This window comes from Sapajus apella, unplaced genomic scaffold (assembly GCF_009761245.1).
Source record: "Sapajus apella isolate SASKATOON/1434 unplaced genomic scaffold, GSC_monkey_1.0 scaffold24, whole genome shotgun sequence".
NCBI lineage: Eukaryota > Metazoa > Chordata > Mammalia > Primates > Cebidae > Sapajus > Sapajus apella.
Window position 1 is genome coordinate 6,856,036 of NW_022436964.1, and position 131,063 is coordinate 6,987,098.

The 131,063-nt window shown below is 41.5% G+C and overlaps 2 protein-coding genes and 1 long non-coding RNA gene across 11 annotated transcripts; all 3 read right to left on the reverse strand.

The window, feature by feature from the left end:
* Nucleotides 1–21,352: 21,352 nt before the first annotated feature.
* PSAT1 (phosphoserine aminotransferase 1) lies at nucleotides 21,353–54,733 on the reverse strand. Its single transcript, XM_032290873.1, has 9 exons — nucleotides 54,345–54,733; nucleotides 51,102–51,162; nucleotides 49,631–49,700; nucleotides 47,075–47,280; nucleotides 45,535–45,707; nucleotides 43,535–43,704; nucleotides 34,257–34,385; nucleotides 23,427–23,564; nucleotides 21,353–22,647 (listed from the first exon to the last, which is right to left on the reverse strand). Exons 1-9 carry the CDS (start codon nucleotides 54,537–54,539, stop codon nucleotides 22,542–22,544), a joined length of 1,248 nt encoding a protein of 415 aa, XP_032146764.1. The 5' UTR covers nucleotides 54,540–54,733; the 3' UTR covers nucleotides 21,353–22,541.
* A 7,150-nt stretch (nucleotides 54,734–61,883) lies between these two features.
* LOC116559779 lies at nucleotides 61,884–81,532 on the reverse strand. The gene is made up of 3 exons (XR_004272617.1): nucleotides 80,784–81,532; nucleotides 75,577–75,580; nucleotides 61,884–61,894 (listed from the first exon to the last, which is right to left on the reverse strand). It is a non-coding gene; the product is annotated as an uncharacterized LOC116559779 (long non-coding RNA).
* A 1,374-nt stretch (nucleotides 81,533–82,906) lies between these two features.
* On the reverse strand, nucleotides 82,907–120,393 carry CEP78 (centrosomal protein 78). Of its 9 annotated transcripts, none has more exons than XM_032290880.1 (18): nucleotides 119,849–120,393; nucleotides 116,214–116,386; nucleotides 116,046–116,118; nucleotides 114,895–114,998; nucleotides 113,064–113,238; nucleotides 110,288–110,401; nucleotides 108,822–108,886; nucleotides 108,316–108,427; nucleotides 106,932–106,949; nucleotides 105,256–105,391; nucleotides 103,736–103,781; nucleotides 101,830–101,958; nucleotides 93,693–93,770; nucleotides 92,365–92,531; nucleotides 91,156–91,327; nucleotides 90,801–90,848; nucleotides 90,010–90,268; nucleotides 82,907–83,707 (listed from the first exon to the last, which is right to left on the reverse strand). In XM_032290880.1, the coding sequence occupies exons 1-18, from the start codon at nucleotides 120,099–120,101 to the stop codon at nucleotides 83,634–83,636; spliced, it is 2,196 nt and encodes a 731-aa protein (XP_032146771.1). In that variant the 5' UTR covers nucleotides 120,102–120,393; the 3' UTR covers nucleotides 82,907–83,633. The 9 variants fall into 9 exon arrangements, with proteins under 9 accessions (XP_032146771.1, XP_032146772.1, XP_032146773.1 ...); XM_032290881.1 differs by lacking the exon at nucleotides 82,907–83,707 and adding an exon at nucleotides 85,293–86,123; XM_032290882.1 differs by lacking the exons at nucleotides 82,907–83,707; nucleotides 90,801–90,848 and adding an exon at nucleotides 85,293–86,123 and having other exon boundaries at nucleotides 119,849–120,392.
* Nucleotides 120,394–131,063: the final 10,670 nt, after the last annotated feature.

Below are 131,063 nucleotides of genomic sequence, written 5' to 3' on the forward strand. Positions count from 1 at the left end.
GACTCAAGGAACAAAAAGATTGGATACCTCCAGTGGTAGGTGCCTGTTATGGGTTCCATTGTAGCTCTGCCCCAACCCTGCCCCTTGCCAAATTCACATGTTGAAGGCCTAACTCCCAGTACCTTAGAATGTGAGTATGTTTGGAGCTAGGTCTTTAAAGAGGCAATTAAGTTAAAACAAGGTCACTAGGGTGTGCCCTGATCCAATTTGACTGGTGTCCTTATAAGAACAGGACATTTGGAAACACCAGGAGACACCAGACACAGGCACACACACAGAGGGATGACAATGTCCACACAGTGAGAAGGTGGCATTTACAAGCCAAGAAGAGAGGCCTCAGAAGAAAGCAAGCCTGACAGCACCTTGATCTTGGACTTCCAGCCCCAGACCATGAGAAAATAAATTCCTATTGTTTAAGCTCTCTGGTTGCTGGGCTCTGCCATATTTTGTTATGGCAGTCACGGCTAACTAATGCCATTGTTATGGGATCCTTGGCATGCCGCTTTGCCAGCTGGAAACCCTGTGGCCAGTGGTGCCTTTGTCCGAGTTTTGCTCTGAGCTGCTGGGCTTGTTCCACCCACTCAGCCTGGCAGGCTGCACTCAGCTCACGCTACTGGCCTGGATCCCACGCCTGCCAAGGGTGAGCCAGGCGCAAAGTGTTGAGGGGTGTGTGAACAAGCATGGGGTCCAGGCCATTGTGCACAGCCAGGCACACCGGCTGCAGCAAGGCACTGGGCAGCCCCAGACACGAGCATGAGCACCAGCTCCCTGTGAAGCTGGGGTTAGACCAGGTATACCACAGGCAACTTCCACAGCTGACACCAGGGAACACAGTGGCACCCAGAAGCTTGGAGACGTCAGGAACTGCAGAGCCTTAAAGAGTGTCCCAGCCCTGGCTCCTAGGTCTGGGATCTCCTAGAGAGCTCCTAGGTCTGGGCTCCTCGAAGGGCTGCAGCTCTTCTTTCCTTTTCTCTTCTCTCCCTGTCACCCTCGATGCGGTGAACAAGAGGTGTATTTCAGCTTTGTTACAGCTCTTTTATCCCTGCCATTCGGCGGGTCCTGAGATCTTGTCTTGCATCCAGAAAGAATGAGGTACACAGACAAGTGGAGGGTGAGCAAGACAAAGAGGAGCTTTGCTGAATGATAGAACGGCTCAGAGGAGACCTGCCGTGGGTAGCACCTCTCTGTAGCCAGGGTGTCCCGACAAGTATTCAGCTGCTGGCAGAGAGGGTAGCTCCTGTCTGCAAGCAGGTCCTCCCATCATCTCTTCAGCTCTCAACAGAGAGAAGACCCTGGGGTGGAGAGTTCCTCTCTGCAGCTAGTCAACCCATTGTATCTTCTGGTCTTACTGAGTCTGGGCCCTTTTATGGGCCTCAGAGGGGAGGAAGTGTGTGCTGATTGGTCCATGGGAGGCCATGGGTGTGCCTGGAAAAAGCACCACAAGTTTCCGCTCATATTCGAAGGACAAGCAGCCAGGCCCCCCTTCAGGCTCTACCCGGCTTGAAGGTGGGATTTCACTGGGGACCCGCCCCTTCCACCCAGGAGCAGTCTGCCTCCTGCCACCTCCATGGCACCCATGTTGTTTGTGCCAAGGGGCACCTGTAGGCCAGCACCAAGCTGCCCTCAGCACCCCCTAGGGCTTCCCTCCCATCCTTGCTGGTGCCCAAAGTCCGGAGGGGGCCAAGGTGGCAGGGGCCCCAGCCTTGCTCCAAGATTGGAGCAGGCACCAGGAGTGGGGAGAGGCCAGGCCGGGGGGGCAAACAACTCTGATCCTGTGGGGGGATATGGGGGGCTTTTTCCAGGCCCTCGAGAATACAGAGATGCCTGGGTCCACAGCCATGACTTGGGTGGCTGCAGCTGCACCTCAGAGGGTGGAGCTCTTGCCTTCTCCTGGCTCCTACTGGCCCCGTGGCGTGCAGCACTGTCCCAGGCCCAGCTCCACCTCGGGGCCCCTCTCTGCCCACCCCTCCGTGCTGGACTGCGCTGCTCCCACAGCCACTCCTACAGTCACTGCCCGTGCCTTCCTGCTACACAGCCAGCATGATGGCAGCAGCCAATCTGGATGGCTCGCCACCGCCATCAACAGTACCTAAAACATGAATGTGAAAGGAAGCCTAGGTTAGCTAACACCTATGAGGTGTTTACTACATGCCAAAAGCTGATCTGGACACATCACATGTATTAACTCAATCCCACCAAAACCCTATGACATGTGCACTATTGTTATCAACCCCATTTTACAGATGAGAAAACTGAGGCACAGAGAGGTTCAGTGGAAACTGACCATGCATCTGGCAAGTGGAAAAGCTGGGATTGGAACCTAGTCACCAGCCTGAGAATTCTCTGTTCTGTCTCAAAATTACTGCCCCTATCCCCCAATTGATTATCCACAAAACCTTCCAAAACTGGTCTTGGAGGCAGTGTGGATGGTAAATCTGAGGATACTGTGTCCCGCTCTGGAGAGTCAAGGAATCACAAGTTGGGAAGCTTTGGAGAGACCAGGAAAGCTGGCTCATCTCAGAGGCCACAGGATGAAAAGAGACCCCTGATGAACTGCGGCCTGATGAGCTGTGGCCTCCAGGTCAGAAAGGCTTTTCCCAGGATGGCTGCCACCCTGCCAGGGACATGGGCTGTTGTCAGGTGGCTTTATGTTCCTCTGGGCATGTTGACCCCAGCAGGCACTTAGGCTGTGCCATAGGCTGCTGGGGCATAATGTCAGAAATGGCTCACTTCTTCCCCAGCAGTCATTTATTCAGGACAAGCAGAGAAGAGTTGTCAGACGGAGACACAGAGAACCCTGCCTTCATCCTCTGGACCAGGGCTTCCCAACCTCAGCACTAGTGTCGTTGTCAGCTGGGTAATTCTTTGTCGTGGGGGGTTGCTGTACACACTGTAAGATGTTTCATAGCATCCCCAGCCTCTACCAACTAGATGCAAGAAGCACATTGCCTACTTGTGACAACCAAAAATGTCTCTAGACATGGCCAAAGATCGCCTAGGGGACAAAATTACTCCTGTTGAGAAGCAGGCTTCTACATTATAAGAGAAACTGAAAAAAATACCACTTTAAGATATTTATTTCCATCTGTCAGAAAGTTATCATAAGATATATAAACATTCTTTGTTGTTTTCTTGAGACAGGGTCTTGTTCTGTCACCCAGGCTGGAGTGCAGTGGCACGATCTCCACTCACTGCAACCTGTGCATCCCAGCTTCAAGCAATCCTCCCACCCCAGCCTCCTGAGTAGCTGGGACCACAGGCACATACCACCCACGCCCGGCTAATTTTTGTATTTTTTTGTAGAGACAGGGTCTCGCCATGTTGCCCAGGCTGTTCTCAAACTCCTGAGCTCAAGCAATCCACCTGCTTTGGCCTCACAAAGTGCTGGGATTACAGGGATGAGCCACCACACCTGGCAAGATATGTAAACATTCTACATCTATGGTATCAATTGGGCTGTCTTAGAGGCACCTCCTACCCCCGCATCCCCTACCCTTGCACAGTGCACAACCTGCCCAATTGTACGTGGCAGTCCTCCTCCCCTTCTCTTTCTCCTCAAGCCTGAAAGGAGAATGAGGCTAATCTGCCCTGCCTTTGATCATTTCTTTCTACTTCACAAATTTCTGAGATGCTAAAGGAAACCCAAGAGCTGACGATAGCATCAAAATTGAAGCTCCCTTGAGGTTTGGTTTGGGATTGATCTTTCTCCACCCTGGGGTGAAGATTCAGAAAATAAATCCCATACTGATCCTTCTGATTTTCTAGTCTAGCCACAAATGTGTGACAGGCATGAAATGCTAATCACATTTTTTTTCTCTCTCATTGCTGAAGCAATAGATAAAACAATTTTATAGCTGTGTTCTGCTATCCCTAAAACAGGCAGTATTAATTAGGAAATAAAGCAGTGACATGGTGTGTGTTAACGGGCTATTAATGCCTGCCGTGGGTGCCCCGCACCGCCTGAAGCCAAAGGCCGAGAGATTTCCACCACCTAGTAAGTGCTCTAATAGCCAATTAAAGCCTATCCTGAATCGGCTCCTTTCTCTTGGTCAGGAGTTTTTTCAATTTAAAAAGTCATGAAGTTTCCAAGTAAGCATAGATTTAGTTTTAATGCAAGTTCCTTCTCTCTTCCTGCAGTAAAAGGGAAATCCACCTACAGAGAATAAGGGAGAGAAATCAAGGGAAGGCCTAGGATTACAGGGACTGACATACCTGCCCTTGTAGCAATTCTTAGACCCTGTTTGCTGGATGCAAGGGGTCCCTACTGTGGGGTTATTTACACCAGCCATCCCCTTCCTGTTTATCCAAGCTTCAGAAAGAAAGGAGACAATTTTTGGAGGAGCTTTTGTTTTAGAGTATATTTAGTCCTGTTTACACTGTGTCTTCTAACAATGCCTGTCTTCTAATAAAAATAAGAGCTGAAGGCTGGTAGCATTGGCTCACACCTGTAATCCCAGCACTTTGGGAGACCGAGGTGGGCGGATCACGAGGTCAGGAGCTCGAGACTAGCTTGACCAATATGGTGAAACCCAATCTCTACTAAAAATACAAAAATTAGCCAGGCATGGTGGTATGCACCTGTAATCGCAGCTACTCAGGAGGCTGAGGCAGAGGTTACAGTGAGCCCACATTGCACCGTTGCACCCCAGCCTGGGCAACAAGAGTGAGACTCCATCTCAAAATGAATAAATAAATAAATAAGTAAATAAGAAAATAAGAAAATAAATAAATAAAATAAGAGCTGAGGTAATGTGCACTGATGCTTACTTTGTTCTGGTGATGCTATGGGTATACATCTATTATCTAACTTAATCCCCAAAACAGCCTTCTGGGGAGCGGTCTATTATTATGCCCATGCTGCTGATGGAGAGAAAGGCACAGAGAGGTTAAATAACTCACCCAAGATCGTACAGCTAGCAACTGGGAGAATCAGTTTTTAAACCCAGATCATCTACCTCCTATTCTAGTAACATGGAGCTGGAGTCAAAGCCTACAGGGCTCTTCTCACCTAGACTTTGTGGTACAGGCCAACGCTCATGAAGCAGGTGGATTATAGTATTCACCTTGCAGACATTTTCTGCTCCTGGGGTCAGAATGCAAAATCAACACACAGAAATCAATTGTATCTCTATACACTAACAATGAACAATCTGAAAAAGGAAATTAAGAAAATAAAGCCATATATAATTACATCAAAAAGAACAAAATAGGCCGGGCGCGGTGGCTCAAGCCTGTAATCCCAGCACTTTGGGAGGCCGAGGCGGGTGGATCACGAGGTCAAGAGATCGAGACCATCCTGGTCAACATGGTGAAACCCCGTCTCTACTAAAAATACAAAAAATCAGCTGGGCATGGTGGCGTGTGCCTGTAATCCCAGCTACTCAGGAGGCTGAGGCAGGAGAATTGCCTGAACCCAGGAGGCGGAGGTTGCGGTGAGCCGAGATCGTGCCATTGCACTCCAGCCTGGGTAACAAGAGCGAAACTCCGTCTAAAAAAAAAAAAAAAAAAAAAAAAAAAAAAAAAAAAAAATACCTAGGACTAACCAAGGAAGAAAAACACTTGTATTCTACAAACTACAAAACAAAACTGAAAGAAATTAAAGAATATACAAATAAGTGGAAAGACATCTGATGTTCATGGACTGAAAGACTTAATATTGTTAAAATATCCATATTACCCAAAGCAATCTGTAGGTCTGACACAGCTCCTACCAAATCCTCAATGGCATTTTCTTTTTCTTTTTTTTTTTTGGCAGAAATGGGGGGGATATTTCTAAAATTTATATGGAATCCCAAAAAACCCTGAATAACCAAAACAATCTCAAGAAAGAAAAACAATATAGAGGCCTGATGTTTCATGATTTCAAAACATATTACAAACTTAACAGTAATCAAAATAGAATGGTACTTGAGTAAGGACAAACACATGGACCAATGGAACAGAATAAAGAATCCAAAAATAAGCCCTCACATACAAGGTTAAATGACCTTCCACAGGGGTGCCTAACTACACAATGCAGAAAGGATAGTCTTTTTAATAAATGATGCTGTAAAAATGGAATATTCCCATGCAAAAGAAAGAAAGTGGGCCCTTACCTTATACCATATAAAAAATTAACTCAAAATTAATTAAAGACCTAAGTGTAAAATGTGCAACTATAAAACTTCTAGAAGAAAACATAGGGGAAAGGCTTCATGACGTTGGATTTGGTTTGGCATGACTTTTTGTATACAACACCAAAAGCACAGGCAACAAAAGCGAAATAGATAAATGTGATTACACAAACTTTAAAACTTCTGCCCATCAAAATAAACAGTCAGAAAAAAGGCAATACAGAATGGTAAGAAATATTTGTAAACCACATAATATGGTAAATAACTGGATTAATATCCAGATTATTTAAACTGTAACTGAGCAATAACAAAAATAACCCAGCATTTTGGGAGGCCGAGGTGGATGGATCACCTGAGGTCAGGAGTTCAAGACGAGCCTGACCAACATCATGAAACCCTGTCTTCTACTAAAGATACAAAACTTAGCCAGGCATGGTGGCATGTACCTGTAGTCCCAGCTACTCTGGACGCTGAGGCAGGAGAACTGCTTGAATGCAGGAGGATGAGTTTGCAGTGAGCTGAGATCATGCCACTGCATTCCAACCTCAGTGACAAGAGCAAAACTCAGTCTCAAAAAAAAACTTTTTTAATTAAAATTTAAAAATGGACAAACAATATACATAGATATTTTTCCAAATAAAATACACAAATGGACATCAAACATATGAAAAAATGTTCAACATTCCTAACCATCCAGGAAATGCAAATCTAAACCACAATGAGATATCACTTCACACCAATTAGGAAAACGACCACGAAGAAAACAGAAAACAACGAGCATGCACAAAAACTGGAACCCTTGTGCACTATTAGTGGGAATGTAAAATGGTGCAGCTGCTATAGAAAACAGTATGAAGATTCTTCAAAAAAATTAAAAATAGAATCGCTATATGATCCAACAATCTCACTTCTGAAATATATCCAAAATAATTAAAAACAGGGTTTCAAATGGACATTGTATACTCATGTTCATAGCTGCATTATTCATAATAGCCAAGAGGTGGAAGCAACCCAAATGTGATTGATGGATGAATGGATAAACAAAATGGGGTCCATACACACAATGGAATATTCTTTTTTTTTTTTTTTTTGGGACAGAATTTTGCTCTTGTTGCCCAGGCTGAAGTGCAATGGTGCGATCTTGGCCCACCGCAACCTCCAGACCTCTTGGGTTCTGCCTCAGTCTCCCAAGTAGCTGGGATTACAGGCATATGCCACCACACCTGACTAATTTTGTATTTTTAGTAGAGAAGAGATTTCTCCATGTTGGTCAGGCTGGTCTTGAACTCCCGATCTCAGGTGACCCGCCCACCTCAGCCTCCCAAAGTGCTGGGATTACAGACGTGAGCCACCGCACCCGGCTGGAATATGATTTTGCCTTTAAAGTGAAGAAAATTATATCATATGCAACAACATGGATGAATCTTGAGGACATTTTGCTCAGTGAAATAAGCAAGTCATACAAAAACAAATACTGCATATGAAATATCTAACACAGTCAAACTCTTAGAAACAGGAAGTGAGGTGGTGGTTGCCAGGGGTTGGGAAGGAAGGGAAGAAGAATGGTAGTTGTTCAATGGGTATAGAGTTTCAATTTAGCAAGTTGAAAAAGCTCTAGAGATCTGTAGTATAACACTGTGTGTAGAGTTAACGCTACTGTTCTAGACACTTAAAAATAGTTAAGATGGTAAATTTTGTTATGTGTTTTTTACCACAACAAAAAGAAACTGACATCAAAGGCAGCACAAGGCAAAGGTGAGAAGTGAATTCATATTGTGGAGTCTCTGAATTTGGAGATTTAAAGAAAAAGGAATCTGTTTTTCTGGGTTGGTTAAAACACAGTACCACCACAAGTAGGAGGGAGTGAACAGAGGGCGTCTCAAGGTCCCTTCTGGACTTAGGATTTAATGCCCATTTATTGAGAACCTCTTGGTGCATTTGCTCAGTACTATATCAAGATGGAGTTGTTCTATGTGCCCTAAAAGCTTATGATCTAAAAAGGCTCGAGAAACGGGGGAGACATAAAAAATGCCAGAACAATGCAACAACCTTAATCAGACTGTCTTTGCTTTTCTCTGCTCCTAAGTCCCTGGCTTTAAATTTAATATTGTGTCATGTCTTTATTTTTCTTGAGTTTTCTTAAAAGATCATATAAAGATTTTCTTCCACGCTAAGGCTTTTATATTGTATTTTTCTTTAAATAGAGTATGGTACATTTACCCTTCATCGGACGGTTGCTTATAACTCACCTTGCTTTATTAAGAATGCTGCTAGAGGTTTCTATGCCCCTAGTAATAAAAATGTATTTTCAGGCCCATTCAAACCAATGAAATTCTGAGTTTTTAGAGCACAAGATAATGAAAATTCTCTAGATCGGTGTCTTTTAGTACTTTTAATCTGTTAACAGACCCTGAGTGTCTTGGATGAAAGGTACTCTAGCGTGAATTGCTATCGTTAATAGCATTCCATCCAGGTAACTCTTGATTATTCCAATTTCTCACAAATTTGGACACTTTTACTGCCTCTATAACATCTCTAGGGGGTGAGAAGGAGAAGGGACCTGGGCAATATATTTCTCAAAATATACATAGAAATATAATTGCACAAGAAAGCATTACAAATAATGGATGAGTAGCAAGGGAATGCCAATAATAGAACTCAGGTAGCAAGACAACACTCGTCACAAAATGTCCCCTCACCAAAACAGATTGAGAATCCTTAGGGACCACCAAGCCAGAGATGAAGATTTATAGAAATCTGGGAGGTTTGAAAAGTGAGAGGTTTTGTGACCTCCTTGAGTGAGATAGCAATTACCTTCAAAAATTGCAAAAATAGTTCCAACTTGTCTCCTCCTTGTATCCTCCCCTTCAGCAATGTGACTTTACAGCTTCTCCCATCAAGAGATGGAGTCTGTTTCCCCATCCTGTGAATCTGGGTTGAATCTGACTTGCTATGGTCAATAGAATGCAGCAGAAATGGCCGGGCGCAGTGGCTCATGCCTGTAGTTCCAGCATTTGGGGAGGCTGAGGCAGGCGGCCAGCTTGAGCCCAGGAGTTCAAGACCAGCCTGGGCAACATGATGAAACCCCATCTCTAGAAAAAAATACAAAAAAATAAAAATAAAAAAAAACAGGGAGTGGTGGCACGCACCTGTAGTCCCAGCTATTTGGGATGCTGAGGTAAAAGGATTGCTTGAGCCTGGGAGGTTGAAGCCACAGCGACCTGAGATCACACCAGTTCACTCTAGCCCAGGTGACAGTAAGATCTTGTCTCAAAAAAGAAAAAAGAATGTAGCAGAAATGATGGTGGGCCACTTGGGAGCCTAGGCCTCTGGAAGACTTGTATCTTCTACTCTCCCACGTGGAGCCCTGCTGCAGCCACAGGCAAAAGCCCCAGCGACCTGCTGGACTATGAGAGACAAGTGGCCCATCAGCCCCATTAGCTGCACTGATAGCCAACCCCTAGCTGACCCCACAGATGCAGAAGCAGTTCCAGCCAGGATCAGCTTCGTTTTGGGAAAGAATTAAGAGTATGTGAATATGCTGTATGAGCTCCTCTGCAAACATAAGATATTATTTATCAAAAGCATTTTTGTTATTTTCAATCCCTGTGTAGACATAGTGAAAATAGCACTCCAATGATTATTAGAGAGTAAATGATGTGAATTGAAATTGAGGGTAAAATAAAATGATCTATCCAAACTCACAAAATGTTTTATGTATTATATATGAATATATTAAATATATAAATTAATATATATATTAAATTTTAATTAACTTTTAAAAGTAAAATTAATTAATAAGTTATTTTAAAGTTAATTTTAAAATTGATCAAATAATTTAAAATTACTAATTAAATTATATATTTATATTTATATAAATATATATATTTATATAAATATATATGAGACTGTATAAATATATAAATATGTATTTTAAATATATTTAATATAAAATATATTTTCATCCAAGAAGAATATATTTCAGACAATCATCTGAAGAAAACAGACTTGGATGAGAAAACAGTCTAAAGAATAACAGCAGTGAAGAAACAAGTCAATTTAACAGCAACTGGTGCCTCTATGATATAACGGGAATTATATGTTTGGTTCTTTGTATAATTTTGATCACAAATCCATTATATGAGTTGTACATATTTGGAGGAAAACAAAGCATTAATATTATCAATAAAGAAATACTGATTTCTTTATTGGTAGCCTAGGGCAGGAAGTTACTCCCCATGTTAAAATGACTGACAGGGCAACTCAAGGAGGTGGATATGAAGCTTTACTAGGGTTTGGCAGTAGGAAGAATCAGGGGACTATCCCTGGGCTGGTACTGACCTTCCTAAGAAATGAAAAGGACAGAAACCTGACTGAAGTCAAAACAGAGAGCCATGAAAGGCAAGGCTGGGTATGTAACATGTGGATCCCAGCATGTGTGACTCTACGTTTCTGAGGCTCTGTGTGGCTGCTATTTCTTCCATCTTCCATGACGCCTATCAGTATGAATAACTCAGGGCTGGCTCACTCAGGTGGCCTCATCACTTCCACCTATTCATAGAGCTAACAGTCACTTGCTCAAAGTAAATCCATCTCCCTGGGCTTATAGCCACTAGGGAGGGATGAGACCACCAGGATTCGGGAGAAACACAGGTTGTCACTAACAACCTGATGAGAAGGAGGAAGACACACTCAGTGGAGCAGCTGGACTGATGACATGGAATTGAGTTCTAAAGGCCCAAGGGGAGTGGAAGTAGGAAAAGAACAAGGGAAGGGCGATCGTGAGGATACAGCCAAGTCCGTAATATGGATATTTAATTTATATATCCTATATAAACTCAATTAATTTGTTCTGAATTAAAAAGAGAGAAAATGATTATTGAAACCACATCCGTGATTTCATTCACCATTCTGCTCAATGAGCTCAGAGCCTAGGGTCGGGGGAAATAGGGAATGTCAATCTCTGTTCTCTCAGGAAGCCCCAGTCCTCAGAGGCTCTCATTCCAGAAGCATCTTGCTTTTTGCACTTTTCAAGTGAAGGGTGACAGAATATGCATCCCAAAATATGCCATTTCGGTATAGGAATTATTGTGAGCAAAAGGTACTTTAAAAATGGCAGATGCAAGAAGAACATCTTAATCTTTCCATTTCTTTCTAAAAGCAGAAGATAAAAACTCCTTCACGAAAGATGCACCAGTCAATGGGGAGTCATGGCAAGGAGATTTCTGTACACAGAGACCTTGTTCAAATAATTCTTATCTTCTTTTGGCCTCCCCATATAATTTAGTTACTTTTCCACAGTTGCCTCTCTTTGTTCAACCTAATATAAAAGTGTTTGGGTTTGGCCACTTCTTTGGGGCTTCATTTCTTTGTAAGGACTCTCACGTCATGTAAAACTGAAATGCTTATCTTCTGTTCATCTACCTTACGCCAGTTTAGTTCTCAAGCCCAGCCATGACCCTAAGAGGGTATAGGTAGAGTTATATCTGCTCTACACAAGCAAAATTATTCCTAAGGGCAAGCGACCCCTTCATCTGGTTCTCGAAGAAACAGCAGTCTCTCCTAATTCTAAGGGAAGAATTGACTACTTTGGCTCTTTGAGAAACAATCATGTAGGCTTCCCAAACGGTATAGGCCTAGGGAATCATTCAAAAATAATTAACCATTATCAATGGGATTTTTTTGGTCGCCATAGTAGGAAGGGAAGGATAGGAAGAGATTTGTTAAAGGCTACAAAATTACAGCTAGACAGAAAGCATAAGTCCTAATGTTCAATACTACTATAGAATGACTATATTAATGATGATATATAGTTTCAAATAGCCAGAAGAATATTGAACAGTCCCAACACAAAGAAATGATAAATGTTTGAGATAATGGATATGCTAATTACCCTGATCTGATCACTATACATTATATATACCAAAATATCGCCATGTACCCCATGAATATGTATAATTATTATTTGTCAATCAAAAAAATAAAATTTATCACTGGGCACTGTGATACGTACCTATAGTCCCAGCTACTCAGGAAGCTGAGGCAGGAGGGTCTCTTGAGCTCACAAGTTCAAGGCCAGCTTGAACAATATAGCAAGACCCCATTTCTGAAAAAATATGGTAATTTTTTAAAAAAGAAACTAACCTTCCCATCGCATATGACTTACATATACTGAAAGAGAAGAGAAAGAAAGGCAAGTGAATCAAGGGCTGCAGACCCAAGGAGAGAGTTTGTGAAAAGCAACAGAAAGGGAACGTCCAGTTAGTGGCCTCCTAGGGAAGACAGGAGCCCAGCCTTTCGTGGGCTCAGCAGGCCATCTTCTCTTCCTGCATCCTACACTTTCCTTCTCTGCTGACTCCTTCCTGCCCACGTTGAAATAGCCACAGGCTCCCCTGGGGGAAATGCCCTCTGTCTCGTCTGTCCTTGGCATCCCTCTGTTCAGTCCTCTAGTATTTCCCTTCACCACGGGGTTTCTTGACCTGGCTTCTGTTGCGCCCCTCCCCTCTCCCCTTCAGTCCACTGCAGTCTGGTTTCTGCCCCGCTCTTCTACAGGAACTGCTCTCCTTGAAGCCCATGACGATTTGTTTGTTGACAAATCCCAAGCACAAGGTCTCACTTCTTATCTTTTGTGACTTCCAAGCAGAGTTGAACCTCTCAGATGATGCCTCTAGCTTGAAAACAGCTCTTTCCTGGATTTCTGCGCTGATACCTTCCCGATTGTTTTCTCCCTCCAGTCATGCCCTCTCAGTCCTCTTCTGAGCTTCTCTTTTCCGTTGGTGTTTCTCAGGTTCTGGGTCTGGTCCTCTGTTCTCCTCCTTGGCTGTCTCTCTGGAGGATCTCCTCCACTCCCCCAGCTGAAATCTGTCTCCCTCCAAGACCTCTCTCCACAGCTTTAGACCTCTATATATGACTTCCTGTGAAATATCTCCCTTTGAATGTCTCATACAGACACTTGAAACTCAACTCACCCGTATCGATGTTCGGTCAGAAAAACGGCCCATGAAAGGTCATTTGGTGAAGCATATTTCCTCTGATGATGGAAAAGCCAAAAGGCCAAACAGGAGGTCAAGACAGCCCACAGAGTCACAACAGGTGGAAGCCACCAGCCACCCCATGGCTGGGGGGGACTGAGGGAGACGGTGTGGCCACAGCCCTAGCACAGAGCTGCCTGGTGAAGGCGGGGACTCCAGAGACATTAACACTGCCACAGCCGCAGCTGCTGGAACAGCCTAAGTAGACACGGGAGGAAACACGCTGGCTTCTCTCGCTTCTGTTCTCCAGCCTCCTGCCAATGCTTTCCATTGGCTGAACCTACCTAGAAGAGTTGGCAGGGAGCTCTGAGAGGTGGCATTTTCAGGGCCAGCCCCTTGTGACACTGAACAGAGCAGTGGAAAGCCAGGGACTGCATCTGAATCAAACAGGCAAATGATGCACAATACCCACCTCTTCCTTTGTCCCCTATTCCAGTGAGTGGACCATCTTATAGTGCATGGTATTAATATTTTAATATTTCATTTTGTGGCTGGGCACGGGTGGCTCACGTCTCTGTTCCCAGTACTTTGGGAGGCTGAGTTAGGTGGATCACCTGAGGTTGGGAGTTCGAGACAAGCCTGACCAACGGGGAGAAACCCCGTCTCTACTAAAAAATACAAAATTAGCCTGGTGTGGTGGTGCATGCCTGTAATCACAGCTACTCGGGAGGCTGAGGCAGAAGAATCGCTTGAACCCAGGAGGTAGAGGTTGTGGTGAGCCGAGATCATGTCACTGCACTCCAGCCTGGACAGCAAGAGCAAAACTCCATCCCCCACCTCAAAAAAATTATTTTTTGAATGTGCCATAGTTTATGGAACCCATTTCCTCTGTTTGAGCATTTTAGGTAGTTCCTAATGCATGAGCAAGTATAAATAATTCTGTCATCAAATATGTATTTTCACATTGTTAGAAGTATATCTTCAGAATAAATTCCTAGACATGGGGTTGCCAGGTCAAATGTTAAATACACATGTATTTGTTAAGATGTTGCCAAATTGCCTTTCATCAGAGTTATACCTTTTTGTATTCCCATCAACAATATATGAGAGTGCTTGTTCCTGAGGCCACTTGTAAGAATGACAGCCTCTGGAGGGTACCATATCGCTTGTATATTTTGAGTATCACATACCAACTCTCTTAAGAGAAAGTCAAATGAAAAATGAACCCTCAAATATACCCGAATTGCTCATCTCTCCTTAATCGCTTTTTTAAAAAAATTAACCCATGCTCTACCATTCAGATCTTAGCTCAAATGTTACCTCCCACCTCCCAGGTTGGATGGTACCCCTCTGACATACAGTCTCACAGCTTCAAATGGCTTTAGATTTGACATCCAATTGTTTACTTGTTAATGTCTGGCTCCCCAACTAGGCTGTAAGCTCCAAGAGGGCAAAAGAAAGCAGAGTTTATTTGGCAAGCTACCTAGGCTTCCATATGGCTTAGGTGTGCTTGACTCCATGCCCAGCCCCAAAGTGGGACCTGATTTTTATTCCTGCCAATTAGCATAGCTATTCCTCATTGGTTTAGGAGTGAGAACCTGACCTAAGACAGTCCAATAGGAACAAGGCTCGACACCCTCATTGGGGAGGCTGAGATACCTGTTTTCATCACCTGGGCAACCTCATATGAATAGGCAATGTGAGGAATGTCTGTGCCCCGTGGTTAGAATAAAACAAGACATGAAGAAGGGCAAAGTCACTGAGCCCTAAAAAGGTGGGTCCTCCAAGCAAACCAGACTTGGGGCTGGCCCTGAGTTCTGATTTAGATATGGTGTGTCTTGCTGAAAATTCGTGTTGAAATTTAACTGCCAATGTAAGGTTGTTGAGAGGTGGTGGGATCTTTTTGGTTGTTTGGTTTGTTTGTTTAGATCCAGGGACAAACTGGAAAAGAGGCATTTGAGTCTTGAAGGATCTACCCTCATGAGGGATTAATTCAGTCTCTCCAGAGACAGTGAGTTCTTGCTCTTGTGGGACTGGATCATTTACTGCAAGAGCAGATTCTATCAATCAACTATATGTGTATATATATATATATATATATATATTTTTTTTTTTTGCTTTAGGCAGTTTGGATCAAGTTTTTTATTTATTGTGAACATCAAAATCCTAATTGATGCAAAGCCTTGTTTTTCTTGTCCCTGTATCTATGAGAACCCTGCTCACAGAGGATGCTGAATGACTACTGTATCTGTTGTATAATGTACAGTTGTATTTGGGGAGGCTTAATTTAGGGGGTGACAGCTGAAGACTTAATTTGAACCTATTTCCTTAGAAAATGTGTAATATTGCCAGGCGCGGTGGCTCAAGCCTGTAATCCCAGCACTTTGGGAGGCCGAGGCGGGTGGATCACGAGGTCAAGAGATCGAGACCATCCTGGTCAACATGGTGAAACCCCCTCTCTACTAAAAATACAAAAAATTAGCTGGGCATGGTGGCATGTGCCTGTAATCCCAGCTACTCAGGAGGCTGAGGCAGGAGAATTGCCTGAACCCAGGAGACGGAGGTTGCGGTGAGCCGAGATCGCGCCATTGCACTCCAGCCTGGGCAACAAGAGCGAAACTCCATCTCAAAAAAAAAAAAAAAAAGAAAATGTGTAATATTGCCGTAGATTTAAATACATCTGAAATCCTAAAGTGTTTCCCTATGTATTTTATAGCAGAATGTTTGCTACCTGAGATTATTAAACTGCTCGCCTATCTTTTCCCAATAACTTCTGCATATTTCTGCTTCAACCCTGGACTTTCAACCTCAAGAAACTAGGGTTTTAAACTGGGGAAGGGAGCAGAAAGGAGTGATTCAGCTCTAGCTGCTATTCTCTCTGCTGGATAAGATAATCATTTTTATTCTCCCCTCAAAATAACCTGTAACTTCTTAGATTTCAACTTCAAGTCTCATTTCTCAGGCATTTAAGACGCCTTAGGCTTTTTACCTGGCTAGATGGAAGCCAAGATTTTATTATTCTCTTGGGGGCTATTCTGCTGAGCTAGAGCCATCAGAGGCAACTTTAACTTTAGGTTGTTATATGATATCTTTCGAAGCATAATCAGGCTGTGTGGTTCATGATCTGGCCATTCCGTTAAAGGTATGTGTTGCCAAAGGGCTGCACTTCTGAAAATACTGAGAGATAAACAAGCTTGACCGGACAGGGAATGAAAATTCTCCAAGTTGAGTCTCTATACTTTGATCAGGGAATTTTTTTTCCTACTTTCCTGGTTCACCAAAAAGCACACTTGCTTAGACTATTTACATTCTCAAAATGCATTTGTTACTCTCAGAGTTGCTGGAATATATATCCGACAACTACTGATTTTGACTACCCAATGTATTTTTTTGCACATTTTTGCTTATATTTTAGGGTGGTTTTTTGGGGAGGAGGAAGAATAGGTAGCAAAAAATACTGGAAAAAAAGCAGTAATAAATCACTTCCCCTTTCCCGTCAAATAATTCCTCTTGTATTATCCTTTTTATGGAACCTCTATGCAATTTGTTTGGTGAAGATCAGGATATTCAGTCTCAAAACATAATCACTTATTTAGTACAAATAGACAAGCAACAGCTTGACAGTGGAGAAACCTCACAGACACCAGCGACAATATCATCAACAAGACGAACCAACATCAGGTGCCTCCCGCCAGGATGCACTGAGGAGGACACGGTATGGCTTCCATGGTATCCCTGCCAAGAATGCTTAACCTGAAACAGTCATGAAGAAATAAATTTGAACAAACCCAAACTGCAGGATGTCACAACTTGCCTGTACTTTTTCTTTCTTTCTTTCTTTTTTTAGACAGAGTCTCACTCTGTCACCCAAGCTGGAGTGCAGTGGAGCAGCTTGCAGCCCCAGCCTCCTGGCCTCAAGTGATCCTCCCACCTCGGCCTCCAGCCTCCAGTAGCTGAGGCTACGCATGCACACCACCCAAAAGCCGAGCTAATTTTTTTTTTTTTTTTGGAGAGATGGGCTCTCTACCTAATGTAGATTTTTTAAATGTTTAAACACTCCAAGTACAAATTCCATACTTGTCCCCAGGTGAGGTCTAAGGTTGTTAATATTCTTGTGTGTGCTAACAAATAAGCAGAGCTTTCTGCATAACCTAACTCTTGCAAACATAAACTTCTTGTAATATGCCCAATTTCCTATTTTCTTAGAAAATCCAATCTACATCTCTAGGGTTTCAGATACCACAAGCTGTTATTTCTGTCATATCAAATGAACAATTTTATTCTTCAGCTTCTTAAAATAGATTCAATAAGCCTTTGCTCATTTCTAGCTTTTCTCTCTCTCTCCTGATCTCTTTGATCAAGATTTTCTGTCCACTCTGGGATAATAATCCAGGGGTAATTATAACTTCTTACCTTCTTTTGCCCACAAGAAGCCAATTTATCACAAACTGTCAGGGATTTCATCTTTAAATTATCAAGAACCCACTTACTGACAGAGACCAGGAATCTTCCTTCTAATTAAACTGATTGATCTCTTAGCACAGCCAGTAGCATTTCACTTTTTAATTATATTCATTCCCATCAAATGTAAAAAAGTTCTTCCTCATTTTATTCTCCTTCCAAAGAATGGGATACAACAAACATTAATCGTGGAGGGCAAGGCCAGACCTTGTAATGCCTTTGGCAGAATTGGACAACATCTAATGTTTTGTCCATTTTTATGTGCCTTCGGCTTTTAGAGTGCCTTCAGCTCTAAAAGGAGGGAGGAGGGACTACGTCTTTGTTACCTCACATAGTTCATGTAAGAGCATGCCAAACCCAGCTTCAGGTAAGTTATGATGAGACAGCATTAGGTATTTCGGTCAACGGGCTCTAGCAGGGGATTCAGACCTTTGGGACAGAACACAATTTTGTTTCTCGTGCAAAGAACAGAATTGCAGCATTGGAGACAAAGTAGTGCATAGAGGTAAACACAAACAAATTTTTTTCTTGGTTGTATGGCATTAGAATAATTACATGTTGTAAATTATTTTATTTTATTTCATTTATTCATTTTGAGATGGAGTTTTGCTCTTGTTGCACGGGCTGGTATGCAATGGCAAGATCTTGGCTCACTGCAACCTCCGTCTCCTGTGTTCAAGCGATTCTCCTGTCTCAGCCTCCTGAGTAGGATTACAGACATGTGTCACCACGCCCAGCTAATTTTCTATTTTTAGTAGAGATGGGGTTTTACCATGTGGGTCAGGCTGCTCAAACTCCTGACTTCAGGTGATCTGCCCACCTAAGTGCTGGGATTACAGGTGTGAGCCACCACACAAAGCCTTTAATAATTTTAAAAGAAAAAAAACTTCCAAGTTCAGTTTGCGGAAGAAGTACAATTTGAAGTCACCAAAGGAACATCAGGCAGCCCCTTTCATAGCCTCTGCAAGGCTGCAAAGATACCTGTCAATCTACTTCGCTTTTTATTTTAATCTTCAAGGAAAGACCAACCAGTTCTGGCTCCTTTGGCTTGCTGACCCAGAAGCCTGTATCCTTATCTCCCCTTTCACCCTTCTCTACATGGTCAGCAGGTTGGCATCAGTTCATTTTCTCAAGACATAACAAAGGTCACGTTTTTTACTCTGATGAAAATTTTCCAGCAATCTCTATTCCAGAACCTCCCCATGTGGCCACACACCAGTGATTACCCCTTGTCCGTATGCAGTAGTTAACCATTTCCAAAAGCTTTCAGATTTATAAAGATGGTTATGGGGAAACTCACAAGATACTAAATTTCCTCATTTAACCACAGAATCATATTTGACCATTTTAGTAGAAAATGAAGTTGGATACTAAGCTCTTGAAAACACACACACACACACACACACACACACACACATATAAAAGTCCATATATGTGGCGGTGGCTCATGCCTATAATTGCAGCACTTTGGAGGGGTGGCAGGTGCCTGCAATCCCAACTACTTAAGAGGTTGAGGCAGGAGAATCACTTGAGCCCAGGAAGCAGAGGTTGCAGTGAGCCAAGATCACACCACTGCACTCCAGCATGGGCAACAGAGCCAGATCCATCTTTAAAAAAAAAAAAAAAAAAAAAAAAAAAGGACAGGGCAAGGTGGCTCATGCCTGTAATCCCAGCACTTTGGGAGGCCGAGGCAGACAGATCACCTGATGTCAGGAGATCAAGACCATCCTGGCGAAACCCTGTCTCTACTAAAAATACAAAAAATTGGCCAGGCGTGATGGCACGCACCTGTAGTCCCAGCTACTCAGGAGTCTGAAACAGAATCACTTGAACCTAGGTTGGGGACGTTGCAGTGAGCCAAAATCACACCACTGCACTCGTCTGGGCAACAGAGCGAGACTCCATCTCAACAACAAAAAAGTACATGTTATGTGAGAGAGCGTACCTCTCTGCCTTTACTCCAAGCTCAGTTTACAATACTTATGAAGATCAGTGTGACCTATGTTAAGACTTTTCATTCAGCCAGATGCAGTGGCTCTTGCCTGTAATCCCAGCACTTTGGGAAGCCAAGACAAAAGGATCACTTGCAGCCAGGAATTCAAGACCAGTCCGGGCAACATAGCAAGACCCAGTCTCTACAAAAAATTTTAAAAGTTAGCCGGGCATAGTGGCATACACCTGTAGTCCTACTACTGGGGAGGCTGAGGCAGGAGGATCATTTGAGACTAGGAGGTCGAGGCTGCAATGAGCTAGGATCACGCCACTGCACTCCAGCCTGAGTGACAAAGCAAGACCCTGTCTGAAAAAAACAGAAGACTTCACTGGGTAAGTAGACCTTACTGAGCACTTTGAAGGGCAAGGCAGGACACTAGATGCTGGAGATAGAGAACCATGATTCTTTCCACGCTGCTCTATGGGGAAAGCACATAGGCAGCCACCTTGGCACCGGTAAACAACAAAACAGTGCGATGGGAGAAAAGGATCCCCCTGGTGAGAACAAAGGAAAAGAACATTGTCCCAATGGAAAGGATGCAAATGAGGTTCGGAAGAGGTTGGCTGGTGCCATGAAGGCTAGTCCTCCTGAGTGGGCACAGAAACTGCAGGCTTATGTCATAGTGTGGGCAAATGCATGCCAACACAGGAGAGGTGCGAGAGGCCAGGCCCCATGCTGCAAAGTCCTGAATGCCAGGCTAGGAGTATTTTATTTTTTTAGTCAGAGTCTGACTCTGTTGCCCAGGCTGGAGTGCAGTGGCAGGATATCGACTCCCTGCAACCTCCGCCTCCCGGGTTCAAGAGATTCTCCTGCCTCAGCTTCTCAAGTAGCTGGGATTACAGGCATGTACCACCACGCCTGGCTTTTTATTTTTAGTAAAGAAGGGGTTTCACCATATTGGCCAGACTGGTTTCGAATTCCTGACCTCGTGATCCACCCACCTTGGCTTCCCAAAGTGCTGGGATTACAGGCGTGAGCCACTGTGTCCAGCTGGAATTCTGGACTTCTTAAGCATCAACAAGGAGCAAAAGGGGAAGTTATTGTCCAACTGGCTATGGTGGGAGGGGTATATGGGGGCAGAGAAGAGGCTGCTGAATAATCCACGGAGGGCTGACACAGCAGAGCTGGCGTGGCAATGGAATGAAAATAAGTAGGTATTTGAGAAGCACAGGTCTGGTACAGATGACAGGGATGTACAACCACATATGAAAGAGTGAGGAAGGTTACTGAGTGTGACTATTGTATGTGAACACTTAGTTGGAATCCATAGACTGCCTGGCTTTCGCTCCTTAAGACTTTATTGTGGTTATTGTTCACATCCTGCATCAAGCTCTTGTTTTAAACTTTTAAACATCCTTAAGGTAAGTGGGGGAATTATTTCAACCTTCCTTTTACAGATGACAGAACAAAGCCTTGGAGGTTGTGACCTGAACAGGGGAGCCAACTAACCAGGGCAGAGATGAGACAAGAAACTGGCGGAGTCCTCATTATGCAATCAAACGAAACAGGAAGATAGCTCAAAACAGTTCTAGTGGCATGTTTCTAGGGCAAATGGGACAGAGTTTGCAGAACTTTACACCTTGAGCTTTGATGGAAGGTGGTTTGCTGATTAACGCCTGTTCCAAAAGCAAATGGAAAGCCCCCACGCTGTGCTGAATTTGTTTAAATGGATGCACGAGAGTTAAGTCTCACACCTTTGGTAGAACTAAATTACCCTTAGCAGGTGCTATTTTTAGACCTCAAGCTTTCGCATCATAAAGTTTAAAAAAGAACTATTTGTCTGAAAAGCAGGTAGAGAAATTCATTGACAAGGCTTAGATGTTTTAGGACTTTAATGTTCTTCACATATGCAACATAAAATACTGACAATAGGTTAACAATAGGGGGAAGACTTTTCAGCAAAGTATCACTCTCATTGTCAAACATTACAAAGAAAACAGTCAAGAGAACAGCGGATAAGGTAATTTAACAGAAATGTTTAGTTTAACGGCATAATTAAAAAAACAACCAACCAATCAACTTTCTCTTCCACCTATGGAAAGAAGGGTAAAAACAAATCAAGAACTTCTAGCTCTTTTTCATAAAACAGGTTAAAAAGAGGAAGGGGAAGACTGAGAAGGGGATGCAACTGTTGCTAATGGAATGCTATAATGCACAAGGTCAAGGTTTTAATAAGTTCTAAAAGTCTCTACGTGTATCAGTGATAACTGTATTATTAGAAATACAAATGCATAGACATATAAAGTATATGGTATTAAAAACAGACCTTGCTAATAGAAACATATATAAAGTATGTCACTACTCTTGTAATAACAGTAAAAAGATGGATCTACAGTTTGCCCTTTGCCGGGTACTCCTAAACCATTCCCCCGATGGTCAGTGTTGACCTTGAATCAATAGCCGCTGAACCCATAAGCCCCCACGGAAGACGTAGCTGCATTATACTGTAAGCTGGGGAATTATGCAAAGGGTTTCATAAACAACAGGAGGAAGGCACATCCTTGTAACAGCTGGGTTGGCCTAAAAAATTATATAACTGGTACTCCAAGCTAAGCAGACGCCTATGGATTTGTTTTATTCTGCATTTGAAAGAAAGCCAATTCTTTGCCAAGCCCACAGATGTCTAGACTCAGCACCTAGAGGGCCCCACCTACCCTCTATGCTGCGTGTTCCCATGACTCCAGAAATAATTAATTGCAGTTTGCATTATTAAGTTCACAGGCAAGTTTGAAATCTAACTAGAAAAAGTAGCAGCAAAGGCAAAATAAGCTGGAATTTGTTAGAAAAGCAATGAGATTTCTTAAAATCCTTCCAGTTTAAGTCAGAATTAAGGCGAACATTAGGTCCCACCAGCTTTGCAGAGTTATAGATGTTTTGCTGCTGTTCATAATAAACACGTTCATTTGAAAAAAATACTGTTTGTTAACTTTTTGTAGCCATCCCCAAGTTACTTTAAAGTTTGTATGTTGTTCAATAACAAAGCATATCCTGGTTAGGATGTGTTCATAGCTGATGCATCTCCAAAAAGTTTTTCATGAAGGCGGCCAGCTTCTGAACATCTTCAATCGTGACAGCATTATATAGAGAGGCCCGGATGCCTCCCACAGACCTAGAATGACCAAAGATCCAACCATTATGAAGAAAAATGTCTAATTTAGCACCAAAATGACATTTTCTAGCTACCAGCTCATGAGAGTTGCAGCACCTGAGACCATTGTCTCCAGTCTCCCACCTAAAAACTCCAGACAAGTGGTACAGAGCTTCACACCTCTCAGTCATCAGAAAATTCTCCCTCAAGCTGTGAAGGTTCACCATGCTCACATTTAACTTAGAGTCATTCGAACTACTCACTCTTGGCAAAGAAAGAAAACAAGATGCGGGGAAGAAAAGATAAGATGGAAGAAGATAGTGATTCTGCTCACCATTCATGAGCCTCCTCTTACACTGCTAGCAAGATGGGGGCCAGGCAACTCCCTGTCGCTATTCTCATGTGAGGACATTTATTTTTCATAGAGCATGCAAGACTAGCTACGCAATTTGATATTCAGAGGGAATAATAATGTTCTACCTCCAAACCAGAGTGGTGCTGGCCTCAGCAGAGATGGAATGGCAACCTCTGTGCTATACAAACAGTGTAAGAGATTTTTAAAGGTAATTTTGCCAAAACCCCCATGGAAGATGTAGTTCCATTATACTCTCAGCTGGGGAATTATGCAAAGGGCTCCATAAACAACAGCAGGAAGGCATATCCTTGTAACAGCTGGGTGGGCCCAACAAATTACATAATTGCTTCTCCAAGCTAAGCAGGCTCCTATAGATTTGTTTTATTCTGCCTTTGAGAAACTAAGCCAATTCTTTGCCACGCTTGTGGACTGCAGATGTACTCACCTATGCCCTTTCAAGGACAACATATTGAGTTCAAGAGCTTTATCGAGAAATCTTTTTTCTAAAGCATCATCTCCTTTGGCATTGCCAATGCGGAATGGAATATTCATCTTGCTTCTATTCTGGGGCTCCACTGGACATCTGAAAAACATGTTTGTTATTCCAGTTACTTTTCTGAAATGTATAGGTTGCCATCAACAAAACGACAAATGTTTTTTTTTTTTTTTTTTTCACTTTTTAACACTTCCTAGATGCACACATGAGATTTTTTAAAAAAACAAAAAATCTGCCCCAGCACATGTGTTAACTTAGGGAAATCAGACTCTTGCATATGGAACAGTGGGTTATCATCCCCTTGTATGATTTGTACTTAATTTCCATCAGCCTCAGTTTCCTCACCTGGATACTTGGAATAATAATATCTCCATTTCATTTCAGACAAGTTGTGACAGTTTAGTGGTATTACATATATTAAGCTTCCAACACATGGCAGCCACACGGCCACTATGACTGACCCCTTTCCCTTCAAGCCTGCGGAGAAATAATAAGTTGGTCCTATAGTGGCTGTAAGGTAAAAATAATGTGCAGCAACTTCCAAAGGACTTACCATGATATATTGCCCCAAGCTGTGTGACCTTAAGCAAGTTACTTAACCTCTCTCAGCTGTGCCTCACCTTCCTCATCTGAACAATGGGAATAATAAGGAACCTACCTCAACCACCTCAAATTGTTGTGAGGATTAAATAAATCAGTGTTTATAGAGAATTTTTGTGGCCCATTTAAAAATAAGAAGAGGTGGAATCTAGTTTTTCATCTTTTGAATCCAGGCTGGCCTTGTGACTGGCTTTGGCCAAGAGAGTACAGCAGACTCTGCAACTTCCAATGCTAGGACTCAAGAGAACTTACAGCCTCTCTTCCTGCTCTCTCTCTCTTTTTTTTTTTTTTTTTTTTTTTAGACAGAGTTTTACTCTTATTGCCCAGGCTGGAGTGCAGTGGCATGATCTCAGCTCACTGCAACCTCTGCCTCCTGGGTTCAAGTGATTTTCCTGCCTCAGCCTCCCAAGTAGCTGGCGTTACCTGCATGCGCCACCACACCTGGCTAATTTTGTATTTTTAGTAGAGACAGGGTTTCTCCATGTTGGTCATGCTGTCCTCAAACTCCCAACCTCAAGCGATCTGCCCACCTCAGCCTCCCAAAGTGCTGGGATTACAGGCGTAAGCCACCACGCCCAGCCTCTTCTCACTCTCTTAAAATATTGCTGTCACTTAAGCATGTCTGAAGTGACAGCATGCTGAAGATAAGTGTCCCAGCCAACAGCCAGCATCACCTGCCAGATATGTGAAACCACTGTAGACCATCTGGCTCCAAATGAATAACCAAATGATGACTTCAGTCGAATGAGGCATCCCAAGACCAGCAGAAGAAACCCCTAGCTGAGCGCTGCCCAACCTGATGACCCAAAGAACCATGAGGAAGACAATGGTGGTTGTTTTCAGCCATTAAGTTTTAGGGTGTTCTATGATGCAGAAATAAATAACTGACACAATTTAAAACTGTGTCTGGAACATTAAATACTATATAAGCACCTGTTAATACATTTATCTTTTTAAAAAATTTTTATTTTTAATTTTTCTGGGTATACACACAGTAGGTATATGTATTTATGGGAATAAATTCATCTTTTTATTCCCAGCACCTTGCATAAGGCACATAGTCTCTCCAAAATGATTATCAGTGAATTTTTGTCTAGAAAAGTTTCATGTTTGACTTCAGTTTCTGCTTTGGAAAATAAGCAGCCAAAATTATTTTTCACTGACAACCAAAGGAGATAAATGGAAAAACAGCTGACATTACTCTGCAATTAAAAAAAAAAAGGTACAGGCCGGGCGCGGTGGCTCAAGCCTGTAATCCCAGCACTTTGGGAGGCCGAGGCGGGTGGATCACGAGGTCAAGAGATCGAGACCATCCTGGTTTACATGGTGAAACCCCGTCTCTACTAAAAAAAATACAAAAAATTAGCTGGGCATGGTGGCACGTGCCTGTAATCCCAGCTACTCAGGAGGCTGAGGCAGGACAATTGCCTGAACCCAGGAGGCGGAGGTTGCGGTGAGCCGAGATCGCGCCATTGCACTCCAGCCTGGGTAACAAGAGCGAAACTCCGTCTCAAAAAAAAAAAAAAAAAGTACAATGGGTAATAACCCTCTCTTTCCCTTTGCCCAAGTATATCCTATTTTATTCTTATACTTCCATGGGGTGGAATTCATTAAGATTACAGCAAATGAAGGCAGTGTGAGAGGCACCCTGAGGCCACATCTGTAATTCTTGCTAAAGTTAATGAGAGTCTAGTACACACCTTCAAGCAAAAGAGAGGCCAAAAGGGGGAACCAAATACGCGGAAAAGACTTTGAGCCTGAATTCCTGGCCCCATTATTCGAAGTGGTAGGTTTCACAGCTGACACTGAAATTAAACATTCAGCAGTTACCCTCTTTTGATATTCCACTGCCTCAGGCTTCCTATGTGAGGCTCCAATCAGAGAGGTGGAGCAACTAAAAGCATATTTAATTTAAGAGAAAAAAATTGGCAGGGCATGGTGGCTCACACCTGTTATCCTAGCACTTTGGAAGGCTGAGGTGGGAGGAGAGTTCAAGACCAGCCTGGACACAGTGAAGCCCTGTCTCTACTGAAGTACAAAAGAAATTATCTGGGCGTGGCGGTGTGCGCCTTTAGTCCCGACTACTTGGGAGACTGAGGCAGGAGAATTGCTTGAACCCGGGAGGTGGAGGTTGCAGTGAGCCGACACTCCAGCCTGGGTGACAGAGCAAGACCCCGTCTCTACCAAAAAATAAATAAATAAATAAAGAGAGGGAGAGAGAAATTGAAAGCAGGAAGAATTAAGTATCTGTATTTACAGTTCCTCTCCCTATAATTTACCCATCCTATCGTGAAAGTAGAAGATCTCACAAAGCAATAATGTCATAAAAGGGAGATATTAAAGACTAAATTGTCATGCAATGAATATTTATGCACTACTCATGGGAGAATGTCTCTAGTATGGGACTGGAGGGAGAAAAAAAAGACTAAGGGAAATTAACAGCTCCTAGTCTACAGAGAGATGGCTCCGGAGGGCATCACGATTACTCTACATAACAAAGGTTGCAAGGGCAGAGAAGCCAGATAAGGAATTCTGTGGAGGCAAGGCTGACAGGTTTCAGGGGAGGGGATGCAGACAGGTTACAATGGATGAAAAGAAGGAAGGGCATCTGGCAGACAGCTGCATCTGCAAAGGCACAAAGGCTTCGAGCAAGTCCGCTGATTTAACTGGAGCACTGGCTTCCCGGCTGGGGTGGCTGGGAAGACCCACAGGGCCGGGGCTGTGGAGTGCCCTGTGGGGAACTGGACTGGATCCTTGAGCAATGAGGAGTAATCCGGTTTCTACAACAAAAGGTGGTCTGTGTTTTAGACAAACAATTATAACACACAGAGGAGACAATGGAGGGTGAAGCCCAGAGACCTGCTGGAAAGCTCTTACGAAGAACTTTCTAGGGTTCCAGTGTCTAATATGGCACAGTAGTCTTGATGACCAAAGTTATTTTTCTCCATTTTTAGGAAGCTATATAGGAACAACCAGATCACACAGCTCTGAAGCTACTGTGCACATGAATGAACCTGTCTTCTGCTTTATTCCTGAATGCTGCATATCTATTTCGGATTGTACACTGAGTTTGCGTACTTACGCTTTGATTCATAGCAACGTCTCATGCTATGAATTTGCATTGAATTCAAACTGGAAATTAAAAAAAGGAAGTGGCTGAAAAAAAAAATACTTTCTAGGTCAAAAGGCCTAGGGCCTGAGGTGCGGACACTGAGGAGTTTCAAGCATTAGGTGGCAGACTCAAAGCCAGCAGGTCCCTGTGCCACTCCCATAAATGAGTAGGACAGGTGCCCATGTGAAAGGTGCAAACGAGCTCTCTCCCATTTTAAACGTGGAGGACTACTAGTATTTACTTCCACAGAGAAAGAGGCTCTCCCTTTTTTTTCCTGAAACACATGGCTGTCCCTGTCAAAGTTGCCTTTGCCCATTTTCAGAGACACATGGATTATGGAATAAGAAACCTAGATCTCAAATTATGTATTTAAACAAGGGTGACCTCCACTGAGCATCACTATGGGCTGGATCTAGCCCCTGCTCCCCAGTGAGCAACCCCTGGAGTTAACACCAGATTTCAGAGGTGATCAGGTCTGTTGCTTGAAATGAGTTGAGGGGCGCAGTAGGAGAAGGGGTCAAGGTGGGCTGAGAGGGCCCTGGATGGGTGTGGAACCAGCTGGTAATCCCAGGGCTACAAGTATGTAAGCAGAAAGTCCAAGTGGGAGCCAGGGAAAGAGACACACTTCCCAACGTCTAGGTGGAACATGGAGAAGCTGTCAACAGGCGTTCTGGGAAAGCAGTTCCCATAGCTAGAGAAACTAGGAAATGCTGCATTCACAAAGCTAGGCAGGCCTCCTCACTCCTGACTTCCTGAACCCTCTCAGTGGCTCCACGGCCACGTAATGGAGGAACCCCAGGAGGCCAGACAGGAACGCAGTGTTCCCCCATGACTCAAAAGGCCTTCCTATCATGGGGATGACAGTTCCAGAGAGTCCCCTTGGGGAGACACTGCTCAGAGACACACCGGGACTTCCCAAGGTACTAGGGGAGAGGAACACGCAGAGATACCCCTTTAGCCAGGGACACGCGTCCCACAGAGGTGGTAAGGCTCAGATGGGAATGCAAGAAAGTTACAAGAGATGGGCAGGCGATGAAGAAACATCACTCCACAGTCAGGCCCCTCTGAAACGATGTGCCACATACACAAGGAATGCAAAGGAAGTGCACGTGAAAAGAGAGAAGCCCACCAAATGTCTCTCCTAACTGCCTGGTTTTGTCAAAAAAAATTAATTTTAAATTTGTACACGATTATGAAAATCTTAAATAAAAATATGATGCTCTGCCACCCCTGTTCCCACAGAGGTGGCTACCCTAATGGTCTGCTGCGCATTCTTCAGGATCGTTTTAGATACACACATGTACGTCTGTGTGTATATGCGTGTATACATGTATGTGTGTCTATGTGTACATGTGTATGTATAGATCACTGTTGTAGGCTTTTTGTTTTTGTTTTGTTTTTTGTTTGAGACAGGGTCTCACTCTGTCACCCAGGCTGGAGTGCAGTGGTCCAATCTCAGCTCACTGCAGCCTCCACCTCCCGGGATCAAGCGATCCTCCCACCTCAGCTTCCCAAGTAGCTGGGACTACAGGCACACACCACCACACCAGGCTAATTTTTATTAGTATTATTATTTGTAGAGACGAGGTCTCACTACGTTGCCCGGGCTGGTCTTCAACTCCTTGGCGTCAAGCAATTCTCCCACCTTGGCCTCCCAAAGTGCTAGGATTACAAGCATCAGCCACTGCGCCTGGCCTTGTTGTCGTTTTCAAAGACTAATAGATTCGTCTTTTTCTGCATTTGCTCTTGCTCCTTTTGCTCTGATAACATAACACAGTCATCTTCCCATGTCTGCTGAGAGACCCACTCCATCCTTCTCAATGCAGTTATTCCATACTACCCACAGGTCCTAATTTATTTCATCAGACCCTACTGATGGGCATGTCTCCATATCTTCACCATTACATCCTACAATGGATTTGCTGGTGCCTAATTTTGTGCACAGCACTGTACCCAGGCAGAGGGCTGGGAGGGGTAAATGTGTAGACATAAAAATCCTTGGTCGGCAGGGTGCGGTGGCTCACGCCTATAATCCCAGCACTTTGGGAGGCCAAGGCAGGTGGATCACGAGGTTAAGAGATTGAGACCATCCTGGTCAACATAGTGAAACCCCCGCCTCTACTAAAAATACAAAAATTAACTGGTGGTGGTGTGCACCTGTAGTCCCAGCTACTAGGGAGGCTGAGGCAGGAGAATTGCTTAAACCCAGGAGGCAGAGGTTGCGGTGAGCCGAGATCGCGCCATTGCACTCCAGCCTGGGTAACAAGAACGAAACTCCATCTCAAAAAAATTAGAAGAAGAAGAAATAATCCTTGGTCAAAGCACATGTGAGTTTTGAATTACAATGAATGCTGCAATCTTTGCTCCAAATTTGTCCAGATTTATACTCTCACCAAAAACGCATTCCCTTGCTGGCACCAGATGTTACCAAGCCTTTTAATGCCTGCAGATCAAAGGCAAAATTTATCTCATGGTTTTAATCTGCAATAGCTAAGGAACTAATGGTAATGAAGTCGGCAGCTTTCCATGTGTCTAAGAGGCAGTTGCATCTCTTCTGAGTTGTTTCCTCATACTATTAGCAACCACCACACCCCCCATTTTTATTTCCTTATCCTTTTTCATTCATGTATGGGTTCTTGCTTATATTAAGGATAGTAACCTTTCTGTGTTATATACTACAACATCTTTCTCATTCTGTCATTTTTAATTCTACTTATGATGTCTTAAGTCATACAAAATTTTTAAATTTTCACGGACTTAAATATGTCATGCTTTTACTTTATGGCTTGAGAAATATGGCCTCTTTAAGGCCTTCTGCACTCCTGGACTCAGACAGCAGCAGAGGCTCTGGAAGGAGGCTTCCACCCCCATGTTCATACCCTGCTGGTCCCACTTCCCAGCTGCATCTTTGTTCTATCTGTGCTTCTGTCGCATAGGCTCAATGTCTACTTCACAGGGTTGTGATGACAAAATGCATTCACATGTGTAAGGTGCCTAGGACTCTGCCTGCTTCATTTTATTTTGGGGTCTTCACTAGACCCATCACTTGCCTCCTTCTCTTTCCTAAGGCCTGGCACCCACATAAGGTGATAAAGGTGACCTCAGATCCAGACACGGAATCTGTCACTTGGACATCCTCATGTAATAAAGTTAATGTTTATTATATATATATAATTAATTATATTACATAATCTTATATAAGCACTTAGTGTTAGGAATATCCTAATTTCTTTACAGAATAATGATCACAAATAATGATATTAAGAGCTAACATGCAAGGAATGCTTTTTATGTGCCAAGCGCTGTTTCTAGAGCTTTATACAAATTAACCAGCACGAGAGTCCTCAATCCTTACTATAGAAATGTTCTCAATCCTTATATACTCTTGATTCAGAAACATTTCCTTTTAATTCTCTTGACAGTTACAAGAAGTATGTATCATTATTACCTCCATCGTATAGATGAGAAAACTGTGGCTTAGAGCAGTTAGGTCATTTGCACAAGGTCACATGCACCACAATGGCAAAGTGGGACTTCTAAGGCCACCTGGGTTCAACATGGGTCCAGCCAGCACGATGTGGTGACTGGGTTATGGAATCAACTTGGAGGCTTCAATTGTTCTCTTATCTAGTCCCAGCATTCCCTGCCAAGGTCACTGGCAGGGCTGGTGCAACCCCCAGCAAACAACCTGGAACTATGTTAAGTAAAAGAGCTGGCTTACGAGTCAGGGGGCATAGAAGTGGGAAGGTGTGCATCTTCTCAGAGACAAAACAGGAGTAAAGGTGGTGGTAAATTGCAAATTCTAATTCTAGGTATTCCTCTTTAAAAGTGCCCACCTCCCATGGGCCATGTTGTTCAAGTATTTCCACAGTGCCAGAGAAAAGAAGAATTTCCTGAAAACACAAGTGAGTTCAGGCACAGCCTGGGAGTCTCCAGCTGTAAACAGAAGAGAGACAGAGTAAAGCCTCCTCTCTACACCAGCAACAAGGTCCCACAGGACACCAAGTGCCTGGGATGATGCTCAGGCAGGCAGCCAAGCGGGTGGTGGGAGTTCCCACAAAGACGTTTATTCTGAAAAGTACCAGAAGTCCGGGATCAAGGCAGGTCATAAATGAGTGAGGAGTTCTGGGTGTGAAGGGTGGCCAGATGCCCCAGAAGTCCTGCCTGCCACATTAGCTCAGCAGGCTGCCTTCTGGGAGAGGCTCAGGTTGAGTGCTTGGAGTTAAAGGACACAGGGACAGCGGAGATGGATTCAGGAGATTCCCAGAATTCCTTCTATGCTTTCTTATTTTGTTCCTGATTCCTTTAATTTTTTCTCAGAGGTATCTCCATTCTTTCTGTCCTCTAATATCGTGCCTACACATCTCCTGAGAAATATATAGCGCTAAAAGCTAATAGAAAAATTGGTCTCCTGTCCACTATAACCACCAAGTGCTTTTACTCACATTCAGGTTTTCAGCACTTTTCAGTGAGCCAGAAAAGATGATTTATTCTTCTTGGTCTTCCAGAAGCCTAGAACAAGGCTAGTCCAGAGTGGGTGCTCAGGCGCCATTCTCTGGATGGATGGATGGATGGATGGATGGATGGATGGATGGGAGAATGGATGAGTGGATGGATGGATGGATGGATAAGTGGGTAGATAGATGGGTGGAAAGATGGATGTATGGATGAGTGGATGGGTGAATCAATGGGTGGGTATATATATAAATGGGTGGATGGGTGGGTGGAAGGATGGGTGGGTGATGGATGGATAGATGGATGAGTAGGTGGACAATGGATAGGTAGGCAGGTGGTGGATCAATAGATGGATGGGTGGGTCAATTGTGGATGGATAAGTGGATGAATGTATAGGTGAATGGGTGGACAGATGAATGGATGAGTGAATGGGTGTATGGATAGATGGATGCGTGGGCAGGTAGACGAATGATAAATAGGTAGACTAAACACATCCTCAGAAGCTTCCACAGACCTTCCTTCCAATCCTGGCATAAGCCATCCCCTTCAAGTAGCCCATGCTCTGCTCCCCAAACACACTGTACACTCTTCCCTCCGTGCCTTTGCAGGGATGGTCCTAACCTTTCTAAAAGTTCTTCTGCCCTCTTCTCTGCCTAATTCTACTCATGACCAGGGCTCATAATAAGCTCATGCAAAAGCCCTCTCTTCACCTCCAACCAAACAGTATCACCCTTTTCCAGGCTCATGCCACATTCTTTAGCCCTTGGCTGTGAACTCCTTGGACACCTACTGCTAATTGTGCATGTTAAATGGCTTCTGTGAGCACAGGCAGGGTATCCTGGCCTCCCCACTCACACATCAAGGTCTAGGGTAGAAGCTTCCCCAGCACAGAGCCCCCAGCCTGCACTTGCTTCTCTGCTGCACAGAACCAGAGAACAGGGAGTAATGCAGAGTGTGTATCGTTTCCCTGAGATGGCATCTGGGAAACGAGCCCAAAGGCCAAGGCATCCTGCCAAGCCTAACTCCCCCTGGGCTTGCAGCTAGATGAGGGCCACAGCATGCCAAGAACTCACAGGAGGAGGCAACAAGCATTGCAAGAACAAAGGTGGCAGCAGCATGCCATCCAAAAAGTACACCAGCACTGCCCACCCATGGGTAGTTATGGAGATGTGTTAGTAAGCCTTGGCTAAAAAATACAATTCTAAATTAGGATTGAGGCATCATTTTGTGTGTCCCATGTGGCCACTGAATTCTCTGAGAGAAAGAGCAAATTTCCAACTTACCATCAGGCAGGTATTTTGGTCACAACAGACTGAACCCCAAAGAGTAATGACCACTAAGAAGGGGGTTCTCAGTTTGGTGCATGAGTTTAAGCATTTGTGTATATGTGTAGGCGCACACACATGCACACAGCAGAAAGTCTGGTCTTCACATACCATACCCACCTTGAGGGAAAGGGAAAAGCAAATGAAGATACCGCCTGTCACACTTCTCTGCATCCCAGGCACTGCACTGGATGCTTCACATCTGACATTTTGGTGAAGGGCCTATTGTTGTGGATTGAATGGTGACCCATGAAAAGGTATGCCCATGTCCTAACCCCCAGAATATGTCAACAGGACCAATTTGGGAAAACAAGCCTTGCAGATGTCATTATGTGAAGGATCTTGATATGAGATCATCCTGGATTATCTGGGCAGGCCCTAAATCCAAAGACCTCTCTTTTTAAGAGAAAGAAGGGAAGACACGGCAGAAAGGAGAAGGCCATGTGAAGACAGATGTGGAGGCTGGGGTGACACAACTACAAACCAAGGACCACCCAGAGCCACTAGAAGCTGAACGAGGCAAGACATGGCTCTCTGGAGGGAGCAAAGCCCTGCTGACACTTTGATTTTGAGCTTCTAGCCCCAGAAGAGTGAGAATTAGGTTTTCTGATGCTTTGAGCCACTAAGTCTGTAGTACTTCGTTACACCAGCCCCAGGAAACTAATACAAGACCCACACATTTTCTGCGGCCCACGCAGGTGCAGGGCCAGTGGTTAAGACTTCTGCATTAATCATTTGGTCACAGAAATATTTAAACTGGAGTCAACCCATGCCAAAGCCAACTCCATTGACAGACTCCAGGATAACAGCATCTGTTTTATAATAAGGAAAGCAGTAACTTTCTTAAAAAGGGAAATAATGCAGAAGAGGAGGCCAGGAGTGAGTATTTATCCCAAAGGTCTCTAACAGGAGTCCTTAAACTGACACATTCCAGAAAGTGCATGTGTTTTTTCCCAGAAAACATGCAAAGCAAGCAGGGAATAGATGGGACCCACCCCAGGGGGTGAACTGAGATTCTTTCCCAGAGCGATGTCTTTGGTGTGATAAACATCACTACCCACTGGGACACAGGTCCCACAGCCTGAGAGCCCTGGGGTGGCGTACAGGAGGGAAGAACTTACCACCCACTCCTCTGCTCATGGGGGCCAGGGTCACCCACCTACCCACACTCACCAGCATTTTAAAGTCTCAGAGAAAGGTGAATATGTCCACTTTTCAAAGGTACACAGTACACACATGGTTTTAAATTCACAGCGGCAAAATATGAGATAAAATCCATTGACTTACACATAGAATCCTTGAGAATTATCAATAATCTCATAAATCATTTGGGATTTGATGGAGCTAAGCTTCTCCATGGCTGCGGCACCTCCATTGTTTTTAATCCACTCCAGGACCAAGCCCATAACGTAGATGCTAAAATGAAGATTTTTAAAAAATGTATTTAGCTCATCTTTGCAAAAGTAGAACTACATTCAAGCAAACTTCTGTTTAAGTTGCATTAAAACAGACTTAACGCATTATTTGAAATAGATAAGATAGGTGCAATGGCTCACACCCCTAATCCCAGCACTTTGGAAGGCCGAGGCGGAAGGATCGCTTAAAGCCAGGAGTTGGAAACCAGCCTAGGCAACAAAGCAAGACCCATCTCCATAAAAAAATGAAAAATTAGTTGGGCATGATGGCAGGCGTCTGTAGTCCCAGCTACAGACTTTGGGAGGCAAAGCGGGGAGGAATGCTTGATCCCAGGAATTCGAGACTGCAGTGAGCTATGATCACCCCAATGCACTGTAGCGTGGGTGACAGAGCAAGACCCTATCTCCCCCCCAAAAAAAAGAAAGAAAGAAAATACACAAGACAAAAGCAGGGCCTGTGTGAACAAAAGTATGTCATGAAGCAAGGATTAGGGTTGATCCAATTCTAGACCCCTGAGGACCATTCAGAAAAAGGTTTAATGAGAGTTTTCACTATCCTATCAGTTCCTCCCTGTCCAGCCCAAGCCCTAGACTCTTCATAACAACTAGAACACACTTCCCTATCTCCACCAGAAGGCACCTGCCGACCCCAATCCTGCCCCTACCCAGAGCAAGCTCTTTACTTCCTCAACTCCCAGCGCGCCTTGCCCATATTACCTGCATAATTTTTTTCCACTTCCTCCTTTATCTTAAGCTTCTGTGTGCCTGTGGTTTGGCCTGTGTGGTCTTGGAAGGCTAGAAGCACACACACTGTTCATCTTTTCTACTGACAGCCTTAACACAGTTCCTTCCAGCCAGCAGAGAGCAGAGAGCAGTGTGGCGGAGTGGTTAAGAGGACTGACTCCAGTCACCGGGCAGCCACTCACTAACAGACTACCCAGGATTAGTCACCTTGGCTTTGCCATCTGGAACTGGGAGACACACCTACCTGCAGTGGATGCTTGGCGTTTTATCTACCCTGTTCTTCCCACCTCCACCCTCCAGCCAATATGCAGGTCCAGCAAGGCCCCTGGCTCCCTGGTCTCAGAGTTGGACATGGGACCTAACTGGGCTAATGAGGACCTTCCCTGAGATTTTCTGAATTGGGAGTGGGGAGATAGACTGGGGAGAGTAGAGAAAGAGGCAGAATATTAGTGCAACTGCGAGACAGGAGACGAGAGCCCTCGGGGATCGTGTTTCTAGGAAACATCTGAAGAAGGCCCCTCTGAAAATGAAGCCAACATTCCCGCTGAGAAAAGCCAGGATCAGAAATGGAGACCAGATGGAGTATTCATGTCCCTGGCTCCAAGAAGTCCAGCTGTACCTCAGCCCTTCCCACAGCTGAGGACTGTCCCTTTCTGAGCCAAATATTTCAATTCTTCCTGCCAGACCAATGCTCAGCATAGGACTTGGCAAGTGGCAGATGGGCCACACAAATGGCAATCAGTAGTCCCTTCAAACTTATGACGAAAATACGAAACACTAAGGAGCAGTGGGTGGTTTTCCCCAGTCTGAAAACCTATCTCCTTAAGAAGGTGCTAAAGGCTCCAAGTCTACTCACTAAAAGCCCAGGGGACAGGAGCAGAGGTCTCCCAGGGAAGACATACCATCTCCTTTGGCTTGGGAGTCTGGAGGTCAGCTGCCAACTATGCCCTCTCCAGAGGTGTGAATCAAAGGTCCCCTATGGGAATTGTGCAAAAATTTGCTGGGAGTCAATGCTTAGCTAAGATCTGGGGGGATACCCAGTTGCTTCCTCCTTTATTAACAGGAAGGTAGATGACCGGGTCTGGAAAATGCTCTAACAGCCAGCAGCTTGTCACAGGGAAGCTCCTTATACCAACTCACTCATTCACTGTCTCAAGTGGGACCCAAGGCCTGCGTGTGGTGACTCATGCCAGCTCATGTTGGCAAAAGCCAACACCAGGCTGCCCAGAGGGGCCTTAGGCAGGGAGCAGCCAGTGCCCACAATCATCCAACAACCTCTCCTGAAGCTTTGCTTCCCCAGCGTAACTCCCCAGACAGCACCGGGAAGAAAGAGCAATAGTGGCTGCTGGCAGAAAGGGAAGGAGGGGAGGAAGAGAAGACAGCCCCTGAGAAATCCACAGCCTCAGCGGTAGCTCTCTGGCTAATGTCCAAGAAGTCAGAGGGACAAAGGAGAAAGAAGGGAGAAAGTAAGAGAAAGGAATGAGTACTTCCTGAAGTCTTTTGTGGCCTCAGCCTACTTTTATTGATCACAATAATCTTCAGGTTAAAACTACCATCATCTCATTTTGCAGATGAGGAAACTGAGGCTCAGAGAGCTTAACTTGCCTCAAGTCATCCAGCGAGCAGCTTAAGCCAGGCCTCCAGCTCCAGCCTGTCTGACTCCAAGAGTGCATGCTCTTCCCACGAGCATCCAGGCCCTCTACTTTGCCAGGGGCTGTAGGACCCCAGCCACTAGCTCCTCTGCAAGTGGGACTACAGGCCTGGGCTCTTACCACACACCGGTCACAGAGGCCAAGTCCAGCACACAGCACACATGCACATGGGCGTGCCTTCCAGACATGATGCTGCCCAGCCCTCTGTTCCAGCAGATGCTCTACAATTCCCACTCAACTTCCAACTGCTCCCTCTCCCACACCTGCAGCCTCTCACCCCCCACCTCCACAAAGAACCACAAAAACACCCTGCCATGTGACTGAAGCCAAGCAGAGCCTCCCTGTGCCAGGTCACCAACAATGCTTCCAGGTGACCAAACTTCACTTTGCCTGCAGCTCTGTTATCCCAGGGTTTCAAGGTTGACATGGGCCCTTGCTGCGCTGTGGATTTGGTTTCTGTAAATCTGAAGTGCAGCAAGGGCCCAGGTCAGGTTCACTGTCCTAGGAAGACCTCAGTACTGACACCTGAACCCCTAGCTGGCTGCTGTGTTCACACTCACCGCCCATGCTCTCTGGCTTTCTTTCTTTTTTTTTTTTTTTTTTTTTTTTGAGATGGAGTCTTGCTCTGTCACTCAGGCTGGAGTACAGTGGTGTGATCTCACTCACTGCAACCTCTGCCTCCCAGGTTCAAGCAATTCTCCTACCTCGGCCTCCCAAGTAGCTGGGACTATAGGCATGAGCCACCATGCCCAGCTAATTTTTGTATTTTTAGTGAAGACAGGGTTTCACCATGTTGGCCAGGATGGTCTCAATCTCCTGCCCTCATGATCCGCCCACCTCCGCCTCCCAAAGTGCTGGAATTACAGGTGTGAGCCACCGCTCCCAGCCGTTCTGGCTTTCTTAATGGGATCTGAGCAGGCAGAGCAAACAGAAAGCTACCCACATTTAGGGGCTGCCTGGAGCCAGCACCCTTAACCTGGATCTATGAAGCCTCAACAAGAGGCAGACAACTCAGAAGCAAGCAGGCGGTCCTGAAGACTGGAAGACATCCCTGGGGTAGAAGGTCCCGCCCTTCCCTCCCACCTGGCCCTCTGCACAGCACTGATGTCTGGCCCCTGTGAGTCTACTTAACACAAGACCCTCGTTGGCTTCTAATTCTTTATTAACTCATATTTCTACTCCCATAGAATCTAAAATCTTGAGTGTATGGGAGTAGAAACTCCCAGACAAAAGCTCTAAAGTGCTTAACGCAACTTAACATCGCGGTACCACTTCTTCCCACTACTAGTGTGACCTTTTTAACAGATTTATGCCTTCATTTCTAAAATGCCACCTGCAAATACACAGGATAGAGTTCCTAAGTCTGCCTATTAAATGATTAAATAAATCAAGGTATGTGCATTCTATAGGACACCATATATTAAAAAAAATATATATATGCCCAATTGCAGTGGCTCATGCCTGAAATCCCAGCACTTTGGGAGGCCAATGTAGGAGGACAGCTTGAAGCCAGGAGTTTGAGACCAGCCTGGGCAACATATTGAGACCATGCCACCACAAAACATTTTTTTAAAATGTAGCCAGGCATGGGCACTTGCCTGTAGTCCCAGCTACTCAGGAGGCTGAGGTTAGAGGATCACTTGAGCCCAGGAGCTTGAGGTTACTGAGAGCTATGATCATACTGCTGCACTCCAGCCTGGGAAACAGAGCACGACCCTGTCTCTAACAAAAATAAAGTTTAAAATTTAAAAATAAAAATAGGCATTTGAGCTGACATAGCAGAATGCCCATGATATATTGTGGAGTGAAAAAAAATTTGTATGGTAAAGTTCAAGTTCCATTTGCATGATTAAATATATGACTGTATATTTACATATGCCCAGTTAAGGGTCTGTTAGAATACACAGCAAGCAGTGAATGGTTGTTACCCTGGTGACTCTGCCCACTTGCATGTCTTTGCTAAGAGTGTGTTACTGTTTGTTTCTTTTACTTTTCTTTTTTTCAGACGGAGTTTTACTGTTAACCAGGCTGGAGTGCAGTGGCACGATCTTGGCTCACTGTTACCTCTGCCTCCCAGGTTCAAGTGGTTTTCCCACCTCAGCCTCCCGAGTAGCTGGGATTACAGGCGCCTGCCACCACACCCGGCTAATTTTTGTATTTGTAGTAGAGACTGGGTTTCACCATGTTAGCAAGGCTGGTCTCAAACTCCTGACCTCAGGTGATCTGCCCGCCTTAGCCTCCCAAAGTGCTGGGATTACATGCATGAGCCACCGTCCCTAATCTAAGAGTATGTTACTGTTATAAATTTTTTAAAGCAATAAGAAATATTCCCTGTGCACCAGGGCTTAGCAAAGGACACCAGAAACTCCCCCGGAAAACTCTCCCGGGCTGTTCTAAGACTCCAACTCTGCAGATGTGCTTCTGAAGTTGATATTATGGCACAGTTTTCTCAGGAATTGGTGAAAGTAGCCACTGAGTTGAGCACTTTTCCCAGAGGAAAGCTCCCAAAACTGGCTCCATTACACGCCCCCCTCTGGATTCCAGGCATCTCCCATCCCACCGGGAGAAAACAGTCTGGGACCAGTGAAGCCCTCCAAACAGGCCCACAGACTTAATCTGCATGCTCCCATTCTTTTGCTGTTGTTTTTTATTTATTTAATTTTTATTTTTATTTTTTTAGAGACAGAGTTTTGTTCTTGTTGCCCAGGCTGGAGTGCAATGGCACAATCTCTGCTCAACGCAAACTCCACCTCCCAGGCTCTCCTGCCTCACCTTCCCAAGTAGTTGGGATTACAGGCATGCACCACCATGCCCACCTAATTTTTGTATTTTTAGTAGAGACGGGGTTTCTCCATGTTGGTTAGGCTGGTCTCGAACTCCCGACCTCAGGTGATCCTCCTGCCTTGGCCTCCCAAAGTGTTGAGATTACAGGCATGAGCCACAGCACCCAGCCTGCTCCCATTCTTTTAAAAGGTGGCCTAAATTAATGGTTTCTTTGTTTTGCATTTTTATTAGTTAGTTCACCTCATACTGTAGCTAAAACAAATGTGTGCTTGTGTATTCAGCTAGTCATGGTAAGTAAAAAATATTTTGTGCAGTCAGAAGGCAAGTTTAGGGATCTTTTTCCATATCCACTAATTGGGGTTAGTGTGTTCTACTGAAGGGTTAAAGAGAACAGCAGCATGTTGTTTTTTCCACTCCAGTTCATTGCTCAGGGATACAGAGCAACAATTTGAAGGCAGTTTTATCCAGCACAATTAAATCAAAGTTCCCAGGGCCTATGGTCATTAGACTCTGTGGGAGGTGGGGGGAGAAGCATGGCATCTTTTCAAAAGTGAGGCCTTTTCAACTTTCAACTCTACTGTGATACAAAGTTCTGAAGGATTCCAGGTACCCCATCAGCTTTCCATTTGCAGCTTGTTCTGGGTGAGCTATGATTTCTAACCTTGCATGTTTAAGTACTGCAAATGAACTCCATTTAAAGTCATAGATTTATGTTAAATCTTCAATCATAAAGAATTAGAACATTTTTTTTCTTCTTATGGGGTAAAAAGAAAACAAAGCAACTTCTAGGGAGTATCTTGGAGTCAGAATACATTGACTTTGATATCTTTCATCTTCTCTTTTTACATATTCTCATCATATTATTAACAATCCCGAATGGCCCTGAGATGGTCTCAGTGATCACTGTTCTGATCTGTGTAGAAGAGAAATTTGGTCCTTTTCTGCCCTTGTTTCTGGCTCTGTCCTTCCTCAAGCAGGAAAGCTCTGGAAGAGGAGTTCCTGCCCCTTCCCTACCCCACATCCCCACCCCCAGGTGGACCAGAGGAGCCCAACCACCGGTCAAGGCCAGGCCAAGGCCTGCACAGGGGGTGGTAGGGGAGTCAGCATATGAGAAACTGTCTTCTAGGACAACTTTCTGTGTCTCCAGGTCTGACTCTAGCCATCTTCATCTCCCATTAGAAAGACTGGCCTGCTTTCTCAACTTCTCACGAATGGTTTCTTCCTTGATATTAACAAACAGCACATGTTAATGTGATCTATCCTTTTTTAAAAATGCTCTTCAAGGTAACCCTTGGAGAAGGCACCAGGGGGTGACTGTCCGCCCTGCCCCAAGCTGTACCCTGATCACAAATTGCTGGCTGTGGAGAGTTCAGGGACAGCCCTCTTTCCCTGCCCCTCCCACCTTCTCACTTCTGAAATGGGTGATGGCCTTGGGCTCCTCTGAAAGCCTCCTCCAGGTACAAGGCAGGCCCTGGCCCCATCTCCAAACAAGTAAGGACGGCCTCCTCTCCCTCCATCTGCCATGTGCACCCCAGCACCTCGGCCCTTTCTCCAGGAGGCCAGCACTTGAGGTCTCTGGCTGCACCCTCACTGCTCAGCCTGCCCAGTTCTCCTGGCCCAGTTGGACAGTGACCAGTGATGCTTCCCCAGAGGTAAGATGGGCGAGTGGGAGGTAGGACTCAGCCCCATCCCCAGCCTACCACACATTTTAGAAACATTTCAACCAAGGTGAAAGACAGTAGGGTTTAGAGCTGACCCAGAGAGTGCACCCCAGAGGAAAGTAGGGGGCACAATGTGGGGAGCTGCTCTGCATCATGTGACCATGCAGAAACCCAGTGGAATTTTCACCAGAATTCTAACATTGAAAAAAAATTCCACCCAGGTGCGGTGTCTCACTCCTGTAATCCCAGCACTTTGGGAGGCTGAGGCAGATGGATCACCTGAAGTCAGGAGTTCAAGAGCAGCCTGGCCAACATGGTGAAACCCTGTCTCTAATAAAAATACAAAAATTAGCCAGGTGTGGTGGTGGGCACCTGTAGTCCCAGATACTCAGGAGGCTGAGACAGGAGAAATGCTTGAACCCGGGAGGCGGAGGTTGCAATGAGCCAAGATTGTGCCACTGCACTCCAGCCTGGGTGACAGAGCAAGACTCCATCTCAAAAAAAAAAATCCTTTCTGTCCCATAGTAAATTATGTAGAAGCCATTTTTCCTAAGCAGCACCTAGAGGAGGGGAAGCTCTGACAAAATCCTGACCCAGATGGAATCACCAACTGCACCAGCTTAGCCCCCTCTTTCCTATGCTCCTTTAAAAGAACTTCCACCAAGACAGAAAAATCCTGTTGCGGGAAGAGCTGGACTCCAACAGTGATCATTCTCCTGAGGCAGAATCCCACAAATCCACACTCATCCTTTTGCTGGTGAAGAGAGAACACTAATGGCAGAATGTGCAGACCCAGGGTCTAGAGTCAGATGGCCTGGGTCCACAGCCCAGCCAGGCCACCTTCGAAAACATGACCTCGGCTTCTTCACTTGCAAAATGGAAATCAGGATCCTAATAGTGGCTACCTCCCTGGGTAGTCAGGAGGATTAAACGGTCATATACACACGAAGAATCACCCTTCTGCATCATAGTGGCCCTGGAAAGATACATCTACAAACTCCAGTTCTTCCCTTGTATCTGCTCCTGCTGAGGCTCTGAGAACTCACAACAACAATAACAATATAGCAGCTAATATTTACCCATCGCCAAGTGGGAAGTACTTAGTGCAAAATTTAAAATTTTTATATATATATTTATTTCGATGTATGCGTGTGTACATACACACATACATGTAAATGTACACATACATACATGTGTACGTACAAACGCATACATATAAATGATACACACACATATAAATTAATATGTATATATAAATAAAATAGATGTATATCTCAACTCATTTAATATCTTCACAGCAATGCAATGAAAAGGTACTATTATTACTTCTAGAACCTACTACACAGACACGTTAAGTGACTTGCCTAATACCACACAGCCAGTAAATACTAGACTCTCTTAGGCAATTGTTAAATCTTAAGAGTCATGAAGATTTCCTCAAAATACCCAAGTCTGGGAGTTATGGGATCCTGAGGCAGGGCAGCCTTGCTCTCCCTGAAGTGCTGCAACACAGCCCCCACTCAGCAAATGAGAGCCAGGCTAAAAGGACCCTTTTGATTAGGCTACAAAACAGAAAGCGTTTAAACCAGTATGTTCACTGTCAGGCAGCCAGCTTCCCGCAGGCCCAGCAGAGAAAGAAATGAAAGCAGGGGAGGCCTAGCCTTTGAAAGTTCTTTTCCAAACCTGCACTGGTTGTTTGAGATGCAGGCCACAGCACCTCATCTACAGAGAGCTTCTGGGTTAACGGGTAACCCACCAGGCCCTGGATTACCAAGCTCAAACAAAAAACAACACAAGAAAGGGCAAGAGGAAAAGCTGACCAAATAGTAAAGAGAGGGTCCAGAGGGAGAGAAGAGCCGGGCAGAGAATCTGATAGGATATCTGGGGCATTCAGTCACTGGCTCCTGAAAACATGCTTTACTTTATTTTATTATTATTATTATTTATATAGAGTCTGAGTCACCCTGGCTGGAGTGCAGTGGCGCAATCTCGGGTCACTGAAATCTCCATCTCCTAGATTCAGACGATTCTCCTGCCTCAGCCTTCCGAGTAGCTGGGATTAGAGGTGTGTGCCACCATGCCTGGAAATTTTGTATTTTAGGTAAAGATGGGGTTTCGCCATGTTGGCCAGACTGGTCTCCAACTCCTGACCTCAAATGGTCCACCCACCTCGGCCTCCTGAATTGCTAGGATTACAGGCATGAGGCACTGCGTCCAGCCTCACATTCTTTACTTTAAAATGTAATCTCTTCTTGGATGAAAAATAGTGAGACCCCTCCATGAGTCCACAGACTGATTCCCAGAGTTACCTGAAACATGGAGGCGTGTTGTACAAGGAGTTGTTTCCAGCTTGCACCTTGTATTCCAGGACCGAGGGGCACTCTCGGAGGGCAAACCCCAGCAGGTCATCACGGACAATCACCACGGTGACCCCAGCAGAGCCAACATTCTTCTGGGCACCAGCAAAAATCACACCAAACTTAAAAGGAGAAAAACATGCTGTTTAAGAAGGATTTGGCCATTTTTCATACGTGCACGCAAACTTTCCAACTCTTCCTAAAGCATAATTTTTTAAGGAAATGACTCTATCCTGTGTAAGTAGCAGTCTGCGCTCTAAAGCAATCTCCATCTGGGACGGCAAACCCATACTCAGAGTTTCAAAGCCTGAGGATGATCCTTCGGCCTGGTCCTCACCTGGATGGGGCTAACCCCATCGCTGCAAAATCCTGGTATATACTCACACTTGCTCTGCATACCTCCTTTCTACCCCTAAGTCCATCTTTAAAGTGGGCCTTCTAACTCTCCCTAGTAACCAAAAAAAGAAACAGATTTTGTAATCTATTTAAATCTGTATAAAGGGACAGTCAGAAGATGCTGAGAAAGGGACTGCTATGACAGGGGTGGGACAAGCTGCCTGAGGGAGAAGAAATTATAGAAAACAGATGTTTAAAGATACTTTAGGTAATTCTGTTGTGCAAGATACAGAACCCTCTCCCATGCCTCTCTCCACAAACCCTTAGGAAAATCCAGCGTTGGCACGGAGGTGGGGGTGGGGAAGAGTAATTTATAGTTGTTTAAAATTGCCAGTGCCTCGAGATCAGGAGTTCGAGACCAGCCTGGCCAATACAGTAAAACCCCATCCCTACTAAAAATACAAAAATTAGCTGGGCATGGTGGCACGCACCTGTAAACCCAGCTACTTCAGAGGCTGAGGTAGGAGAATCGCTTGAACCTGGGAGGCGAAGGTTACAGTGAGCCGAGATCATGCCACCGCACTCCAGCCTGGGCAACAGAGCGAGACTTCACCTCAAAAAAAAAAAAATTGCCAGTGCCTGATGATAATAAAAAGCAAACCATAAACCAAATACAGTATCTCTAAACAATGCAGTATTATTCAGCCTTAAAAAAGAAAGTTCTGACACACACGACAACATGGATGAATCTTGAAGATATTCTGCTAAGTGTAATCAATCAGACGCAGACGGACAAATAGTACATGACTCCCTTCTAGGAGGTACCTAGCATAGTCAAATTCACAGAGACAGAAAGTAGAATGGAGACTGCCAGAGGCTGGAGGGTGGGGAGAGTGGGGAGTTCGTGTTTATAGACTTTCAGTTTGGGAAGATGTAAACGTTCTGGAGATGCATGGTGGTGATGGCCGCACAACAATGTGAATGCTCTTAATCCCACTGAACAGTGCACTTAAACATGGTTACCATGGTTACCATGAAATGGTAAGTGTCAATTAAATGGTAAATTTTATTGTAAGTATATTTTATTCCAGTTAAAAAGGCAGAATACCAGTCAGTCAGTTCAGCTGTTGTCTTAGATTCTTTACCCGCATTGGCCCCTGAGGAATGGACCTGGAGCACCGGTCCCACTGCCCCGCCTTGGTGAGCCAACTCATAAAACCTATGTATCCTGTTGATGCTTCTGGAGTGGAGGTGGGTACCAGGCAAGGGGAAGCTCCCTCACATAAGTCCCCTGGACTCGGGATAATCTGCTTCTGTTCTTAAAGACAAGTCACTCCCCATGTGTTGACCAAACAAGTTTCTAAGAACCACTCTCAAAAGCAGGACTCGAGTGGGACCCTGCGAGGCAATCATCATCACGAGGCTGGGAACAGCAGGACTCAGGTACTTCAACAGCTGGGAATTCGCACCTGGCAGCCTGCTCACTGGCAGCTGCCCTGGCTCAGGGGTTCTGCAGGCCCCAGACGCCCATGGTTCTTCTTGTTCTTATATATATTAAAATGCGCCTGTAGAAACCAAGTCAGTGGGTTTCCCCCACGCTGCCTTTTATACATTACCTTAGAAACATCCACTGGCTTGGAAAGGAAGTTTGAGGACATGTCACAAACCAGTACTGCTCCCTTGACGTCAGGTATAAAGTCAAACTCCACACCATGCACCGTCTCATTTGCGCAATAATACACATAGGAGGCATCCGGGTTGAGGTTCCAGGTGCCTGGATCTGGAATTTCTATCACAGAAGACAAGTTTGAGACTCTGCACTTTCACTCTCCTCTTTCCTTATGCAGATGGGAGTCAACCAGGAGACTGACAGGCCTCCCCTAGCAGGGAGAGACTAACTGACTCCAAAGCATTGCACAAGTGAAAGCACCAGCACCCTCCCAGCCTCATCCTTTGTTACCATCGTTACCAACATCCTGAGAGGATGAGCAATGCAACCTTTTGACTTTTACTGGGAACAAATCATCTTCAAAAATGGCATGGGAAGGTGGGCATGGTGGTGTGAGCCTTTAGTCCCAGCTACTTAGGAGGTTAAGGCAGGAGGATCGCTTGAGCCCAGGAGCTGGAGGCTACAGTGCGTTATGATTATGCCTGTGAAGAGCCACTGTACTCCAGCCTGGCTAACAGAAAGTCTCTGTCTCAACAAAATAAAACAAATTTTTTAAAAAGGCATGGGAAGTATCTGAGTTTTCACTTGTCACCCAGTATCCACCTATTCTTCATCTATTGATGGGCCAGTAGTTTCTTCTTGGGACCCCAGCCCTCATCCACTCTCAGCCCATGTAATTCCAGGGAGCCAATGAAACCCACAGCCCAGAGGTAGAATGCAATTCAGGCATGGCCACAGGGACTGATTCAGAATGGGGCACAGGAAACATGAGACTATTACTGGGAATGCTCTGCAAAGGCACTGAAACTTGGGACAATATAAGGTCAGAAAGAGCTGCAGCCACCCTTCAAGAAAAGGACAGCTTTTCCTGCCTGCGGAACCACCAGGTCCTGGAGACATTGTTGGAGCCCCTGATCAAGCCATATCTAAAGCCAAACCAGCCCCTGGACTTTTTCAGCTAATCAGCTGAAAAGCTACGACTAACTACTCAATATACTCTGCAATAAGAGTATGCATAGGCCGGGCACAGTGGCTCAAGCCTTTAATCCCAGCACTTTGGGAGGCCAAGGCAGGCGGATCACCTGAGATCAGGAGTTCAAGACCAGCCTGGCCAACATGGTGAAACTCCATCTCTACTGAAAATTAAAAAAGTAGTCAGGTGTGGTGACAGACACCTGTAATCCCAGATACTCGGGAGGCTGAGGCAAGAGAATCACTTGAACTGGGGAGGCAGAGGTTGCAGTGAGGCAAGACTGCACCACTGCATTCCAGCCTGGGTGACAGAGCAAAACACTATCTCGAAAATAAAATAAAATAAAATAAAAGTATTCATAGGCTCTTGTCTTAGCTAGTGCAGCCAGCCAATCTAAATGGTAACAAACTAACAACTGACAAAGGGAGAAAGGAATTAAAAACTATAGATTGCCCTGGGCAGGGGTAACCCATCAGTCAGCATTTCACCACCCAGCTCAGCTCCCAGAACTTACTTGTATAACTCCCAAGTTTAGGGTGAACGATATTTATAGTCCCAAACTTCTTGGCTTCTTCTGCAGCCTTAGCTGACCAAGATCCTGTCACCACATAGTCCGCATACCTTCCTGCTTTCAAGCCAATCAGGTTTAAGGGGATAGCACTGAACTGGCCGGACCCACCTCCTTGCACAAAAATCACCTTATAGTTGTCTGGAACGGCTCTGGACAGAAGCACAGGTAACAGTAAATACATGGACTCATGCAGTCAAAGATTGAGAACAAGTGATGCTCTACCAAGTGCTTTACCTTGGGTGGATTTACTACAAGAAATATGGTAACGTTCTAATACTACTTTATCCTCCCTAATTCACTCATTTATCTATGCAATCCTTGGACAACTATTTACTGGGGACTGTGTTGAAAGCCTAGGGTTACTGTTCCTCCTCTTCCTAGTGACAACACCTTGATGTTCCTTTAGGAAATTACCCCTCTGCCACTCTTGTCCACATGGTTCAACTGTGGTCAACCCCGACTCAAGGGGATAAGCACCTACCCCAGGCTGGCCAGTGAAATTTGGTACTGAGACCTTTATTCCAACTTCTGGGTAAGGAAAGCTGTTTCTATTGAGGGAAAGGAGAAACTTGTAGGAGCTAATCCTGCAACCAATGGTGGCCACTTGATGAACAGAACACATAAGAAAGCAGATCCAGAAGATGGGGGAAAACCACTTTCCTGGGATCATTTAGAAGCACCTAAATCCTCCTGCATTCTTCTGTTAGGTGAGGTAATACATTTCTTTTTACTTAAGCCAGTGAGTTGGGGGTCCTATAACTTGCAACCAATGATCCTGTGTTACGCACCATGCTATGAACCAGGTGGATGATGGGCAGGAGTTTTTGATAATGTTTTAGGCCTAGCCATGAAATCATATATCTATTATACTTTAAAATAAAAAGCAAAATTCTTTGACTCCTGGATGAAAAATTAAGATAATGATGAGGATGTCTACAGGCAGTAGAATAAGGCCAACTCCAAAAGGACAGGGCCATGGAAGCTGGACCCAAGCCTTTGAGTAAGGTCAGAGCCTGGGAATAGGTGTACAGAAGCCAGATGGCCAGGGAACAGAGCTCCAGCAAAGATACAGAGGTAAATTAATAAACGGCAGGGCAACGTGGCAGGGTCTTGGGGAATGGGTGATAGGTAAATATCTTGTCCTGAAACATGTGTGACCTATATTCAGTGCTCAGTAGGATAGCAAGCTACCAGCAAGTCTTAGGAGACTCAAGCCATGAGGTTCTTAGCAGCTGGGAAGACTGAAAACCCAAGACAGAGTTCCAGGTTCATATTATGCAGATATAGAGCAGTTAACAAGGCCAGGAATTAGACAGAAGAAAACCAGGCTGAGGTCTAAGCACAGGTATACAAGGTAGGACCCAGGTTAAGACAAGAAAAGGTAAGACCTTAAATTGAACTGGGACCCCAGTCAGAAGAAGCTCATAGCCATGTGGTCAAATGCCATCTCTCCCAGGCTAATGTTCCAAATACCCACTCCATGAAGGACAGGATTGTCCTGTGAATGTAACATGATACTCAGCAGGCCAACGGACGTGGGAAGCCAAGCAGATGGCTACCAGCTCCGAATATTCACACTGTAATTAGCATCTACTTCTCCTCACAGAAATACCACCAAGCCTGCCCCATCTGAATTATTTTATCAAAGCAATTTGAAAAAGAAAGTATGAAATAATCAGTACAATTCTAATTTTATTACTGTAATAATGTAAGAATGGGTCCTAACATATTAGTGATTATCCCTGACTAGTGGGGTTAAAGTTAATTCCAGTTTAGTTGAGAGCTACAATGTTTTTACTGAACTTTCTACCATAAATGTGCATTATTTTTGTGAGCAGGAAAAAAAATGGTACGCTTTCATAATTTGTAGGTTTATGTGAACATACTTATATAAGAATCTCTCTTTAAACAGCAATCTATTTAAGAACAAGGTATCCTCTGGATAGGAAAGGCAGTGCAGATAACCCAGGTTTTATCAAAGCAGCAGTTCCTAGAGTTCAGAACTCTTACAATTACCCAAAGAGCCTATTAAAAATAATTTCTAGAGATTCTGATTTAGGTCTAAGTGGTGCCCACGACTTGAATTTTTTAATATTCCCCCCAACCAGGTGACTCTGACAGATGGCATGAGACCCCAACTTCGAGAACCCCTGAAGTAATTTGTAGCCAATTATGCTGACAAAGATGACCATTTCTTTGTCATTTACATCCCTTTCATGCCAGTTTAACTACCACAGCAGCTGAAAAATCTTTCCTAGATACAATGATTTCAAATCTTTGGAAATATCATATAAAATAAGAAGAAAAGCCTACAAACACAGGATGGGGAACAAGTAAAAAGCACTATGTACTAATAGTGAGTTGGAAAGAATCTTAAAAGGATTATTTTTAATTATGGAATATTCTGAACAAACAATAGAGTGTAGAAAATAATGGAAGACATCCAGGTTTAGGAAGTATCTAACAAAAGTAACGTAATTTGGTCTTTTTAAAACTTACAACAATTCCCGCACAAGATTCTCTGTATTGTTAATAATCTTGGCAAAATCTGACGATCTGTGACTCATTTCTGTGAAAGGAAAGATAAACAACAACAAAAAAAGTTCCAGTTTAAAACCAAATGAACAGAAACACCTATGAAATTTGCAGGTAAACAATAAAGGGAAATTTCAGTTATTCTGCACACAAATTGTGGGCCAAGGCTCACTTAGTTTAGGGGATCAACCAAACTGATTTTCAAATTCCAAACATTTCAGCTTCACAGTCATGGCAGAAGGATTTTTCAAGTGGCATATTCATTGCACAAGCTATTTATTAATTCCCCACTCTGTGATGTTCTCTGTGATTCTTCCTACCATCTCTTTCTCACAAACAGGAATCCATGTGCAACAGGTGCCCTTTAGGATAAGAGCACAAAATTCTATGCTTGCTCTGAGACTATATCTTTCTTATAGACAGCATTCATTGAAAACAGTTCTATAAAAGTTTATAACCAAAATAATTACAAAGAATTTTAAAGACTTCTACAAAAGACTTCTACTGAGGTCTCACTTCATAGAAATCTAAGTATATGTCCCAAACCAAAAAGAACAAAATGTAACAGAAATAAACAATACAATAAACCCTATTGTCTCTTAATACCATTCAGTCTTAGGAACTACCAAAAATAAAAGAAAGTAAGTTTTAGAATGCAGAGGTCCTCTTCCCCAAAAATATAGGGGAAACTTAACAATGAAATTATTAATGTGCAAGGTCTTCATAATAGGCTTGTATACTTTTAAACTTTAATAAGGTTGTATTTAAGTATAATAAAAACTGTAAATTAAATGTAAAGCAATATTATAAATGTTTGGAGGCACTATTATGCAAATGTACAGTATCTTCTAATCCTAGGTCTTGTGATTAGCAAAAACCAATTATGACAGAGTAAGCTGAGATGTCAGAGCCTCTCACCAGCACTTATGCTGTTTTCAAAATGGTTTTTATCAAACATGCAACCTAAGCTATTAAAGTTTAAAGATACATCTGTAAAGGCCTGTAGGAAGACCTATAGGCTCTGTAATTCTATATTTGATGCATTTAAATTAGTCCCCTTTGGGCCAGGGCTCAGTGGCTCAAGCCTGTAATCCCAAAACTTCGGGAGGCCAATGTGGAAGGATTGCTTGAGGCCAGAAATTTGAGATCAGCCTGAGCAACAAGGCGAGACCCCATCTCATGGGGTCTTTCAAAAATGTTTTAAACATGTTTAAAAAATTAGCTAGGTGTGGTAACATGTACCTATAGTCCTAGCTACTCAGGAGGCCGAGGCAGGAAGCTCACTTGAGCTCAGGGGTTAGAGGCTGCATGAACTATGATCATGCCATCGTATTCCAGCCTGGGCGACAGAGCAGGACCCTGCCTCTTAAAAAAAAAAAAAAAAAAATGTTTCCTTTGAAACTGGACACGCACAGAATTCAAAAGTAAATCTTACCAAGAACACTAATGCCAACTCCTTTGTAGTCTAATAATTCCTTTTGTATCTCCAACAACACCTAGAAAAAAATAAAATAAAATAAGGTGATTTCAATATGCTTTGCACAGCTTTCCCTCTGCACATACAAACCTAAGGGGATGAGGAAAGGTCTGTAGTGAGGTCCTCAGGTATCCATCCCCACCCACACCAGTCCCCTTCCTCCCCATGTCCACAAAGCCAGCGATGATGCAACTTACACACAAGGTAAGCATGAAATTAGGCAATGTGACCGATGCCGATACACTTTTTCCAAAGGCATGAATGTACCGATTCCCTAGAAAATATCCCCTTCTCAAATCTCATTCACCACTCTCCTAAAGCTAAAGTACAGTGTTAAAGTACAGAATGCATAAGGTTCTGGGTTAAAGGAACAACAACAAAAAAAATTATGCCCAAATTATACAGGTAACTCAAGTTTCCGATTCCTTTTTGTCTAAGGTGCTAGACTGGGAAGCGTGGGGTGGGCAGGAAGAAGGAAGAGACTGCTGTGAATAAGATTTGTCCCAGGGTGCTGCAACAAGACTAGCACAATGCTGATAGTTGTTGAGTCTCAGAGATGGGTCCTTGGACGTTCACTACACTACCTCTTCCTTTGTGTATGTGAGGATTCCCATGATAAAAAAAAAAGAGAGAAAAAGAAAAGCTTTTAAAATGAATATAAAGTAAGTGTGCAAAAGCAACCAGCCAGAAAAGGTCTACAAATAGGAGGCAGTTTTTTTTTTTTTTTTAAAGGTGCTAGCTAAGGAGGGCACTATTAAAGCACAGCTATAACCTAAACTGGACTGGAACTTGTCTGAAAAAAACAATATTTTAACAATAAAGAATTAGACAAAAAAAGACTGCCTTGACGACTGGGTCTAAGAATGTGTTATCGTTTTCTGAAATGTTGGATGCTTGTTAGCACTGGCTGATCAAATAAACTAGAGTGAATCTTTTCCTTTAGTAAAGAGAAACATTCATCTGTGAATAATCTTTGAACTTGCTCTGAGAGGGTATGTTTATTACAGATAGCATTCATTGAAAACAGTTATATAAAAGTTTATAACCAAAATAATTACAAAGAGCTCTAAAGACTTCTACTCAAAAATCAAACCTCCCTAATCTAGTAAGGTTTTTTCAAGTTGCAGAATGCATTGCTTTTGTGGATCACAATTAAATATTATTTAAGGCTTGTTTCATTTTAATGGCTGATCCAAGTCATCACGGAGGCCAGTATGTACAGAGAAAGGGGGAGCTTTTATTGCTTGGTCTCTTCCTCTTTGGAGAAAGTCCTGATGATCTCCTCTTTCCTGGCCTGGAGGCCTCTTCACAGCACTTGCGTGCTTCCTTGGTCTTAGACCTGCCGGCCCCTGCCTGGGCAGCCTTAAACTTCTGGGCTCAGGAGATCCTCCCACCTTAGCCTCCTGAGTTGCTGGGACAACTCAGGAGCGCGCACCATCACATCCAGCTCAAAGCTAATTTTTTTTTTTAATCAAACAGAACAGACTAGAGTAGGATAGAATACAAAATAGTGTATATCACAGGTAATTGCGCTACACATAAGGCTTTTATTTTCATTACAATTGAATGTGTATCCTTTGTCATTTTGTAAACATGTTTTTCACTGTAGGTTACAGTCAAAAAAGTTTGAAAGCTTCTCTAATCTCTATAGTTCAACTAAATCAAGGAAACACATAAACAGCAACATTTGCCTGCCCCCTCGCCCTCTCACCCCGCAGGTTACATGCAGTCCAAGGGCAAAAATTCTCCCAGAAAAATTAATAATAAATAATTGCGTTACTGATGACAATTGCCATTACAATTACTGTAATAAATCAATAACGAATTACATAGGGAACAAATATTTGGAACACTCCAAAACATGGGGGATGGAGGAGGAGGCTACAGGAAACATTTCCACAGCTGGAGCAGGGAATCTCACCTAAAACTGTTATTACTGAGAAAAGATAAGCTCTGTCCTCTCAGCTACTTTGAGCGCTGCCCCTGGAAAAGCAAGACGCCCTTTCCCCTTTAAAACTAGATTCTCTGTTCTTACCACAACACAGAGGAGGCTCTGTCCTAGTGAGATTTCTACTCTGCTCAACAATTGATAATTGTAAATTACTTGACAATGCCCCATGCTGCTCCAACATATTATCAGCTCTATTCTGGTTACAAAAATAAAAATATAACAGCAGCAGCAGCCGCCTGACAATGGGCTCAAGGCACATCAGAGGCTTTGCCTTCTTTCCTGCGGGTGGACTGGGGAAGGGGGTTAGGCGGGGGAGGGGAGGAGCCGGGCTGGAGACTGGTAAGGCAGACAGTGAGCTCCACTTGCGTGGTCTGATTGCGGCCCGGGGGAGAATTCAATCATTTGGTTGAATTCAATCATTCGGTTTACTCCGGAACGAAATGAACAGAGAACTGGGTTAAGCAGCCCAAAGCCTACCAGAGTTCGAATACTCGACCACTTTTAGGGGACAAGCAGGTTAAAAAGAGGGGGGTAGGTAGGGAGAATGGCTTTAGGAAAGGTTAGGTTCTGTGGGAGGCAAGGAGGGGAAAGTTGGACTGAAGGTTTTCAAATTAACATTTCTGAAAAGCAGTGTTCACAAGTGCTGCTAAAGCAAACAATGGTGTAGGGGTCGGGGGTCACCCACACGCGGACCTTTTAAGTTTGCAATCCCTCTCACGTGAGAGGGATTTGCAATCTCAGCTCACGTGACCCACTGCACTATGCAAAACCTGTCATCGGTTCATTCCCATTCACCACTCATTCACACTGTGTCCATTCATGCATCCGCTCCACACTGCCCGGGCTCGCTGCACAGTTGCGCGAGGCGAACGCAGAGACCAGAGCTCTTTTTTTTCCGCCCCACCTCAGCCCCCGGGCGGCCCGGCCCCGCCTAGGAGATGGCACAGCCCGGGAGTCTGCAGGTGCGCCGCACCGGCGGGACAGCAGGCCCCGGCCAACTGAGTCGTGCACTGCCTCGCACCAGCAGGCAGCGCCGGGGCAGCTGCATGGGCACGCCTCGCCGAGTTTCCTCTCCAACTGCATTCTTCCCGAAGCCCGCTTGCTAGAGCTGCTGATCTCACCGTGCACGCCGGTGCAAAGTGCCTGGGAGACTCAAGGCGGGGAGCGGGAATCCGAGTGCCACACGCAGGGATGCCACGCGCGTGCTCCCGCTTGAACCTCACTCCCGGCGAGCGCTCGCGGGGACTTACTGAGTGTGGCAGCTTGGCGGGACCAGGTCCGAAGTTGACAACCTGCCTCGGGGCGTCCATGGTGCGGCGGCGAGGGCGGCGAGTCAGCAAAGGAGGACTGAACGCCTGAACTACAAGCGTTCCCTGCAGCCGCGCTACGAGTCTGAAGCCGGCTCTGAGCCCCTGCCGTGTTCCAGCGCCGAGTAGGCGGCCCATTGGCCCGCGCTGTCTCTGGCCCTGCGCTGATTGGTTCGCGCGAAGGAGCTCGCAACCCCATTGGTCGCGCTTCCGAGCCGAGTCGGAGCAGTTGCTCCTCCTCGCGTTTACTGTTTCAACCCCCCTTTTTGATCAATGCAAGGAGCGCGCGAGATTGCGCCAGCCAGCCGGATCCGCTGGGCGCCTGCCCGAGGATCGTCGGCGGCGGGAAGAGGCTGCCCCTGCCAACCTGCCTTCGCCCAGTGAGCCCTCCATCAGACCGGTTCTAGCCCTCCAACCCCAGCTCCTCTCTCTTGGCCGAAAGGGCAGCTGCCGACCAGCTTTGTCGCCCCCATCCACCCACCTCTCACCACCAGCCCCCTGTTTGGGCTAAGATGCATTTGTTCCAGAACCAGCAGTCGTTAATCTACAAAACTTTTCTAAGCATCCCCACGGGCGTCGGATACCCCAGTGGAGAGGGAGGACCCCCGCCCAAGATGGAAGCGCAGGATGAAGGGCGGGGGGTGGGTGGATACGGTTCTTTGTATTTGCACGTGCAGGATGAAAGAGCGGAGGTGGCCAAGGACGCAGCGGGGAGCGATGGCCTGGGAAGGATGGATGCCAGCCAGCCAAGGCCTTTAAAGTCGCTGATTCTCCATTTCCTCCTTTGTGGAACGAGTGAGCTGGAACCCTGCGGCAGCTCTCAGGTTGCGCCCGCACTGACAAGCTGTGAGTTTAGAAACGTGAGGAGATATTAATAAGTACGCGATACCCATAGGGCGCTGCAGCCCAAACCAGAGAAAGGTGGCCCCGAGCCAGGCCAGGCGCAGGGCCAGAGCTGCTCAAACTTTTCCACAAAAGTGTCCTCAAAAGAACCCCAGGGAACACCCGCATGGGGTTCTAAAACAGAAAGCCCTCCCCCCAACCCTTCAAGAAAGAATTTCCTTTGAAGTCTGGAATTTCATCATTTTAAAACTGTGAATTATGTATTTTATGCTATCATTTAACCTAGTTTCTTTTAATGTAAAAATATTTTTCCACTCTCAGTAAAATTGATGCACTAGGAGTATACACAGTGCAACTACCTCGTTCAGAAAAGACTTGTAATTGGACAGGGCTTTGGCTTTTGTTTGCTTTCCCTGATGAGAATGTGGGGAGTATGGGGTTGAGTGCAGAGGCACTGCTCTGGATTTGGGAGTTGAAGGACAAAGTTTTCAGAAAAAGGCAAAATGAACAAGGCGTTCCTCAGCAACTTCATTAAGAAAACTACAACATCGAAGAAAGAATGTGAATCTCAGCCCAGAAACTCATGCATGCATGAGTTTGGGGCAATCTCATGCGCTCCTTGCATTGATCAAAAAGGGGGATTGAAACAGTAAACGCCTGGAGGAGTGTCCCAAAAAGTATGGCTGAGTTGTTTCCACTGCCCAGGTTGATGAGCTCCCTACTACTTCTGTGTCCCACTAAGGGGCACAGGAATTTGGGGTGGGGCAGTGGTGGCTATTGTCTCATCTGCTAAGACATTCCCTGCAGCATTTCCTCCCTGGGGTCCTGCAGTTTCCAAGACGATATTTCAGGGACACAAGTCAAACATACCCTGAGCCTTGGGACCACCAATCTCTGTCTTCCTTCCGCCCGGGGACAATCTCCTTTTTAGTCTAGGGAAGATCTATCTTTTCCATGTTTATTCCTCACACTGTGTCCACAAACACCTTAAATCACAGCCAGAAACTCAAATGCCTCCAGGGGCGACTCAGGGATATGAAACAAGTAGTGGGAATGGTGGCAAATTGATTTCATTTGTCCATTTGTGGCAGACGTGCACACGGCCACTGCACATTTGTGATCCCCCATCCATGGGATAGGGTTGATGGCAGGAAGTGGCTCCCAGACTGGCTTCATGTTTCCCAGCTCCCCTTGCATCTAGGTGAGCCACATGACTGGGTCCCCCAGTGGAATGTGGGCCAAGTCATGTGTGTCACTTTCAGGCTAGGACGGTTGAGAAATGGATGTGTTTCTCCACTTTCTTTTTCCTATTCCACAAGTTGAAAACAAAAAACTCCCCCACCCCTAGGGACAGTGGAGACAGAGCAAAGAGGGAGCCCTAGGTCCCTGAATCACCTGCACCAGACTTGTCATATGTAAGTGAGAAATCAACTTCTTTTATGCTATGTCACTGAAATATGAGAGGCTATTTGTTACAGCAGCTCACATTATCCTAATTAATACGCCATCCTAAATGCAACAGCTGTGGTTCAGATCCCGCTGGTTGTTGCCAAGTAGGCAAATGAAGTTGCTTAAGCTATCTTCACGTTTTGAAAGAAAAGCCAGAAACCCAGATTTTTATGTGGTATCTCCTTATTTTTAAACATCTATAAATGTGAATTTCAGCAAAACACTGTACAAATAAATATTCTGAGGGGCAAACTCCAGCTTATCTGAGGGCTGATTGAGCATACAGGTAACAAGCTCTCCAAAGGACTGTTTATAATGTTCTGCCCCCAGATGTCCTCCAGTTCAACGGGGAACACTCTCAGCTAAGTGCCTGAATAAAGGGGCAGCAAAGGGGGAAATATAATTTAATCTCAATCCTTCTTGCCTATTTTGCACTGGTCTATAAAGACAGCCCAGATGAACCCCTGCATTTCAGGAGGGATCCTCCCCTCTTAGTAGATTCTCATTTAGAAGGTACGAAGAAGCTTCTTTATGAAATACGTATTTTGTAAAAAGGCAGAAATTCAATTTTCACAAGTGTTATTCATTGAGCACGAAATATGTGAAAGATGCCAGGTGCTGCCGCGATTCCCAATCAGATCCGGCCATCCTGTTTAGACGGGTTGAAAAGAGAAGAAGGCAACTTGAGCAGGGGAGAAAATCTATTTGGAATGAGACAAGATTCTTTCTGCTGCCGTTTTTGTAGTTGGAGCTAAAGTTCCTTTTCCCTTATCATTGTTCCCAGAGAAAGTGAGGAAAGGAAGCTGTGTGAGGTGGCTGACGCCTATAATCCGAGCACTTTGGGAGGTCAAGGCAGGCGGATCACTTGAGGTCTGGAGTTCGAGACCAGCCTGACCAACATGGTGAAACACCGTCTCTACTAAAAAAAAAAAAAAAAAAAAAAAATTAAATTAAAAATTAGCCTTGCATGGTGTCTCGCACCTGTAGTCCCAGCTTCTCAGGAGGCTGAGGGAGGAGAATTGCTGACCCCAGCTCCAGCAAGCACCTTTCTACTTCCCCTCTCTATGAACCTGACCACTCTAAGTACCTCCCGTAAGCAGAATCATACAGAATGATTGATCCCAGGAGGCAGAGGTTGCCGTGAGCCGAGATTGCGCCACTGCAGTCCAGCCTGGGTGACAGAGCAAGACCCTGTCTCAAAAACAAACAAACAACAACAACAAAAGTGGGAGAGAGGCAGTAATCATAGTTTATGTAGCAAAAAGAAGCCAAAAGTCAAAATTCTATTACTTCCTTTATTCTGACCCCAACAAATAGAAGATATCCATTCTACTCTCTTTACCTCAATTTATGTCCTTACCTTACTTTGCTTCATTTTTTTATTGTGACAAAATATGCATAACATAAAATTTACCATTTTCAAGTGTACAGTTAAGTGGCAGTAAGTACAGTCACATTTTTGTGCACTCGTCACCACCATCCACAGCCAGACCTTTTCATCTTCCCACACTGAAACTCTGTACACATTAAAAGATAACTCCCTCCAGTCCCCAGCTCCAGCAACCACCCTTCTACTTCCTGTCTCCATTAATTTGACCAATCTCAGTACTTTCTCTAAGCAGAATTATACAGAATTTGCCCTTTTGTGTGACTGGTTTATTTCACTTAACATAATGTCTTCAAGGTTTATCTATTGTGCTTCATATTTTTTTTTGTAGAGATAGGGGTCTCACTATGTTGCCCGGGGTGGTCTCAAATTCCTGCCGTCAAGTGATCCTCCCGACTTGGCCCAATAAAGTCCTGGGATTACAGGAATAAGCCACCGCACCTGGCATCATTTTGCTTAATTAATTAATTAATTTATTTTTTTAGAGGAAGAAAGAGAGAAAGAAAGAAAAAGAATAAAAAAAAAGAAAAAAGGCCGGGCGCGGTGGCTCACGCCTGTAATCCCAGCACTTTGGGAGGCCAAGGCGGGTGGATCACAAGGTCAAGAGATCGAGACCATCCTGGTCAACATGGTGAAACCCCGTCTCTACTAAAAATACAAAACATTAGCTGGGCATGGTGGTGCATGCCTGTAATCCCAGCTACTCAGGAGGCTGAGGCAGGAGAATTGCCTGAACCCGGGAGGCGGAGGCTGTGGTGAGCCGAGATCGCGCCATTGCACTCTAGCCTGGGTAACAAGAGTGAAACTCTGTCTCAAAAAAAAAAAAAGAATAAAGGAAAGGAAGAAAGAGGAAGAGGAAGAGGGAGAGAGAACAGGGGTGTTGCTTTATTGCCTGGGCTAGAATGTAGTCTAAAAATGGGTATGCCTGTAATTGTGTGTAATAATAGAGACATAAAAAAAAATGAGGGAAGAAAATAATTAACAAGCAGCCAACCAATATTTCATTTAAACCTGTAAATATGTGTGATGTAGTACTGATAAGAGTGTATATTTTGTGTATTTAAAGTGGAGAGTTCTATGAATGTTAATTAAGTCTACTTGTTCCGGATCTGAGTTCAAGTCCTAAATATCGATGTTAACGTTCTGTCTCATTGATCTATCTAATATTGATGTTGAAGTCTCCCACTATTATTGTGTGGGAGTCCAAGTCTCTTTATAAGTCTTATATATCTGGGTATTTCTGTGTTGGGTGCATATATATTTAGGATCTTTAGCTCTTCTTGTTACATTGATCCTTCTATCTTTATGTAATATCCTTCTTTGCTTCTTTTGATCTTTGTTGCTTTGAAGTCTATTTTATCAGCAAAAATTGTAACTCCTGCTTTCTATTTATTTATTTTTGCTCTCCATTTGGTTGGTAAATTTTTCTCCATCCCTTTGTTTTGAGTCTTTGTATATCGTTGCATGTGAGATGGATCAGGATGTAGCATACCAATAGGTCTTGGCTTTTTTTTGCCTGTCTGTGTCATTTTGCTTTATTTTTAAAGATCAGCATAGATCTTTAAAAGATCCACAAGCTTTGCACAAGTGAAGTCCCTAAAGAGGTTTTAACAGACATGCTCTCTATGGACTAGTGAAAAAAATTATATAAAGGAGGCACGCTGCTTCTACCTCTTACATCCTAAAAACATTCCAAAGTGGAAAACCCACCAGAATTTATTTTACCCTTTTTTTTTTTTTTAAGATGGGAACACAACTCCTGGCACCATCTCTGTAGCATGTTTACACACTGGTATTCTCCATCCCCAGCCCCGCTGGCTCTGCTCATAGGAGTGTGCATTTTTGGGATCAGCACTCTTCATGAGGGCTGCCTCGTAGAAGGGTTCCAAGTGGAAGCCTGAAAACCAGCCACAGAGCACTCGTTTCACCACCTGTACAAAGTCAACACGTACCTATTTCAGACAGCCATTTGGGAATGACTTTTGTAGGGTTAATAATCTGTGGGTTGTTTTGTTCTTTCCTTTTCTTTATGAAGCCAGAGGAAATACTAAGGCAAAGCACAGAGATAGAGCAAATCCAGAGATGCCGGGGCGGAAGCTGGTTCAGGATGTGAAAAGTCTTCTTCCTCTTTTTCTCATGCTGAGTGCCTGCTCCAAAGAACCCGCACTGCCTCAGAGATAAGCAGGGACTGTCATTTAATTGTATTGTTTGGCTTATGTTTTGTATAGAAAGGCAGCAAAGATTAACTAAAAATAACAAGAATTCAAAGCTGCCAGGGTTGAGAGGCATTTCTGTATCCATAAAAATGAACTGGGGAGGGGCAAGGGGAGCAGCTGGCTGGAGCAGACGGAGCTGGAGGGGAGGGAGGACTGGCTCTGCATGTTATGGTGTGCGCATCTGAGGCATATCCAAGCAGGGTGTGTGAAGACTTCTTAATGACATAGGAATACACCTCGTATGAAATATCGAAATAAAAGAAAAAGCCACTTCCCATCAGCACAACAATTAACTATCTCCAAAACCACTTTTTTTTTTTTTTGAGATGGAGTCTTGCTCTGTTGCCCAGCTTGGAGTACAGTGGCGCTATCTTGGCTCACTGCAACCTCCGCCTCCTGGGTTCAAGAGATTCTCCTGCCTCAGCCTCTCTAGTAGCTGGGACTGCAGGCGTGCACCACCACACCCAGCTAATTTTCTGTATTTTTAGTAGAGACGGGGTTTCACCAAGTTAGTCAGGATGGTCTCAATCTCCTGAGCTTGTGATCCTCCTGCCTTGGCCTCCCAAAGTGCTGGGATTACAGGCGTGAGCCACCACACCCAGCCCCAAAAACAATTTTTTAAATCCTACGTCCTTGGACTCACAAATTCTACTCAAACTCAGAAAACAATTTATAGTCCCAAACCAAAACATCAACAAATGCATTCAGATCCATTCATTCAGCAAATACTGACATGTATCGCTTACCGAAACGGATACGTTTTGAGAAATGTATCCTTGGGCGATTTCATAGTTGTGTGAACATCATAGAGTGCACTTACACAAACCTAGATGGCCTGCACACACCTAGGCTATATGATACAGCCTATTGCTCCTAGGCTGCAAGCCTTCACAGCATGTTACTGTACTGAATATTGCAGGTTGTATGGAATGATGTTTGTGAATCTAAACATAGAGAGCCTAGGAAAGGTACAGTAAAAATAGAGTTTTATAATCTTATGGGACCACCAAATGTGTGGTTCATTATGTGGTGCATGACTATTGCATTCTTACTGTACAGAATGAAGAAAGCAGCATGGCCCTTGCTCTCCTGGAGCTTCTGGTATTTGGTATGTTTACATGGAATGGTTTTCTATTTTACGGGTGTCATCCACTGAATGCGCCTTTCGTGTCTGCTTCACACCACAACCTCTCCCCATCCACATCTGGTGCTCTGATTTCTCTTATCCTATTAACATTTCTCTTTTTCCCAAAGCAGGAATCGCCCCCTAATATGCTGTATAATTGGTTCATTTTTGCATGTATTGTCTGTCTGGCAGAATGCAAGTTCTATGCTTCTTTTCTGCTTGTTTTGCTGATATACCAAGAACAGTGTGTAGCCCAGCTCACAGTGAAGATTTGTTGAATGAAAAAATGAAGTGACACGTACTATACCTATTGTGATAATTTTCCTAAAACAAAGAAAGGTCTGTTCCAAAGTTGATGTCTTCACCCCTAGGGACAGAAAACTGCTTAGTATTATTCATTATCCTGCACCCCTTTCAACAAAGTTTCAAAGGAGGTTTCATATTTCCTTCTCAGCCTCAAATTCAATCTGTTCTGCTTCACAACCTTTCTCCGCTCCATCGACTTCTGTCTCCATGCTGCCTGCCTCATCCAAGCTCCCACGATCTCTTCCAGACTCTTGGGCCTGGACTCCTTGCCTTGACTTTACCACCTTAGTAAAGCAGCCACAGTCAAAAACTGCAAAACTGCAGTCACAGTCAACTTTTGAAAACGTACGTAAGGTAGATCATGTAGCTCCCCTGCTCAAAGCCCTCTAACAGCTCCCCGTTACATTTATAACAACCATCAGGGTTGGGCACAGTGGCTCATGCCTGTAATCCCAGCATTTTGGGAGGCCGAGGTGAGCAGATCAACCTGAGGTAGGGAGTTCGAGACCAGCCTGACCAACATAGAGAAACCCCATGTCTACTAAAAATACAAAATTGGGCCTGGCGCGGTGGCTCAAACCTGTAATCCCAGCACTTTGGGAGGCCGAGGCGGGTGGATCACGAGGTCAAGAGATTGAGACCATCCTGGTCAACACGGTGAAACCCCGTCTCTACTAAAAATACAAAAAATTAGCTGGGCATGGTGGCGCATGCCTGTAATCCCAGCTACTCAGGAGGCTGAGGCAGGAGAATTGCCTGAACCCAGGAGACGGAGGTTGTGGTGAGCCGAGATCGTGCCATTGCACTCCAGCCTGGGTAACAAGAGTGAAACTCCGTCTCAAAAAAAAAATACAAAATTGCCGAGCGTGGTGGCGCATGCCTGTAATCCCAGCTACTCAGGAGGCTGAGGCAGGAGAATCACTTGAACCCAGGAGGCAGAGGTTGTGGTGAGCCAAGATTGTGCCATTGGATTTCACCCTGGGCAACAAGACAGAAACTCTGTCTAAAAAAAAAAAAAAAAAAAAAAAAACATCAGACTGCTAATGGGCCCACAAGACCATACTTAGCCTGGTCCTTGGTCATGTCTTGACTCAGCCCTTGCCTGTTTCTCTGGAAACTCACTAGCGTCTGCAATGGCACTTGTTTATTGTCCATTTCCACACTAGAATGTAACTTCCCAGAGAAGCTGAGACTGCACCTGCCTTTTTCACCCATGTATCCCCTGCATCAAGCATATTAGGTGCTTCATAAATATTTCTCAAGTGAATGTACAGGGCAGGAAGAAGGAAATTAATGAAAATGCTAACAGTCTGTTGCTGGGTTGATAATTCTAAAAGAGTGAGGTGAGGATAGGCATAAGACCACCAAAAATCCCTGAAAATCCTGGATGCCACTCTGCACCCTATGAGAGCCTGTGGTTCCCCAGGCCCATCCTCCCACAAGTCATTTCTGCCCAGGCTGAAAGTCTCATCGAGTCCTAACACGTCGCCATGCAATTAGGATTCTAGGTCAGTGTCTTCAGTGCTGAGTGATGCTGCATGTGGGAGCTTACCAAATGATATGGTTTGGCTCTGTGTCCCTACCTGAATCTCATGCTGATTTGTAATTCCCGGTGTTGAGTGAGGGGCCTGGTGGGAGGTGACTGGATCACAGGGACAGCTTTCCCCCATGCCATTTTCGTGCTAGTGAGTCAGTTCTCACAATATCTGATGGTTTAAAAGTGTGTGGCACTTCCCCCCATTCCCTCCTCTGCCATATTAAGACAAACTTGTTTTCCCCTTGCCTTCTGCCATGATTTTAAGTTTTCTGAGGCCTCCCAGCCATGCTTCCTGTACAGCCCACGTAACTTTGCATCAGTTAAAACTCTGTTCTGGCCAGGTGGCTCATGCCTGTAATCTCAACACTTTGGGAGGCCGAGGTGGGCAGATCACAAAGTCAGGAGTTCGAGACCAACCTGGCCAACATGGTGAAACCCCATTTCTACTGAAAAAATACAAAAATTAGCCAGGCATGGTGGCATGCCCCTGTAATCCCAGCTACTTGGGAGGCTGAGACAGGAGAATTGCTTGAACCCAGGAGGCAGAGGTTGCAGTGAGCTGAGATCACACCACTGCACTTCAGCCTGGGCGATGAAGCAAGACTTTGTCTCAAAAATATATATATATTTTCTTCATATATTACCCAGTCTCAGGTAGTTCTCAGGAGTGTGAGAACGGACAAATACACCAAATAATTCACCTCTATTCATCTTGCACTGGATCCAGTCACACTTCTCCGAATTTGCAACCACTCAAAGTTCATGGCAGGCTGTGGCAAGTTGCAGATTGTTGAAGGGATGTATTTTGTGGAGGGAGAAGAGGTTGTTAGAGAGCCAGGCCCACGGGGTAGCATATGTTTGTTTCTCAAACTCACAGAACTGGAAGGAATCTTGGAATGTCATTTAGAATCATCTACCCATGCATTCTGAGAGCCAGTCTCTCCCAGCATTGTCCTAAGGCAGTGGGGAGGAAAAATTACATTGCCCTGTAAATCAGTACAAAGCCATTCCCAGATGAGTGCCCGAAGATTTGGGTGGATGCTTGCAGAACTGAGGAATGAGATGAAATAACTTTTAAAGTAATCACATTTATGCTGATTCTGTATATCCTAGCATACTTTCATCGCCAAAATGGAGCTCTTAGGTAACATAGAATGACTTGGTGTCCCCAGGCTGGCTCCAGTGTCTCAAGTCTCTAAACATGCATAAACTTCCTTGGACAGCTGAAGATGATTAATGGATCCTAATCAGATATACTGACCATGTGGAATTTAGGAGCCAAAAGAAACTCTGCAAGCATTCTAAACCGTACGGTTAGAGACTGAAGAAAATCACCATGTGTGCTTATGACAAATAACATCCAGAGCACCCACTCTCTTTCAGACAACACAGGCTCATTTTCACGTATCAAAATAGTATTTCAACGTGTCTTACATATTTTGGGGTGTTTGTGATCGAATTATCCAATTCACCTCAAAAAGTCTCAGGAATTTAGGGCAACTCCTTTACTTTCTGATGAGAAACATGGTGCAAGGAGGTAAAGTGATGCTGTGAGGCCAGTTCTTCCACCTGTGGCTTCAGACATGGATGTCCTGGAACCTACTGGTAACGTATTTTTCCATTTCACAGAAGGAAAAGCCAAAACCCAGATCAAGCATTTGTCCAGGATTACCAGGAGTCTGTTCTGGGCTTTGAACTACAGAGAGAACATCAAATCATCGCATTTCTATTCCAAAGAATACAACGCTTTGTGTTAGGCACACTGCTTGGTTTTAAAAATGACTTAAAGCTGTTAGTAAAGTCATTTAAATGATCCCAGAAGAGAGCAAGCTCCGAGTAATACAAGCTGAACCTGAGCAATCAGGTGGGATCTAAGAAGTCAAGGGTGTGAGCCCAGGAAGCTGTTGCACAAGCATGTGACATGCCCTGCCTTGCCCTGCTGCCTGGGGATGCTGCCGCTCCCTCAATAAAATGCTGCATCCTTTCCAAACAGAAAATAAGGGCCTCAAAGAGTGCTCCTGTGGCTTTTTGCTGGTGATGCCCTCCTATCCTGTCACCCGCAGATTTTATCCAGGTCTCTTAAGCAGCCTGGGTTAAAGTTTTCCATTTTTCTCTGTAGATTTCCTGTTTTCATGCTCAGCTAATTCTTACCTCTCATTGTCTGTTTAACATCAAGTTAGCTGTTGCCATTGTCCTGGACTTCGATGTTTCTGTGATTGCTGAGCGCCATAGGGAAATGTCTAACGATCCTAGGGGTATGTCTCAGAGGAGAAGCTATTTGTTTGCAATAAAAATCTTGAGATGTATTTACGTAGAAGACCCAGTGGACAGAAGAGTCTCTCTCCTTCTCTGCTGGTTGAACTTAACATGTTTATACACTGTTTAGTACCTGAAGAAACATCTGATACTTTGCCTTTATTTTTCTAGATCTCTTTATGTAGGAAAATATTTTAATAGCATTTGTTGTTCCATAATGTTTTTTTCTCTTTTTAAGGTTTCCTGAGGCAAATGTGACACATGATCACTTTCTTTTTTTTTTTTTAATTTATTTTATTGCATTATAGGTTTTGGGGTACATGTGAAGAACAAGCAAGATTGTTGCATAGGTACACACGTGGCAGTGTGATTTGTTGCCTTCCTCCCCATCACCTATATCAGGCATTTCTCCCCATGCTATCTCTCCCCAACTCCCCACCCCCCACTGATCCTCCCCTATTTCCCCCCAACTGACCCCAGTGTGTAGTGCTCCCCTCCCTGTGTCCATGTGTTCTCATTGTTCAACACCCGCCTATGAGTGAGAACTTGCGGTGTTTGATTTTCTGCTCTTGTGTCAGTTTGCTGAGAATGATGATTTCCAGGTTCATCCACGTCCCTACAAAGGACACAAACACATCATTTTTTATGGCTGCATAATATTCCATGGTGTATATGTGCCACATTTTCCCTGTCCAGTCTATCATCAATGGGCATTTGGGTTGGTTCCAGGTCTCTGCTATTGTAAACAGGGCTGCAGTGAACATTCATGTGCACGTGTCCTTATAATAGAACGATTTATAATCCTTTGGATATATACCCAGTAATGGGATTGCTGGGTCAAATGGAATTTCTATTTCTAGGTCCTTGAGGAATCACCACACTGTCTTCCACAATGGTTGAACTAATTTACACTCCCACCAACAGTGTAAAAGTGTTTCTATTTCTCCACATCCTCTCCAGCATCTGTTGTCTCCAGATTTTTTAATGATCGCCATTCTAACTGGCATGAGATGGTATCTCAATGTAGTTTTGATTTGCATTTCTCTGATGACCAGTGATGATGAGCATTTTTTCATATGTTTCTTGGCCTCATAACAGACTTAAAGAGAGCCAAATCAAGAATGAACTGCCATTCACAATTGCCACAAAGAGAATAAAATACCTAGGAATACAACTAACAAGGAACGTGAAGGGCCTCTTGTAGGAGAACTACAAGCCACCGCTCAATGAAATAAGAGAGGACACAAACAGATGGAGAAACATTCCATGTTCACGGTTAGGAAGAATCAATATTGTGAAAATAGCCATACTGCCCGAAGTAATTTACAGATTCAACACTATCCCCATCAAGCTACCAATGACCTTCTTCACAGAACTGGAAAAAACCACCTTAAAATTCATATGGAACCAAAAGAGAGCCCGCATAGCCAAGTCAATTCTAAGCAAAAAGAACAAAGCGGGAGGCATCACACTACCGGACTTCAAACTATACTACAAGGCTACAGTAATCAAAACAGCATGATACTGGTACCAAAACAGAGATATAGACCAATGGAACAGAACAGAGGCCTCGGAGGCAACACAACATATCTACAACCATCTGATCTTTGACAAACCTGACAAAAAACAAGCAATGGGGAAAGGATTCCCTGTTTGATAAATGGTGTTGGGAAAACTGGCTAGCCATGTGCAGAAAGCAGAAACTGGACCCCTTCCTGACACCTTACACTAAAATTAACTCCAGATGGATTAAAGACTTAAACATAAGACCTAACACCATAAAAACTCTAGAAGAAAATCTAGGCAAAACCATTCAGGACATAGGCATAGGCAAGGACTTCATGACCAAAACACCAAAAGCATTGGCAACAGAAGCCAAAATAGACAAATGGGACCCAATCAAACTCCACAGCTTCTGCACGGCAAAAGAAACAGTCATTAGAGTGAATCGGCAACCAACAGAATGGGAAAAAATTTTTGCAGTTTACCCATCTGACAAAGGGCTGATATCCAGAATTTACAAAGAACTAAAACAAAGTTACAAGAAAAAAACAAACAAGCCCATTCGAAAGTGGGCAAAGGATATGAACAGACACTTTATAAAGGTAGACATACATGAGATCACTTTCAAATGTACAAACACTACAGAAAATTGGAAGGTAGAAAGGGAGTTTCCAGCTCTCAAGGACAATTTTGCTTTAGGTTCTTAGTATATATTTTGAATGGGTAAGACATTCACATGGCTCAAAAATCAAACATGAAAAAGATGTGCAGGAGAGAGACCCAAGATGGCTGATTACTAGCAGCTCGGGATTGTAGCTCCCACTGAAAGCGCAGAGAACGAGAGGACGCCACACTTTCAGATCAAATTTTGTTGCTCACGCACCAGGAGATTCCCAGCGGACGGGCCCCACAGGTCGCCAGCGCGACTCTTGAGGCCGATGAGGCGGTTTTGCCACTGCCTTGGTGCGGCGGTTCTTGGTGCAGAGTCAGAAAAGCACCATCAATCTTAAAGCCGCTGTTTTGGCCGGTGCAGTGGGTTGCTCAGATTTTAGCGCCGGGAATCAACAAGTTGGACGGCTATTCAGAAACCCAACTATAAAGACAGTAATTATAAAGACCACAGATGGATAAATTTATAACGAAGGGAAGAAGGCAGCCTAAAAAGGCTGAGAATACCCAAAATCAGAACGCTTCTCCCTCTACGGGGGATTACAGTTCCTCATCAGCAACAGAACAAGGCCTGATGGAGAAAGACTATGTTCCATTAGCAGAAGCAGGCTTTAAAAAGTGGATGATAAGAAACTTCTGGGAATTAAAAGAACTTGTTCTAACCCAATGCAAAGAAACTAAGAACTTTGAAAAAAGATTTGACGAAATGTTAACAATAACACACAATTTAGAGAGGAATATAAGTGAATTAATGGAGTTGAAAAACACAACACGAGAACTTCACAAACTATGCACAAGTTTTAACAGCCGAATTGATCAAGCAGAAGAAAAGATATCAGACGTCGAAGACCAACTTAATGAAATAAAACAAAAAGACAAGATTAGAGAAAAAAGGATAAAAAAGAACGAGCAAAGTCTCCAAGAAATATGGGACTATGTGAAAAGACCTAATCTACGTTCGATAGGTGTACCTGAATGTGACAAAGAGAATCAATCCAAGCTGGAAAATATGCTTCGGGATATTACTCAGGAAAACTTTCCCAACCTAGCAAGGCAGGACAATATTCAACTCCAGGTAATACAGAGAACACCACAAAGATATTCCTCAAGAAGACCAACTTCAAGGCACATAATCGCCAGATTCACCAGGGTTGAAATGAAAGAGAAAATACTGAGGGCAGCCAGAGAGAAAGGTCAGGTTACCCATAAAAGGAAGCCTATCAGACTCACAGCAGATCTCTCAGCAGAAACCCTGCAAGACAGAAGAGAGTGGGGACCAATATTCAACATCCTTAAAGAAAAGAACTTTCAACCCAGAATTTTACATCCAGCCAAACTAAGCTTCATAAGCGAAGGAAAAATAAAATCTTTTGTGAACAAGCAAGCACTCAAGAGATTTCATCACCACCAGGCCTGCTTTACAAGAGCTTCTGAAAGAACCACTACAAATAGAAAGGAACAACCAGTGTCAGCCTTTCTAAAAAATACCAAAAAATAAAGAACATCAACATAATTAAGAACTTGCATCAACTAATGGGCAAAACAGCCAGCTAACATTAAATGACAGTATCAAACTCACATATATTGTTATTAACTCTAAATTTAAATTGACTAAATCTCCCAATCCAAAGACACAGACAGGCAAAAAAAGCCAAGACCCATTGGTGTGCTACATCTAGATCCATCTCACATGCAAGGATACACAAAGATTCAAAACAAAGGGATGGAGAAAAATTTACCAACCAAATGGAGAGCAAAAATAAATAAATAAATAGAAAGCAGGAGTTGCAATTTTTGCTGATAAAATAGACGTTAAAGCAATAAAGATCAAAAGAAACAAAGAAGGATATTACATAATGATAAAAGGATCAATGTAACAAGAAGAGCTAAAGATCCTAAATATATACGCACCCAATACAGGAATACCCAGATATATAAGACTTATCAAGAGACTTGGACTCCCACACAATAATAGTGGGAGACTTCAACATCAATATTAGATAGATCACTGAGACAGAAAGTTAACATCGATATCCAGGACTTGAACTCAAAACCAGAACAAGTAGACTTAATTAACATTTATAGAACTCTCCACTTTAAATACACAAAATATACACTCTTATCAGTACCATATCACACCTATTTATAGGTTTAAATGAAATATTGGTTGGCTGCTTGTTAATTATTTTCTTCCCTCATTTTTTTTTATGTCTCTATTATTAAACACAATTAAGGCATACCCATTTTTAGACTGCATTCTACCCCGGGCAATAAAGCAACACCCCTGTTCTCTCTCCCTCTTCCTCTTCCTCTTTCTTCCTCTCCTTCATTCTTTTTTTTTTATCTTTTTCTTCTTTTTTTTATTCTTTCTCTTTCTTTCTTTCTCTCTTTCTAAAAAAAAAAAAAAAAAAGATGTGCAATAAAACTGTCCTTGTCCTCCACCCATCCAGGTCCACCCCACCTCCACTAGTAGCCGCTTTACCAGCTCCTCCTGTAAACGCCCAATTTCTTTAGCAAGTATAAGCAAATACAAATATACAGCATACGAATTCCCTTCCTCCCTTTTGCACAAAAGGTACCATACTATATGCGTTGTCCTTATCTTGAATATTTAACATAACAAATATTAAGCATATTTCGGTTAGGATGTAAAGAAACTGGAAGTAACTGTCCATGTGCATACACACACAGAGATATGCACACTTTTCTTTTTTGGTATTACTTAGTAGGATTAAGTATTTGAGCCAATAATTTTTCTGCCTACTCCTCTGCATGGGCCTTAGGAAGATATGAAACCGTAGAAATTTCCATTTCTGACATAACAGTTTTGGATGAGAAGATCCCGTTCAGAAGGTTGGGGCAGGTGAGCCCACCTCAGAGCCAGAACAGCTCAGCTATGTGTCTTGCTTGTTTAGAAGACACTGTGAGACCCAATTTCTTTCTGGGTTAACCAAAATTGGGGATGCCTCTTCTCTTCGGGCAATTTCATCTTTTGATTGTTTTCATCATAGGAAAACAGAAATCACAGCATACTGAGAGACAGAAACTAGAGGACAGGCATTTTTCTTCTTTACTCACTATGAAATACAGTGTTGATACAGATAAAAATCTCATCGTCTGTCTGCGGGTAAGACTTTTCAATAGTCCGAAGAGGCCCGGACCCCAGAGCTGATGGCGTTTACTCCCCAGCACGTGTCCAATCATGGGTTTCGCTGAAAAGCCCAGCCAAGCCTCTGAAGGCTCAACTGCTCTGAGCAATCCTCTGACCTATTTTGTTATGTCTCTGAATACAAAAATTAAAAGTTCATGACGGTCAACCACTTACAATCTTCTTTAACTTATTTTGGACACACATATGCCTTTTCAAGGGATAAGCAAGGACTTTTTCAGAGGGACTTGTCCTTTCGAAAGAAATCATATTATCCTCCTTTCTCACAACATAGACAAGATATTTTCTGAAAGCAACACAGAAACCCTGGTGTGTTTTGCTTAAGAACAATAGTCTCAGTCTGTTCAAAGTATCTTAAATGGTTATTTAAGGAAGATCAGACTTAGGAAATTTTTCCACAGATCTTCCATAATAACTCAAACTACTCTTCAAACAGCCGAACGCAGTCCCTGGCTACATCTCCCTCCTACGTCTGGCCATTTCCGTCTTGTGGTAAACCATTAGCTGGTAACCGCCTCAAACCTGGAGACCAGAATATGCCGAGGGCCATTTGACAGTTCTTTCTTTTGTCTTCTTTATGCCCAACTGTGGTCATAAATTGATATATTTTCTTTATCAAATATCTGAGTGCTTAGTTTAACTGGGGAGACATAGGGTGTGCTATTTTTTTTTCCTGTCCTGGTTCCTCTAGCCAATTTAGGAAGGACCAAAAGTTAAATCTTGTTAAAGAATTACGCAAGACATGAACAAAGAACTGAAGACAGAGTTGAAGTCAAAACCAAAAGAAGATCAGCAGGATAAACCACATTGACACTTAGGTATCTGAAAGAATATCAGCGCTACACATGGCCTTTGAATGTTGTCTGTCTAACCCCTCATTTTACAAAGAGCTGGGATTACAGGTGCCCACCATTGTGTCCGGCTAATTTCTGTATTTTTAATAGAGATGGAGCTTCACCATGTTGGCCAGGCTAGTCTTGAACTCCTGATCTCAGGTGATCTGCCTGCCTTGGCCTCCCAAAGTGCTGGGACTACAGGCTTGAGCCACCACGCCTGGCCTGTGTCTTTCTTTTTTAACTTTCCTTCTCTCTTCACATGTTTTATGCACTCGAACTGGCATTCTCCTCAAGCCTATAACCATGGCCAGTGATTATATCATCTTTGCTGAGAGAAGAAGGGACTCTCTTCCCCTGTTTCTAGGTTAAACATCATCTCTCAAGGGCTTCAATGCCTTTGGGTCACACACTCATCCTGTACCCAGGAAAGCAGAGCAACCAGATTGGCACCCACTGAACCACAATACTGAAGTGAGGTAGAAACAGTTCAACAATAAAAGGGGTTCTTCTCTTTGCAGAAGAACCACAGGGGGCTGGGAAGGCAAACACTGTATGCACCTCCCCTTCTGTCCTCCTTTACACAGCTCTGCCCAGTGACTCCATCTCCATTTGCATCAGTGATCTGAAGCCTGAGATATTTTGCTGATATACGCTGTCTCCCACACAGTTTAGTTCATCATCCACACAGGTAGACTACTTAGAATGAGTTACTAGCCCAGCAGAAATCCGAGTTTCAACAGAAAGTCAATGATTAACATTTTATCCCAAACCAAAGTTCTAGGTAATATAAAAGCAAGAAGTTTTTATTTTAAAATCACTGAATCCTTATTGCTCTGAATTGATATGACCTCAAACAGCTGAACTCAGAAGACCATACCTCTTTGAGAAATATTTACCATGCAAGAATTCTTTATCTATCTAAGCTTTAGCAAAAAGCCCATCTTTCCTGCACACCCTGTCCTGTCATCTCAGATTGAACCACTGAGATTTATTAGTTGTATTTCTCTGACTAAGACAACTCAAAAATAAAAAATATTTCACCCCTTCTTTTGTTAGAAAACTATAGAATTGTTTCTTCTGCAGAAATCTCAATGACTCTTCATTTCCATTTATGAACTGCATTGTCACAGATATTTTTCAGCCACAGGATTCCAGAGCTTCCCCACATCTCACTAATTTCAAATTATATGAAGGCCAGCAGTAGTGGACGTTCACTGCTCTTCTCTCCACACAAATGGGGGCTCCTGTGTTCTGAGCTCACTGCTAATTGGCCACAATTGGTTGCATCAGGATGGTCTCCTGATCCAGGGGGTAGTCATCAAAAATCTTCCCCAGGATTTTTAAAAATTGTGGTAATAAACACTTCACATTAAATTTACAAACTTAAACATTTTCCAAGCGTATAGTTCAGTTGTGTTGAGCACATTTATACTGCTGTGCCATCAATCTCAAGAACTTTTTCATCTTGCAAAGCTGAAACTCATTAAACATTACAGCTGAAGCCCATTAAACACCTCTCCATGTCTCCTTTCTCCAGCCCCTGGCAACCACCGTTCTACTTTCTGTCTCTATGAATTTGACCACTCTAGGCACCTCCCATAAGTGGTATCATATAGGATATGCCTTTTTGTGACTGGCTTCTTTCACTTAGCATAAGTAGTCCTCGAGGTTCATCCATGTAGTATGTGTCAGAACATCCTTCCTATTAAAGGTTGAAAATATTGTATCATATGTATTGTATATGCCACATTTTAAAATCCATTCATCCATCAGTGGACATCTTTGAGCTCTTGTGAATAATGCTGCTGTAAACATGGGTGTGCAAATATCTCTTCAAGATCCTGCTTTCAATTCTTTTGGATATATACCCAAAATTGATATTACTGAATCATATGGTAGCTCTATTTTATTTTTGGTTTTTAGTTTTTGCATTTAAAAAAGTTTAAATAGCCAGGCGCGGTGGCTCACACCTATAATCCGAGCACTTTAGGAGGCTGAGGCAGGCAGATCACAAGGTCAGGAGTTCAAGACTAGCCTGGCCAACATGGTGAAACCCCATCTCTACTAAAAATACAAAAATTAGCCAGGTGTGGTGGCGCGTGCCTGTAATCCCAGCTACTTGAGGGGCTGAAGCAGAATTGCTTAAACCTGGGAGGTGGAGGTTGCAGTGAGCCGAGATAGTGCCATTGCACTCCAGCCTGGGTGACAGAGCGAGACTCTGTCTCAAAAAAAAAAAAAAGTTTAAATACACTTTGTTACTCAGGCTGGTCTCAAACTCCTGGCCTCAAGTGATCCTACCAAAGTGCTATGATTATAGGAATGAGCCACTGCTCCCTGCCCTGTTTTACCTTGATTTTTTTGAGGAACCTTCATACTTTTCCCATAGTGGCTACACCATTTCACACTCTCACCAACAGTGCACAAGGATTCAGATTTCTTCATATCCTTGCCAACACTTATTTTCTGTTTTGTTTTGTTAATAGTAGCTATCCTAATAGACGTAAGATACTTCCCCAGGATTTTTAACTAGAACTGAGAAAATTGGTCTTTCCTGTGACAGAAGCTCAGAAGCTATGCTGTGGGGGTGGGACTCTAGAGTTGTCATGTTTCTTTCTCTTTCTGTTTTTCTTTCTTTTTTCTTTTTTTTTTTTTTTTTGTCAGCGTCTCACTCTGTCGCCCAAGGTGATGCGATCACACAATCACACACAGCTCACTGCAGCCTTGACTTCCTCAGGCTCAGGTGATCCTCCCAACTCAACCTCCCAAGTAACTGGGACTACAGCTGTGTACCACCAAACCTTCCCAATTTTAGTATTCTTCGGAGAGATGGGATTTTGCCATGTTGCTCAGACTGGTCTCCAACGACTGGGCTGAAGCAATCCACCTGCCTCTGCTTCCCATAGTGCTGGGATTATAGGAGCGAGACACCATGCCCAGCCACAGTCATGGGTCTTGACATGTGAAGGAAGCTGATCCATATTGAGTGTTTAGGGCACTAATTACTACAATCCTTCTCTCCTCCAAAGTTCTGAATCCAACTGAAACCTGTTCACAGAAGCATAATAGACTCCCATAAAGATGGTAATAGCAGCTTCAGTCCTTTTCAAGGTGGGTTGGAGACTATGACTGGAAGCCAGATGCAGGCTGGTCTTCCCATTCCTCTTCCCCAGCAAATGGAATTTACTTACAAGGCAGTGGCAGGCCTGCTATGCCCCGCCTTGCAACAGAGGCAGAGAAGGCCCCCGTGAATCAACTACAGAAAATGAACAAGACCAAAGACAAAACCGCATGCTACTTGGGGACAGGCGAGATCCAAAGGAGAAGCAGAGGGAGAAGGCCAGCCTGCATAATGAGCCTTTTGCCAACCTCAGCAGCCTGAATGAGTCGTTCCTTCATCCTGGGAGGTTATAGGTAGTCTGAAAAGAAGAAAGCTTGGTCCCCAAAACATCTGAGGACTTTATGACTTAGGCTGACATCTGAAGAGAGAGGGAAATGTCCCTTTCCCTTGCCTCCCAGTGTTTCTTATGTTTGGCTTTCTTAGTTGTTGTTGTTTGGAGATAGGGTCTTGCTCTGTTGCCGAGGCTGGAGGGCAATGGCACTATCACGGGGTTCACTGCAGCCTCCACCTCCCGGGTTCAAGCGATTCTCCTACCTCAGCCTCTCAGGTAGCTAGGATTACAGGCGTGCACTACCATGCCTGGCTAATTTTTATTTATTATTATTTTGATGATTTGTTTTTACTTTAAGTTCCGAGATACATGTGCAGAATGTGCAGATTTGTTACATAGGTATACTGCACATTTTAAAACTTTTTGTAGAGATGGAGTCTTGCCATGTTGCCTAGGCTGGTCTCAAACTCCTCGATGCAAGCAATCCACATGCCTAAGCCTCCCAAAGTGCTGGGATTCCAAGTGTGAGCCACAGGGTGCGGGCCTCATTTGGCTTTTTTAACCCCTAGGACGTAGCATAACCAGATGCAGCTGTTCATCCTGGGCAAGGGAGCTGAGTGTCCCTGAGCCTTCCGCCTCACCCGGGAGCCTGATCCTGGCTGTCAATCACGACTCCTTCAGGAGTCCTCCTGAGGTCAGTGATTGGACTCTGGAGGTTCTGAAACAGGTAAGAACAGAACACTGGTTGCATTTACTGAAGGTCATAAATGCCCTAGGCTGGAAATTCACTCCCCAGTCTGTTTTCCATCTTACATTTTCTCAGGTAGGACATTCAATAGAGTTCACTAGAGATTATGCAGTGAACTCAAATGAAGGCATAAAACTTCTCCAAATAATAAATGCCAGCAATATTAAAATGCCCTGATTTGAAATATATGAAATACTTCACATTATTAAATTCTCAGGGAGGTATTAAGGTCTAAAAAAAATGTAATTTTTCTTGAAAATTGAGGTCTAAAGAAATTAAAAGTCCCAAAATTATTTCCTCTCCAATTTTTTTTTTTTGGTTTGGGGTCAGCCAGAGGCCTTATTTAGCAATGGTGATAGAGTCTGGCTCCTGCACAGCTGCAGTCCCCTGCAGAAGAACCTTGGCTTCAGGCTCTCCAAAATGCCACTCTCTTGGGCAGCTGGCCTGAGTCCATGACTTGTGAACTTAACTGGCAGAAATCCAGTCTTGTGAAGTCAGTCCTGCTGCCATGGGGCCCTCCCCAAGCGTGGCAGAAGTCCAGGGTTGCCTGAGGCCTGTGTTCCTGCTGGGGGAGCTCTCCTCTGAAGCTGCTGCTTCTCAAACCCATTAAAAGTAAACCCCTTTCTAAGAGGCATCTCTTAAGGTAAGATTTTCCCAGCTCTAGCAAGCACCCTGCCTCATCCACATGGGACTGTGAAGTCCTTGGAGAAATGAAGTTACTTCTCATTTCCCTGGGAGTTTCTCCTGATAGGAGGCCCACTGGTGCTTCAGCCTGCAGGGCTATGGCAGATATAGGAGGCCAAGGACTTTCCAACAAAGGCCAAAGGCATGAGACTTTCCTTCTATGGAGAACAGGTGAGATGGAATAGCCAGATGGATAAGAATCGTGTTTGTAGAGAAAACATGGGTTTCCTGATGAGAAACGTGGAGAAATCCTAAATGATTACAATCTTTGTAAACTGTGAATATGATTTAACTCAGATTTGTGCAAAGTTTCATCATGGTCCTCTTGAAGAAAGCAATCACTTGAAAAGCATGGCAAAATCACAGGCAATTGATGGTTTTAGACCTGAAGCTCTGTTTTAAAGTGAAAGGTCTAAAATGTTAACCCCAGGAAAAGACTCAGGACAAATCTACTCTTATTAGTGAGAGAAAACACCACACTGTATCTTGTCTTTTATATTCAACATCTAGGGCTTAACCACTATGGACTTCACATGTAGGGTGAATGATTTCAGGGAAAAGTTATTTAAATTAAAATTTTAAATATTTAATTTTTTTTTAATTTGGAGATGGAATTGCCCAGACTGGAGTGCAATGGCATGATCTCAGCTCACTGCAACCTCCGCCTCCTGCGTTTAAGTGATTCTCCTGTCTCTGCCACCCGAGTAGCTGGGATTACAGGCACGAGCCAGCACGCCCAGCTAATTTTGTATTTTTAGTAAAGACAGGGTTTCATCATATTGGTTAGGCTGGTCTCGAACTCCTGACCTCAGATGATCCACCTGCCTCAGTCTCTGAAAGTGTTGGGATTATAGGTGTGAGCCACTGCGCTCAGCAATTTTTACAAAAACAAAAATGAATGGAATGGAAAGCTATAACAAAACATTTTGAGGCATTAGCCAATTTAAACTTGTAGTTGTTATACCAACTAAATTGGAAAAGAGAGCAACTGTAGAAAGTGATATAAGCCTAGGTGTCCCTAAAGAATAGAAAATGAATTCCATGTTTCTTAGCCTCACTTGCCGTTCTAGCCACACATCACAAAAACAGCCTGCAGTTTCCTCTCCCGTGAGCAGCAGTGTGAACCTGGGTGTGACTCACTGCTGCAGCCTTTCTGATACATAGCTTTGTTCTTTTGTTATACTCGGTGACAGTAAATATTTGTGGAACAATATTTGTTCAGGAAAGATGCAAAGGCCACACGGTGAAGGAAAAAACAGGTTTAGAAGTCAGCAAATCCTGCTTCTGCCTTGTGCTACTTGAAGCCCCCTAACCAAGTTAATCTATACCTCGTGGACCTCATTTCTTCTTCTTTAAAATAATAACACCTTTTACTCCTTATAGGTTTGCAAGATTTGGAATAATATACAAAAATGTCTCCTATCTGGTTATAATAAGGAACTCGATTCTTAGGTAAGATTTAGGTAAAGTTTGGCTTTGGCATAAAGAAATTAGACCTGGTTAGTTGGTGTACCGATTTTAGTATTTTCAAACCCTACTCAAATTTTATCATTTAAGATGCTGAACTAGGATTATCTAGCTCTTAAGATTTTGTGGAGTTTTCTTGTTTTCTTAAAGAGATAAAAGCTGCCTTCACATTTGAAGGACTTTGAGGACCATCTTTCTAAGACATTAAATAAGCCAACTAATTTTCACTGATCTCTCTGAAACAAGCTAATTATTATTTAATCTATAAGTGGGTCCTTATCTATTTCTAAACTGTCAGGGTTGCCTTTTTTTTTTCCAATTCACAGTGGTTTAAAATGTACAAACTGCTCTAAGAGAATTCTGGCATTCTCTGAGCCGTTTCAGCGCCAACCACTCACCATGTGCCTTTGTTAGCAGCCAGGTGTACCAGCCCAGTGCCCCAATCACAGGGCAAAGTCTTCTTGTTTTTTAACTTTTTGATCAAATTATATTTGAAAATTCTCAGGTACAGTGTCAATTTGAAGAAGACTCAGGTTTTCAGTGTCATGAAACGGTTCTGAAAAGGGAAGTCTGAAGAAAATTACCATAAGACTATTGAAAGTTAAAGAGCTCAAGGATGGTAGGTCTTGGGAGTAATTTGCAAATGCAGAAATGACCTTATAGCCATAAAATAAAACAAATGCGGGAAAGACTTGTGTTGTTCTACCAGTAGCAGTTGTGTCAGAGGTAGACAGAGCAGATGTTTGAAATGCTAGGCAGTGTTTCCAAACAGTAGGACATGACCTATTAGTGAATTGCGAAACATACTTAGTGGGTTGCCAACATAATTTTCTTTAAAGGCATGGAATAGAAAGCACATGCATGAGTCACTAGAAGTACAATAAGAGTTGTTTGGTGCAATTTTCCATTAATTACATGTGCACACAAGGAAGGTGGGGCCAGGACTACTACTTTTCACTTTGCAGAAAACTTCATTTTTACTGTGCGTTGTGATTAAGTTAAAAACCTTTGACTATGCTATGTAGGCAATTCCAACACTTCAGGAATACAAAGCTCTGAAAAAAGGTTATGTAGTAAAACTCATTTTCATTCAGATTGATAAGGAAATAGGTCAGACAAATTGCTGAAGAAAAAAATGGACACAGAGCATAAAGGATAACAGAGTACGCACTTTCATTTACTATGATGAAAAGAATTTTAACATTGTGTTTTACATAAAAACATGTTTATTTATTTTCAATCAAACATCCTAGAATCAAATGAGGTAAAATGTGAGAAGCCCCCCTTTATTCTTTCTTCAGCAGACAAAATCACTGTCAACAGCTTGATATGTATAACCAAAGATTCTTTTCTAGGGTGCACACACGCATATGTGCTACGAACAGGTAAACAGGTTTTAACTATACAAATGTAAACAGGAGCATGTGGGTACTGTGCAACTTGTTCTTCCTGTCAATGTCCTAGAAATATTTTCTGTCCACACTAGAGAGCTATTGTCTTTATCTGCTGCAGAGTATTATATGTCAGACATTGATAGTATTAATTCAACCATTTCTGCGTTTCTGTACATTTATGCTTCAGAAGACTATGTAAAAAATACTTCACATAGTCTTGTATCTGACTCTTTAAGCACTTGTGTGAATATTTCTTTAGGCTGGATGCCTACAATTAGTCATTAAAGGCTGGAGACGTTTCATGTGTTGATAAACACTGTTAAACTGTCCACCCAGAAGGCTGTATCAATTTCTACAATGACTGAGAGTACTCTTTTCCTCTCAGAAATGACTGAGAGTACATTATCTCCAGCACTACCACCAATCTTTAATATCTGCCATTTCAATGTATTGAAAAACAGCATCTCATTTTAACTTTAAATTTCCTGATTGCTTACGAAGTTGAATATTTTTTATGTTTGTAATCTGTATTTCTTATTTAAAAAATATTTTTATGTCCTTTACCCAATTTTCATTTTGTTTGTAAGTGTTCTTTATATTAAGTATCTTAAATCTTCTGTTTTATTACATATATTTTCCCATTCTTTTACTTATAAAATCTAATTTTATCAAAGTTTTGTAAAAAGTAAAAGGTTTTACTTTTTAAAAATGTGATCAAATCTATCACTTTTTTTTTCTTTCATGGCTTCTGGGTTTTGTGTGTTGGTTGGGAATGCCTTTCTTACACTATATTTATTACATTTTTTTCCAGTATTTTCTTCTAGTTACTTTTATATTTCCATGTTTAATTCATTTTTTTCATCCATGATATAAGAACAAGCAGTAAATAACCTCAATATCATTTACTGAATAGTTCAAACCCTTTTCTACCAACTTGTGATGCCATTATATATATATATATATAATTGCTCTGTTCCTGGGTTCTCAGTTTCATACCTGTAAGTGATTGATTATTCCTGTGTGAACAGCACATTTACTCTAGCTCCATGGATGGCTTTGAGATCTAATCAAAATTGCTTTATGCCTGTTGTCTTTCAGATGAATGTTATAATCATGTTATTACATCCATTTAAAAAGTTTTGCTGTGGTTATATGAAATTGCTTTGAATTTATAAATTAATTTGGTACAACTGATATATTTATTATGTTGGGTCTTATAAATGGCATGCCTCTATTTTTGTGTTTCTTTTATACACCCTAGCATAGATTTATCATTTTATCCATATAGGCCTTACATTTGTCTTGTTAATCTTATTTCTAGATAATACTTCTTGCAGCTATTGTGGATGCGAGTCTACTGCCTCATATATTTTCTAATTGGCTATGCTGGTGTACACAAACACTTTTCATCCCAGTGTGTTGGTGCTGTGCACAGCCTCCTTACTAGGCTTTATTAGCTGTAAGAGCATCTCAGTAGATCATCATGGGGAATTTTCTGTCCAAAAAAAAACCCCATATTTACAAACAGTGACAGCCTTGTCCCATTTCCCAAAATGCATACCTTTTAGTACCGTTTTCGTCTTAGCAAAAACTTTTCACCAAGTTTGTTTCCTGTAGATTTCTGTGAGGTATATTTAATCAAGCCAAGAAGCTAAGCTAAGGAAGTTTCTTTCTATTTCAAGACTGTTAAGAGTACCAGAGGATGTGGAATTTATCACATGCTCTTTCAGCTTGTGAAGATGACTGTATAATTCTTTAATCTGTTAATTTAGTGAGCTACAGTGAGTTACTCTCGACTCAATCTTGCATGTTTTCATATAAATCTTACTTGAAAATGATGTATCTTTTACTACACTGCTGAATGCAAAGTGCTAGTTTTATTTTGGATTTTTGCACCTACATTAATTGAATTTGGTTCAGTTTTCCCTGTGCTTTATTTGTGCAGTTTGCTATAAGGATTATGCTAACCATATGGAATGAATTAGAGAACTTTACATCTCTTTTCTAACCTCTGGAATGGTTTACAAATAAATATGACCCTGGAAGTTTTTTCTTTTTCTTTTTCTTGAGTTAGGGTCTCACTCTGTTGCCCAGTCGAGAGAGCAGTGGTGGCATGATCACAGCTCACTGCAGCCTTGAACTCCCAGGCTCAAGCGATCCTCCCATCTCAGTCTCCTGAGTGGCTGGGACTACATGCACAAACCACTAGGCCTGGCTAAGTTTTTTTTGTTGTTGTTGTTGTTATGTTTTAAATTTTTGTAGAGACAACAGCTTGCCTAGCCTGATGTCAAACTGCTGGTCTCAGTGATCATCCCACTTTGATCTCCCAAAGTGCTGGGATTACAGGTGTGAGCCACCACACCTGGCCCCTTGAAAGTTTTTCTAATTGTCTTTGTCTTTTGTTTTGTTTTGTTTTGTTTTTGAGACAGAGTTTCACTTGTCTTCCAGGCTGGAGTGCAGTGGTGCAATCTTGGCTCACTCCAACCTCTGCCTCCTGGGTTCAAGCAATTCTCATGTTTCAGCCTCCTGAGTAGTTGGGATTATAGGTGCCCACCACCACGCCTGGCTTTTTGTATTTTTAGTAGAGATGGGGTTTCACCATGTTGGCCATGCTGGTCTTGAGCTCCTGACCTCGGGTGATCTGCATGCCTCGGCATCCCAAAGTGCTGGGATTACAGGCGTGAACCACCATGCCTGGCCTCTTTTTAAAAATAAGTTCTTGTCCTATTTTTTCAATTTCTCCTAAGATGTTTCATTTATTTACTTTTTCTACTTTTTATCAATTTTTACAATCCATATTTTTTAAAAGTCACATTTCAGCTAGTCTTTCAAATTTATTGGTTTGATGCTACACAGTTATTTGTAATAAATTACAAATAGTACTCTTGTAATTAAAAATATCTGTTATATTTGTAGGTATCCTTCTAAAATTATTCCTAATTCTGGCAATTTTTGTTAGTTACTTCTTGCTTTTTATTCTTTATCATAGTTTACGATGGTTGTCTTTTATTTTAAAAATCCTGTTTCACTGATCAAAATTTGCTTTGTATTTTACTCGTTTCTGCTTTTTACCAATTCCTCATCTTTCTTTCCTTCCTTCCTTCCTTCCCTTTCTTTCCTTCCTTCCTTCCTTTCTTTCTTTCTCTTTCTTCCTTTTTTCTTTCTTTTTCTTTCTTCTTTCTTTTTTCTTTCTTTTTCTTTCTTTCCTTTCTTTCTTTCTTTTCTTTTTTTTTGTTTTTGAGATGAAGTTTCACTCTTATTGCCCAGGCTGGAGTGCCATGGTGTGATCTTGGCTCAATGCAACCTCCACCTCCCAGGTTGAAGCGATTCTCCTGCCTCAGCCTCCTGAGTACCTGGGATTACAGACATGCACCACCATGACCAGCTAATTTTTGTAGTTTTAGTAGAGTTAGGGTTTCTCCATGTTGGTCAAGCTGGTCTCAAACTCCCAACCTCAGGTGATCTGCCTGCCTCGGCCTCCCAAAGAGGTGGGATTACAGGTGTGAGTCACCGTGCCCGGCCTGGTTTATCTTTTCCTTAGTTTTAAATTTTTAATTCATCTCTTTTATCTTCCTTCTGAAAAGTAAATAAAATTCTATAAAATTTCCTCTAACATCCATTAGGGTAGAATTCCTCAGCTTTAGAGAAGTATTTTATATTAATTCTAAACAGTTTGCAATTTGTTTGGATTTCTCCTTTAAATGAGTTTAGAAGATCACTTGAAAATTTCCAAGTGGACAGCCTCTTTGCTATTGTTATAACATTATAAGAACACATGATCTGTATGATCTTTGAATTTTGCAAGGTGTTTTTCCTTCATATGAATCATTTATATGAATGTTCCACTGGTTTTCCAAGAGAATACACTTTGTATTCATGATGGATACGAAATATTTATGTTCAACAGTATCTTTCATATCTTGATCTACTAATGGGCAAGAGGTATCTGAGTTTTTTTCAGCTCTAATATTATACAGTAAAACTGACTTTTTTGAAAGTGTGCAGTTCTATAAATTTGAACATATGTATAGACTCATGTTACCACCACCATATTCAGGATACAGAAATGTTTATCACCAAATAACCAAAAAAACAAAAAAAACTTCCTTCTCACAGCCTGTTTATAATCAACTCCCCCCAACACCAACACCTGGCAACCACCAATCTGTTCTGTCACTATAGTTTTGTCTTTTCAAGAATGTCACATAAACGGAATCATACAGAATGTAGCCTTCTGAGACTGGCTTTTTCACTCAACCTATGATGTTGAGATTCATCCAAATTGTGACATGTATGCCATCATATAGATGCATCTCTATCCAGTCACCTGTTGGAAGACACCTTGGTGACTATGGAGCTGCTATAAAGATCCATGCACAGGTTTTGTGTGAACGTAAGTTTTCATCTCTAAATACCCAGGGTCATATTGTATGTGTATGTTAGCATTTAAAGAAACTGCCTGTTTCGCGTGACTGAGTCATTTTGCATTCCTACTAGTTGTGAGGAACTCCAGTTGCTCTGCATATTTATCAGCATATCAAATTGCAGATATATTTTAAAAATCTTCTGCAACACTGTACGTATCAGCCAAAAGAATCTTTGTCCCGTTTACTGATTTTCACCTTGGGTTCTATTTAGTCTGAAGTTAACACAGCCACATTTACTCTTTAGCATTTGCGTGGTATATTTTTCTTCATCTCTTCATAATCTATGACAGTGTTTTAGATTTTGCAAATAGCAAAATGGGATTTCGTGTTTTTACTCAAGCCTAAGGATTCCAGAATTTAACCTGTTCATGCTTATTATGAGGAAGTGACTTGATCTTGCTATAGTGTGAATTTTAAAAATTTCTATGTAGCTTGTTTCTTTTTTCTTTCCTGTCGTTGGATCTAAAAATTCCATTCCCTCTTTCCGGGTAGTTTTGTAGCTATTAAAGTCATTGATATATATTTGCTTCCCTCTCATCTCATGGCAAATGGCAATTATGCACTTCTCTGGTCTGTTGAATTCAGGCATAGCCATGTGACTTTCTTTGGTCAAATAAATGTGAAGTGACATATGTCACCTCTAGACAAAAGCTTTAAGTCACAATATATGCTGCATCGCACTTTCTTTCCTTGGACACTATAACAATGTTCCAAATAGTGACGTTCCACCAGCCTCGCTCCTAGATTGAGAGTGGTATTCAATAGGGGCCTCTAGCCAATCTGCCAAAGGCAAATTGTATGGGCACAAGTAAACCTATGTTGTTGAAAGTAATTAAAATTTGGGAGCTGTTAATGCATCATCACCTAACCTATCCTTACTAACATACCCTTAACTTTATATATATTTTAATATATTTTTTCAATCAACACCTAGAATCAAACACTACCTATATCCTTCCCTTGAATAAGACAAGATCTGGGACAAGCTTTCACTTTCTATGTGCTGCCCTGCCTCCATTCATGTTAAAACCTAGAATTTTAGTTGGACGTTGTTTTCACGTTCATTAGTATTTATTTAGACGTTTTCTGATTGCAGGCAACTGTAGTGATTATAAAGAGGATTTGCAGGTCACAAAGCCAAAGTAGTGTGTCTCATATCTTTATCAGTTTATTTGATTTAAACATCTTTCATTGGGCCGGGCACAGTGGCTCAGGTCTGTAGTCCCAGCACTTTGGGAAGCCAAGGTGGGAGGATCACTTGAGGCCAGTTCAAATCTAGCCTAACAAAGAGCCCATCTCTACAATAATTTTTAAAACCTAGCCAGGCCTGGTGGTGCATTTCAGCTACTTGGGAGGCTGAGCTGGGAGGATCATTTAAGCCCAATGATTTTGGTTACAATGAGCTGTGATCCCATTGCCACACCCCAACCTGGGCGACTTGAGACCTTGACTCAAAAAAAACCCCAAAAAACAAAAAACGACTAATGGATTCATTGTTCATTTTGTTTAGTTACTCTGAGAAAGATTTCTTCTAAGTAATTTAGTTGCTGATGAAACATCTAATACCAATTAATATCTTCCATTTCATGAATTTAAGCTTTGACTGAATCCATTCTGCTATACAGTCCACCTTCTGAGTGTTTCAGTTTTATAATCATATTTTTAATTTCCAGAAACTATAAATATTTATTTATCATAGCATTCTAGTCTTTAAGGACACAGTATCTTTATGAATTGCTAAAGATCTTGATTCATTAATTTAAAATTTTCATGTTTCTTCTAGTAACTATCTTCTTGAACAGGTTAATTTGTTTTAATTTCATGCCTCCTTTTATGTTACTGGTTTTCTTCCAATTTGATGATTCTTAGCTGCCCATATTTAAAAATGAGGGCCTAAGATTAAAGTTTGAAGTGTTGTTTTTTTCTTCCAAATGGGAATTCTGGTTCACTTTCAATGAACACAAATGATTACAGGCACTTATACGGTGATTGGCAGGTCACCGTAGTCAGAGAGAGATCATGTGGGCAGCTTAACTTCAGTTCCTCCTTGTAGCTATTTTGGATGATTCTCTTATTCTCCGATCCCAGCTTTCCTGGGTCAGAGTTCCCACTTCAACAGCTGCTTTCTTAGCCTGGTGGTAAACTCCAGAATCAGATGCTCCAAAGATGAGTGCAATGGCTTAGCTGTTCCACCCTTTAATTAACTGGTACATCAAACATCTGCTTTTTGTCTTCCAGAAATTCCACATTGTTCAATTTCTGGTTTTCCAACTCTGCTATCATTTTTAATATTTCTCCAGTCATTTCAAAGGGATTCTAGAAGAGTAAAAGAATGTGTTCAGTCATCCATGTTAACGTTCTAGCATGTAGCTTTTAATCAGAATTTTCCAAAAAAACCCAATCATCTCCTATCTTGCTGATCCTCTGAAAATCAAGTGTTACTGTCTTGAGATTAGAGATTCTATAAAAACCCATTTGAAATTAGACTAACTCATTATTGGACATAGAACTGGATGGGTAAACAAGAGTGATTTTTAACCACTAGTAATTATGTATGGATTTAAGGCAGGATGACAAGCTCTTTGCTATTATCACATCTGGCAATTTTCTTAAAAAAGTTCTGTTTGCATAGACGGTATATGTTCTGCTAAGTACTCAGTAAAGGTGCATAATACATGCTTGTACCTTTCTCTAAATCAAATGAAAATACTGTATTTCAAAATTAAATGACATTATTTCAGGTATATTGAAAGTTTAACAATCACATACAGGGCTAAAATTGTACATATTTAGCAGCAAAATATCCACATTTATAATTCCAGTGGTATGGTTTTAAATGTTTGATAAAATATATGTAAAATATGGAAGAATTTTAAAACTATGATTATGTGTATGTGTGTATGTCTTTTAAAAATCCGTAAAGAAAACTGGGGCTATCAGGTACAAGCTCATTTAACTTCCAACCCTTCCCATCTTTGTCTCTGTCCATACCTCCCAGGATCCCCCAACTCTATAATATTTTTTACATATTTTACGATGTGACCCCGTACCTGATTTTATTTTTTTAATCTATTTCTTTCCCAGATTCTCTAAGTTACTTATCTAACCATTTTGCACTACAGGTATGGGAGCCATCTCAAGTTCATTGAGAAATCAAACATGTACATCCCCAACTGTTCAGATCTGTTTCTTTCAGTCTTAACAACATTGAAGTATCTCAGGCTCCCTCCTTGTCTGAAATCCTGCTGCATAAATGAGCCTCTCCTTCTTTAATTGGTTCCTTCCTTTCACCTTACCAACATTTAAGTCCTTCTTACTCTAAAAAATTCCTCCTCAGCTAACTTCATTTCCTCTTATCATCCAAACTCCTTCAAAGAGTAGCCTCTACCCAGTCTTCAATCTCCCCTCAGGGCATTCCTGCCCCTCAATTTACTGCAATCTGGCATTTTTATCAACCAATTCAGTGAACTGCTCTCATTAAGGTCACCTGGGACCAAACTGCCAAAATCCTGTGGACACTTATTCTCTATATTCTACTTCTTCCTTCCTGACACTCTTTTTCACTTGTCTCCTTCTCAGAATCCTTTTTTGCTTATCACTTAAACCTTGACAGTCCCCACAATTCTCTGTGTTCTCATCAACATTATGATTTTAAATATGATTTTAGCTACTGCTTATATGTGCTGATGACTTTCAAATTCTTTATTTCCATGTCTTCACATGCACATCCAATCATCTACCAGTCACTTCCTCCTGAAATCTACAGGTGATGTAAAATTCAGCCTGTCCCAAACTAAACTCTTCTTTCCAAAGCAGTTCTTTATCTCATATTCCCAGCCTCAATGATACCACCACTCAACCTTAGTCACAGAAACACAAATCCACCCTCTGCCTCTTTTTTCCTTACTTCCCATAACCAAATCTTAATCGCCTAAATTAGATTAAAACTTATTCCCTCCCTTCATCTATACCTTATTTTAGATCCCTTTCTTGTCTTTCTAAGTCATAAATTATCAAATTGGCATTTCATGGCACCAGTTAGGCATTCCTATTAAAAAAGGATTCTATAATCAAGTATATTTGAGGAGGGCTGCATACCATATGCCTGTCTTGAAGACTCAGAGTGAACACTAGCCTCTAGCACCCCTGAGAAGTACTCCTGTAAAGAAACCTGCTTAATTCTATTTATGCAGGGTCTGCCTTATGTTTGTCTAAAAATTATTTCAGTAGCATAGGAGAGGAAGTGGGAGGATAAGTCCTGTTTAAAAATCAAAGGCAAACACTCTTCAGAAGAGTATGATCTACATACTTCTTTAATGTATCAGCCTAAAGCTAATGACCTAAAATGCAAGCCTAAGCACATTATTTCCATTCTTTACTAGCTCACTATTTACTGAAGAAAAAGAACCAGCTCCATGCAATGTGGATTATAAGACCCCATCTCATTCCCCTAGCTGCCTCCTTGAGTGACATCTGCCAGTGCCTGATGATGTTTCGATAACTCTCGACTACTTGTGTTTGTGGTTCCTCAAACACACATACTCACATTCATGGCTCTGTACTTCTGCTTATGCTATTCCCTCTGCCCTGAGTATCCTTCCCCTTCACCTCCTTACCCACTAGCCTCTAACTCGTTAAGACTTAGCTTAGGAATTAACACGACGTTTCAGGTCTTTAGTTGACCTTTCTTGGCCCCATGGTTCCCTCCTTCTTCCCCAAACACTGACTAAACTCCCTCAGCATTCCCACCATCAAACATAATATGCCGTATTACAACATCTGCTTGTGTGTCTCCCCTTCACTCGACTGTTAAAGGGTCAAGATTACATCTTGTTCATTGTTTCATTCCCATAACAGTCAATCCATGATTAATGAATTCAGTAGTATTGTAGTAGCCCTTTTGATAACAATCAGGCAAGACCATCCAGAAGGAATCTGACACTCCAGCTTCTCTCTCATCTCATCTCTCAAGTCACAATCAGGTTGTAGGAAAGGTCTAATCTATGCATGTTTTACCAGGGAAGGGTATTTGCTTCAAAGATGTATGTTCATACTCTAACTCTGCCTTTAAAAAATTCAACCCAGGTGTGCTTTTTTGATAGTCCCATTCTTATCTACTTTAGTAGATAAGAGTAGAAACTGGAACAGGGAAGGAGTCAAGAGGCAAAGGAATTCTGCATCACCTGAAAAAGGCGTTCACTGGCTTTTTTCTCGGAATCTTCCTTAAGCGGTTCCTCTCTTAACAGAGAAACAGGATAGCTGATTAAAGCATGAGTTCTGGTTCAGATCCCAGCCCTACCACATATTTTCAGCTGTACAATTTTGGGAAATTCACAGAGGCTGTATCCTCAGACTCCTTACCTATAAAATGGGCATAATAATATTAATATAGTTCCCTGTTACAGCAGGGTTGCTATAATCCATGAACATGGGTAAGCATCTAGGCATGTTTGCTGCTCTAGTTATATATTCAAATATGTCAATGGCTTCTGGCCATGTGATATATATTTATTTCCACATTTAACCAAACGGTACAATTATTCCATTTATTCACTCCTATCCCTTTCTAGTCATCGTACTCTGCTTTGTTGTTTTCTGTTTTCTCCCTCCACAGAATATTAGTTCCTTCAGAGTAAAGGCTTTGTTTTGTTTGCTGCTGAAAGCCATAGCACCCAGAATGGTATTGTACATACTAGGCCCTCAGTAAACACTTGATGAATGAATGCTGTACACTATCAATGGGAAAAATAGACTAAAAGTTTCATTAAAATAGAAAGTATAGAGAAATCTTCCTTTAATGGCTTCCAATCCTATATTTTAAGACACCATACGCCATAATAAAAACATAATAAAATTTATTAAAATTTAAAGGCAAAAACATAATTTCAAAATATTTAGTCATATGTCAGGTGTGATAGAGAATGGATGCTTTCTTGAAATTCAAAATCAGATCCAAGAGTATCACTTTCAGAATGTTCTAGTGGATTGGGTTTACTTTTATTTGTCTTGTCTGAAACAGTCACTATTTTACTTTCTTTCTTGACAGAAACATATTTTTTCAAAGACCCACTTTTACTTGGTTCATTAACCAAAGAACTAGTTTCCCCAATTCCTTTGCTTTTCCGGTTTTCAGGAGAGTCAGAGTAGGAATGCGGGTCCTTTCCAGTGTGTTTCTTACCAGAGTGTTTTTTGGTATATTCACCTGTTTTAGTCTTTTTCTCTGAAGAAGATCTGCTATTTCTGGACAACTCCTCTTCTTTTCTTTGATTTCCAGTTCCAGAAGTCGCATCTGCTAAAGAACACATTCTAGCAATGAATCCTTCAAAAGACTCCTGCTGCTGCTCAGTGGCTGGGACTCCCAGGTTGTCTTTGGAAGTTACCAAGGCCTCTGGAGTAGAAACTGGAATAGGGAAGGAGTCAAGAGGCAAAGGAATTCTAGCATCACCTGTAATTTTCTGAAACTAGAATGAAAAACAAAACAAAAATTTAGTGACGAATAAAGCCACGCTTTAAAAAGTTGAGTTCAAAACATCAGTGTTATTCTGTGACCTTAGAATTTTTCCAGGTCATTTTTCCCCTAAGTATATCTTGCCAAGTGATTGCCAACTTAGCTATATCCAGGGGTAGGTCCAGCACATTTTCAGACTTTTGTGTTTTATGTAATTATTACTCATTTCTCTCTCCCTCATTAAAAAAATAAAACCTTATTGTAGAAGAAATTAATTTTGTTCCTATCCTCCATACACATATAAGCAGTATCCAATTTGTAAGTAGACTGAGTTTTCAAGTCATCAGTTGCCAAGACCAGTCTGAGACTGGCTGAGTTGGGAGATGGGGGCTCCAAGTAAGTCCAGAGGAAAAGCAGCAGGGGATTCCTGTGGCAGACAGGTCTTCCCCTCCCATTCCCATAGCTAGATGATGCCTATAATATACTGCCTGTTGGTTACATATGGATTACTCATTTTGAAATATTATCTATATCAGTACTTGTACCTTCATTAGTGTTCCTTCATTGTAAGCTGACTGCATACAAATAGAAACCTAGATGAAATATGAATAGAATAGACATTTACAAAATTTAAAATTTTAAATATTTTCTCTTTCATTTCTCCACTGAGGATGGTCTGCTTTAAATCACAAAATTTCAAAAGAACTTTCTTATTTCTTATTTACAATATAATATAATGAAATGGGCACAAACTTACTAATCTCAGTCTTGGAAAGGACCCCAAAGATGCTTCTGGTCCCCAAGCATGTGAACAGATCACTTATTCTTTTCTCTCTGACTTAGTAATTCCCTTTTTGCTAATCACTTGTAGAATCATTAAGTTCTGTTCTATTCACCTACCTGGATATTTTGCATTTGCCCTAGGGCATTCTGCTTTGGTTCTGGTTTTTCTTCTTCAAGTGCCTTCTTTTCTTCTTTAGGTGGATTACTAACAGTAGAATTCATCTGGGGATGACCTAGTAATTGAAAATCTGACTGATCTATCCCAGCCATTGTGGCAAGCTGCCCAAGCCTGGTCAAGAGAAGAAGAGGAGGAAAAGGCAAGGATTACTAGAATCACACAAGGACAGCTTACATTTCCCCAAACCTACAAACATGAAATACTTCTAAAATCTTAAAACCAATTATCCTACTCCAGACCACACCCCCATCCCTCCCAATTTCTCAGACCTTCCCACATTTGTGCTTTGGGACAAACCGTATCAGATCATCCAATCCTTTAAACACTGTCTCTTCCCCCAGCAATGTAGTAGATACCTCTTGACTTCATTTCCCTTACTTATTCCCTCCCTATTTTATATAGTGTCTCAGTAGAAGTTGCAATTTCCACCACATATCTCGTGCCTCTCACCTTCATCCCCATACTACCACCTTTCCTCCAGTTCTCAAGAATAAGTTTGTTCCTTCCCTCACCAAACTGTTTACCTACAAATCATAACTCCATCAATTATCTATATCGAACTCTCTCTTTTAGTGTCTTCTGTCAGCAAAATCATTCCTGATTGAGGACCATTGATCTATATCTCTATCTACCCTGTAGATTAATAACAATTGTAATGTCTAAGACAATTTTAATTCAAACTTACTTAACAAGCAAAGTGAATAAAAGAAAAATTCCTATAAATTCCTGAATATTTTCAATTAAAACTACTTTCAATTTAGTCTTTAACAAGAATTACACCTACCAGTTACTCTATCTACAGGTTACTCATTTTTTCTTATTAAGAGATGGGGTCTTGCTATGTTGTTCATGCTAGCCTTGAATTCCTGGATTCAAGTGATCCTCCTGTCTTAGCCTCCTAAGTAGCTGGGATTACAGGTGCAGACCACCGAGCCAAACAGGTTTACTTTTTCATATTGGGCCCTCAACCAAGGCAGGTGTGCATTGCATTTCTTTTAAAATTAATTCCACATTTAAAAAATCAAGTGTATTACTTATAATTACACAGTAAATATGACTTAAGGAAGCTATAAAAAATGCTCAAGTTCCTCAGCAAACTACTATTAAAGTCATGGAGGGAAGAATGTCACAGGGAGAAATTAACTAACCCAGCATCTTTAAGGAGATCCAAGAAAGCATGAAACTTCTGAAAAGAATTCTCAATGCTGCCCAAAACACCTTCATCATCCAGGATCATATTTGTCAATGATTGTGCATGAAGGGCTTCAGACAAAGAGAAATTTATGTTTCTTAACTGGGCATTTTCATGTTCTAGCTGTAAAAGAAGATTGAAAATGTGTGACATGATTTTCTCTCATTATCACCAAAATATATTTTATGAAACTAAAATAAAACATTTAAAAAATATAATTAATTTACAATTAATCTAACTCTCTACCAGTAAAGACAGACCATATTACATAACAATCAAAACCTGGAGACACTTGACAAAACTTCCTACATAAATCATTACTTCATTAATGATATTTCAAAAACATCACATTTCTAACAGGCTAAATTCATACCTGGATCATTCTATATTGAAAAATAGCTGTTTAAGGTTTCCTTTAAATTAGACAATGAAATATAGAGTAAGTATATTACAATATGGCTGTTGAGGACTAATTTTTGCCACCAAGATACTTAATATATACATTTAAAAGTCTCAAATCATACACAATTTACTAACTGCACAATTACCAATATTCCCCCTTTGCTTCTTGAAAACATGTACTCTCCTGCACACCATCCACATTTATCATCTATTTAATACTACACAGAAATCTAACTCTAGCATTTCTCTGAAAGGCCATGTGTTCACAATGTGCCTTTTGCCTTATACAATCAGGTCTTCAACCTTTGCTGAATGATTACGTGTCTTCCAAACCAATGCAACACTTTCAAAAATTCCTCCTTAAACTTACTTTGTAATAATAAATTATAGTTATATAGAACTTTCTAGCTTATCCCCTGCTCTTATGCACATTCACCTAATTTAGTCCTCATGGTATAGATTTTTATCTTTCACTGTATTCTTACCAGTTTTCCATTATCTTTCATCTTATTTATTCATTTTCCTAATTCACCATCAGTAGATAGTCTCATCCTCATCTTTTACATAATTGTATATACAGAATAAGCCTAATAAATGCATTCTTGAATTGAAGCATCATGAACAGAAAATAAGTTCCAGTCATATAAAAGTACAGGAAAAGACAAAAAACTTCAATTTTTACATTTCTAAAAACATGCTTTTTGGAATATAGATCACATGATCATCAAATATAAGTAAAAAGAAACATTAACATAATGTGACTAATTTGCAATATACTATATTCTCTCACTTTAAAGTTTATAAAGTGTCTGTATGTATGGCTTAAAGTTAAACCAAAGCAAAAACAAAAAGCTCTCAAAAGGTAAGAAAACTTTTATTTACCTCACTGACTCGTTTATCAGCCTTAAGCCTTATCACTCTTTCCTCCTTTAACTGCTTTAAGCACTCCTCCAGTTTTTCCTAGTGAAGTAATAAAGTAAATATTATAATTAATTCACAATATGATCCCCAAAGCTCTTCTAGCTGTTGATCTCACCAAGTGTTTAGGGACAGAGCCAGAAATGAACTCAGATATCAGGATTATAGCCTACTGCTTGTATAATATCATACCATACTAGGGAAATTAATTACTAAAAACATATCAAATTCTCACATTACAGATTTATTTAAATCCCACTCTTTCCAAAATAAATTTGTGACAGCTCACTATAGAAGGCATGCATATATTTATTGAGTCAGAAATAAAAATTAAGGCTATGAAAAATAAATTCTATTCTCATTTGTGGATCCCTTATAATAGGAAGCCCTATTAACACATTTAACGCACCTCAATTATGTAAGAGCAAATTAAAAATCAAGTAACCAATTAAAAGGGACAGGGCTCTTTTTGATAAAGACTGAAGTATAAAAGGAATTAGACATGAGGGAGATTCTCCAATTCCTTCCAGAGTGTTGAGGGAAGGAACTCTCCTACATACTTACATTAGGAAAGGAAATTGGTACCGCTTTCTGGAGTAATCTTTAGTAAATACTATCAATTCTGTGTCTGGGAATTTACTCTAAGGAAATCATTAAACATGTGGACAAAGATTTGTCTACCAACATAATGTCACAGGACTGTTCATAACTAATCCCTAGAAGCCAAAAGCCTCCAAATTGTGATTGGTTAAAAAAATTAGCACATCCATATGATGAAATGCTCTATGAAGCCACTAAAAACAATGATATGGGTCTTAACCAGAGTTAGTGAATGGTCACTTTTTTTGGGAGATGGTCCATAAGCTAAGTAAGATTCTCTGATATGGAAGAGCATTCAATGATGTGACAAAATACTTTGATACCTTTTTAAGATAAAAGGGCAAATTACAAAATATGCAGGTGTGTATACCATGCAGAGGTGGTTTTCATTTCCCTGAATGTTTTTCACGATTTTCAAACATTTTCTCAAAGGGTGTATATTTTCATATTCATAACATATGTTTGAAAAATCAGTAAATTCCCTAATAACTACAAATTCTTTCATGTTGCATTATCAGTTAAAGCCAACCAAGCTTTTATGGGAAAAAGGAAAAAGAAATTGCAAAATTCCTCTACTTACTATTTACATAATGGTTTTAATATTTAGAAAGTTATCAAAGAAGTTCTAAGCAAACATGCAAACAAGCAAAAAACTCATCATAATTGGAGAAAGACTAAAATCCTCCATTCCTAACTGGTACTAAAAAATCACACCAAAGCACAATTACATGAAATTGTTTCTCCCTCTAGTGGAGGAAGTCAGAGCATAATGTTACATTTTTATGAAAGTGCTCTCCTTATTACTCCTTTAAAGAGTAATTCACTCTCCTTAAAGAAATTAAGGAAATACGAAACAGAACAATTAGAAAGTAAAATCACTTAACATTCCACTACTTAAAAACGACTAATGGCAAAGTTTTGTAGCAATTTTCCTTCCTGACAGCTGCTCCCTTCTTCCCTTCTGTATGTGGACAAGTTAATTTTTTTTCTGGAGCGCAGCCCCGGAAATGTCAAATTTTATCCTGTACAACAACACTTGAACATCAGAAGCTTGAAGTGTACAGGCCTATTATATGCAGATTTTTTTCAACCAAATGCAGATCAAAAATCGTGTTCTCCGACGTAGAACCTCATAAGGAGGACTGACTTTTTATGCATGCTGGTTCTATAGGCCAACTGCGGGGCCTCAGCCCCACAAATCCATGTGTACACGGTTTTGGGTATATGCTGGAGAATGGGGTCATGGAAGAACCCGAGTACACTGAGGGATGACTGTATATCAAATTTTATGCTAGATATTCTTCCGTTTAACATTGAATCAATTATTTCTCATCTGATAAGAGAGCTTATAACTTTGACTTTTGTAGTGGGCTATAAAATATTCCATTGAGCCTGCTTATTGGTTCATGTAATCATTCCTTTATGGCTAACCAGACTGTTTCCAACTTTTCAACATTAAGATAAAAGAACCACTTTTAAATATGAAAGCTTTGTTCTCCCATATTTAGAATAACTTTCCTGTAATAAATTAATAAAAAACCAATTTTAGGTCTAGGCAAACATTTTTAAGGCTCTGCGATACCTACATCCAAACTGCTTTCCAAAAGATTTCTAAGATTTTATACTGCTATTGGCAATGAAAAAGTCTATCACTTGGATATATCACCTCTACTCTAATTGTTGGCTTAACTTCCCATTTAAGTAAGTGCAAGATATTTGAGAGAAGGGAGTATATTTTAATAAGTGTTTATCCCCAGCATCTGTGCCAACCACAAAACAGATAACCAATAAATAATTGCTGAATTAAGAAAATCCCTGCCAATGTAAGATTTATGTGTGTGTGTGTGAAACACAGAATATGTGTTTTCCTCTAATAGATAAAAGCTTACTGTCTTCTTTAAATGTGCATTTCTTTGCTTACTAATTAGTATGTACATTTCTCTTTTAGGTTATTTTTTTTGGAAATTCAGACTCTCTCAGGCAGTTCTGGCCCTTCCTATCAGCTGTATAACCTTGGGCAAGTTGAGTAACTCTAGGCCTTAATTTTCTCATCTATAAAATGGAGATAAATTCATGTATCATAGGGCCCTTGAAAGGAGTAAATTAACACACATATAAAACTGAGAAGAGTGCTTGGCATACAGAATATGTTCAATCAATGCAAAATGAATAAACACACAAATGGAATTAGTAGAGAAGAGCTTAAAATGAAAGTTAATCATCTCCTCACTCACATATACAGCTTCCCAGAGGCAACCATTTCTTTAAGCAGGTTTTTAATTGCAAAATATGCTACACATATTGAAAAGTGCACAGAACACACTATCCAGGAACACTCATGTAACCATATACCCAAGTTTGAAAGTACAACCAGCCAGCATCTCTTCTACTCATCACAAGCTCCTCTCCTTCTCCCAGAATTAAACACCATCCTCATTTTCCTAATAATTCTTTCCTTTATATGCACACATCCCTAACAATCTAGTTTTGCCTACTTCTAATTTTATGTAAAGGGAATCATAGTGAATGCAGACTTCTATATCTTATTTTCCTTTCAATACTGTTCTTTTTTTTTTTTTTGAGACAGAGTTTCACTCTTGTTACCCAGGCTGGAGTGCAATGGCGCGATCTCGGCTCATCGCAACCTCCGCCTCCCGGGTTCAGGCAATTCTCCTGCCCCAGCCTCCTGAGTCGCTGGGATTACAGGCACGCGCCACCATGCTCAGCTAATTTTTGTATTTTTAGTAGAGACGGGGTTTCACCATGTTGACCAGGATGGTCTCGATCTCTTGACTTCGTGATCCACCCACCACAGCCTCCCACAGGGCTGGGATTACAGGCTTGAGCCACCGCGCCCGGCCTCAATACTGTTCTTAAAACTCATCTGTTGTTGCCTGTAGCTCTTGTTCATTCAGTTTATTACTTCTATAGTTTTCTCACTATACAATCTAATTTTTAATTCTTAATGGACATTTGGGTTGTTTTCAGGTTGGGCTTTTACAAATAATGCACATGGACCCTATTGTACCTGTTTTTCTGGTGCATGTACCCTCAGATGGCTTTTTGAGTCATAAGGTATTTATAAACTTTCAACAGATAGGCAATGCTAAATGCTTTCTAAAGTAGGTTTGCTGACTTACACTTCTGGTACAAGTAGAGTGAAAGATTCTTATTACATTCCAGGTCTACAATACCTTCCACTATAAAATTTCATTTTTTGCCAGTGTGGTAAGAGTGTACATTTCATACTGATTACAGTTCATTTTTCTCTTATCATCTATATGGTTGAACACTTTTCCATATTTATGGGCTACTTGGATTTCTTTTCTTTGTGAGGTTTAAATCAACCATTCTTCTTTTTAATTCTTCCTATTTCTAAACATATAAGTATTACATGACTGAATTTTAGACATTATTTACTAACTTCTTGCTTTACTAAATAAGAGTTTGGTTAATTCTTACTTATTTACTTACTTATAGCCACTACTCTCAATGAAGTTGTATCACCGTTAGTTTTTCCAATGGTCATGATCTCATCAATTTCTCAAAAACTTTAGATTTTTAAGATATACATTACTTAAAAATCTAAACTCTCTCAATGCTCTGCTTTGTAAAATAAGGACATACTTTTGTCCCTTCTTTCCACCTGTGTCTACCTTCCAAACTTAGCTTTTACACTGTTCAAGTTAATAATATTTATATTCTGTTCTATATGCAGAGCTGTCTACTTTTTGAGGGACAGACAGATCAGTGTTTAAGAGAACAGGCAGAAAGCTTAAGCTCAAACCCCTGATCCAAATCTAAATTTAAGTACAGCTTGGGCAAGTTCCTTCTTTGTCTTAGCTTCTTTTCTGAAAAGTAGGACTAATAATAACACCTATAACAGGTTATTCTGAGGATCAAATGAATTAATATAAGCAAAACACTTAGAACAGTGTCAAATATATGCTACATTTGATACAAGTTAGTTATTATTGCTATTATATGCAGATTGATAATCAAAGCTGCAGACCACGGCAGTATTTTCATTACTATGATTAAATTAATACTGCCTACTGCAGTTATATTGTATCTCCATATATATACAGATTACACAGCCTTCTAAACAGTTTCAGTACCACAGCCCTTGTATAGAGTAACCACATATCTTAAGTTGCCCTGGACTGTTCCAGTTTACAACCTTTGTCTTGATGTTAGTGCTAACAGTACCTGCTTACACTGTTAAAGTGTTCTGGTTTGTACAATAAATTAGATAGGTGGTCACCTACTGCTGTGCCACTGAAAAGGGTGGACAAGTTCAAGTGGATTTTTCCCTTCTGTACATCAGTGGTAGCTAAAAAATCTGTCATAGTGAGAGGGGAGACCCCACCCCATCTCCCTCCTCACAGGCCTCTACCTGCTCCCTCTGAATAAGGAGGGTAAACAGAAATAAAATATCAAAGAACTGGAATCCGTGGTCAAGCAGCTTGCTGACACCACTGACCAGACCATAATAAGGCCTAAGGACTGGGAAGATAACTCCCTTTTCGGTTCCCAACATCTAAGCTATCTATAAGCCTTGAAAGTGTTGCAAAGAATGTTATCGCTACCGGCCAGAGCCCGGAACTGGGTCATGTCCTCCATGTTTGCACAATCCAACCCTCCTCCCCTTAAAGTTGCATCTGCCACCATGTAATTTACTGTCTTTGTTCAGCTCCTGTAACCCTTCCCCTTCTTTCCCTCCCATGGGTGCCAAATATAAATCAGCAAATCTATGAAAGCCAAAGACTGTGAGGTCAGCTGCCTGGCCTATGGGCAATGACACAGTTTCACCTCTGCTCCCCCTGTAGAGTTGTGAGCCCTTAAAAAGGGAAAGCTGCTGCTTCTCGGGGAGCTCAGTGAATGAGGCTGTAGCTCCCCCCACAACTCCTAGCCAATAAAAAGCCACTTCCTTCCTCAGTTTGGTGTTCAAGAGGTTTGTTTCTCACTGCTCCTGCTTCAATAGTTTAATTTGCTTTATGTTTGTGCCAACAAAGCTTTCTCCTCCTCTGGAGCTTGATTCTCTCCCTCCCTCTTTTCTTCTCTTTCCTCCTCCTTTCTAACAGTGCCTAACACATAGTAATATGCTTCAAGGTTTTTTTAAGCTCGCAGTCACACAACCAATGGAAGCCTCTCAAATCCAGACCCAGTGCTCTCTGCATTGAAACCACTGATCCCGGATAACCTATTATCTTCCTTCTTGGTTTATTCCTTCATTTTGCTGGACTACGTTTTCAAATAACAAGAAAAGGTATAGAACAGGTCAAAAACATCCTATTCAGCCCCAACTTACGACTGACAGTTTGGCTGGAGGGGAAAGCCCAGGCTGACAATTATTTGCCTTTAAAACTTTGGAGGTATCTATTTCCAGGATCTATGATAGCTGATGAGTAGTATGATAAAGTCTGGTTTTTATTGTTTTTTAGGTGACTGGTATTTTTCTGTCGGTAATTTCTTTCTTTTCTCAGTATCTTGAAATATCACAACAAAGACTGTCTACTTATATGCATCTATCTAAGGCAAACTTTCTTGATTTTTTTTTTTTTTTGTAATTTCCTTCCATTTTTTTCTGTCTTCTAAGTTTTCTTACAGTAACATGTTAGACCTCCTAGATGCAACCTCGCTACCATATCATTTCTGTCAAATATTTTCCATTCTTGCCTTTCGGTTCTATCCAATGAGAAATTTCCTTAATTCCTAATGAATTTATTTCAACCATTATAATTTCCAAGAGACCACCCTTGCTTTCTGCTATTCCTTTTTAAAAAACACCCTATTCTGTTTTACAGGCACTGTATCTTTTGTTCTTGTGCTTAACAAACCTAAGGATGTTAAGTAGGGTTTTTTCTTATTTTTGTCCTCTTAATTAATTCTGGTCCTACCAGGACATATCTTTCATCTTTTATTTTCCTTGTCATGTTGTGAGTTTTACTCAACTATCAGGTGAACCAAGGTTGTTTTCCATTTAAGAGTAAGGGAGCAGAAGATCACTGGGAGCTGATGACTAGCTTCTCTTATGCATGAAGAAGTGGGTAGCCAGTATGGCAGGATATCCTCAGCTACCATTTTCTAGGGTGCAAAATCCACACTATCTACCCTAGTTCTCCCCAGTTACTTTACTGGTTTTCAAAATCAAATGATCTCATTTCAGGAGAGTGAAGGTAAGGCTGGGTGTCAACTCTTCCATATACAAACTGCAAAGGAGCTCTCCCTATGTTAGTCACATTTCTAGTTCCTTTCCTTCCTCCTATATGCATATCTGAGTATGGAGCTGTTTCTGCAGTGGGGATTAGATTCCCTCTGCGCTGTAGGCTTCCCTATGCATATTTTAGGTGATGGTTTTCCTTTGTTCTACTGCTTCGGTTTCATACTCATTTCCATCTGTCTTCTGTATTTCAAAAATATGTTGAAATTTCTTCAATTCTCTTGACTATTGTAGGCTTACATATTTCAGAAATTTTGATAACATCATTTTATGGGGTTCTTAAAATAGAAAAGAGCCGAGAGAATTCTCAGTGCATCTTGAATCAGAAATTCCCAAGTTACATTTCCTAACCTTCTTGGTCTTTCCCAATGGCTACAATCACTTTTAGAATACAATTTCCTAATCCTCTGGTGAAAAAAATAAATATAACACATTTAAAACAATAATGAACACGACTTAGACATTCTAGGATTTTGTTTTTCCTCTGGAACTTGGTAATAAACCACTTAGGTGCTACACAATGTAGGTGCTCATTTAAAAAAGGAACAATTCTACATTATCTATAGACTTCTCCCTCTAATATTCTATCATTTTTGTAATTAGTTATCTTTTAAAAAATCTCTAATTACATATCATTAACTTTAATTTTAAAAATGAAAATCAGTCTTCATTTTTTCAAAATCAAAAAGTGACTTCCATCGTCACATAAAAATAAGATAACTGCCCTTCCACCATGTGAGGACATGGTGAGGAGCCATCTGTGAACCAGAAAGCAGGCCCTCACCAGACACCAAATCTGCCTGAGCCTTGATCTTAGACTCCCCTGCCTCCAGAAATGTGAGACATAAATTCCTGTTGTTTATAAGCTAAATACAAGTATATTAAAAAGGGATAATTCCTTCTATATTTGTAAGTTTCATACTAAAAGAAAACTGTATTTATTTTGATAAATTAATTGTGGACTTCCTAGCACACACAAAAAAGATAAGGCCTCCCAAAGAGTCCTGAATCAGCTGGTTACATTCATTCAGTGCTTAATTTCTTTGAGTTTATCTTATGATCATTAAGACCTTCCCTAAATCTAATATTCTATGATTCTAAGGAAAAAAATATATTACTGATGACGTTTCAATTTTTATTTCTTAACCATTCAAGGGATATGAGAAAGAAGCAAGGGAAAATCCCATGCAAGCTGTCCAGTGCACTATCAAGCTTTCACCAAAACTAACTGCAGTTTGAAATAAACTTCTCCATATCTTTAAAGTGATAGCTTTGTACCTGTAATGCTTCTTGTTTTATGCTAGTTTTCTCAGGCACTTCATGAACACTTTCTGAGGAATCATCAACTTCTTCAGTTTCAGAGGATGAAGGACTCTCTACTGTCACAGTCACAGGAAAACCTGGTTGCTTAAAGAAAGAGGACAAGATTGCATAATAATATAAACCAAATACCAAATATAAAGAACATCTAATCAAAGTGATCTTTCTGAAGTGTTAAGTTATAAATGTGTATCACTACACCTTAGCCTAACACAATCAATAACAAAGTAAAAAGACACCTATTCTTGCCATGTCACTGACAGAATTCTCTCATACAAGGTTTATGATTAATATTGGAATTACCCGTATTATTTATTTTCTTTTTTCATAAAATCTTTCCAAAAAGAACCCCTATTATTTTATTACATTCTTCTCACATAAACCAAGTGAGGAGGCGGGATAAACATTTTTTTCTCAGATCAACTTTATAGTGCAGATGAGAAATTTATTCTCTACCATTACACACAGTCTTAAAGAAAGTATAATTTTTAGGAGAAAAATCCATCAGTGGACGCTTCATAAAGAATTGGAAGAATAATTTAAACTGTGAATAATAAACACTAGAATAGCCTGTAATCCCAGCACTATGGGAGGCCAAGGCTTGAGGTCAGGAGGATGCTTGAGGTCAGGAGTTCGAGACCAGTCTGGAAAACATAGCAAGACCCTGTCTCTACAAAATAAAAACTAGAATTAAAAAAAAAAAAAAAAACCAAATACATACACACAACTAAAACTGACACATCAAAAACCTCATCTTTTCCTCATTCTTAAGCCAAAACTAGTGAAATAACAATGCAATTCTGTCAAATTTCAATGTTACTAGAATATTGTTCAATATGGTGTTTCTAAATATTTCAAAATTGACTGCATCACAATCCCCTAAAAAGTCCACAGATCAAATGGAATTTCTATTTCTAGATCCTTGAGGAATCACCACAATGTCTTCCATATTCCTACCAACAGTGTAAAAATGTTCCTTTTTCTCCACATCCTCTCCAGCATACATTGTCTCCAGATTTTTTAATGATCACCATTCTAACTGGCGTGAGATGGTATCTCAATGTGGTTTTGATATGCATTTCTCTAATGACCAATAAGCATTTTTTCATATGTTTGTTGGCCACCTATATATGTCTTCTTTTGAAAAGTGTCTGTTCATATCCTTCGCCCACTTCTGAAAACCACCATGGCATGTATGCACCTATGGAACAATCCTGCAGGATGCAGAAAGTACACATGTACCCCAGAGCCCAAAGTACAAAAAAAAAAAAAAAAAAAAGTTCACAGATCAAAAAGAAGAGTGCTGGGATACATAACTATGTAGAACAGAAGTCACAAGAATACAGTATCTACTGCAAGCAATAAATCCTGAAGTACCTGAAAATTCTAGATGGTGGAATGAGATGCATACCCCTACTTTTGGCTATGCAAGAGGCAGTATGGACACACAGATGCTCCTTCATCTCAGTAATGCTTTCTTTTACAGAGAAATTACAGTCTCTAAAAATAACTGAAAAGGAGAAACTGATACTCTGATAGAATTGGCTTCCTCTAACACCATGATGCAGCCCCATGTGTTGGGTGAGAAACAGTGGTCAAATTCGTTTCGCTGGGGGCAACAGCTGATTTGTGGACCCAGAGAAATGACTTCCTTGTCTACAGATGAAACCACAAGGCCTCCATTGTGTGACATATCCACATGACTATACTGTGGCACTAGGAAATCCCAGAAAATTTTAAATGAATTTACTTCAGGGAGGGAAATGTTTTTGTAAGACTCTATTCAATTTAAAAAGCACAGAGAATGATCTTCCACCCTTCCCATTCCAACCCCCTACATATTATAAACATGGCAACTACGTACCTGCAACTGATTATATATGTCACGTGTTTTGATTAATGGGAAACCCCTAAAGAGATATCGATAAATTAAGTTATATTTTGATGTAAATACACCACCAGCTAACACTAGGTAATAACACTTGCTAGTATTATGTACACTATCTATACATAACTATATAAAAATAAATAACCTCAAAATAAGGGCCTGCAAAGCTCTGCTATGGAAAAAAATTGAACAATTTAGCAGAATGGCTTTGGGATAAGTCTCTGAAGATGCATTTCGTTCTTATGTTTAGGGTGGTTCAGATTTCCAATCTAGCTTCATCTGGTGATGTTAATTGTTCTCTAATTTACAACTCCTTGTGACCAAGATGAGACTTGAAATTAAAAAGTATTTCTTTTGAGATGGAGTTTCGCTCTTATTACCCAGGCTGGAGTGCAATGGCGCGACCTCAGCTCACTGCAACCTCTGCCTCCTGGGTTCAGGCAATTCTCCTGCCTCAGCCTCCTGAGTAGCTGGGATTATAGGCACGTGCCACCATGCCCAGCTAATTTTTTGTATTTTTAGTAGAGACGGGGTTTCACCATGTTGACCAGGATGGTCTCGATCTTTTGATCTCATGATCCACCCGCCTCGGCCTCCCAAAGTGCTGAGATTACAGGCGTGAGCCACCGCGCCCGGCACGAAATTAAAAAGTACTTCAAGAAGATATAAAACTGCATAAACAGAAGTGTATGGACTGGGGCCTCAATGTTATAGTTAATGCAATAATAATTCACATTACCATTTGTGAAATAAGTATAGTCATCAGTTGCCTAATAAAAATTATACATATTCCATTTAATCTGAGCAATTGAACAGATATTTTACATAGTACCTATTTCCAGTCCTAGGTAAAATCAATTCTCTTTGTTTTCTTAAGCAATTGTTAATCCCCAATTTCTTGAATACTAAAAGTCAGTCATTTGAAAATTATTTGTAGTAATCTAATTCATTTACTAAGCCTAAAATTATAGTACAATAATTTTAAAAGACTTTTTTGACAAAAATTACTATGAATAGCTATCTTCTAGGTAACTAGCTAAAACTAGTTATATCTGGTTTGATTCACTAAAATGAGAGGCTAGTTAGCTGAGTTAGATTAAGTATAATCAACACTTCCCATCCATTTTGCATTGAACTATTTCCTATGCTTTACAATGCCCACATTCTTAAATATCCAAATTCCTATTTCTGTTCTATAGGGCTTGGTTTAACTGCACGTGCTTTAAATGAAACCTCTTCTCACTTGCACAATTGTAGATAATTTCAGTTTCCTCTGGGCTCCCACAGGGATACAGCTTGTTGTGACAATCACTTGAAACCCTAATTAGAATCATTTTTTGTTTTTCTTCCTTAAAGGATTCATGAGGCAGAAGCCATATATGAGTCATTTTTACCCTACAGATACAAGTGGAGAACTCTCACATAATAGAAGCGACAAAATAAATAATTCTGAATCCCATTTTTATCCTAAAAGATAGGAAATAAAAATACCCTACCTGTTCCTTTTTGCACGTGCTGCAGTACGCCATGGCAAGAAACCAGACACACCAGGTGGTAGAGGTGCGGGCGCATAATATTCTTTACCAAAGGAGTGTTTTCTGCCACTACTTACAGGTTTCTTTGTAGCCAATCCTACTTGAGAAAAGAATCAAGATGCATTAAAGGTCTACAGATTAATTAGCACATGTGCATGCTCTTACAAGAATACAAATGTGCACTTGACAATGACACCAAGGCCATTAAAACAGGATCAATTTGTAAATATCTTTTTACATGGGCCAGTAATGTTTTAAAAATATAAGATGTCTATAGTAACAAGTTATCACTTAAACTAAAATAAAAGCTGAATATATGAGACATGCAGAGCACGAAAAAGTAAATAAAGCCTGTAACCCAAAGAATGAAAGATTATATGTGACACATTTCATTATGTATCATGCAGAAATATTAAGTTATTAAACCTCAGAACATTTTTGGCACCTGAATCTCAAGGACAGAACATAGATACACTCATGACTCCTACCAAACAACCTTCTGAATTGGCCCAAAATTTCAATCTGAGATTAATTTTATCATGTAAAAAATTATCAAAGTTGTAAGACTGAAGGTAGCTCGGTGGTAGGTGAGTCAATGTTGCCCGCCTATAAGTCTGTTGACCTTCAGTGCTCATTTGGTTTTACAGAACACAAAGAAACAAATGATAAAAGAATGAAATGTAAAGTCTTACCCTACATTTCAATAAGTAAAGTCAAGTATCTTTGTGCAAAATACTTGGTAGCAAAAGCTAGACCTACCTATTAACACTTTATTTAAAACAAATAATGTATTAAAATTCACATTTAAATATAGAATTGCTTCTGATATCACTGAAAACAAAGAATACAGGTTTATTAAAATGGTTATATTTATCCTTCCAATCTATTTTACTATGTAAGATCTACCTTAGCAGCATTAGAACAGCATCTACAAGAACATGTAGGTAGTAATACAGGACAAATATTTCCCAGTGTAATTTATTGATAAGCATCACCACATGGTGCTATGGAATTTCTCTAGACAAATTTATATACCTCTTAAAATATACAGGAGCTCTGTTCATTGTGTGCTGTTTTTAATACAATTATCCTCAAAAAATGTTCCTGTGCATTGTTTGTATGTGTAGAAAGTATTTGTTTGTTTGTTTGTTTGTTTTGAGACGGGGTTTCGTTCTTGTTGCCCAGGCTGGAGTGCAATGGCGTGATCTCGGCTCACCGCAACCTCCACCTCCTGGGTTCAGGCAATTCTCCTGCCTCAGTCTCCTGAGTAGTTGAGATTACAGGCCCGCGCCACCATGCCCAGCTAATTTTTTTGTATTTTTAGTAGAGACGGGGTTTCACCATGTTGACCAGGATGGTCTCGATCTCTTGACCTTGTGATCCACCCGCCTCAGCCTCCCAAAGTGCTGGGATTACAGGTGTGAGCCATGGCACCCAGCCACAAATATAAACTGTAATTAAAACCAAACTAATTTACTCATCTTGTTAGGAGATGATGAAAAAATTATAGTGAAAGTTCCTATCTTCTTTCTGCACAAATAACTGAAATATGAATATGACATAATCTATATAAATTATATAACCCCTATACTCACTGATACCTATTAAATATACAGCCAGACATTGATTTGGCTTACCTCTATGTCTCCAAATAACTGAGGCAAATACAAAAAAAGCCCAAGAAATAAAGTTACTCTTAAAATGCCTCAGTGAGCTTGCAAACTTCAGTCACATTTCCAATTTCTTTAATCATGCTAAGAAAAAATATTGTTTTTTTATTCTCATTCAATGATTTCCTATTATGTACCACTAGCTACTAAAATTACAACATTTCTAATATGTTTTATGTTTTATGTCAAATTGTTTTATATCTTAGCCATTTTTAAGCATACAGTTCAGTGATGTTAAGTCAAATTATATCTTAAAAAATTTCAAGTAGCATCCAAATAAAAGATTATCCTGGTGTTAATTATTCGGTGATCTTAATGTACAGGGTATGTAACTAAAGTCACCACAAACCTTTCTCTGTGATTATAAACATAAAAAATTTATTTTGTTTCCTCTGTATTAGTGTTCCTGGTTTTACCCTTTCAAAATTCAAAGTTACTAACAAGAAAAGGTCACTTTCACATTAGACTTGGCTTAACTTATTCCACTGTCACTCATTCTTATCATTAAAAAAAGGCTACTTATGACTAAAGATAATGTGTTCTAGAAAACAAAACTTAAAGACTCTTTAAAAACAATACAAAAATATTGGAACTAGATTATACCAAATTTATATATTCAGGAGAATGTGAAATTTATGCCATTAGCTGTAAGGAGTTTTATAAAGATTTTTTTCATTACCCTTGGTCACAAAATTATAGATAACTTCAAAATTCTAGACTAAATATTATTCGGCAGATTAAATAAACAATATATCTCAAACAATAAGGGAATGCGTGTCTAAAATGTTCCGTCTCTGGTTAATAAATTTACCTGCAGTATTATTTTATGAGGATTACATACATTTTAAGGTTTTTCATCATTGAAAGAAGCAAGGTATTACCTGATTCAACAACTTTGGGTAAGAATTTGCAAGGAAGGAGGAGGAAACAAAGGGAAAAAAAATGGAACTGGGAAAAATTTTGTTTTCTATAGTATGAAAGGCTAATTTTTCATTAACAACAATAACAAAAATCATACAAAAGCACTGCTATACTGTCATCAAAGTGCATCCCAAATTTCAATTACAAAGTATCAAAAGTAATCATCAATCAGAAAACATAGCCAAAATGATGAATATTGTATGAAAAACAAACAAGGGTAATTTAAAAAAATTACCTAGCATCCCTTTCCTAATGATTCATTTACTATTTCTACATTCCATAAATTCTCATAGTCTTATCAGAACAATTATAGCCCTCATAATATGCATGAAGTCAATATTGGTTGTTACTGTCAATAGTACACAATGAGAAAAGATTTTAACACACTAGAACATTAGTAGCATTAAAAAGCCAAGGCAGAAAAGGTTACCAATTCTAATAGTAGCTTTTCCTTTGTAACCGCTTCCTAGAATTATAGTTCTCTTTTTCTGTTTCACAGTTTTGGATGGTTCCTTCACTGATGGAGAAGTTATCCACTGGTACTAGGAGAGAATAAATACTTCATTTCAGTTATAGGTCATTTATGAGGGCTTGATCTTAAATGGAAATTTTTAAGATATTCTAAGTTAATAAATGGTTTATAATCAGCAATTCTGGGACTCTAAAGAATCATATGGTATTTACAAAAATACAAAAGACATTTAATTTGACTGAAAATTTAAGATGGCAGAAAAGTGCCTTAATAGTTTCATTTTATTAAAAACAGACAAAAAACTGGGCACAGTGGTATATACCAATAATCTTAGCTACCTAGGAGGCTGGGAAGGGGGAAGATTGCTTGAGCTCAGGAGTTCGAGGCCAGGCTGGGCAAGACAGTAGTGAAGAAAAACAACAATAAAAGAGAAATTCTTTCTGGAGGAATAAAACATGATATACCTCTGATTTAGCACTCCTTCCATTCTGGAGAACTTTTTTGATAACTGCTTTCATCATAGAATGATCTAAAGTAAAATAAAATTGAAATTACAGTAATTGCTTCCCAATGAGAGGCTATTCCCATTTAAAAACAAAAGCCAACTAATTATTGCTTTTCCCATGAAATTAAATATAAATTCCATATAATGTAATTATATACCTTTTCCCCCTTTCAGTATTCGAACTTCTTCCTCAAAAACAAAATAAAGTATGCCAACACACATATTGTCCCTAGTGACTACTATTTTGGCAGCAGCAAAGATCAAATCTAAACACTTTGGAACTAAAGCAGCTTTAGATACCTCTACATAGGAAATCAAAAGCCTAGATACCTGTCCAGATACTTAGATGCCTAAAAGGAACCTAACATACCCAAATCAAAGTCATGATGTGTCCCCAAAGCTGCTCTTCTCCATAGCCTCCTTTTCTCTACAAATGGTACCACCCAGTTGTATGCCAAATCATCTGAGACTTTTAAAAAAATTACTATTTCCTTTATATCCCAAAAGTCTTGTTAGCTACACCTTGCTTCAACCACTTTTTACCACCTCCAACCTTCCACCCTAAGCGAAGCCATAGCCATCTCTAACTCGGATCAGTGTGAGTCTCCTAACTGGTCTCCCTCTCCCTTATAGCCCCCTACAAGTCTATTCTCCACACCAAGTCGTCTGAATTACTACTTGGAAAATAACCCTTACCAGCTCAAAATCCTCCCATGGTTTTCATCTCATTTAGAATTCTCTAAGTCCTCACTGTGACTTTCAAACCTTACAAGATCAGGCCCCTGGCTAGTTGTCTGACTTCGTAGGATACCAGGCTCTTCCTTACTCAGTACTCCAACCATGTTGGCCTTCTTGCTTTTCCTCAAATACTCCATCCACCCTGCTACCTATGTACCTACATATTCATTGCTTCCTCATCCTGGAATGTACTTTATCTGCATCTTCCATGGCTTGTTCCTCTCTTAATCAGGTCTCTGCTCAAATGTCACTTTTTTAGTGAAGCCGTCCCCTAACAAACCTATCTAATATAGCCCCACCTGCCCCCATCTATCTTCTTACCTTAAGGTATTTTTGCACTTCCTACCATATAAATTACATTACCTATCTGAGCTCTGATATCACTCCCCCACTAGAATGTAAGCTCTATGAGAGCAAGGCTGTTTACTGCTATATGTTTAGTGCCTAAACCAGTATCTAGCAGATAAAAGTATTCAAAAATTACTTGTCAAATCAACAAATGAATGAAATACTATTTCCAAGAATTCGGAAGTTCCACAAGAAGAAAATAACACACTTGGTGGAAGTAAATTTATGATCTAGGTTCACTCCCATTCAGAGTAGCAATCAAGAGCAACTTAAGTATAACTCTTTTCATCAGTAAATTATCTACAAAACATATGAAAGTGCAAGACTATAGCGACATACCAATGAGTGGATTTTTTCTTATATCCAGAATGACCAGAGTTCTATTGGTTTCAAGGGCCTCTAGCAAAGCCTTTGCTCCTTCATTGGTAAGGCCACACTGTTGCAGGTCAAGAGCTTTTGATGAAAGACAAAGGGTCACTTGTTAATTCCATACAGATTTAACATACAGACAATTCCCACTTATTAATGCTTGGAAGACTACTGCCCAAGACTACTCATGGCCAGTTTTTAATCTTGGGTAATGAGAAAATAAAAATAGAAAAGCATATGCATACGCATAGTCCAAAAAAGAAACCCTCTTCTTGGATGTGCCATGATTATCTTCCCTTGAGTACCAATAAATTACTCAACACATTTTACAATTATGGAGCTGAAAAACAACTCTATATAAAACATCACAGAATATCTGTTCACAATTAGGAAGGATGCTAGTGACAGTGTAAACCTCATAGGCAAAAACTGGGTGGAGCTCAGAAATTGCACTAGATTCACCTTCAAACTCAAATTCAAACTCGAAATGACTTAAAAAATTACATTAAAAAGGGAAAAGAAAATAGAAAAATGTAAAATCTGTTAGTTTTAGAATAAAAATGACAAAGAAAGAACATTAAGGGGATAGAAATAATGAATCCAAATAATGTATGAATAGAGATTACACACTAAAAACCTATCAGGAAAAAATGATGGTCAAGAACTCTCCCTCAAGTAAAAGGTTAAAGAACTAAACAAATGCTCATGAATATTAGTAACACTGAGGTTAAACAATCTACTCATTTAAACCCAAAAGGATTATCACAAAAGTACAGGTATAAAAAAAGATTACATCAGAGCAAAAGCACCATGTATACCATTACATTCAAATAACTGAAGTGTTTCAAAACCCCATGTTATCATGTTATGGACTACATGCTTGTATTCCCCAAAAATATATATTAAAACCCTAACCCCCAACAGGGTAGTATTAGGAAGTGGGGCCTTTGAGAGATAATTAGGTTCAGTTGAGGTCTTGAGAGCAGAGCCCTTATCATGGGATTAGTGTTCTTCTAAGAAAAAAATGAGACTAGAGCTCTCTCTCGCCACCAATTCAGGATACAAAAGCCTTCCATAAGCTAGGAAGAATGCCCTCACCTCACACCTGTCTATTGGCAGCTGGATTCTGGACTTCCCAGTCTCCAGAACTGTGAGAAATAAATGTCTTCTCTTTAAGTCACCCAGGATATAATTCTGTTATATGCTTCTGTAACAGAATATCAGAGAATATACCATGAAGCCCTAACTAAGACACCAAAAGACACACAGAAATAAGTCAGATACATGGATCTGATAGAATATGGTACTACCTTCACAAATTCTTACTGCAGAAGAATGAGCATAGGATATAATTATCCAACTAGCCAAATTAATAAAAATAGCCAGGAAATCTCACTAGTAAATCAAATGAGTATAAACTACAACAATTAAATATGATTATGCTTCTATCAGATTGGTGAAGGTCACATTTAAAAAAAAACCTTTAAAACGTGCAGACTCTGTTAACACAGCAACTCTCCTTCTAAGAATTTACCAGAAGGAAATAATAAGAGACATGGGCAAGGACATGTATCAAAGTACTGTTTATAACAATGAAAAATTGGCAATAGCTTATATATCTCAAAGGAATGGATAAGCTAAGTGCACTATGGCATATTAACATAATGGAACTCTGAACAGGCACTAAAAATTGTGGGGTAAATGTAAATTTATTGATTTAAAATACACTATACTGAGTGAAAAAAGTTGCAAAATTCAGAGAGCAATCCCATTTGCATTAAAAAAGAAAAAGCAGGGTATTTCTCATTTTTGTAAAGTTTAAGGTTTTAAAACAGACACAATCCAGTATTTATGAGACTATAATACAGCACAGCATTTCTGGAAGGCAATTTGGTGACATGTATCAAAAGTTTTTAAGAGATATATTATACTGAGTTACTCAACTTTAGTAATTTATCCTATAGAATTAACTTCAGGCTGGGCACAGTGGCTTGTGCCTGTAATCCCAGCACTTTGGGAGGCCAAGGCAAGAGGATTGTTTGAGCCCAGGAGTTTAAGACCAGCCTAGGCAACACAGCAAGACCCTGTCTCTACAAAAATACGAAAAATTAGCCAGCCATGGTGGTGTGCACTCGTAGTCCCAGCTACTCAAGAGGGTGAAGTGGGAGGATACTTGAGCCAAGAGTTTAAGGCTACAGTGAGCAATGATTACGCCACTGAACTCCAGCCTGGGCAACAGAGCAAGACCTTGTTTTTTAAAAAAAAAGTAAGTTCAATGGACACAGAGATGTATGCATAAGGAGTTTACCACAGAGTTGTTTATAATAGAGGAAAAGCACAAACTGTCTATCAAATAGCAGGGAATTAAACTATTTTGCATCAGTGTAATAGAGTACTACATGATACATCATTAAATGAAAAAAGCAGAGTTACAAAATGGTAAGTGCACTACAGTTCTGTTCTTGTAACTCTAAGCACACAAATATATCTGCAGGGAAAAAAAATACTGAAAGTATACACACCAAAATGAACAATTTATCTCTAGGCATTGAGTTCATAGGCAGTAATTTTTTTTTTGGTTACTTGGTATTTTGTATAAAAAATACATGTAACTTTTATAAAGGCTTAAAAGGAAAAAAAACCTATTAGAAAAAAGGAGGCTTTTAAAAAACCTTAGGACAACATTATGGTGCCAAGAGTTCAGCATATTTAATATCAAAAAGTTCAATATTTTCATTTAAATTACCTCTCAGCCATAAATCCTCACTGAGAGAGTCTGCAAAAGCACTCGCACCTAGGTCACCAATGAGTGTGTTGCAATTCAATGTGATGCGCCGTAAGCCAGCCATACAGTCAAGATCGGGTCTCCTATAGCGAAGACTCTCAGCCCAGGTTTCTTCATGCCTTCTCATGGTCTGATACTTCAAAGATTTAATAAGATGAAATTAATACACTTGGATAAAGAAATAGGAACACTGAAAGGAACTAAATACGGCTGATTACATCAGAGCTTTATACACACACCAAGTACATATGCCAGGAGGGTTAACCTGAGAGACTGATTAAATTGATTTTGATTAAGGAGTCCAGTGACCCAGACTCTAGTCTGCCACTGACTAGCTGTGTGACCCTAACCACTAATAACCTGTTACTGATTACTTTATGTAAACTGATAAGTCAGTGAACTTCTAATAATTTTATTTTCTTTATACCAAGTGAAAGTATTGGTTCTAAATTCTATCATTGCTAAGCCTCTAAATTATAGCATTCTGTTCTCTAGTGGTCTCTAAATACTTGACTGGCCATCCCACAAGTAAACATTTAACATGTATGTTATGTATTAATAAACTATAAACAAGGAGTTCAATATACATATTTTATGCATATTATAAACCAAAGAGAAACAAAATATTTTTTAAATGATATAAAAACAAATATAGAGGTTAATATTTTCTTCTGTTAACCTAAGGGATCTCACATATTTCTAAGCGAATACACACCAAATTTAGAGGCCTGGAATATACAAAGCCAGGTTGATATGCCTTAGGAAATTGGTGGGTTGAATTTTAACCACAGGTATTATCTTAAAGGCATAATCAATTCTCTACATCCATAAAGTAAATTTTGGTAACAGGGAATACTGATTTTAAGAGAAAAAAAATCTTATTACATTCTAAACCAACAAAAGATTCAAAGCTCCTATGACTCTGTCAAATGAAAATTGTGTCATTTTCTATTCAGAATGACTGTATAAAAGCAATAAGAGGAAATAACAGCAAACACTTAAGATAGCCAGGCACTATTTCGTATACATTAGTTCATTAAATCCTCAGAATGATAGAGACAGTAGGTTTTCTTATTATACACGTTTGATGGATGAGAAAACTGAGGCACAGAGAGGTTAAGTAATTTGCCCATGGTCACAAGTTATTAAATGGGAGAGAGCCTGGGTTTTAAACTAGGCCATCTGACTTCAGAATCCACACTCTTAACCATTATCTATCCCGTGGAGAGTGGGCTTTCACTGTAAAGGCCCCAAAATAAACATTTTCAGCTTTGTGGGTCACACAGTTTATTTTGCAACTACTCAACTCTCCTAGTATAGGGTGGAAATAGCAATAGTTAGTATGTAAACAAATGGGCATGACTATGTTTCAAAAACTTTATTTACAAAAATAGGTGATAGGCTAGATTTGGTCCACAGGCCATAGTTTGACTACCCTTGATCTATACCATCAAATTACTAAAAAAGGCTTCATGTCAAATTAGTATGTAATTTTATCCTAAATATAGTAGTTATGACCACTATAAAGTTGTTAAGGCACCTTTAAAATTACTGTTTTACACACCATATTTACAGAAAAACATTACTATATTTTAAGTCTCCTGTTTCTAAGATTAAGCATACTACCTTTACTAAATGGTAGAATCCAAGGCTGAAAATTGGACATGTTCTTTAAACAAAGCTGCAATCCTCGTATGTATCAAAAGACAAAAATAACTGCTGTCTCGTAACAAAATATTAATGTGCAGCAATCATATAACACACTTTCATGAAAGTTGGAACATAAAGTTACCTTTAAGATCTTGGCCATGTGATCCGCTCCCTGCCATGTCAGATTACATCCTGTGAAGTTAACTGTCTTAAGAGTGATAGAGTTCTTTATACCTTGACAAATAACTAAAATGAAAAAAAATCACACACACATAGAATAAGATGAAGAGTCTATACAACCCAGTCAAACTTGATTTATTTGCTCATCTTGTATCTTTTCTAGTTTATAGTTGCAGTCTTAAAATCACTATCTACAATCTACCAAAGCAACTGATAGATTGGTACATTCTATGTACCATAAAATATGTCAGTAACAAAGAGCTACTCCATTTTATAGCAATAGTTCAATTCTACTTAGATGCTAAAATTGAATAGACTGAATATTGCCAACTTACTCCCAACCACACAGTGCAGTTCTATATATGTTTTGAGACATCTGAAAGAAAAAACATAAAACTCTTCCTATTTTCATTTCCAACAGCAGACCTCAATCTGTTATCAATTAATAATTTGGTGTCAACTACAAACACAGAATTTATTAGGTGCTATACTAGAGCATCTAACATACTAGAAGAATACAAGACAGAGGACTTCAAACTCTCTGATCCCTCAAACTGAAATACAGGCTTCCTTATCCCTCCAGACCACTATTACACACAATGAACCCAGATCAAGACTTCAGGATCCCAACCAATAGTCATCTTCTGTGATTATTTTCATGACCCCCACCCCCTTCCCCACTGAGTTTGCCAGCCTTTTATATGCTCCTATATAGCACTTTGCTTATATTTCCTATTTTGGAACATATCACAGTACATTAAAGTTGACTGTATATATGTTTTAACTATTTAAAATAATGATTTTTCTCTTTATATCTTGCTATTTCCTCCCCATAAATATTTCTTGAAGAGAACCCCTAAAAGGTGAACAAACACAAAAAACAGAATACCAGATGGTATTTGTGTGGTCTGTGGTTTAACACAAACTTAAGTAAAGTTAGTTCAGATTATATTCAGCATGCCAAGCTTTCATGGTAGACTTGAGACTGGACCAAGGTTTGAACAAGCACATGAGGCAGTAGTAAGAGAAAGGTACAGATGGGAATTAGCACAGCATGTAGGGAAACATGAAACCAGCCTGATAGGACAAGAGTTAAATGAGATTTAAACCCACCTTCTAAACCTCCATCTCCAATTGGACAATTTGCAAGAGACAGGTGCACCAAAGAAGTGGATTTATTTAATCCCTTTAATGAGGGAGAAAAGTTAAAAATGTTACTGAGGTTTTTCTCCTCCAAAAGCAACTATCAAATGTCTACAGGCCAAATTAGAGAATGCTTACCTTTGCTAAAATAGTTAAATCCCTCTCTCTCAGAATCAGTCCATTTAGCTCCAGGTTCTTTAGCACATTTGATATACTTAAACAGCCTTTAAGAGCTTTACACAACTGGAAGCTCACATCTTTGCATCTTATTGCAGGAACACGACTTCTGCAAACTTTATTTATGTCAGAACCTAAAACAAAGATAAAGGAAAGTTAGGGACTTCAATCCTACAATTTATCATTTAAAAACATCTGCTCTGTGCTAAGATATAGAAATGACCCATGTCCTTAAAGTCCTCTTAATGACAGACACATGTAAGCGCAAGCCACATGAGATACACACAAACTACGTACATAGAGGTTCTTATGGAAGCAAAGAAGTTGCACTGAAAGGATGGCTTCAAGATAACCCTGAGCTGAATCTAGAAAGATGAGAATGACAACATGGGGTCAGAGTGGGTGATGCACTAACCAGAGGGAGCAGCATGAGCAAACGCATCTAAGCCTGACACCTGCCAGGCACTGGAAAACTGCAGGAAGAGATGACTAAAGCCCAGAGGTATAGCAGGAAGAGTCAGAAATTTACAGAGGCAGACAGAAGCAAGCCTGGAAGAGCTGGCTATTACCTCACAGGTGATGAAGACCAGGGCTACCACTGACATATTAAGAGTACTCCTAGTAGGTTAGAAAAATGTACCTCACTACTGGAGGACAAAAGAGACCAAGGAAATGAGAAAAAGCTCCTCTTCCTCAAGATGAACTAACCCCAGAAGGTTTGACAGAACACAGCTGGGATTTCAATGCCTCTGTGCAGAACACAAGCTGTGAAACTAATACACACTGGTCCTGTGTGGGCATGCCACTTTAAGCATATCTTTTCCTTTTAGAAAGATCACTTGAACCAAAGAAAGCAGATGAACTGAGGGGCAGCAAAACTAGCTAGGAGCTTTTGCAATAGTCCAGGTAAAATGTAATTAAGGATGCACAAACAATTTTAACCTCCTTTTAAGGAGGTTAAAATCTACAAACTAGACTGACCAGATGCAAGAGATAAAGAAGGTTCAACGAAGAATATCTGAAGAGAAATGGTCTATAATACATTTTTCTTACATTCAGTGAAAAATATTAGGCAAGATCTAGTAGGCTAGCGTTGACTCTAAGGTCTCTCCCATCTTTAATTTCTTTTGGGTCGTGTGTGTGTGTGTGTGTGTGTGTGTGTGTGTGTGTGTTGGACAGGGTCTCATTTGGTTTGTGTGTGTGTGTGTGTGTGTGTGTGTGTGTATGTGTGAGGGTCATGGACAGGGTCTCATTCTGTCACCCAGGCTGGAGTACAGTGTCACAATCACAGCTCACTGTAGCCTCAACCTCCTGGGCTCAAGAGATCCACCACGTCCAGCTAATGCTTTTTACTTTTTGTAGAGACAGGGGTCTCACTGTGTTGAGACCAGTCACAAACTCCTGGCCTCCCAAAGTGTTGAGATTACCAGTGTGAGCCACCGTACCTGGCCTGGTTCCTGGCCTGGTTCCTGTTATTATTTAGGTTAAGTAAAGTCCCTTCAGAGGTAAAGAACAGTTCCTACGCCTGAACGAGATGTAGAGAACAACCTATTTTCAGAAGTAGATGTATTGAACTGTCCTTGTAGAAGAGATGGTGTTAACCCCAGAACCTAGAAAAGGGCTAGGCACACAAAAAGTGGTCAGGTTGTTTTTAAATATATCAACAATCATTTCCTCTCCTGTATCGCACACCCTCCCTCTTTCTCTCAGCTTACAAACATATTCACATCCACATCCATTTAAAAAACACCTTTCAGACCTACAATTATCTGCATCTTCTTTGTGGGTAATCTAGGTCCCTCCCATGCTTTCAAATACCTGTCTTCCCAAAAAGCCTAAATCTTGGGTCCAGATCTGCCTAGCAGACACATTTGGATGCCCCACAGGCCCCTCTTAAAACATTAAAGACAAACTGAGATCCTCTTCCCCCCCCCAATCTCATTCAGCTCAGCTGTGTGTCATGGAAAGATGCTGCTGTGTTTCACTTACAGATGCTGCTGTAAACTGTCACCCACATTTGCTGCCCTCCTCTTCTAACTGGTCACTCCATTCTCTTAGATACCTGAAATCTGGCCCTTCTTTTCTTTTCTTTCTTTCTTTTTTTTTTTTTTTGAGATGGAGTTTCGCTGCTGTTGCCCAGGCTGGAGTTCAATGGCACAATCTAGGCTCACTGCAACCTCCACTTCCCGAGTTCAAGCAATTCTCCTGTCTCAGCCTGCTAAGTAGCTGGGATTACAGGCACCCACTACCACATCTGGCAAATTTTTTTTTTTGTATTTTTAGTAGAGATGGGGTTTCACCATGTTGTCAGGCTGGTCTCAAACTCCTGACCTCAGGTGATCCACCTGCCTTGGCCTCCCAAAGTGTTGAGAGTACAGGCATGAGCCACAGTGCCCAGTCCCAGCCCTTTTTTCTGTACCTTAATTTGGGCCATTAGATTACAACAATTTACCCTCCTTCCAATTTTAATTTGCCTTCCATATGGAGGTTAGAGTGAGCTCCTATGGATCCATCTCATCATCCTAAAGTAGTTTCCCAAAACCTTCAGGATAAATATCCAACTCCGTGACAGGACAAACAAAGACCCTCCCTGTTTGGCCCCCACGAGGTTTCCAGCTTCAACTCTCTCTGCTCTTTCTCAAACCTTAAATTACAGTCCTGTGCCTCAGCTTGCCATACTCTCTCCTACTTCCAAAACTTTTGCATGAACTGTTCCCTCCTGTTACCTAGCTAGCTTCTATTGGAAGCTGCCTCCATTATGTAAAAATTGCTAAGTGCTTGAAGGAATAACAGCATTTTATCACACATCATGGTTGACCTAACATTTTCCGAATAATCAGAGAATCTGGATCCCTAATTATACCACCTTACACTTATAAATGGCTTGTATTTGTAAAGCACTTTACACATTTCTTATATACACTTTAAAAAATGGAGTCAGGCTGGGCATGGTGGCTCACGCCTGTAATCCCAGCACTTTGGGAGGCCGAGGAGAGCGGATCACCCGAGGTCAGGAGTTCGAGACCAGCCTGACCAACACGGTGAAATCCCGTCTCTACTAAAAATACAAAAATTAGCCGGGAGTGGTGGTGCGTGCCTGTAGTCCCAGCTACTCGGGAGGTTGAGGCAGGAGAATCGCTTGAATCTGGGAGGCGGAGGTTGCAGTGAGCCACGATCCCGTCACCGCACTCCAGCCTGGATGACAGAGTGACACTGTGTCTTAAAAAGAAGACAAAGGCTGACATGTATTAACTTCCTACCTGCTTACTTCTCTATCAGGCAAATTAAGGTCATTCAATAAAATAGGTAACATCTGTCCAATGTTTAATGACGTCCCAAAGTGTGCTAAGAGCTCTGCAGGCATCAGCAGCGCAGGGAATCCTAACAATAGGCACATTAACCCAGGTCTCTTTATTAAGTCCACGTTACGGATGAGCACGCTCAGGCCCTAGAGACCTTAAGCGACTCACCTAGCTCGTGAGTGTCCAGGCCGCACACCCAGGCCTTTGCACACATGCCCCAGCACTGGACACCACCCACCTAAAAACCCGCTTCGCCGCACGGACTGAGGGGCCCTGGAGGCGGGAACTACAAACCTGTGTCCCCCAGCCATGGCTGGAAGTAGCTTTTGATGGAGATCAAGGGCAGGTCTTTATTGATCTTGAGGGTGCTCAACAGAGGCTCCCAGTCCACCCCGCGGAGGCGATCTGCGTTGAAGTCCAGCACGCCCTCCCGGAGGCAGGCGCGCACGGCGGGCAGCGGCACCGAGTCCTGCAGCGCGCACAGGTACTCGTAGTGTGAGAAAAAGTCCGCCGCGCTGTCGCGGCGCAGCTTCACCGAGTCGATCATGGCCCGAGCGCGGCCTCGGGGGATGCCCGCAGCGGAGACACCGCCCGCGCCCACCCAGGAGCCCTAGGTCTCCGCCCGGCCGCCCCGGCGCCCACGGCCAGGCAGAGGCAGCCGCCCCGCACCAGGCTCAGGAACAGGGGTTAGGTCGGAAGACGTAAGGCCGGAGCCCCAGGCTAGGCCGGCCCCTCAACACTCGGCTCCCACACTGCCTCCCGCCCCAGAGGTCCTGGCCGTTGGCGCCCGCCGCATAGTCCTCTGAGGCGCGGGGTTTCAAGCCGGTGGGCGGTGCCGCGGGGCGGTGCGCGAAGACGTCAACGCGCTCGCTGTGCGTCTGCACGCAGGCCCCGCCTCCTGAGGACGGGCAAGCTGGCTGGGACCTGAGATGGTGGTCGAGTGAGTTGAGGGTTTGTGAAAGATTACTGATCTATCCGAATAAAAGCGAAATGTGTAGTTGGGCGCGGTGGCTCACGCCTGTAATCCCAGCACTTTGGGAAGCCGAGGCGGGCGGATCACGAGGCCAGGACTTCGAGACCAGCCTGGCCGACGTGGTGAAACCGGTTTCTACTGAAAATAGAAACGTTAGACGGGCGTGGTGGCGTGCGCCTGTAATCCCAGCTACTCGGGAGGCTGAGGCAGGAGAATCGCTTGAACCCGGGAGGCGGAGGCTGCAGTGAGCCGAGTTTGCGCTGCTGCACTCCAGCCTGGGCTACAAGAGTGAAACTCCATCTAAAAAAAAAAAAAAGAAAGAAAAAGAAAAGTGAAATATGGATATAACAACACACTGAAAAAAATAAACATCTGAGGAATGTGTCTGTGCTCGCAGCGTCCAACCAGCACAGAGACTGCACTCAAAGAATGTAGGAACAGCTGATTGAACGTGAACTGCCGTCCATTAAATCTTTTATGCCTGTGTTAATGTCTACAAATAAGCCTTAATTTCCGTAGTTTTTGCATATCTTACACGGTACCTGGCAAATTTAAGAGTGTTTCATGAATTCAGGACTTCATTGTGTTTGTGTGAATCAGTTTGTTTTGTACTGATGATGTTGGCTAACTCCCTGATAACTAGTACTTATTTGAAATAATGTCCTCGGGATTATTTTAAGCACTGTTTAAGTATGAAATTTCATTCTCCTAACATCTCCTCAAGGAATATACTATTACATTCTACTTTACAAAAATGAAACTGACGGACGGGGAAGTTAAGTGGAAGTATCTGGATAATGGACCCCTCCCTCTATTTGTATCCAATTGCTAGAACAATGATAGTCCTCTGGTAGACATAGTGTTTATTGGATTCCTCTTCCACCCACTGCATTCTGGATACCCCAACTTACTACCAACACACACACACATGCACATGCCTCTAAAATTATGGAGATATGGTCACCAGTGATTTTTATGTGCGACATGCTCAAATCGTAATATAGAAAACACTTGTATATTCATAAACCAGCTTAAGAAATGAAACGTTACCATTCCTGTTGAGGAGCCTTGTGTAACCACCCTCCCAATCACAGCTACTCTTTAACTGACCCTGAGGTAACTGCTCTTCTGAACTTGGTATTCATCATTCCAATGTATGTCTTAATATTTCTGCTATTATATGTAAGTAAGCAGTATATAACATTCTATGTTTTCTTTTCTTACTTTATTTATTGTTACCTTTACTAGGTTCATCCATGTTGACATATAGAGCTATTCATTTATTTTCCCTGTTGTATATAGAATTTCCATGTAGAAACATAATGTGTCTATTTTTCTGTTGATGGAAATTTAAATTGTTTCCAACTATAACTATGATTTTTTTTTTTTTCTGAGACAGAGTTTCTCTCTTGTTGCCCAGGGTGGAGTGCAATGGTGTGATCTTGGCTCACTGCAACCTCTGCCTCCCGGGTTCAAGTGATTCTCCTGTCTCAGCCTCCCAAGTAGCTGGGATTACAGGCATGTGCCACCATGCCTGGCTAATTTTGTATTTTTAGTAGAGACCGGGTTTCTCCATGTTGGTCAGGCTGGTCTCGAGCTCCGAACCTCAGATGATCTGCCTACTTCAGCCTCCCAAAGTGCTGGGATTACAGGCATGAGCCACTGCGCCTGGCCTTAGCTATGGTTTCTTTGTTTCTATATCCATTTTCTTTCTAGTCTTCAGCATCAATTAATGTAGTGTCCGTTACCTCCTTAAAACTGCCTCCTCTCTGTTTCCCGTGAAGCCACCTGATTTTTTTTTTCTTTACCTCTGGAATTTCTTCTTCTCAGTCTCATTCTTTGGTTTCTCTTGGTTACCCATTCTAAATGTTGATGTTCTTCAGGTTTCTACCCTCAGCTTTCACCCCTTCTGACATATTATAGTTTCTCTGGGTATTCTTGTTTTTTGCTCAACCTTAACTTCTCCACTCTAGGCGGATGACTTCTAATACAGATAGTTCTCTTCCTCCATCAAATTGCCCCCTAAAAAGCCAAGATTTCTCATTGCTGTAGGATCAGATCTATATTTTGTAGCTTGACATACAGGTTCCTTCATAATTTGACTACGTCTGTTATCTCTCTCCTTGCTATATTCTTCCTTGCATGTTTTCTCTAGACACACAGAACTGCTTGAAGTTCTGATGTCCTATTGTTGCTATCTGGGTCTTTCCATAGACTACTTCTTTATTTAATGGGTTAACTTTCATTCTTTTCCCAGCCTTGGTTTGGGGCACATTCCCTAGAAAACAGCAGTATGTGGAGTTCCATTCTAGAACAAGTTCTTTATCTCATTGTCCATTGGCACTTTGAGTAGCACTAGTATACAGAGTGCTGCATCCTCGGGGAATGATGGAGTAGGATCTCTGCAGCTTTGTCTTGTACACTAGCCTCTTTCATTCTCAGCAGTCCAGCCTAGAGGAGTTTCATTTCAGGCCTGCATACTTAACAATAAACCACTGTCCATGCTGTCCCATCTACAGGAAATGTCTTTCCTTTCATTCTGCATCTAATTAGTGCCTCCACACCTTCTCATCTCGGTTCATGTGTCACTTTTTCAAGGAAGCATTCCCTTCCTCCCTGACTCATCACATCCCCTATCATAAGCACTCATAATACTATGTAACTTTTGTTAATAGGCTTCATTATGTTTCACATTCATACTGAAATAAATGTTTACCATATGGTCTGTGAGGAAGGGCTCATGTCTGTTTTGCTTATTCTGTTTTCTTTTTCTTTTTCCCTGAGATAGAGTCTTACTCTGTCCCCCAGGCTGGAGGCCACTGGGGTGATCTTGGCTTACTGCACCCTCTGCCTCCTGGTTTCAAGCAATTCTCCTGTCTCAGCCTCCTGAGTAGCCGGGATTATAGGCATGAGTCATCATGCCCAGCCAATTTTTGTATTTTTAGTACAGACAGGGTTTCACCATGTTGGCCAGGCTGGTCTCAAACTCCTGACCTTGTGATCTGCCTGCGTCAGCTGTGAGCCACCACACGTGGCCTGAGCCACCGTGCCCCACTGCTTATCTTGCATCCCCAGCAGCTAGCCCAATTCCTGACAATATTTGTTAAATGAATAAATGAGTGTATCTAACCAGTGACAAAGACGTGACAGTTTATCTTTGATAGCATGTCCCATGCTCTTCCCCTTCTTCTATTTGCATTGCCATTATTCAGTTTCACCATTTATTATTTTTATTATTTTACACATGAATTTGACAATTATTGCTTCAGAGAATAACATGTCTTCCTACATTCAAGCTCTTCCTACATCCCTTATTATATCTCCCATGGTTCTTTGCTTATGCCATTGCTCTGTTCCAAAAATCTTCCATGACATGCACTACCAACAGAATATAGCCCACTCTCTTAAGATTGACATTTGAGACCCTCCATATTGTGACTTTTATTGAACTTTCCAGGCTTTTGTATCTCATGGGTCTAATTATATCTATATCTTTGTTCCCTTCCAGCTCTTTCTATGATACTATATGTTCTTCTGGTTGCTACCCTTATGTCTCATTCTCTGAAGAAACTCTACTGTGTATAGAAGAAAGATGTGGTTACCTTCTGTCCTCTGCACTTGCAAATGGGTGAGTAGAACACACCTGAAACTGCCATGAGGTATCTCTGTCTTATCCCCCTTCCTGGACTCTAAACTCTCTGAGAGGTTTGATCTCCGTGTTCTGTGCAATCCTCAGTATAGTGTTATGTACATAGTCAACCTGATCGGTAAATATTTCATGAGTGAATGAATGAATCTCTGTGAGAAGGTATTCTTTGGCTCTTTCTCTCTTTTTTTTTACATTCAGGTTTCTGTAGTTAGGGCTATGTGTGGATAGTGTGCCACTTCATAGCTACATAATGCCCGAACTCACAGCGAGTTACAAACAGCTAAGAGCATCCCATTGCCACGTTAGAACAGCTTTTTTTTCCTCTCAAGTGGAAAGAGCAAGATCCAGTATTTTTTAAATAGCTTTGTTCATTTGGCATTTAGAGGCATTGGGTGGGAGGATTGGTTTGCTTGAGCCCAGGATGTTGAGGCTGTAGTGAGCCGCGATTGTGCCACTGCACTCCAGCCTGGGTGACAGAGCAAGACCTTGTCTTAAAAAAAAAAAAATGGTGGGAGGGAATGGAGCTGTTAGGAATACAGTCTCTTCCAAGCACTTTGGAGGCCAAGGCGGGCGGATCACCTGAGGTTAGGAGTTCAAAGCCAGCCTGACCAACATGGTGAAACCCCGTCTTAAAAAAAAAAAAAGGAATACAGTCTCTATTTCACTGGAATGAAGCTAGTATAAATCTGAAGTAGATTCTAATAAAATGAATACCATAAGCTTTAGGGCAACTATTAACTAAAGAAATACAATCAGAGATTATTAATACAATTACATGTTACACTAGAAAATATCCACCAATATAAAAGAAAACAGGAAGGGAAGAATAGAGGAACAACAAAGAAACCTGTAGAAAACAAAAGGCAAATGACAGACATAAATCCTACCATATCAGTAACAAAATTAAATATGAATGCATTAAATAATTCCATCAAAAGGCAGAGATTGTCAAAACTGGATTTTTTAAAAGATGAAAATGTATGTTATCTATAGAAGACACTATAGAAGAATGTATAGAAGACACTATATGTTCAAAGATACAAAAATATTCTAAGTAAAAGCGTGAAAAAATATATGTTAGGCAAATGGCCAAAATAAGAATGCTGGAGTGACCAGAAAAAAATACCAGAAAAAAATAGACTTTAAAATGAAAAATGTTATCAGCTATAAAGAGGGACTTTTTATAACTTAAAAATATCATCAAGAAGACACAAAAATTGTAAATATATATACACATAATAATAGAGTACCAAAATACGTGAAGACCACTAACAGAACAGAAGGACAAAACAGATAATTCAATATTAGTTGAGGATGTCAGTAGCACCATTAGGGCTAGGCACTGTGGCTCACACCTGTAATCCCAGAAATTTGAAAGGCCAAGGTGGGAGGGTTGCTTGAGGCCAGGATTTGGAGACCAACCTGGAAAATACAGTGTGATCTCATCTCTTAAAAAAACATAGGCAGTTGTGGTAGTGTGCACCTGTAGTCCTAGCTACTAGGAAGGCTGAGGCAGGAGGATCACTTGAGCCCTGGAGTTCAAGTCTGCCACTACACTCCAGCAGGGGTGACAGAATAAGACCCTGTCTCTAAGTAAATAAATAAAATAAAAATTAAAAATACACCACTGTATATAGAGGATAGATCAAGTAGGCAAACAATCAACAAGGTTATAAAAGACTTGAACAACACAATAAATTAACTAGACCTAGCAAACATTTATAGAACACTCAACCCAACAATAGCAAAATATGCATTCTTCTCAAGTGCTGTAAAACTTGCACAAGGATAAATCATACGCTTGGTCTTAAAACAAGATATTTAAATCCTCATACGTTGCTGGTGGAAATGTAAAATGGTGCAGCCATTTTGCAAACAGTTTGACAGTTCCTCAAAATGTTAAACATAGACTTCCCCTGACCCATCATTTCACTACTAGATTTATACTCACAAGAAATAAAAACTTATGTCCACTCAAAAACATGTACATAAATGTTCATGGAAGTGTATTTATAATACCAAAAAGTGAAAATAACCCAATGTCAATCTATTGATGAATAAATAAACAAAATTTATCAATGGAATATTATTCATCCATAAAAAGAAAATAAAATATTAATATAAGTGACAGGGTGGATGACTCATGAAAGCATTGTGCAAAGTAAAAGAAGCCACTCATAGACAACTACATGCTGTATGATTCCATTTATATGAAATCCTCAGAATAAGCAAATCTCTAAAGACAAGTAGATGAGTGGTTGTCTAGGGATGAGAAGGTTGTGAAGAATGGGGAATGATTATAATGTTTTTATTGGGAGTGGGATAAAAATCTTCTAAAATTGGATTATGGTGATGGTTGCACAGCTCTGTGGATATACTAAAAACCATTAAATTGTATATATTAAAAGTAAGGTATGTGTATTATAACTCAATAAAACTGTTAAAATTATAAATTTTATGCTTTTCAATTGGAAAATTCATCCAAAATCACAAATTCTTAAAAGAATGCAACTTAGCCAGGAGCAGTGGTGGGCACCTGTAGTCCCAGCAACTTGGAGGCTGAGGTGGGAGAATCACCTGAGGCTGGGAGGTCAAGGCTGCAGTAAGCGGTGATCACATCACTGCTCTCCAGCCTGGGAATCTGATTGAGACCCTGACTCAAAAAAACAACCAAACAAAATGCAACCTAACAAAACTGACCCAAGGGAAAAAAGAGTATCTAATAATCCTATGTCTATTCCAAAAGTTGTTTGTGTGTGTATGGATTTTTTCAGATAGGGTCTCATTCTGTTGCCCAGGTTGAAGTGCACTGGCTGATCACAGCTCACTGAAGCCTTCATCTCCTGGGCTCAACCGATCCTCCCTTCTCAATCTTCTCAGTAGCTGGGACTATAGGTGTGTGCCACTACACCTGGCTAGTTTTGTTTTGTTTTTGTAAAGACAATCTTGCTATATTTCTCTGGCTGGTCTCAAACTCCTGGGCTCAAGCAGTCCTCCCACCTCTATCTCCCAGAGTGCTAGGATTACAGGCATAAGCCATAGCACCCATCCTAAATGCTTCCTGATGAAATAGTATGCCACTGTCTATAGTTATTCCTAAGGATTAATCAAGCCTCTGGATCCAGCTGCTACTCCTGTAAAGTACAGAGGGCAGAGGAACATGCTGAACTGCATCCTGCATATGTATTCAGCAAAATCCCTGTTATGGAAAACTCTACAGGTCAAATGGCCTGGATTCTTCACCTGACAAATTTATGGGTAATAAAGGGTTGAAGACTGAGCTATAGATTAAAAGGAATTTGAAAGTCATTATTAAAACTGGGCAAACTAAACCATAGTGTCTGGTGAGGCAAACTTGAGTGGTACGTTTATATAGAAATTTAAGAAAGAGTTTTACAAAAGTTAGGAAGATTATTGCATCTTGGAAGAGAGAGGGGGTTATGATTGAATCAGGACACATGGAGGGACTTCAGACAAAGCTTTCTTTCTTAATCTTGGTGGAAATGACAAGGGTGGTTGTCTTACAATACTGTTAATCTACATATTTGCTTTTTGTGTTTTTTGAATGTGTCTTATTTTACAATAAGATTTTTTTTTTTTAAATATGGCCCAGCATGGTGGCTCACACCTGTAATCCCAGTGATTTAGGAAGCCATGGCAGGAGGATTGCTTGAGGTTAGAAGTTCAAGACCAGCCTGGGCAACATGATGAGACCCTGTCCCTACAAAAACAATTACTGGACATGCTGGCATGCACCTAACTACTTGGGAGACTGAGGCAGGAGGACTTGAGCCCAGGAGTTTGAGGGTGCAGTGAGCTATGATTGCGCCATTGCACTCCAGCCTGGGTGACAGAGTGAAACCCCAGCTAAAAAAAAAAAAAAAAAAAAAAAGGAAGGAGGGAAAAAAGAAAGAAAGACACACCTAGGAATAAATGTAACAACAACAACAAAAAGATTCTTTACAAAAATTTTACGCAGAAAACTAAAAATTTTTTTGAGAGAAATTAAATCAGACTTAATACAATGGACAATAGAGGAGAAATCCAAGATGACCATTTAGGAACAGCTCAGGATTGCATCTCCCAGTGAAAGCACAGAGGGTGAGTGGACACCGCATGTCCAGATGGATTTTTATTGCCCACAGACCAGGAGATTCCCAGGCGGAGGAGCCTCACGGGTCGCCAGCGCGGCTGTTTTGGCCAGCGTGGCTATTTTGGCTGGCACGGCTGCTTTGCCGGTGCCCTGGCGCAGTGGTTCTCCATACAAAATACACTGGTCCAGGTGCCCTTTTAGTTGGTGATTGGAGCCCCGGGAAGGCACAGTCGCCCATTCCTCTGATTAAAAAGGGGACTGAAAAAGGGAGCCAGGCCAGGAGCTTCCCAGGCAAAAAAAGCCCCACGAATCTCAGCGCCACTGTTTCAGCCAGTGCAGTGAGTCGCTGCAAGGGAAATCACACAGATCCCAGTGCCTTTTCAACAGGCGACAGGAACACCTGGAAGAGAGTCAACTGTTCAACTGAAAAAAAAAAAGGGCTCAGAGGCAGGGAGCCACGTGATCAGGCTCGGCTGGTCCCACCCCCACAAAAAAAAAAAAACAGCAATTGGAAACGCTCTGGGTTGAGAGTTTCACAGCAAGCACAGCTGAACCCGGAACAGTCCAGCTTTGTCGGAGAGGGGTGTCCGCCATTACCGAGGCACTCCACTACTACAGAGGTAGTCCACCATTGCTGAGGCAGCCCACCGTTGCCAAGGCAACCTGCCATTACTGAGAGAGTCCGCCATTACAGAGGTGGGCCACCACTGCCGAGGCAGTTCTAACTGCACCCATATAAACAGGACAGCAGGGAAGTTCACACAGCAGGTGGGCGGAGCCCACAGCAGCTCAGCAAAGCCTCTGTAGGCAGACAGTGACTAGGCTGCCTCCTTGCTGGGCAGGGCAGTCCTGAAAAAAAGGCAGCAGCACAACAAAAACTCATAAATAAAGCCCTAACTCCCTGGGACACAGCACCTGGGGAAAAAAAGGTGTTGTTTATGAGTTCTGCTGCAGCAGACCTAAACGTACCTGCCCAGCAGCTCTGAATGAACAATGGAGCTCACAGCTCAGCACTTGAGCTCCTATAAAGGACAGACTGTCTCCTCAAATAGCTCCCTGACCCGTATATCCAAAAAGTCACCTCATAAAGGAGAGATCAGACTGACATTTGGCGGGTATTCTTCTGGGACAAAAATAGCAGAAGAAGAAACTGGTAGCAACCTTTACTGTTCTGCAGCTGTTGCAGGTGATCCCCAGGCAAGCAGGGCCTGGAGTGGACCTCAGCAGCCCTACAGCAGAGGGGCCAGACTGTTAGAAGGAAAACTAAGAAACAGAAATAACTTCATCATCAACAAACTGGACATCCACTCAGAGACCCAATCTGAAAGCCAGCAACTACAAAGACGACAGGTGGATAAATCCACAAAGATGGGAAGAAACCAGCATAAAAAGGATGAAAAAACCCGAAACCACAACACCTCTCCTCCTACAAGGGATCACAACTCCTCACCAGCAAGGGAACAAGGCTGGATGGAAAATGAGTGTGATGAAATGACAGAATCAGGCTTTAGAAGGTGGGTAATAAGAAACTTCTGTGAGCTAAAAGAACATGTTCTAACCCAATGCAAAGAAACTAAGAACTTTGAAAAAAGATTTGACGAAATGCTAATGAGAATGGACAACTTAGAGAGGAATATAAGTGAACTGATGGAGCTGAAAAACATAACACAAGAACTTCGCAAAGATGCACAAGTTTCAACAGCTGAATTGACCAAGCAGAAGAAAGGATATCAGAGGTCGAAGATCAACTCAATGAAATAAAATGAGAAGGCAAGATTAGAGAAAAAAGGGTAAAAAGGAATGAACAAAGTCACCAAGAAATACAGGACTACATGAAATGACCTAATCTACGTTTGATAGGTGTACCTGAATGTGACAAAGAGACTGAATCCATTCTCTTCAGACGAAGAGAATGAATACCCTTCAGGATATTATCCAGGAAAACTTCCCCAACCTAGCAAGGCAGGCCAATATTCAAGGCCAGGAAATACAGAGAACACCACAAAGATATTCCTCAAGAAGAGCAACCCCAAGGCACATAATCGTCAGATTCACCATGGTTGAAATGAAGGAGAAAATGCTAAGGGCGGCCAGAGAGAAAGGTCTGGTTACCCACAAAGGGAAGTCCATCAGACTCACAGCAGATCTCTCAGCAGAAACCCTACAAGCCAGAAGAGAGTGGGGGCCAATATTCAACATCCTTAAAGAAGAGAACTTTCAACCCAGAATTTTATATCCAGCCAAACTAAGCTTCATAAGTGAAGGAAAAATAAAATCCTTTGCGAACAAGCAAGTACTCAGAGATTTCATCACCACCAGACCTGCTTTACAAGAGTTCCTGAAAGAGGCTCTACACATAGAAAGGAACAACCAGTACCAGCCATGCAAAAAATAAACCAAATGGTAAAGAGCATCAACACAATGAAGAATCTGCATCAACTAATGGCAAAACAACCAGCTAGCATCAAAATGGTAGCATCAAATTCACACATAACAACATTAACCCTAAATGTAAATGGACTAAATGCCCCAATCAAAAGACACAGACTGAGAAACTGGATAAAACGCCAAAACCCATCAGTGTGCTGTGTCCAGGAAACCCATCTCACATGCAAGGATACACAAAGGCTCAAAATAAAGGGATGGAGGAAGATTTACCAAGCAAATGGAGAGCAAAAAAAAAGCAGGAGCTGCAATTCTCATCTCTGATAAAATAGACTTTAAAGCAACAAAGATCAAAAGAGACAAAGAAGGACATTACATAATGGTAAAAGGATCAATGCAACAAGAAGAG

What these genes read in the sequence shown, in the direction of transcription:
- PSAT1 (XM_032290873.1), bottom strand. Translation starts at nt 54,539, where the DNA reads ATGGGCCGCCTACTCGGCGCTGGAACACGGCAGGGGCTCAGAGCCGGC. An exon ending in CCGCCAAGCTGCCACACTCA is followed by an intron (nt 51,163 to 54,344) that starts GTAAGTCCCCGC and finishes ATTTTTTTCTAG; the next exon opens with GTGTTGTTGGAGATACAAAA. An exon ending in AATCTTGTGCGGGAATTGTT is followed by an intron (nt 47,281 to 49,630) that starts GTAAGTTTTAAA and finishes GCTTCTGTCCAG; the next exon opens with AGCCGTTCCAGACAACTATA.
- CEP78 (XM_032290874.1), bottom strand. Translation starts at nt 120,101, where the DNA reads ATGATCGACTCGGTGAAGCTGCGCCGCGACAGCGCGGCGGACTTTTTC. An exon ending in GCCATGGCTGGGGGACACAG is followed by an intron (nt 116,387 to 119,848) that starts GTTTGTAGTTCC and finishes TCTTTGTTTTAG; the next exon opens with GTTCTGACATAAATAAAGTT. An exon ending in TAAAACAAGAAGCATTACAG is followed by an intron (nt 93,771 to 101,829) that starts GTACAAAGCTAT and finishes TTACTTCACTAG; the next exon opens with GAAAAACTGGAGGAGTGCTT.